Source organism: Callospermophilus lateralis, chromosome 1, assembly GCF_048772815.1.
Source record: "Callospermophilus lateralis isolate mCalLat2 chromosome 1, mCalLat2.hap1, whole genome shotgun sequence".
Classification (NCBI taxonomy): Eukaryota; Metazoa; Chordata; class Mammalia; order Rodentia; family Sciuridae; genus Callospermophilus; species Callospermophilus lateralis.
In genome coordinates this window covers 165,680,135-165,824,313 of record NC_135305.1, presented here as the reverse complement: position 1 = coordinate 165,824,313, position 144,179 = coordinate 165,680,135, and the positions used below count along the sequence as shown (strand labels likewise).

At 37.6% G+C, this 144,179-nt stretch overlaps 2 pseudogenes; both read right to left on the bottom strand.

Moving 5' to 3' along the window:
- Nucleotides 1-26,044: 26,044 nt before the first annotated feature.
- Nucleotides 26,045-28,806, bottom strand: LOC143399446 (prostaglandin E synthase 3-like; annotated as a pseudogene).
- A 15,908-nt stretch (nucleotides 28,807-44,714) lies between these two features.
- Nucleotides 44,715-126,001, bottom strand: LOC143399435 (uncharacterized; annotated as a pseudogene).
- Nucleotides 126,002-144,179: the final 18,178 nt, after the last annotated feature.

Sequence of the window (144,179 nt, the reverse complement as noted above, 5' to 3'; positions counted from 1 at the left end):
CCACATACTTTACAATTGTAGGTCTTCTTTTCAGTGTGAATTCTGCTTTGCTTAATAAAGATTGATTTTTCTTTAAAAACTTTATCACATTCTGCCCATTGGTAGGACATCTCTCCAGCATAGTTTTTTCTGTGGTAAATAAGACTTTTTTTTTTTTTTTTTTTTTTACTAAAAGCTTTGCCACATTGTTTATGTTTGTAGGGCTTCTCTCCAGTATAAATTCTTTGGAGGTGAACAAGGCCTGATTTTTGATATAATTTCTGATGTTTACTCTCACATATAGTTTTCCATATTTTCTTTTGTTATAAATAGTCAAGATAAAAATTTCTATATTTCCCACTTAATACTTTATAAAATATATGTTTTATGCCCTTTTCTGGTGAATATTCTTTGTTGTGATGAGGAGTCATGGCTGAAGTAAACAAAAAATTTAAAAAAAATTACATACTAGACTGGGATAAATATATTTGCATACACAACATGAAGTTAAGGTAAAATAAGTACATTGGGAGTGTAGCAGATTAGTAAATCCAAAGTTATTAATCCAGAAATATATCAGTTCAATAAAAATGTATAGACAAAATTACCTTGGGAATATTACCCAAATTTTTGAAGAGACCACAGTATCCAAGAGTAGTACATCACTAAGTAGAGTAATACAATAGAGAGAAGGAAAGTATGTTACTTTTATCATCCACAGACTTTTGTCCTCCACAAGGTAGCATTCTGTATTTAGTAAATATCTACCAGTTACCTTCACTCTCAGTAGAATAAGGAAAATGTTAAACATATATAAACATCTGTGGCTTTTTAAAAGAGTGTCTGAAAACTGGTTTTTATCTACCATGATATAGAGACATAAAAATAACTGATAGATTTTGGGTGATAATGCCATAAATATTCAACAAGGGTAGAGTGGTTATGGACTCTTAAAAAGAAATATGAACAAAAATTTTTCTAAGAAATATAAACATATATGTCTATAAAAATTTCCCTAAAAACCTATTTAAAAGACTATAAAAACCTTGCATAGCCTATGGCCATAATACTTGGATGAAATCAAAATATGGCAATCAAGAATAATAAATTGATTTTTATAGTTTTAAATTTGTGTGATATGATGATTTCTTTTAATGAAAATATAACCATATGTATTTACTACATATATTATGGTATCTTATACTATTTATACATGGTAAAATGACTAAAGTGATTCAACACATGCATTATTTTATATAATTATCAGTTTTGTACTCACAAGGTATTGTATTCCTTCTATTGGTATTTATGAAGAACATAATACACTACACTCACCATGTGGTAAACAAAACTCTTGACCCTCTTATGCTCACTAAAATAAAAATATGGAGACTTTGACTAACAGTGTCAGCCCTACACAAAACACAGTACCTGGTGAGCAAAGTTTTACTCATTAAATTTTTGACTTCCACATATGAATCAAAAGCTTCTGTAACTGACACTCTGCCTGCCATATTTTACTTAATGCAAATTACTGCATATGTATTTTATAACACTTTAAGAGACAAAATATTTTATATAACTAAATGATAATAGAATATAAGTACAATATTTATACTCATTTAATCATTGATGGGCACATATATTGAGTCCCTGTCTTGAATGTTAAGAACAATGTTTGCACTAAACACAAAAGCAGAGGTATCTCTTCAATTGGCTGATTTAATTGTTCATTTATTGCTGGCATTTCTGGATCTTTAGGTCATCCAACTTTAAATTTTTTTTTTATGTGTGGTGCTTGGGATTAAGCCCCATAATGCTGTGTCACTGAACTACAACATAAGTCTTGGACAAGAGCATTTGTGTTGCATTCTGGCAAACAATTTTTTGACACTTTGCCCATATCTTGAGACTCTCTTTGAGGATAACTTTAATGTTGATGGACTAATTATCCTGGTGGAGGATATTTCAAGGCAGCACAGTATTCTATAGGTGGCCTAGGTGTTTCTGAAAGGTTTTAATAAGGTTTATTTGAGAATCAGAAGCAGAAAGTAGAGCAGAAATTTTTAAGTTTTGCAATATGGCCATAAAATATATGTAAAGTGAAGTTTTATTTCTGAAGAGATTAGTGTTGTTAAAAAAAGGAGGCTAATATCTTGCTCAGAGAACCTAGAAAATGTGCTTTGAGGACATCCCAGCAATCAGTAAGGTCACACGCACTGAAGGACAAAGATTGTAGAAGTGAAAATACCTTTAAGAGACCATGGAATATAATTATACAAGCATGGAATATATCTTATTCTAATTATGACTTCATTCTTGTGGGTCTACATGATAGTGGGATTTACTATATATTTCTATGTGTACACTAAAAAATTTTGCCAGGGGGCTGGGAATGTGACTCAAGTGGTAGTGTGCTCCCTGGCATGCAGACAGCCCAGGTTCAGTCCTCAGCACCACATACAAACAAAGATGTTGTGTCCACTGAATACTAAAACCTAAAGATATTAAAATTCTCTCTCTCAAAAAAAAAATTTTGCCAGATTCATTCCACTTTCTTTTTCCTAACCCTCCTCCCTTCCCTTATTTTCTCTTTTTCTAATCTATTGAATTTCTATCCCCTATTTATTGTGGATTATATTCCACCTATCAGAAAATACATTTGACTTTGGTTTTGTGGGACTGTCTTATTTCTCTTAGCATGATGATTTCCACATCCATACATTTACTGGCAAATATCATAAATTCATCTTAAGAGCCCAGTAATACTCTATTGTGTATATATGCCATATTTAATATATCAATCTATCTGTTGTATATGTGTTTCATAGTTTGTGTATGCTGAAAACATATACTGAATTTTATGTGGGAATACCTTTAAACATGGGAATTGTTCTAAAAATAAATATATTGACTACTTCACAAATGGGAAAAAATAAAAATATAAAAGACCTTTGGAGCACTGTACTGCATAGGGATGCTGAAACAAATCTCAGGATTCATTTCAACATGCTCAGCTGCCCAGGCATTCAAAAGTCCTTTGCAGCTGTGGTCCAAGAACACATAGCTATTGCTGCACAAGCTGGGAAACAGACCTTGGCCTCACCGATAGGCTTCGTTTTCTGAAGGAATGCAGGATGCTGGAGTTAAAGGACCCTAGAGCTTCCATCAAGATTTCCAAAGAAACCTTGAAGGTAAAACAAACAAACAAAAAACAAAAAAAAAAAAAACAAACAAACAAACAAAAAAAAAACATACCAGGGTGAAAATCTTGCAAGTATGACAGATGAAAGTGTGAGAAGGGAGGCAGTGCTGCTGCAGCGGAGTTGTTCCAGCTTTAACGTGGCACATGGAATATGTACCAATGAAAACTATTGGCTGCGGACAAAGCCAGCCTAAGAGAGAGGCATGTAAGCTGCAAGAAACAAAGTCACAGGGGTGGGGTACCTGAGCCCTTTCGAGAGCTCATTTCATTGCCAATATACCCCAGATGCTAGATTTGGTACTACTAGACCTAATGTTTTCCCCCACTGGATTTAGTTCTTATTTTGATCACATCCCTTTTTTCTATGTCTATATCCCTGTCTTTTGGAGTGGGATTTTGTACACTGTGACATTATATATTGGATTTGTATATTTTGCTTTTGATTTTTAAAAGGCCTCATGGCCAAGAATTCACCTCCAGTCTCCAAGTATGCTTTGAACTTAAACTTTTGGGCAATCCTGGAAGTACACTTACTGTGGGTCTCTTGAAAGTGGGCAAAATGTTTTGCCTTGTTATGATGCAAATTAGCATTAGGAGGGTAAAAAAGGAGTATTTTGGTTTAGATATAGTTTGTGCTCCAAAGAATCCTCTGTTAATACAGAAATACTAAGAGGTAAAATTCTTAGATTATAAAAACTATAACCTAATCATTGCATTAATGCAGTTGATGGTTTGATAATTTGACAGTACTACTGTACTGGATGGTAACCGTAGATACATGGAGCCTGATTAAAGTAAGTGTTTCACTAGGGGCATACTCTAGGAATTATATATTTTGTTCCTGGCTTTGCCTGCTCACTCTGTGCTTTTTGGCTGTCCTTAGGTAAGCATATTTTCCCCACAATGCACTTCCACCCAGATATTCTGATCCACTCTAGATCCAGAGAAATAGAGCCAGCCCATTGTAGACTGAAGCTATGAATCCATGAGCCCAAAGAAACTTTCATTTCTCTAAATTGTTAATTAGGCTGTAAGCCACAGCATTAAAAAATGAACAAACACAGCAGTCTTCATACAGTGCACCTTAGTTCTAAAAAAAGTGGCAGTTAGCAGTATGAAGCCATCCATGTATGATCTGCTCTGCCTGAAACTCAGTATTATTCACTCTTCCAAGTTCATCATTTTTAGAGCAAGGCCTAAATTTCTCTCCTAAGGTATTCACAGAGAAACTTTGAAGATAAACTGTTTCACAGCTAGCATAAAGTTTGGCCCATTATTTTTGCCAATCCCCACACCCAGAACCTGCCTACAGCAAACATTTTATGAAATCAAGACACGTTTTTGTGGCACAACTGAAACTGGCTATTATATCAAAGAAAACATTTGTGGTCGATGTTCCCAGAAAAAAGTCAGGTAAAAGGGAATTGCCTAGGTATATTTGCTCAAGATAAGGACACTGTAAGTGATTGGGGAAAAATATTCTGGAAATATTTCTTAGGACATACCCATTGTTGAACAAACCAAATTTTTCTTCTTACCTTGGTAGTATTAGTAGGCTTGCATGCATCATATATATAAATTTCCAGAAGGTGTATTTATTGTACTCATCTACACTGCTTCTCTTCTACTCACCTAAAGGGTTTTCTAATATGATAATTGACATGTTATTTGAAGATTAAAATGTTTACTAGTTAAAGTTTCTTTGAGTATCCATAAAACATATAGAATAACTGGGGTGAATTGATGTCTTACTTTGATGACAAGCAGAAAGAATATGTTTTTTGCTCACTACATTAAAGGAAACTAGTCTGATAGATAAAAGACAGGAAGGGATATTCCTTTTAAAAAAATTGTTTATGAAGGCATGATAATTATACATATTAATTAGATTTATTTTGACAAAAGCATACATGCTAAGAATTTGATTTCAAGTTCCATCTGTTCTTTTTTTTTTCTTTCTCCCCAAATTCTTTCTCCTCAACTCTGTTAAATTTCCCTTTCTTCTACATGGGCATAAGAAATTCCCTTAGTATCTTTATATGTGTATATAACATGATTTTGTTAAATTCATCTTTTCATGTTTCTCTTTCCCTTCCTCCCCATCATTTTCCTACGTCTACTACAATAATATTTCATATATCATGATGATATCCAGTCCTCTTTCCCACCACCATCTTTCAATTATTTTGCTCCAGCTTCTGCATGTGAGAAAAAACATATGTCTGCCTGTTTTCTGAGTTAGCATGATTTTCTCCATTTCCATCCATTTACTGGCAAAGGCCATTATTTTTTTTCTTTATAGCTGAGTACAACTTCATTGTGAATATATACACCACATTTTCTTAATCCATTTGTCTGTTGATGGGATCTGGGTTGATTCTACAATTTGGCTGTTTGAATGTGGTCCTGCAAATAATACAGTGGCTGTAAAGTTATAGTTTGCTCATTTTAGATCTTTTGAATAAACACCTCTCTGGAACAAATTCCTAGTTCTTTCAGGAATCTACATATTGATTTCCAGTTGTTCTAATTTTCAGTCCCACCAACAATGTAAGAATGTATTTTTTTCCACATGTACTTGCTGGCATTTATTATTATTTATGTTCTTTATTAGTTGACTTTCTGAATGGAGTGAGATGAATTTTTTGTGTAACTTTGATTTGCACTTCCCTAATTGCTAGAGATGCTGAACATTTCATATATTTTTTGGCCATTTGTGTTTCTTTTTTTGTGATGTTTATGCTTATTTCTTTTATCCATTTATTGATTGGACTATTTGTTTTCTGTTTGGCATTGAGATTTTTGACTTTATATATTATGCATATTAGTCCTTTGTCAAAGGAGTAGCTGGCAAAGATTTTCTCCCATTCCATAACCTCCCCACTTTAATCATTTCCTTTACTGTGCAAAGGCTTTTGAATTTGGTGACATCCATCGTATTGATTTTTGGTTTTGCATTGTGGGCTTTAGGGGTTTTGTTGAGGAAGTCAGTGCCTGCAACTTTGTGATGCAGTGTTAACCCATTCTCTTCTAGAAGTTTCAAGGTTTCTAAGTATTTGATCCATTTTGATATGAGTTTTGTGCAGGATGAAAGATAGGAATATAATTTGATTCCTCTACATATGTATAGCCATTTTTTCACAATGCCTTTAATATAAAGTCTCTATGTTCTCCAACTCAAGTATCAGATGGCTGTAAGTGTTCAGCTTTGTTACTATATTCTATTCTATTCTATTCTATTCTATTCTATTCTATTCTATTCTATTCTATTCTATTCCTTTGGTCTTTATGTCTACTTTGATGCTAGTACCATGATGTTGTGGTTAATAAGGCTCTGCAGTATAATTTGCACTAAGATACTGTGATGCCTCCTGAATCACTTTTCTTTTTTTTAATTTTTTTTATTGGTTGTACAAAATATTACAAAGCTCTTGACATATCATATTTCATACATTAGATTCAAGTGGATTATGAACTCCCATTTTTACCCCAAATACTGATTGCAGAATCACATCAGTTACATATCCACATTTTTACATCAGAATTGATTTGGCTATTATGGATCATTTATTCTTCCAAACAAAGTGTAGGGCCATTTATTCCTAAGTCTTTGAAGCTTTTCTTTGTATTTTGATGGGGATTGCTTTGAATGTGTATATTGCTTTGGTAGTATGGCTATTTTGACATTATTAATTCTGCCTGTCTAAAAACATGAGAGGTCTTTTAATTTTCTGAGGACTTTTTAAATTTCTTTATTCAGTGTTCAGTGATTTTTGTTGTATAGTTTTTCACTTCCTTGAGTAGATTAAATCCCAGGTATTTTATTTTTTCTTGAGGTTATTGTACAAAAGATGGTTTTCATGATTTTTTCTTAGCTGAATTACTGTTTATTAAAAAAGCTATTGATTTAATGAGCCTTTTTTTCTTGTACCCTGCTATTTCTTAAATTCTTTAATCATCTCTAGAACTCTTTGGTGGAATTTTGGGGGTCTTGTACATATAAGATTCTGTTACCAGCAAACAATGATAGTTCAATGACTACTTTTCTGATTTTTCTCCCTTTAATTTTCTTCTCTAGACTGATAGTCCTGGCTAGAGTTTAAGAAACTATATTGAATAAAAGTGGTGAGGGTCAGTATCCTTCTTTTGTCCCTGATTTTAGAGGAGTAGCTTTCAATTTTTTTATTTAATATGATGTTGGCTATGAGTTTTTTGTATATTTCCTTAATAATGTTGAGGTGACTCCTTTCTAACCCTACTTTCTCCAGTGTTCTTTTATTTTTATATCTTTATTAGTTGTTGATGGTCCTTTATTTTATTTATTTATCTGCAGTGCTGAGAATCAAAACCAGTGCCTCACATATGCTAGGCAAGTGTTCTATCACTGACATACAACCCAGGCCCTTTCCAGTGTATTTAATGTGCTTGAGTGCTGTATTTTATGAAAGGTCATTTCTGCATCTATTGAGATGATTATATGATTTTATTCTTAATTCTGTTATGTGGTGTATTAAATTTATTGATTTGTGTATGTTGAACCAGCCTTGCATCCTAAGATGAATCCCACCTAATCATGGTGTATTATCCTCTTCATATGTTTTTCAATGTGGTTTTCTGATGTTTTATTAAGGATTTTGGCATCTATAAGTTTTTATATGGAGATATTCATAAAAGCTCATCAATCATGTGTAGATTCACTTAAACCTAAAGCCAAAAACATTGATTTTGAGGACCCAAGATACACCAGATATTACTACATTGTTTTCTGCCCAAGTGGCACAATCTTTCTTTTGTGTGTTTCCATTCTGAAGACAGGGCTTCAAATATGTGTTTATTTCATTTCCCTCTTCTGGGGAAAGCCACACGTGAAAAGAAGTTTTTTTTTTTTTCTTTTTGAATCAGGTAAATTCTCCCACCAGGATGTCTCACATATGACATCAGGCTTTCATGGCAACCTTTTGTTGTGATGCCCCCACTGTACATGCTGACAATTTTCCTCATGATTTTCTAGTTTGTGTGGCATGTCTATAAGTGCAATATAATTTTAGTGAGCTCTGCCTTTCTTGCTTGGTCCAATTAATATTCTCTTACTCTGTCCAGAAAAGTCTTACTCCAATCCACCTATATTTTAACATATGTGGGCCTTAGGGAGGTAAAGCTTCTCTGGTGTCTTTTAATATCTGAAGTTCTTTTTCTTTCTAACATGGTATTTCCACTCTCCCCAGGACTTAGATATATCAAAGATCACAAGCACTCAGCTACAGAAAATGTATTCCCTGGTAAATTCTGGCCATCTTCACCATCCTGAGATCCCACCTTAGAAAAACCCATAAGACATTAAGAATGGTTTCTGTGACACATTAAGAAACTTGTTCTGCAAGGCCAGAAACATACTCTTGACTGGGGTTCCCATAGTCTTTCATGAAGATGTAATATTCTCAGATATTTTCCCTCAAAGTTAGGTATTGAGGGAAATATGTGTGAATTCTATTGAGTAATACTGTAATAACTGTATGTTTTAGTCAGCAGTTTAGTGCTGCAATCAAAAGTGCTGATGAGAAAATTTTCAGAGGATGAAGTTTATTTGGTGCTCATCATTTCAGAGGCCTCAGTCCATAGACAGCTCGTTCTATTACTCTTTGCCCAAAGTATGCCAGGAGATCATAATAATTAGATGTGGTACAAGAAATTGCCTCAGGACATAACCACAAGGAAGAGGGGAGGAGAGAGCATTTCTTACCACAGACAAAATATAAATTCCAAAATTATGCACTCACTGACCCTGCTTCTCTAGCCATATCTTTTTTTTTTAAAGAGAGAGTGAGAGAGGAGAGAGAGAGAGAGAATTTCAATATTTATTTATTTATTTTGTTATCGGCGGACACAACATCTTTGTTTTGTATGTGGTGCTGAGGATCGAACCCGGGCCGCACGAATATCAGGTGAGTGCGCTACTGCTTGAGCCACATCCCCAGCCCTAGACACATCTTAAATGCCTACAATTACTACCCAGCTAATACCTATTAGAATATTAATGCGCTGATTATATTAAGAATCTCATATCCCAATTATTTTACATATAAACTTACTTGCATTTTGTCATGCATGAGTTTTTGGGGGACACCTCACATCTAAATCATAACACTGTTTATGTCAAGGCATTCTTTCTCCCTCTTGATACCTAGTGAGTTTCTGTGTGTCACAACATACTTGCTTCTATGTGGATTTTTAATTGTAATTATCTACTCTGACTTTTTTATTCTCCTAAAGAGATTTCTATTATGATAATCAAACAGTTCCTGGCTAATTGAATGTATCTTACCCAGAATTACTCTCATTTTCCAAAAAGTACACAAAATTACCTGGTTGAATTTATGTCCTGCTTGGCAGCTCTTCATGAATAACATTTTTTTTTCCATCAGTATATTCAAGAAACACAGTCTGGCAGATAATCGTCATGCAATAAATCTATTTTAAATTGTGCATTGGCATAGATTTAGAGGATTCATCTTGGGTTAGCATGGGTCTTGAAAAAATCATGAATATTTATATGGAGCTATTCATGAGAGCTTATTAGGTCTGTGTAGTACAACTTAGCCCTGAGGTAAGAACCAAGATGCACAATTTAACAAAAGAGGTGAAAGATCTTTACAAAGAAATTACACAACTAAAGAAAGAAATTGAAGAAGAACTTCAAAGATGGGAAGACTTCCCATGCTTTTGCATAGGCATAATTGGCATTGTCAAAATGGCCATACTACTAAAAACATTATAACATAATTAACGAATTTCCTATTAAAATCTTAATGACATTCTTCATAGAAACAGCAACTATAAAATTCATTTGGAGCCTGGGGATGTGGCTTAATGGTAGAGGGCTTGCCTAGCATATGTGAGACCCTCTGTTCAATCCTCAGTATCACATTAAAAGTAAATGAATAAAATAAAGCTATAAAAAGTTACCTCATTAATTTTTTTATTCGGAAAAATAAGAGACCTAGAATAGTGAAAACAATCTTTAGCATGAAAAGTGAAGCAAGGGCTGGAGATGTGGCTCAAGTGGTGCTCACCTGGCATGTGAGACACTGGGTTCTATCCTCAGCACCACATAAAAAAATAAAATAAAGATATTGTGGCCACTTAAAAAACTAAAAAAAAAATAAATATTTTTTAAAAAAAGAAAAGAAAAGAGAAGCAGAAAGCATCACAAAACCAGACCTTAAAATTATACTACAGGGCCATTGTAACAAACACCAGAATGGCATTGGCAGCAAAAAAGATACATACAAAGAATAGAAGACATAGAGAAAAATCCACCTAAATACAGTTATCTTATACTAGACAAAGGTGTCAGAAACATACATTGGAAAAAAGATAACCTCTTCAACAAATGGTACTTGAAAAACTGAAAATCCATATGTAGCAAAATGAATTTAACCTCTATCTCTCACCCTGCACAAAAATCAACTCAAAGTGGATCATAGACATAGGTACTAGAACACAGTGCCTACTAGGAAAAAAAAAAGTAGTCCCAGATCTACATCATGTCAGCTTAGGAACTAACTTCTTATCAAGACTCCTAAAGCACAAGAAATATTATCAAGAATCAGTAAATGAGATGGAATCAAACTAAAAATATTTTTTTCATAGCAAAGGAGAAAAGAACATGAACAGAACAATGACAGAATGGGAGAAAATATTTCCACCTGAAACTCTGTTAAAGCACTAATATCCAGGATATATAAAGAACTCAAAAAACTTAACACCAAGAAACTAAATAATCCAGTCATTAAGAGGACTAAGGAGCTGAACAGACACTTTACAGAAGAAGAAATACAACTAATCAACAAATATATAAATATATAAATGTACAATATCTTTAGCAATTAAAGAAATGCAAATCAAAAATATACTGAGATTTCATCTCACCCCAGTCAGAGTGGCAATTTTTAGGAATACAAGCAACAATAAATTTTGGCAAAGATGTGCGGTAAAAGGTACACTCATATATTGCTGGTGCATCTGCAAACTTTGGAAAGTTATCTGGAGATTCCTCAGAAAACTTGGAATGGAACCATCATTTTACCCAGTTATTGCCCTTCTTGGTATGTACTCAAAGAACTTAAAATCAGTATTAACAATGACAGAACCACATCAATGTATACAGCAACTCAACTAATTGAGGTGTTCTTCAACAGATGAATAGATAAAAAAATTGTGAGATTCAATACCCACACAAACTCATTAAATTATATTCATGCCCTGGATGATTTGACCATTCCCCAAATTCAGGGTTTCCACCTTTAGCTGAATCATTGTGACATCAAGAATTATTGTTATTAGATGAATTCTAGATAGGGAAGACGGGTGGGAGGGAAAAGGAGGGGGCAGGAGATTAGCAAGGATGGTAAAATGTGATGGACATCATTATCCAAAGTACATGTATGAAGACTTGAATTGGGTGTCAACATACTTTATATAAAAACAGATATATGAAAGTTTGTGGTTTATATGTGTAATAAGAATTATAATGCAAAAAAGTATGTGTATAGAGGCATGAATTGGTGTGAACATACTTTACATACAAAGATATGAAAAATTATGCTCTATCTGTGTAATAAGAATTCTAATGCATTCTGCTTTCATGTATTTAAAAAAATAAAATCAATAAAATTTAAAAAAATATTCTTATACTGGAAAAACTTGATCTGCAAGGCCAGAAACATATGGTGTAAATTTTAATCAGACTGGAAAATGCACAGATGTATTTCTTCCATGTGAAGTTCCTGAAATGGAGTAAGAAAAATAATTACAGAATATTCCAAAGGACATACTTGTGACTGTCAATGTCAAAGTCCTTCTCTTGCCTCAGAACCCTTTATGGTCTTTTTCCTATCAAAATGTATAATTTTCCTGGGGGTTATTCAACATACATAGCTACTTTTGTAATTTATACTCACCAAAAAGTTTCATGTTAGACAATTAAGTTCTTTGGTGAGTGGAATATTCCTTGCTCATAATTTCTGTCAATTTCTTAAAAACACACAGAATTAATCTGATATATCTATTCTCTGCCACACTTCAGCAAGAAGTTTTCTGTCCCTCAGTACATTTAGGGAAGTTAATATAACAAATAACAGACATGTAAGGAACATCTTTAATATTGTGGATTGGCAAGAATGCAGAGAACTCAGTTCAGCATACTATATAACCTGAAATATATATGAATATATAACAGTTTACCCATCTGTTTAGAGCAGATGAGCTGATGTATGTGTATCCTGTTATTGAACAAAATATCCTTAAGTGAAGCATTATTGTGTGGCACATAAATATATATCAGATAAGCTAATAGTCTGTTGTTAAGAAAATTTTTATACATTCAATATTAGGCTTGGGAAAGTAGTTTCTGCTGACTATTATAAAGTCTTGTAGATTTTTGAAATTTCATAAGAATACCATTCAAACTTCTGGTTTGACATTAAACAATATGCATTATCAAATCATATGTTTATTAATTATTATTCTTGCTTATCATTTGGTTTAATCTGTTCTGGAGTAAACCACTTGCAAACTTCCAATTGTTCTCTTGATCTACTCATGTAGGATGAGCTCAATCTCCAACTAACACATTGTGTCAATCTAAGTGAAATATTTTGTGAGAGGGGTGTTTATTAAATACATGTGCAAAGGTTTCCTTCTGAGGAAGGATGACAGCTAATCCTCTATGTTCTGCCATAAGAGTTGAACAAAATATAGATGTTCATAAGAAAAGCCATTCAGAAAATACATAAAACTACTTAGGCACCATGAGTCTCTTATTGCTTTGGTTGTTGAGACTGTTCTAAAATTCTGAGCAAAGGGACAAATTTTTCAATAGGCCTTTCTAAGGACAGGTATTATGAGGAAGCCTAATATTATCCTTCTTCTTTACAGGAAGTAGTACAGCTTTGTTAGAACATATAAAAAGAAGTTAGGGATGACCAAGGAGTACATCTTACTCCCTTTACTTACCAAAAAGAATGGTGTGCTCTGCTGTTGCTTTTCTGAGTAGTTTAGTTCTAGTATTGGGATGCTGGAGTATGACAAACTGCACACAGTATAAGTTTTGATGACCAAATTATAGAATACACACACACACACACACACACACACACACACACACATATATATATATATATAGATATATATCTATATATCTATATATATAGATATAGATATAGTTATAGATATAGATAGATAGATATGAGAGAGAGATAAAGACTTAGAGATTTATATATATATATATATATATATATATATATATATATATATATATATATATATATTATCTTGGAAATTTTGAGTATATATCAAACTTAACACAGCCTCTACTACACATTTGTGTAATGTTTTAAAATTCAGAGACCAAAAAGGAAATGTCTATTAACTTCATTCTGGAGGATTAGACTTTGCTGGATCCTGCCCAGTAAAATCCATGCAGAGATGTGATGCAGGAAGTCTTCAGGAACCTAGGTAAGATTAGCATTTGTGTGTGTGTGTGTGTGTATGTGTGTTTGTGTCTGTCTATGTCTGTGTATGTGTTTGTGCATGCATTTATACATGCATGTGTGTTCACTACGGATTTAACCCAGGGCCTTGGGCATGTGAGGCAAACATTCGACAAACTTATCTGTATACCCAGTCAAGAATAATATTTATTTACAAAATCAAATACTTCAGGAAATATATCCAACTTGATGTCATTGTCTAGTGTATCAAATCCCATATTTTTAATAATTTTTAATAATTCATAATGATTCTCTTGGTTTTTCAGTTTAGGAAATTAGAGGATCTGAACATTAATGATCGGAACAATATCTTGTGAAAAGTCTAAAGTAATTTGTACTCACAAGAGGCAGTTTTCCTTGAGAAAATCTTAGCACACCAGGTAATATTAGAAACGAGCAAACAAACCAAGTAAGCACAATTTGAAATATTTATTCCTAGAAGTTTTTTTTTTAATATATAACCAGAAAGATATACTTCAATGTAATATAGATGTTTAGTGTTTTAAATACAGTAGATTAGCAAACACTACTAAGAAAGTTTATTAATGGATACCACTATTTTGTAACTATTGGGAAGCAGTCAGTCAAACAATTTAGAAATGACATACACACTTCCCCTTATATTGGTAATAATGTAAGTAAAATTCTATTAATACAAAAACATTTAAAAACAACAATAAACTGTCATTTTTTCAGAAATCATGATTGAGGCACTTTTAAAATAAAAATGGTATTGTGTTGGACTGGGGATATAGCTCAGTTGGTAGAGTGCTTGACTCACATTAACAAGGCATTAGGTTCAGTCTCCAGTACACACACACACACACACACACACACACACACACACACACTATATATATAATATATATATATAGTGTTTAAACCTTAAACTTAAAAAGAAAAATACATGTGAATACAATATTTATGGAAACGACTTCTTGCCATCTATTACTCAATAGGCACATTGTAACTTACTCTGGCAAGAAGTCATATGAAAGATAAGAGTGTGGATAGAAGTCACAAGAACTTCTCTCACATGATCATAGACAAGGTAAGGCACAATGGTAATTCATTTAGAAATGAATGCTACATAGGAAAGAGTTCAATTTTTCAAGGACTTTCAAAAACATGATCTCATGATCTCACTGGAGAGAATCTTTATGGATATAATCAATGTGTTAAAGCCTTCATTTATTACAGTTTTATTTATATTCATAAAAATCTTATACTAAAAATAATCCCTATAAAGTAAACAATATGGAAAAGCTTTTAGTTATTCTAGCTCCATTAGAAAACGTGAAAAAAATTCATATTTGAAAGAAGCACTATGAATGGAAACAATGTCGTAAAGCCTTGGCTTATTAAAATTCCACTCAAAACCACGATCAAGTCAGGTGCAATGATGCATGACTATAATCCCAGATGTTTGTGAGTCTAAGAAAGGAGAATCACAATTTCAAAGACAGCTTCAGCAATTTAGTGAGACCCTGTCCCTAAATAAAATAGGGAAAAAAAAGGGTTGGAGATGTGGCTCAGTGGTTCAGCACCCCTGAGTTCAACCTCTGGTCCCCAAAACAAAACAACAACAACAAATCTATAAATTCATCCTAGAGGAAAGCCTTATCAGTGTAAGCAGTGTGTTTAAGAATACACCTTTCAAGGTTATATCTCAATTACCCACCTTTTCTGCTTAGTAGAGAGGGAAGGGACAAAAAAGTGAAATAAAACAAAAGAAATGTCCATATGTACAGACACCTGAGGAGTGGGTAATTTCCACTATTATCCTTTTTGTTACCTATCAGTTAGAGGATTGTAGCCTTTTAGAGTTTTTTCTCACAGCAGAAGAAAGTTCATCTTAATTTAAACAGGAATCTCCAAATTTCGTCAATTTAGACCTTTCCTCCTAAAGTTGTTGTCTCCTTGCACAGCACCATTGGCTGCAGGTCAAATTCCCAGCACCTGAGCCTTTGGAGGACACTTTAGATTCAACCTATAACTCTTTATTTACATAAAAAAAACTCATGCAAGAAGTCTTTATGTAAACAATGTGGAATAGAATTCAAGTTTTCCAATTTTATTCAAACATACTAAATGACTTTTATTAGAGAAAAACCTGATAACTTTAAGAAATCTGATAATGCTTTCAATTTTTCAGTTTTCTTTAAAAAAAAACTTGATATTATTCAAATGTGAGAAAAGTCATGCATATGTGAAGATTTTGGTAATGTTTTACCATATTCATTTTAAAACAACAAAAAAATTAGTCTTGAGAAAAACACTACTAAGGCATGGAAATTGGGGATGCTTTTTTTTTTTTTTTACTGTATCTATTCAGAAGTGAATAATGAATGCTGGAACTGAACATGTGTGTTAAATTGACTTTAAAATGTGAAAACATTTTTTCCTGGCCAAATATCTTACCAAGGAATAAGAGGTTTGTATATTCAATTTTCTAATATTTTGATGCTTTTTGTCTTGATAGTCAAAAATTTTGTATATATTGGTATAATATATCATACATTATTAGCTAGTACACATAGTGTATGTATGTGCACACAACATTGTGTAAAGTATATAGGAGACATAGTAATTTGTATGAAACTACATTGTAAATAACTAGTTTATATGATAATGTATGCAAATGTACTTAAACTGTATGCAATTGATGTTATAGTATTTTGTATTAAATAGTTTCATAATGTAGTTTTTAAAACTTATCAATCTGTAGTATAAAATGATTCATCGTTCTTCCAGTAAGCGCAATTAATTATACCAAACCAATTTTTAGAAACTTGCTTTAATGATACTATATAGTCTTACCCCCTTGCTAGGAGTTTGTTCTCTCAGCCACCCTTAGTGGCTCTGGAGAACTTACAGTGATCGCCTATGCTCGACAGTGAATACATGTGACAAATTGCTGTCCAGCCCATCTGTCATGTGATGGTTGTCATGTGTTTGTCTCAGTAACCTAGGGTATTATTTTCTATAATCAGTGGGGTCAGTGAGAAATTATTAAAACCATTTATAACACAAGCAGAAGTATGAGTCATATTTTCAGAACCAACAGTTGTTGATGGCCTTTGGCTCATGTCATCACAAACTTATGAGTTATACCATGTGTTGTCATCTCTTCCCACACATAAACATTCTCATTACATAAAGAGAGATGGTTTATAAACTGTGCCATGCATGGCACTCACCCGCCATTAAGGTCATAAAAACAGAGTACCTTAATCATTCAGCATTGAGGCCTGATTACTAAGAGTCAGACTGTAGCTTTATGGTAACTGCATTTAGTCTGATCACCGTTATTATTTGTATTGGTCATGTTGCACATAGAACCATTGTACAATCCTGGGAGATGACCAGGCATAGTTTCTTGTAAAGTTGCAGAAAGCAAGTAGACACATACTTGGGGAGAATTAAAGGAATCCCCTAGTTCGATTCAGTTGTCTAATAAGGGCTATTGTGCAGGCAAGATGGTGTATTTGTCTGTCTCCTGTGTGCGGCATCCTCTGCAGCCATTTGTTTACCTTCTGATGAGGTTTCAATCTATGGTGCTGGCACTGATGAGTATAGGGGGGAAGGAGAATTTGGCATCAACCTATCATAATGCATGAGAAAAATCTAACTCAACAGATTCTTCCCATGAAGAAATACTGGATTGTTTGTGGGCTTTCCTTAGTACTGCTGCTTGATCACAAAAGTGGATATGGCATTTACTTTTATAGGTTACTAATTACTGAAATAATAGTAATTGCATTGACATAAGAAATTGGTAAATTAATAAGTCTCAGATTTGAAAATTCAATGCCCTTAAGTCAAGAAAAGGTTTGAACAGATTAAAATGAGGTGTTTCTTCAAATAACAAATATTTACTCAGTAATTTAAAAAGAATAAAGGAAAAGAGTAATATTGTTAGTTGAAAAGTAGCCACCTAAGTCAAACAATGGAAACATAAAACTGTGAAGCATGAAGAGTATAAGTGTGAATATAATAAAAGGCAAATTCATTTTAAAATTATCTCTGGATCTGAAAAAACACTGAACATCCAGACAAACTATTTTGGAATTTTGAATCTATCACTTGCCTCAATGTGAGCCTGGGTACGAGTTTAAACTTCTGTGAAATGTGGATAATGTTGCACCCATCCTACAGGATTTCTTTGAGAATTAAGGTACATGAAGCATTTATAACAACTTATCATGTAAGCACTCTATAGCACCACTAAAAACAATGTGGTGTTATATATGTTTGGCATATTATGATAGCATTATTAAAATGGTCTCTAAAGACAAAGTCTTAACACTGATATGCTATGAAAATACTCAATAAGGAAGTAACTTGAAATGATGACTTTCTTATTTTAAGTCTGTTAAGGTGGTTTGAATGTGATGAGTCCCACAGAAGCCATATGTGAAACAATGAAAGAAGGTTCAAGAGCAAAATGATTGGGTTTTAAGAGTCTTAACCTAGTGATTTATTCTTGTGTTAAGGATTAGTGATTTAATTCTCTGATAGGGATTAACTGAATGGTAACTCAAGTGGTATGATGTGGCTAGAGGAGGTAGGAATTGGGGCATGGCTTTAGGTATATATCTTATCTGGCTAATGGGATCTGCCTACTTCCTGATCACCATGATGTGAGCTGATTCCCTCTGCTATACTCTTCTGCCATAATGTTCAGCCTCACCTCAAGCCCTGTGGAATAAAGCTGGCCTTTTATGGACTAAGACCTCTTAAACTATGAGGTCTCAAATAAATGTTACTCCTCTACAATTGTTCTAGTGGGGCCTTTTAGCACACTAGGGGAAAAGCTGACTAAAACAGAAATTGGCACTGAGAGGTGGGGTCATTGCTATGCTTAACCTGACTATGTGGTTCAGAAGATTTTTGAGCTCATGGAATTGGTGGGAGGAATTTTGAGAAGCTTAGCAATTCATGCTGGAAATGCTTTAGGTTCTTGTAAGTGGAGCTTAAAGGCAAATTCTGGTGGTAGCTCATAAGACCAGAATGCCAATAAGACCACAGTCAGTGAAGACAGGGCTCAAGAGGGTTCAGGAAAGAAGGGCTGTAGTAGAATTTGGAGTAGAGGCCATTGTGAGAAGTTGATTGTTTTTTTTTTGCCCCTGTCCAGAGACTTTCTGAGGCTTATTTTAGAAGCAATGAACTTCTTATTCTGGTGCAAGAAATGTTTAGGCAGCATAGCAATCATGAGGTGGCATGGACATTGCTAGTTATCTTTAGCCAAATTTATTGTGATAATCTGAGCAGAAAGTAGAGAAGAAATATTTGGAAAAATTGAATTAGAAAGCCCTGTGTAAAACTAGGCCTACAAAGTTTTTTCAATATGCTCAGCCACCCAGATCCTCAGAGGCTGCTGCAGCCAGGGACTCTGAAGCCTTTGCTAATGCTCAAGATGGTGGCAAACCTTGGCCTCAACCACATGGTGATTGTTCTGCAGATATGCAGAATGCTGGAGTTAGAGATCATGGATACTTCAACCAAGATTTTAAAAGAAGGCCTAGAAGGCCAGACAAAGTGCAGCAGGGTACAGAGTCACTGTGGCATCCCCTTGAGAGGTCAAAGTTTAAAGACATAAAGAGGAAGCTAAAGTTGCAGTCCAGAACCAGGAGATTAAGAAATGTCAGGAATGTGAGACATTGTTCTAGGAAAGCTACAAGAATTGAGCAGAGACAAGCCAACAAAAAGGCCACTTGGGCTGCAACTAACAAGGCCACAGGGTTGGAGGTGCATATGCCCTTTGAAGAGAACATTAACAAGTCATGAGCCCAAGGTTCTGGATGTGGAGTTATAGGACTTGCTTTCCCTACTGGATTTTGGTCTTGCTTTGGTCTTATGCCTTCTTTCTAGGCCCCTAATTTTGTGAATGAAAATGTTTATACCATTATATATTAGATACTTGTAGATTGCTATTACTTTTGTAGGAGCTCTCAATGCAAGATTTTCTTGAGCCTCAGAGAAGACTTTGGATTTGAACTCTGAGAATCATGGAACTGTTGAGATTGTGGAGATTTGTGGAAAGGGATAAAATATATTTTGCATTATGACATGGTTTTGAGCTCTTGGGGGCCAGGAGTGGAATGTTTTGGTTTGGATGTGATATGTCCCCCAAAAGCTCACATGTGAGACAATACAAGAAGGTTCAGAAATGAAATGAGTTGGTTTTAAGAATCTTAGCCCAGTGATTTAATCCTCTGATAGGAATTAACTGAGTGGTACCTGAAGTGGTATGGTACAACTGGAAGAGGTAGAAATTGGGGAATGGCTTTGGGTATATAGATTTTTCTATCTGATTTTTAATCATCATGATGTAAGCTTCTTTGCTCTACCACACTCTCCCACCATGATGTTTAGCCTCACCTCAAGCCTCATGGAAAGGAGCCAGCCTTCTATGGACTAAGACCTCTGAAACCATGAACCCTGAAATAAACTTGCCTCTTCCATGATTGGACTGGATGGGTCCTTTAGTCATAGTAGTGAAAAATCTAACTAAAACAAGGTCATAGTTTTTAAGTAATCTAGGTATATTGTAAGAATTAAATTAGGTGAATTTAAATGTTTACAAGTTACATAATTAACTTACCCTTGTGTTACAACAAATAATTGAAACTTATATAAGTTATTTCTGAGTTAAAATACTGAGTTTTAATGGTTAAAAATGAGGATAAAATCACCTAATATTCACTTTAAAAAAATTTATAAAAATATATTTTATTTTATTATTACAACACAGAATGAAATGGCACCTTATAAATTTCTGATCTTTGTAGGATTGTAGCTGTGTCACTTAATTGCTAGTGTGAGTATAGGTTAATATGTCACTTCGCTGCTGTTTGAACTATAACTTTTTAAGCATGGCTTTGTTTGAAATATGGCTTCTAGGATTGTAAGCTTGAAGATATCTTCCGAAATTGCTCCAGATATTACTTGCAGATTTTTCTCTGCCTTTTTTTCTGCTGCTGTAAACTGTTTATTGCAAGAACATCCACTCATGGTTTTTGGTCGTGAATTCAAACCCACCAATGTTGTAATGGTTAAGAAAGGATGTCAATTTTTTCTATAAAAGCCCTGTGTAACCTCAGCTTAGGACCCAGAATTTCAGAGCTCATCTGGGTCTTCTGATGTAATAAACCTGAGTTTTCCTACCATCTCAGTTGTGCATGTGCTCTTGCTGAATATGATTTCCCCAGCATACATGTTCTCTTTCACATTAAAAAAAAATGACCTAGGGAAGCATATATTTCTCTAATTTATATAATATGTATTCAATTATTGGTATAAGTCAAATACTTTAAATATTGCCAATTTTATACATTTTCACCATAGAGTTGATAAATCAAAATTTCTTAAGGCATATATATTTTCACATACTTATTATATAAAAACATTTATTAAAGAGATTAACTCATGACTTATGGACAAAAATAATAAACAGTTTAGCTTTTCATAATGTGGATGAAAAAACAAATATTAAACAGCCAGGCATGGTGGTCTCAGCAGTTGGCAAGGCACTAAGCAACTCAGTGAGACCCTGTCTATGAATAAAATACAAAATACAAAAATAAAATAATAAGGCTGGGGATGTGTATTAGTGGTCAAATGAGCCTGAGTTCAATCGCTGGTACCAAAAATAAATAAATAGAAATAATACTAATAAAGAAAAGAGAAACAATGAGTATAAGGGAAATTTAAATGTATCTCTAAGTGTAAGGATGTTTCTGTAAGGAAACTTTACAATTATAAAGTTGACTTTTGTATGAAAATGTAGAGATCAAAGTAGATGGAAGGAAACATGGAATTTAAAAAGACAATAAATTACAGGCCTTCAGATGTCTCAGAAAGTTTTTGTTGCATCCTACCCCATCATATGACCAAAAATGTATCAGGGAAGAATTCTTTTCATGGTAAGTTCCAGAGGGACCTTCCATAAACCCCTTTACTTGGAATCACCTCTGGATGGATTTTTCTGCTCACTGATATGGCTGAAACTAGGGTTGAAGTAGATCCAGATGCATCACGTGCAAGTGTTGGATCATGCTGCTCAGGTAGAGTTGGGTTTGGAGGTGCACAGAATTCAAGAGTTACAAGGCATGGCAGCTTCTGTTTGAATTACAAAGGAAAGCATGGGAGTAAAGAACAAACACTTGTACCAGTGTCTTAACTCCTTCTGGAACCCCACATGGGAAAATTCCTAGAGAATGTAGTGAAGTTACCAGAAAAACATTGCCTGGGTATCAATTTTATGCACCATGTTTGAAAATCACTGATATTAGCATAAGGCCCTCGATTTCAGCCACTGAAACTAGCAAAGTTCCAGGACTTGAGTTCTCCAAGGCCTTGGGAGAGTACATCTCACCAGAATATACACCCAATGGTGGTCATGGGGATTTGGGATTTAATCTCTACCAGTCTGAATTTCTTTCTTACTTGAGACTGGCTCCTTTCTTTCACTTCTTTATTTTTTCATTTTGGAATAGGAATGCTTGTCCTGTATCATCATATTTTAGAAGTATGGAACTTTTTTTTTAATAAAATAGGCCCAAACATGAAAGAGTATATTCTTTAAATCTCAAAAGAGACTTTGAACTTATAATTTTGAGTGATATTGTAACCAGCTTAATTTTGAGACTCGAGAGAATAAGAGAATTCATTTAGAATTGTGAGAAAGACATGATCTCAGGGAACGAGGGGCATAATATACTGGATTGGATATGCTTTAAGTCTATCCCCCAAAATTTATTCATTGAGAGTTTGATCACCAGTTCAACAATATAAATGTTGTTGGGAATTTTCAAGAGACTTTTCTTTTATTTTTATTTTTATTTCAATGACAAAAATTAGAGTGAATTTTTGAATTTGTTCTTTCTTGATATACATGACAAGAGGGTATCTTGACATATTATACATACAGGGAATATAACCTATTCTAATTAGGATCCCATTCTTCTGTTGTACATAATGTGGAGTTTCACTGATGAAGGGTTCACATATGAACATAAGAAACTTATGTCCAATACATTCTACTGTTTTTCCTATTTCTATTTCCCCATCCCCCCACCTGATGTGTGTTAGTATTCTCATATAGAAAGAAACATTCAACCTTTGGCTTTGGGGGGATTTCTTTATTTCACTTAGCATGATGATCTCCAGATCCATCAATTTACTGGCAAATTTATAAATGTGTAGCCAGTAATTCACTGGAGGTAAATTACAGGCCACTGATTAGGATATAATTTGATATTCTAATTATTTCACTTCTAAACATTTTTTGTACAGTCTCACATGAGCTTCTGAGAGAAACCACAGATCCAAAAAAGGACATTCTACTCCTTACAAAGCCCATTTCATTTTTAAGAGTCCTCATCATCTTAACAGTTTCAGCATTGCCCAAAAGTACAAGTACAAAGTCTGCTCTGAGACTAAAGGCAAACTTAACCTGAACCTTGTATAATTCAAAAGAAAGTCACCCAGATCCAATATATAATGGCACAGAATAAAGATTTTCATTCCACAGGGAGAAATAGGGTGTAAGATAAAACCAAGACTCAAATTCAGATTGGCATACAAGACCTGTAGCTCTGCATCTAGGATGTGGTGAATATGCTATGCTGATATTCTCTCCAAAGAGATTCTGTGCTCCATTCATATATCTTTGCTGATTGCAGACCACATAGCATCTCTTTACTTGTTTTTTCTCAAAAGTTTTCAATTTTCCTCAGCAGATGTCTCAAAGTACTGGTATCTCTTAATCTCAGGTATATTCATTTCAGCTTCCTGTTCACATCTTCATGCCTCACCCTCTCAGGGCAGTCCACAAGGATTCTGTCCCTGAAACTCTTTCCTCATCTACAGGCCTTCCTTTGAAATTTCTGCGGAAGCCTCCTTGACCCCCTAAATTCAGCATTATGCATTCTTGAGGAACTGAAGGACATGATTAACACCACGGTCTCCCATGATCTGAAGCAATAGACAAGCTTTCTTGTGCCCTGTTTGTAGCAGCAGCTTAGTTTCTGCTTTACTCAGCATAGTGAAGCCACTTCCTAGACTCCACAATGCAAGAAAGGTATTACTATGGTCTTTTTTCAAAGTAATTTTTATTTTTATACTCCTGAGCCTAAAATGGATGTGGTATGCCCATTTATGAGCTATCTTCAAGCCATATTTTCTATTTTCTAATGTACCTAGGACTTTCTTAGTGAGTATAATGCTTTTTAAAAACTACATATTCAATAGATCCAGATTTACAAGCAATTTTCTGGACAAACACCCAAGTTTTTCTAGTAAAAAAAAAAAAAAAAAAAAAAAAACTTCTTTTTTTTAAAATTAGAAAAATAAAAAAAAAGTTCTTCTCTGTTTTCTGCTTGTAATAGTTAGAGTAAACTAAAAGACTTCAGGAATATTAATATCACTGCCTGGATTTTGTGCTGCCTTGAAATTTTCTCTGCCCGATTAGTCCATCATCTTTAAAGTCAACCTCACAGAAAGTCTCAGGGAATGGGCAAAAGGTAGAAAACTTATTTGACATAACTAATGGGAATGAACTCTAATTATACATTTCTAATAGTCTGCCTATGCAACTCTTGAGCCCATTCTTGTCTTTGCAGACTCCTATCAGCATTCTGAACTTCTGAATCCCCACAAGAATTACACACTAAACTGCACTTACAACATTCTAAAATGTTTATTTTCCAGTTTGGATCTTTAAACTAAGCCAATTCCCAAAAACCAAAGGCCAAAGCTTTGCTCTGATATGCAGATGCTAAATCACAATAAGGGGTGTGAAGGTAAGAGTAAAAATGTTTTGGGATTAGACAAAGAGGAATAAAGGGAAGGAAGGGAAAATGGGAATAGGAAAGATAGTAGAATAAATAAGACATTATTTTCCTATGTGCATATATGACTACAAGATCAATGTAATTTTTTCATCATGTAAGAATGGAAGAATGAGAAGTTATACTCCATGTATATATAATTTAACAAAATACATCTTACCATCATGTGTGACTAAAAAGAACAGATAAAAAAGACAAATTTTCCCACTAACTGAAAAAATTCAAAAAGTGTCACAGCTACTTAAGTTAATTAAGCAAATGACTCCACTTCTCAGCAAAAAAAAAAAAAAAAAAAAAAAAAAAAATCTCTTCTAGTCAGTTTTTTTTATTGCTGTGACCAACACATGTAGCAAGAACAATAGAGAGGAGAAAAGGTTTGCTTCGCTTGGCACTCATGGTTTCAGAGGTCTCAGTTCATAGAAAGTTGTCTATTGCTATGGGCCCAATATAAGGCAGAACACTAGGGTGGAAGAGTTTGGAGGAGGAAAGCAGTTCAGGACATGGCAATCAGAAAGCAGAGACAGAATTCTGCTAACTAGAGACAGACTACATACCTGAAATCATTCTCCCAGTAACCTACCTTCTCTTACCATACCCCATTTGTGCATAGGTAGCGCTGGTATTCTTTTTTTTTTTTTTTAAGTCTTCCAATGGTTTATTAGAAAGAATGTAGACATTTAAAAAAAATCCCCACTGTCATGAACATAAATTGAGGTTTTCAGCCAGATATAAGCTGAATCCCCCACCCCCAAAAAAAAGAAATAAAAAAATCCAATAGTGTATTAAAATTTTTTCACTCAGTTGCAATATTGACAGTGCAAACACCAATCTGGTCTAAATGTACAGACTCTCAAGCAACAATGTACAGCTTTCTTGACCCTCCATGCTAAGACATGTAAAAGCTTAAGGGGCAAATAATTCCAAATGTATAGGCTTCAAAAACCATCTAAGTTAAGTGCATTCACTAGTTTTAGCTAAGATACATCTAGAACACTGACAAATAATCACTTACATACAATAATATGCAGTAAAATTTTTGAAAAATAAACTTTAGTGTAACAATACTGTAGGGTACTCCAGAGGAAAGGCAGGTTATCAATTTAAGGTGTCAGCCAATTTGTTTCAGTCACTCTTGAGTCCATATCCTAAAACCTAAAATTTAGTTATCTTTTCCTAAGCTTCTTATCATTCAGTAATTATGTTGTGAAGTAAAGGAGACAGGTGAAATGTTCTTACTTATCACAACTGCTATTATCAATTGCCTAGGACCTCCACAGCTTCATGGCAGTCTGGGAAATGCTTATGCATACGGATAGTGCCTTAGCTGACTTAAATTTGCCCCATACAATGGTACATTATCAACCCTTAGTGAAGCCTTTAAAAAGGCGGGGGGAACAGGTTGAAAAATGGGTTAAAGAATGCAAATACAGCAGCTGCCTTTAGAGCCATAACTCAGGAATTTTCTCAATCATGAAATCTTGTGGAGAAATAATTTTCTTTCTCAAAATCCAGGTGACGACAATATTCCTTACTCCAGATCTGGCATTTTTTCATCATCACTGTCTTGTGAATCATCATCTGCTCCATCTACTTCTGGTAAATCTACATCTCATCACCACCCATGTTGTTCATCATCTCAGAGAAACAATCCGAATTAGACATGTCTTCATCTGAATCCTCTTCCCAATCTTTCCAATTACTGAAGTTCACACTAAGCCAATGAAGCTTTGCCCTTTCTTTGGTTAACCTAGGCCATAGTTGGCCAGACTCTCCTTTTGGTGAACAACATAAAATTGATCTGTCCATTCTTTTATGCTTGGAATCATTTAGAGCAACACAGTAAAAAAGATCAATTTCATTTAAATGCTTAACATTATCACTTCCTCCAAGACAACCGAAAGTCAGTTTGGATTTTTCAAAATTTACCTTAACATCTTTACTGTCTTCAACACAAAATTCAATGAAGACCTAGTCCACTTTGCAGAAGCTGGATTGTGAGCAGGGCAGGGGGACAGTCGAACCGGTGGGCTGGCCTCTCTGGTGGTGGCTGCTCTGGTTGGCTCCTCTCTGATGGGGACTCCGGGATTTTCTCCCCAATCGCAGCTTCTAGTAGCTCTCCATAGGCCACTTTGGCAGCAGGCTCGGGCTAGATCCCCTGAATTCACCACTTGGAGAGAGCGGCTCCTCTCTCCTCTAACCAGAGAGAAGAGGAGAGAGTGTAAGGAAAGGGGCCATGAGGACCAAGAAAGACCGTGTGCGTGCCTGGGGTGGTGAGGCCGGTTGCCGGCTGGCGCACTGCTATTCTTTATCAGTGAATTAAGCTGTTGATTAGGTAAGACCTCTCATAATCTACTCATTTTACCTTGAAAATTTTTTAGTTGTCTCACACGGGAGCTTTTTGTGAAAATCAGTTTCAAAAGTATTTTTTGACTAAGATCTTCATCTTTGGAAACTCTCACTTTAAAAAATCAAATGATCTCATTTTACAAATGAGCACAATGAGACTCAACTATCCCTTTCCTCCCCCGCAAAAAAGTCTAGGATTTCTGTGTCACAACTAAGTTACCCCTAAAATAACAAATATAATTTATTTTAAAAAATTGCCATTCAATATTTTGTAATTAGATAAAACTAGTCCGTCAGAAACTATAAAACTGTGTTACTCTCTACACTGAGAAATACACTTATAAACAATTTCAAGAGAATAAAGAGAGTCTAGCTTATTTAAAAGTGGACAATATGCAATATAAAAACATTTAACCACTTTCCCACAAAAGAGAGTTAAAATATCTCCTAACCTGTTTGATTCATGTTTTAGAAGTAATGTTATGTCAACTAATTAAAAATGATATATAAAAACTTTATAAAATAGTATTTAAAAAAGAGAAGGATTAGTTTCAAAAATAAAACCCTTATGTAACACTTGTCAACAAGTCACCTCACCTGAGTTACCACTAATTTCATGTTAAGATAACTATTCAAGTTCATTTAGAATTAAGTTCAGGATGTGCTTTTTTGTTGTAAGGATTACTGTAATCTTAAGCAAAAATACTATACATAATTAAGTAAAGGTTTGGAATTATAAAAAATAAGTTCCTTGGTTTACAGCTATCTGAAAAACTAAATGTTTTTTCTCTTGTTAATTTCATTTCATATTTTCCTTTTAAACTTTACAACTATTTCCTGTTAATGTCTTACACAATTATAATTTCTAATATAACAACCTAAGTTAAGGTAATAAGGCCATCAAGGACAAACAAGATATAACACTGACTTTCAGTATTCATACAGACCCAATTTCATAATTTCATTGTTTAGCTTATTACTAAAGACAAAAGTTAAGTCATACAATTGATGGGAGGTTAGCCTTCTTTCACTGCTCTTTTCAGCTTAACAACAACCTTGATTATATCGATAAACACATTCCTAAAGGTGATTTTTGCTCATCTTCCTGGCCAAGGGAAAATACTCACTAAGTAGTTTCTTATTGTTTAAATATATTATACCGTTCTGGGCTGTTTTCTAAATTTTAAAACTAACAATACTCCAGCTTATGGCAGCTCTTCTTTTCAACAACTTTACAAAAACAAAAAAGGGTAAATAGAACCCCACAAAATCATTTAAATCATGCTGTGTTTTAATTTTTATTTATAAATCATGTTGTCAAAGTTCTCACTCCTTCTCAGCAACACATGGCTTCTACTAGAGTAGGCCCATCGGGCTTAGTCTTGTGGAGAAAATTACAAACATGACAATGGAATAAACCAGATTCCATAATAATATGGGGCAAAGGTCATGCTTGTACCTTTCAGGAAACTGAAACTCATCCTTTCTGGGTACATGAATATACTGGTCACCACCACCATGAAAGATTTTGAGCCACAGTACAGGCAACTGACTAACCTGATGCATCAGGCTGAACATATAGTCAAACAACAGAGAAGTGTGAAGTCTCCAACCACCATATTGTGACTATTTTGGCTTTATTGAGCTTTGAGGTAAGTGGAGTTCATGGGAAAACTTACTGGATCTATTTCCAGAACCACTTTTAGTAGATCCAGCTATGTGGGCTGCAGAATTCATTCCAGTATTTACTAATGATATTCATAAGATGGGATGTTTTTCAAACACATTATACCTGTACATTCAATTGGATTTAAGTATACTACATATGGTGGGAATTTACTTACCTATTGGTCCCACCCACAATTAACATGCTTGTGGTTTAAAAGTAGCCTTAGGGGAAAAGACATCATATGTGGGATTCAGGGCATTTAAACACACTGGCCCTGGACTTAAGATCATATGTCTGGGCAGTTAATAAAATGGGACTCCCCTCCAGTGTTTCCCATGGAGCACCCATCAATACCTTACTGCCCTAATTGTTCTGAAATAGTACTTGGTACTTTTCCTGAATGGATGGAATGTGCAAATGTCTTTCCAGTACACCACAAAGTTTCTGGTAATAATGGATATATTTGGATTGTTCTCCCAGAATTGATAAGAAACAGCTCTGTCAAAATTCCATGACTCCTGGAGGATTTGTAGGTAATGTCCTGACTTTCACTGGTGGTAGCAGGCAAAAAGATTTTTGGCATTTAATAGCTGCCTCAGACTTTATCAATTACAAATGGTCCCATCCCTAATTTTATTGATAGGAGCTGTAAAGCAACCCTCTGCTATGGTCTGCAGACCTGAGTCCATCCTATTTATGTTTTAATTTTTGGAAAAGGAAAAAAGAAGAAAGATATCATGCAATGTGTAAAAGATGTAATGTGATGAAATGCATCCCTAGGTATAATATAAGAATGGGAGAACTTGTATTATACCAACACTCTTTTGTTTTACCTGCAGCTAATATTTCAGATCCATGGTATTCTGATGCTGGAGTTCAACTCCTAAAACAGATGCCCAACTCCTAACCCTAACCCTAACCCTAACCCTAGATAATTAGACCCTGGTGTTCAGTAGGTTTTATTGTATCTCAAGTAGTTACTTTGATATCTATTGTGGTTTCTATTTTGACATCTGATACAGCCTTGTCCCAAGACTTTCAAAAGGCTCATTTTCTTTATTTCTCAAAATACTTCCAAAGCCTACATATTGGTCCCACAATAAACATGCCTGTGGTTTAAAAGCAGACCTGTGTTCATCCTATTTATCCTATTTACAGTCAGGTGAACATTGATTAGAAGATTGAGACTAAATTAAATGCTTTGGAAGCTACTGTCATAAGAAATGAGCTTGCTGCTCTCAAATTTAAGCAAACATTTTGATGCCACATCAGCTACAAATTTGTTTGTGTTATACCAGTCAAATATAATGCTTTCCAATGGGATTGGTAAAAGGTTAGAAATCATTTAATTGGCATTTGGCACAGAATAATGATGGTCTATTGCTGTGGAGTTACTTCATAGCATCCAGTATACTCAGGAAAGCAGGAATGATCTCATGGTTCAACCATGTAAAATATGAAAGAGCCTCATGGGAGGGAGAGATATAGATGTAAGAACATATCTGTACTAGATAAGAATTCAGGCTGTAAAAAAATTTTAAAAAGGTGGCCTGGAGCAGGGGGTGGGGGGACCCAGTTGTTTATCACTAGACAATTAGATTCAGTTCCTCTCTCTCAGATCTTATACTTCCCTCACCCTGAAAATAAACAAATTTATTCATCAACATCAGTTTTTGCATATGTGATTGGAAAATATAAACAGTGTTCATTATTGGTGAAGGCAGAGTGGAATGTACTTGCTCCATGGAATACAATTTGGCAATATCTATCAGGTTTAAGTACATACACCCTTAACCCAGAATATCAGTTTCACAGAAACATGCTGGTGGACATGGCCTCTCACCTTACTTGGCATTCCCTAAATATCTGAAGTCCAGCCTAGGCCATCCACGCAGAACTCAAAATGATGTCTGGCACATGAACTTCCAACCTGGGCAGCCTTCAATTCCTCATTTTTCCTTCATAAGTGATCTCTTTCTTGTTGAAAATGACACTTTAACCCTAAATGGACAAATAATCTTGCTTCCTGCTTTCTGAAAATAGATGAGGAGAGGTGAATTCTGCATTATTCTCACTCATTCACAAGCATTTGTGGTATCTCAATAAAATACTGAATTTCAAAATTTATAAGCAGAACACACAAGACTTCTGTTACAATGTGCCATATGTACAGTGCAGAAATTTTTAAAAATAACATTCTTAAATTTTTATGTAAAAGTTATGACACTACAAAAGGTTAACAAGGCAGAGACAATTGCATAAAACTCATTATAAGTTGCCATTATGAGTCTTCAGTAATTCTCATCAGCATCCACCTGTGTAGCTTCTAATCCAGAAACTGGTGAGGGTGACATGGACTTAAGAAAAACAAACATTTAGAGAGAAAAGAAAGATAGGGTGGGAAACTGAACTCTGATTAAGAACAGTGATACAGCACTGTCACTATGTTTATCACATAGGTTTTATCATAAAAAGGTTCTTTTGTGAGAAAGTTTTTGCTAGAAGACATGTTTGAATGTCAAAGTGCTGAAGACACATTATGGTTATCTAACTATGTCCAGAATTCTCTTGACTCTAGGAGTCAATGTTTCCATCTCAAGGTTAAAACTGATGTCTTGGGGACCTTTGCCCAGAGAGACCAAGTTGCCTTAGCAAATGGGAAATGTTAGCCCTGTACTTTTACACAGAGGAAATCTCAGCAAAAGCATAACACAAACATGAGGTAATCAGACACCCTGATTCACATCTCTGCTCCCCACACTCATCATTTTCCTTTTATTTTGTGCTCTACAGTTATCTTTATAGTATTTCAAAGTAAATAAAAGATACTTCATTAAGTGTATAAAAATTGCAGTATCTCTATCTCCCTGATTAATTAAAAAGGACAATGAAAATATCATAAGCCAAAAAAGCACAAATAATATTCAAAAGTGACTATTTATATACCTTCCAGATATCTTTTTATCTATGTGATAGGATGACCTGGGCTCTACAATTTCCTTCAATTTTGCATGAGATGACTTAATACTTTAATATTTAACCTAAAGTTCCAAAATTACCATAGATAAATCTGTTTGATCAGTACAGTGGAAAAGTGTTTTATGTATTCTTGGTTTATGTTTGAATTAAACTGTGTTCTGAGGTATGTGTTTTGTTTATTCACATAGCTCATGGAGAAATAAAAATTGGACTTATTTTATATTTTCCAGTATACATGTGTTTTATTCAATCTAGGAGTCATGGAGCATTTGTGAATCAAAAAAATGTTTCACATAAAAATTTAAGGAAAGAGGGAAAAGAGAAAAATATAAAAAATTGAGGTATTTATGTGTTAGGAGGGGGGAGAAAGTAACAATAAAGCTAAATGACCTTGAATAACCTTTGCAACACCTAATAAGTGAACATAGATTAAATATTTTCACTTTTTTATATATGCTTATAGTTTTACACATTGTTTGGAATCATACTGTAGGAGAAAAAAAGAATCTCAGGAAAACAAAACTTTACAAGTGTGTCTTTCGAAGCCTTTTGCAGGTACTCTTGGCAGAGTGGGGCTTAAACTTTTAATTTCTTACTGTTTAATCCCTTCTAGAATTGTCATTTAGAGATGGACTAGAGACTCCTTCTTATTTAATAAGTCTTTTTAGGAGATCTCATTTGATTATAGTCTGTAATTGACCTGCTAAAATCAGCACGTGGAATTTTATTTTCTGTGAGGCTGAGCTGCTCTGCCTTCCCATGCTGGGATGTACAATTGCCAAAATGGCAATAAGTGCCTGCCCCAAATCCCAGAATAATGAGGTAAAAAACAGAGTCACTACAGCAGTTGGTGCTAATTTGTAAGTGTGCCAAAAGTGCTGAAAGAATTTTACTTCATCATTCCCAAGTCATTTAGTATGGGACACTTGCATCAATGTTCATGTGTGTATCAAAGAGAAACTGTCACAGCAGGTTCTGAACACTATTTTCCTGAATTTTGCAAGACAGGAAGAAGAAATTTTGACATATTTGTGCCTTCATTTCACAATAGAATGAGCTTTGGTTGTACCAGGTGCCCACATATAGGTGAGGCCTTGCTGCCTAAACATCTATAGATGGGGATGGAAGTGTTATTCCTGTATGCATGAGTAGTTTTGATGTTTCCCCAGTTAATGAGACATAGCCCCTTAATGTTTTGCTGGTATTGGAGAATCATATTTTATTATTAGGGGAAAAAATTCTAAGCAGACAATTATGAACTTGGCTGGATGATTTTGTTAACAATCTCAATGACCTACTTTCTTTGCAGAATTAAAATTGAATCTTTATCACTAGACTGAGGGTAGCTCAGTAATAGAGCACTTGCAAAGCATTTGTTATGCCATGAGTATGAACCCCAGAAACAAAGCAAAAACAAAATAGTTTTTACATAAAACAAAGTTTATTTACAGTAAATAAATACACAATGAAAATCTCTTTGAAATAAGTGACCCCATAATTTGGGCATAATATGTAACTTTATTACATTGAGATAAACATTTTCAGGAAGGAAATATCTACATGTAGAGGTTCAGGTAAGTTAGTCCAGGATCACTAAAAATACATACTTTTTTATCGAGTATTTGGTATGGAGGCTTAATTTTGTGATGGGTGAGATTTATAGCATTGTCCTTGTTGACAAAATGAGTGGCTCCATTGGTTCCTCTTTGTCCCCAGGAACTGACACCTAGCCCCTCAGGTTATGCTGGCCATGGGGTTACCTTGTGTTGCTGAATGAACTGGAATCAATCCAGGAAATCATGAACTTAAATATCTGCTTGTTTACAATTCAGCAATTTATAAAAGTAACAACTGGCATACAACATGTGGCTATGGAAATCAGTCTCCACTTTCTTCCTGGTTGGATATGTTGGCATTACAATAAAGTAGATTTTATTTTCTAGTAACTGGTACATTGTCTTCAGATTATGTTATATAGGCCAGTCACAGTTGTGGGTCACTAATAACATCTCAAATTATGGGATAAGGTTCTCAGGGGAAATAATGTTTTCAGATAGTAAAGGGTCAAGATCTTTCTTGCATTCTCAGGCTCCCAAGTTGCTAACAATGCAACAAAATAAAACATGAAAGTTTTATCTCAGCACAAGTACACCAATACCATGACGATCAATGTTATAATGATAATGTTATAAAGATTGTGATGGTGTCTAATACAAAGGAACTTTTATAAACAGTATATAAGTCACAAAAATGCTGGAGAAAGCAGTGACTCACAACCCAGGTGGGAGGAGGTGAGATAGTGTGACATTTCAATTATTATACTCAGAACACTGTGCAATTTGAAACTCATGAATTGTGGTTTCTGGAATTGTCTATAGTTAATTTACAAAAAAAAAAAAAGGTGAAGAGAGAAACAACTTGGAAGTGGAAGTTCTGTATTATATACAAGAGAACATCCAAAATTAGCTGATATCTCTACAGAACCCATGGACATTGGAAGGCAGTGGAAGGACATGATTAAATTTTTAAACACAATCTATCAACCAATAATTTTATACCTGGAAAAATCTGCTTCATATTTCTATCTTGAGAAATTTAGTGTAAGTAAAAAAGAAACTCCTTAAGAAATGCTAATAGAGCCATCAAGCTTAAATAAAACGATTGAACAGAGTATCTTAACCCATATACAGCTAGGCAGGTAAATATACAGTCTAATCTTACAGAGAAGTACAAAACAATTCTTATAATGTTGAATGACACTGTAAACGTCCATTTTCTATTACTATAAGAAAATAACCAAGAGTGCTTACTTTATAATTAAAAAAAAAGTAACTAAGAATTTTGGAGGCTGAAATTCCAAAATCAATGGGTGCCATCAGTCTGATGTGACTACAAACTTTGCTACATATCATATCATAGTGTATGAAATCATGTTGGTAACATGGAAAGGAGAAAAAAAGCATATGGAAAGACATAAAACCAGAGGTCAGAAAGGAGCAAATATATAGCAGGGTACCTATAGCTATTGATAATGCATTATGCATTCAAAGGAAAGAAAGCATTCTCAATTTTCTCCTCATCAAATAAAAAATATTTGAGGTGACAGACATGCTAAAAATACTGCTTTAATTGTATAATACAAGCATGTGTATGTAATTACATACATGTGGACATACTCAATTTGGAAGATCAGATCCAAGAGAAACTTAAAGACACTACCTTAACATGAGATACAATTTAATTTAGTGATAATATGGAATCAAGAAAAAAAAGGTGAAATTGATAGGCATACAAGAGAAAAAAATACACTTACAAATCAGGGAAACATCAACACCTGAACCAACTAGCTGGTAACTGTCAAGGTAGATTTTCAGAGCACTAACTTGGAAATGCCAGCCACATCATCCTCTCTATGGCCGTGACTTTAAAATCTTCCCAGTAAGGATACCTAAATAAAAGTTAGAAGTCAGAAAACTGTATTCTAAAAACCTGTGTAATCTAGTGATCCACTCAAGTACACTTCACAGCATTATTAAGATGTTTCATCAAGGAAGTGCAAAGGTCATGGCAGGCACAAGGACTGCGAAAATCTTTCATGTTTTCTTTTTTACATTTTTATTTTTTCTTGGAAACTATGGTTTTTTAAAAAAATTTTAAAATAAGATGTTCATTAACTAAATAGAATGGGATACTTTTTAAACCAATAATGATAAAGATGTTTTTTGCTTTTTCTTCACTCCTGGGAAAATGCCTCTAATAAATCAAGGCAATATATGTTCCTTCAAACTAAACATCTTATTATGGTTTCTGGAAGTTATACTAACTCTCTCTGAAATTACACACTTATCATATTTAGAATACATCTGTTTTGATTCTTTATTTGTTCTAATTAGTTACACACGGTAGCAGAATCTGTTTCAATTCATTGTACACAAATAGAGCACAAATTTTCATTTCTTTGTTACATGATGGAGAGTCAAACCACATATGCAGTCATACATATACCTAGGGTAATGATGATCATCTCATTCCACCATCGTTCCTGCCTCCATACCCCTCCCCATTTCTCCCTCCCCTTTACCCAAAGTTCTCTCATTCTCACCAGCCCACCCTCAATACAGACCAGCATCCACTTATCACAGAGAACATTTGAGATTTGGTTTAATGGGATTGGCTTCTTTAATGCTTGGCTTCTTCTTAAAGTTTCCTGTGAAGGATGACAAGGGGTAGAGATTAACAAAAAAAGGTAGAACCATATCCTTTGGAGAGAAGCATATCTGTGACAATTATGTAGCTGAAAATAATAATCAAGAACCACAACCATTATTTCTGTTTCAAAGATTCTCAATATTTTTTGCATTACTTTTATTTCTCAATTTAAATTTAATTAATATTCCTGAGGGTTTTATTGACCAAAGGATTAACACATAGAGAAAATATAGGATAAATTTTAGTTATTTTACTTTTCAAACAAGACTCATACATAGTCTAGTGGATTATTTGAATAAGAATTTTGTTTTTGTGTGGTAGCATGTGTTCATGTGCTTGTAAGACCTGAAAGTAACAACAACAATAATAATCCGGACCTATTAAAATTAAATTGTATAGAAACTTTGTGAGCTCATGCCATGCCATGTATCTTATACTCTAAAAACATAATAAGCATTACAAATTATAGGTAGAATAAAAGATATCTAAATATAAAAAAAAAGCCAGTGAAACTAATTTTGTAGGAGTTTCAATTATTCTATGCATATCTATCTCTTGTGTTACAACCATTATTTTACATGTTATTGGTTCGAGTTCCTTCCCGTCTGCCTGTGTAAGCCCAAAAGGTAGTATCATGTTGGGCTCTCTTTCTAAAGTCAATCCAGTCAATCTTCTGAGTTTATTCTTATAGACTTCATGAAGAATTGCATGCTTTATTCAGTATTTTTGGTTACCAGACATTCCAATTGCCAAAATGGGCTAGTGCACTACAGAGTACATGGATACCAGTGAAAGCATCAGTGATCCTCCTTTCCACAGAATATGAATTGGTGACTCCTAGTTTCTGGGGTATTCATAATCCCTCTTATTAGGAGGATGTGTGACTCTCCAGACATGCAGTAGCCTCTATATCCTTCATTTTTCCATAATGACCAGCAGTTGAAATGCATAACAATCTGACTTATACAAATTATATTCCCCAAATAAGTGAGTTTAAGTTTTTGAGAATAATTGGTGGAGATGTTATGTCACTATTTAGTATGTTTTACTGTTATATAGAATCTTTGGTAAAATGGAATGCCAAGACAGTAACATGATTCAATACATGACACAGATTAGCAAGCTAACATTCACTTTTATTTAGTAACAAATTCCACAATAACATGGTTATACTGAAAATTTATAAATACCAGGGTATGATGGCAGATGCCTATTACTGCAGTGATCAAGGAGGCTTCAGGAAAGATAGTCGAGGTTTCAAGAGCAGCCTCAGCAACTTACCAAGGACCTAAGGAAATGTGCCTCAAAAAAAAAAAAATTGAAGACTGGGGACATCACTTAATGGCTAAGCTACCCTGAGTTCTGTCCACATTAAAAAAAGAAAAAAATAACAGTATAAAATCTCAAAAAAATATACAGGTTAAAAATTATTGGGATAGGTCTTCCTCTGATTTAATAGAGCATAAAAAACAGGTTTACTCCAATTTCCAGAAATGAAGACACTTAATCATCTTTAATGTATGATTAATTTATTCTCAATCATAAATGAAATATCCACAGTACAGTATGAAAACTATGAGGATTTAATTATTTATACCACATTTGCTAATGCTATATAAATTTTAAACAAAACTTAAATGCAATTTCCCACTTTCTATACTTAAATGCCTTCTCTTACAAATTCTTAAGTCAATCAAAATATAAGGACTTGATAAGACTTTACTTTTAATATTTTTCAAGGTTTTGTATTTGTGGTAAATATTTTGGTGTTATCTATATATAGGCACATATTTTGGGAAAAAATGTCTTTGAAATTTAATACACAATGAGGTTTTAGATGAAGAAAGTTTCAATTTGAATATAGGCTTATTTTTTTAATGTTTTTTAGAGTTTCTATGCACTATGAATTCCCTTGTGTTTGGTAAAGTTTTGGAAATGGAGAATAATTTGTTTCATTCTTTCCACTTGTACCAACTCTCACCAGTATGAATTCTCAGGGGCTGAGTAAGATGTGAACAACTGCTGGAGATTTTTCTCTTTATTATTTTTATTTATTTTTAATTAGTAAAGGTAAAACTTCTCTGCTGATTCTTCTGATATGGTATACAGTTGAATCATCCAAAATGTATTTAAACAATATTCTCATTTATAGAGCTTATCTCCCCAACAAATTTTCTGATATTTAATAAGCAATCTTTGAACTTTTGCTACATGTGTAGTGCTTCTCTGTAGTTTGAAATTTCAGGAGTTTGATGTTTGAACAGCTTCTAAAAGCTTTGCCATGTTCTTTAAATTTGTAGGGCTTTTCTCCAGTATGAATTCTCAGAGATTAATAAAAACTTATTTTTTTTGCATTGCACTCCTTATGACACATATATAGCACAATTTTTGTATCTCTATACAAAGTATTTTCTCGCCAATTTATGCCAATATACATGTTCTTTTAACTGACATTACAATTCTTAATACACATATATACCAAAATTTTTCATATCTCCATTTGTATAAAAGGTATGTTGACATCCAATTCCAGTCTTCATACATGTACTTTGTATAATGATGACAATTACATTCCACCATCCTTGCTAATCCCTTCCACCCCTCTTCCCTATCTAGAATTAATCTAATTCTCCCATGCTCTCCCTCACTACTGCACTATGAGCCATCCCCCTTATATCAGAGAAAACATTCAGCATTTGCTTTTTCTCGGGGTGGGGGGGACTGGCTGACTTCACTAACATTATCTTCTCCAACGCCATCCATTTACCTGAAAATGCCATGATTTTTTTTAATGCTGAGTAATATTCCATTGTGTATCAATGCCACATCTTTTTATCCATTCATCCACTGAAGGACATCTAGGTTGGCTCCACAGTTTAGCTACTGTGAATTGTGCTGTTATAAATATTGAAGTGGCTGTGTTCCTTTAGTATGCTATTTTTAAGTCCTTTGGGTATAGTCCAAGAAGAGGAATAGCTAGATCAAATGGTGGTTCCATTCCCAAATTTCTAAGGAATATCCTTCGGGCTTTCCAAATTGGCTGCACCAATTTGCAGTCCCACCAGCAGTGTATGAGTGTACCTTTTTCTCTAAATTCTCACCAACACTTGTTGTTTTGTTTTTATGATAGGTGCAATTCTGACTGGAGTGAGATGATATCTTAGAATAGTTTTGATTTGCGTTTCTCTGATTGCTAGGGATGATGAGCATATTTTCATAGTTTTGTTGATTGATTGTATATCCTCTTCTGAAAAGTGTCTGTTCAGGTCCTTGGCCAAATTATTGATGTTTTTTTTTTTTCTTGTTTTTGTTTTGATGCTTAGCTTCTTGAATTCTTTATTATATCCTAGAGATTAGTGCTATATCTTTTTTAAATTGGTTGTTCAAAACATTACAAAGCTCATGATATATCATCTTTCATACATTTGACTCAATTGGGTTATGAACTCCCATTTTTACCCCAAATGTAAATTGCAGAATCACATTGGTTACACACTCAAGTTTTTACATAATGGCATATTAGTGACTGTTGTATTCTGCTACCTTTCCTATCCCCTACTATCCTCCCACCCCTCCCGTCCCATCTTCCCTCACTACCTCATCTGCTGTTGTTCAATTCTCTCCCTTGTTCCCCCCTTTCCCCTCACAACCTCTTATATGTAATTTTGTATAACATTGAGGGTCTCCTACCATTTCCATATGCTTTCCCTTCTCTCTCCCTTTCTCTCCCCCCACTCTGCTGTATACCCATCCAGTCCTGGGCTTTTTTTGGTTGGTAGTGTTTTGATGGCTTCTTCTATTTCTTCCTTTGTTATTGGTCTGTTTATATTGTGTGTGTCTTCCTGACTCAATCTGGGCAGATCGTATGACTTAAGAAATTTATCAATATCTTCACTATCTTCTATTTTATTGGAATATAGGGTTTCAAAATACTTTTTAATTATCTTCTGTATTTCTGTAGTGTCTGTTGTGATATTGCCTTTTTCATCCCGTATATTAGTAATTTGAGTTCTCTCTCTTCTTCTCTTCGTTAGCATGGCTAAGGGCCTGTCGATCTTATTTATTTTTTCAAAGAACCAACTTTTAGTTTTTTCAATTTTCTCAATGATTTTTATTTGTTTCAATTTTGTTGATTTCTGCTCTAATTTTAATTATTTCTTGTCTTCTACTACATTTGCTGTTGTTTTGCTCTTCCTTTTCTAGGTTTTTGAGGTGTAGTGTGAGTTCATTTATTTGTTGGTTTTTTCTTTTTTTGAGGAAAGAACTCCAAGAAATGAATTTCCCTCTTAAAACTGCTTTCATTGTGTCCCATAGATTCCTGTATGTTGTGTCTGTATTGTCATTTATCTCTAAGATTTTTTTTATCTCCTCCTTTATGTCTTCTGTAACCCATTGATCATTCAGTAACATATTGTTCATTTTCCATGTGATGTAGGATTTTTCCTTCCATCTTTTATCATTGATTTCCAGTTTTATTCCATTATGATCAGATATGGTGCATGATATTATCTCCACACCTTTATATTTACTAAGAGTTGCCCTATGGCATAATATATGGTCTATCTTTGAGTAGGATCCATGTGCTGCTGAGAAGAACGTGTATCCACATGATGATGGTTGATATATTCTATATATGTCGATTAAGTCTAGGTTATTGATTGTGCTATTGAGTTCTATAGTTTCTTTATTCAGCTTTTGTCTAGAGGATCTGTCTAATGGCGAGAGCGGTGTGTTGAAGTCACCCATAATTATTGGTTGTAGTCTATTTGACTCTTGAACTTGAGGAGAGTTTGTTTTATGAACATTGCAGCACCATTGTTTGGTGCATACAAATTAATAATTGTTATGTCTTGTTGGTGGATGGTTCCTTTTAACAGTATATAGTGTCCTTCTTTATCCCTTTTGAATAACTTAGGTTTGAAGTTGATTTTATTCGATATGAGTATGGCCACTCCTGCTTGCTTCCGAGGGCCATGTGAGTGGTATGATTTTTCCCAACCTTTTATCTTCAGCCTGTGTATGTCTTTTCCTATCATATGAGTCTCCTGAAGGCAGCATATTGTTGGATTTGTTTTTTTGATCCGGTTTACTAGCCTATGTCTCTTGATTTGTGAGTTTAGGCCATTAACATTTAAGGTTACAATTGAAATATGATTTGTACTTCCAGTCATGTTTATTTATTTATTTATTGTAGTTTGGCTAGTTTTTACTTTTTGGTTATTTTCCTCCCCCTTTACTGAGATACCTCCCACTGTTGGTTTTGGGCAATATTTTTTATTTCCTCTTCTTGTAGTATTTTGCTCAAAATGCTTAGCAGTGCTGGTTTTCTTGCTGCAAATTCTTTTAGCTTTTGTTTATCGTGGAAGATTTTATTTTCATTGTCAAATCTGAAGCTTAATTTTGCTGGATACAGTATTCTTGGTTGGAATCCATTATTTTTCAGCGTTTGAAATACATTTTTCCAGGATCTTCTTGTTTTCAAAGTCTGTGATGAAAAATCAGTCGTTAACCTAATTGGTTTACTCCTGAATATAATCTGTCTCCTTTCTCTTGTAGCTTTTAATATTCTCTTTTTGTTCTGTATGTTGGCTATCTTCATAATTATATGTCTTGGAGTTGGTCTATTATGGTTTTGAATGTTTGGGGTCCTGTAGGCTTCCAGGACTTGGCAATCCATTACATCTTTCATCTCTGTGAAGTTTTCTAGAATTATTTCATTTAATAGGTTGTCCATTCCTTTGGTTTGATTCTCTATGCCTTCTTCTATCCTGATGACTCTCAAATTTGTTTTTTTTATGACATCCCATATCTCTTGAATAGATTGCTCTTGGGATTTAAGCATCTTTTCTGTGTTGACTATATTCTTTTCAAGTTGTCTTCGTTATCTGATGTTCTGACTTCTACTTGACCTAGTCTATTTGTAATATTCTCATTTGAGTTTTTAATTTGGTTTATAGTTACCTGCATTTATAGGATTACTGTTTGATTTTTTTTAAAGATCTCTATCTCCTTGTAAAGCTCGTTCTTTGCCATTTGAATTTGTTTGTTTAATTCATTTTCAAAATATACTTTTATTGCTTGGACTTGCTCTCTCATGTCTTCTCTAATATTCCTTTCCATCTGAGTTAGGTATGCCTTGAGTTCTTTCCCTATCCATGTTTCTGATCCTCCTGTAGATTTAAGTTGTCCTTCATTGTTTGTACTCCTTTGTTCCCTTGTTTTTTCATGATATTCACATTACTTTCCAGCTCTATTTGATTGCTGTGTTTCTGCTCTCTTTTATAGATTTGTTTTGATTTTGTATATCTCTGTTGTCTCTTCTTTGTGTTGGTATACTATGCCTGCTAAAGTGGATTCCGCTGGGAAGGAATTCCGATGGCCGAGCTCCAATGACGTCACCTCTCTGCTATGGCGGGCCCCGGGCTACTTGCCGGGGTGTCCGAATGGGGGGGTGGGACTGGACTGTCCCTGGTTGGTTTCAGCTCCCGGTCACCGGCGAGTGGGCGGACTCCAGCTGCCCAGTCGTGTGGGCAGTGGGCGGGCTGTCGCCAGCGGGTGGGCCATCTCTAGCCGCCAGGTCGCGTGGTCAGTCGCCAGTCACGCAGGCAGCGGGTGGGCTGTCATCGGTGGACGTGTGGTCTCCAGCCACCCGGTTGTGAGGGCCTGGCCTCTAGTCCCTTTGTTTTTCCTGTTAGTCTTGGTTTCTCCTGCTAGACCAGATTTCCCCTGAGTGATGCCTCTCGGCAGTTCAAACTGTACTCTGGGCCTGCCGTTTGTTGGGTGTGGAGGGTGGCTATTGGGAACCCCAGCACTCTATTGTTTTGATTTTTTCCACTTGCCCCTCCCCCAGCGCTGGCAAGACAGGTTTCGTTTTTGCCGCTGATGGGAGGGGGAGTTGAAGGTCAGGTGTCTCTAGTTTTTCCCGAGTCTTTATGCAGGCTCGCTCTAATAATCCCTCCCCTGGAAAGCCTAAGAGATTTTATGCGAATTCCCCGCTGTATGGGAGATGAGCTGAGTAACACGCACCTGTTTTATTGTTGCAATCTATCATAGAGTGTTGGTGGTTACTTCAGCTCTCCTAGATGGTGGCCACTGGTTTCCTTGGTGGAGTTTCCATTGTGGGGGTAGAACTGTACTGTTTCCTTCCCCATCTGAAATCCCGAGCTCAGCCCGGGGCTCAGTGTGGGCTCAGCCAGCAGGATTCCACAGAATCTGCAGCCACGTTTCTCTCTGCTTGCTGGCCGCTTCTCCACAGCGCCCCACTGTCCGTAGCCCCGGGACGGGCACACACCTGTTTTCTTGTTGCAGTCTGTCAGAGAGTCTAGTGCTATATCTGATGTGTGAGGGGTAAAAATTTTTTCCCAGAATGTAGGCTCTCTGTTCACCTCAGATTGTTTCTTTTGCTGAGAAAAACCTTTTTAGTTTGAATCCATTCTATTTATAGATTCTTGGTTTTCATTCTTGTGCCATAGGAGTCTCATTAAAGAAGTTGGGGCCTAATCCCACGTGATGAAGATTAGGATCTACTTTTTATTCTATTAGATGCAGAGTCTCTGGTTTAACTCCTAGGTCCTTGATCCATTTTGAGTTAAGTTCTGTGCATAGTGAGAGACAGGGGTTCAGTTTCATTTTGTTGCATATGGATTTCCAGTTTTCCCAGCACCATTTGTTAAAGATGCTATCTTTTCTACAGTGCATTTTTTTGGCACCTTTGTCTAATATAAGATAATTGTGATTTTGTGAGTTAGTCTCTGTATCCTCTATTCTGTACCATTGCTCTTCCAGCCTGTTTTGGTGCCAGTACTATGCTATTTGTTACTATTGCTCGGTAGTATAATTTAAGGTCTGGTATAGCAATACCACCTGCTTCACTCTTCTTGCTTAGGATTGCTTTAGCTATTCTGGGTCTCTTATTTTTCCAGATAAATTTCAGGATTGCATTTTCTATTTCTATGAGGAATGCCATTGGGATTTTGATTGGAATTGTATTGAACCTGTATAGTGCTTTTGGTAGAATGGTCAATTTGATAATATTAATTCTGCCTATCCATGGGCAAGGTAGATCTATCCATCTAAGGTCTTCTTCTATTTCTCTCTTTAGGTTTCTGTAGTTTTCATTGTATAGATCTTTCACCTCTTTTGTTGATTCCCAAGTATCTTATTTTATTTGAGTCTATTGTCAATGGGGTAGTTTTCCTCATGTCCTTCTCAGAGAATTTGTTTCTGATATACAGGAATGCCTTTGATTTATGAGTGTTGATTTTATATCCTGCTATTTTTCTGAATTCATTTACTAGTTCTAGAAGTTTTCTGGTGAAGTTCTTTGGGTCTTCAAAGTATAAAATCATATCATCAACAAATAGTGCTAGTTTAAGTTCTTCTTGTCCTTTAGTTATTCCTTTAATTTCTTTCGTCTAAATACTCTGGTCAGTGTTTGAAGAACTATGTTGAATAGAAGTGGTGAGAGAGGATATCCCTGTCTTATTGCAGATTTTAGAGGGAATGCCTTCAATTTTTCTTCATTTAGATTGATGTTGGCCTGAGGCTTAGCATAGATAGCCTTTACAAATGTGTTTGAACCTAAAGGGGTGTTGTATTTTGTCAAATGTTTTTTCCTGCAAATATAGAGATGACAATATGTTTCTTATCTTTAAATCTATTGATGTGATGGATTACATTTATTGATTCTCATATGTTGAACTAACCTTGCATCCCAGGAATGAATCCCACTTGATCATAGTGCACAATCTTTTTGCTATGTTTTTTATTCGATTTGACAGAATTTTATTGAGGATTTTTGCATCTATGTTCATTAGAAATATTGAAAGACTGATCTTTTGTTAATAGTTAATCCACATTGTTTTCATTCATAGATCTTCTGTCCAGTATAAACTCTCCTATGGTCAGTAAGCAAGTACCTTTCATTTAAAATGTTGCCATTTCAAACAATTTTTAAACATATTTAGTCTCTCAGTATGAATTCTCTGGTGTTGAACAAGGCCTGATTTTTGATTAAAAGCTTTGTCACATTCTTTACATATGTAGGGCTTCTCTCCAGTATGAATCCTCCGGTGTTTGATAAAGCTTGAATGATGACTAAGTGATTTACCACATTCTTTACATTTGTAGGGATTATGTCCAAAATAAATTCTGTGGTGTTCCACAAGCACTGATCTTTCACTGGAAGATTTGTCGCATTCTTTACATTTGTATGGCTTCTCTCCAGTATGAATTTTCTGGTGTCAAACAAAATTTGATTTCTGGTGAAATGTTTTGCCACATTGTTCACATTTGTAGTGCGTCTCTCCAGTATGCATTCTCTGGTGTTTGATAATGCTTGAGTGATGCCTAAAAGATTGCTCACATTCTCTACATTTTTAGGGTTTCTCTCCAGTATAATTTCTCCAATGTTTGATAATGCTTGAATGATGCCTAAAAGCTTTGCAACATTCTTTACATTTGTAGGGCTTCTCTCCAGTGTGGATTTTCTGGTGATTAGTAAATGCTGAAATATGCTTAAAAGCTTTCCCACATTCTTTACATTTGTAGGGCTTCACTGCAGTATGAATTCTGTGGTGTCTAGTAAGTGCTGATCTTCAGGAAAAAGCCATGCCACATTCTTTACATTCATAGGGCTTCTCTCCAGTGTGGATTCTTTGGTGATTAGTAAATGCTGAATTTTGCTTAAAAGCTTTGCCACATTCTTTACATTTGTAGGGCTTCTCTCCAGTATGAATTTTCTGGTGTTGGAAAATGCATGAATATTGCCTAAAAGCCTTGCCACAGTCTTTACATTTGTAGGGATTTTCTCCAGTATGAATTCTACGGTGATCATTAAGTAGTGATCTTTGACTAAAAACTTTGGCACATTCTTCACATTTGTACCGTTTCTCGCCATTATGAATTCTCTGGTGTTGGACCAGATTTGATTTCTGACTAAAACATTTGCCACATTGTTCACATTTATAGGGCTTCTTTCCACTATGACTTCTCAGGTGTTTGATAATGCTGGAATGACGCCTAAAAGCTTTGCCACATTCTTTACATTTGGAGAGATTCTCTCCAGTATGAATTCTATGGTGTTCAACAAGCACTGATCTATAACTAAAACCTTTGCCACATTCTTTACATTTATATGGTTTCTCTCCAATATGGATTATCTGGTGTTGAACAAGATTATATTTTTGATTAAATGATTTGCCACGTTGTTCACATTTGTAGGGCTTCTCCCCAGTATGAATTCTCAGGTGTTTGAAAATGCTTGAATAGTGCCTGAAAGTTTTGCCACATTCTTTACATGTGTAGGGCTTCTCTCCAGTATGAACTCTCAGGTGATATGCAAGTATTGATCTTTGAATAAAACATTTGCCACATTCTTTACATTTGTAGGGCTTCTCTCCAGTATGAACTTTCTGGTGTTTATTAAGATCTGATTTTCGATTAAAACCTTTGCTGCATTCTTTACATTTGTAGGGCTTCTTTTCAGTATGAATTTTCTGGTGTTTAGTAAGGTCTGATTTTCGATTAAAAGCATTGTTACATTCTCTACATTTGTAGGGCTTCCCTCCCATATGTTTTCTGTGATGTTCAGTTAGCAGTAATCTTTCATTAAAAACTTTGTCAATTTCTTTACATTTGTATGGTTTCTCACCAGTATGAATTTTCTGGTGTTGAATAACAAGAGATCTTCAATTCAAAGCTTTGCCACATACTTCACATTTGTAAGTCTTCTCTCCAGAATGATCCCTTTGGTTTGGAGTAAGGGTTGAATTTTGTTGTAAGGCTTTGGAACTTTCTTTACATTTCTCAGAGCTCTCATTAACATCAATTTTTGGGATAGAACAACTGAGCTTTGATTAAAAGCTTGGCCACATTCTTTATATTTGCAGAATTTGTCACTGTTATGACATCTCAAGGATTGAGAAACGGTTGAGAAATTGTTAAACTTGAGACTTGCTTTACAATTACAGGGAATCTCTTGGGCATGGATTTATTCCTAACGACATACAGAGTTCTTGAAATGTCACAAGCATAAATGGAAGTATTTTTTGAGATATTAATTGTTCTTGATATCTGTTACCAGTAAAATTTTTATTATGAACAGTCACTGATAATTGGTTTTGTTCCTTATAATATGATTTCTGAAATTCACTCTCACTTAAAATTTCCCCTAATTTTCTTGGTGGTAAATAGTCAAGGTCACAATTCTCATATCTTCCCTTTATTACTTTTTGTAATAAATATGTTATGCCCTGCTCTGGTGAAAATTCTTCAGTATGATGAGAAGTCATGGTTGAAATAAATATAAATAAAATTGGTATTACTTAATAGACTGAGGTGAATATATTTTGCAAATGTACCATATGAAATTATAGCACTGTCGGGACATCAGCAGGAGAACAGTTTAATAAATACAATGCCATCATTACTCTAAAAAATATATAAACTAAGTAAAAGTGTACAGACAAAATTACATTGTGAGAACTACCAAAACTATATTAGAGTACATGTTCTTGCTCACATCCCACATGGGTGTTTCGTTTGGAGGGATGGGTGGGCTGAGAAATAAAACCTATGAAAATAAAACCATGATATACACACAAAAGAGAAGAAATGTTTTACAAAGTTGGTGCAATGATGGATTAAGCCAATCATAAGGGGTTGGCACCAAACAAAGATAGAGCCAGCACTTGCTGTATTTATAGCACTATAGATCAAAGGGAATTCATAGGTATTAAGATTTCAGTGTGGGAGGATTCTTGTCTCTGTACTTTCTTCTTCACACAATAATAGGATATGGGTGAGGGTAGGCAGTTTGTTTCGCTCTTAATGGTTATGCCCATCACTGATGCTGTTCTGAACTGTAACGGAGCTATGTAGGAAGCCACATAAGCCACATATTCTCAAAACAGCAGGATTTCTGCTGGGATTTCCAGACACAAGACTTTCCTACCTAATGGCTTCAATGTTGTTTTAGTTCCCACACAGCTCACAGGTGGTTTTCTGTGTATCCCCCTTATTTATTTTTTAAATGCAAATTATGGGCAGTTATTTAAGGATCCTGGATCCTTGTTCTGAGGGCCCAACAACCTATTATCATGATACAAAAAAGAACTAGTAGCAAACATATCATTCCAATAATACATGATGCATAATATGTTGAAACATATTTTAAGGTTTAAAGCATAAGGAGAATGAATACAGGCTCAGAGGCCATAGCAGAAAAGCTATTTGCAATTCTAGCCTACAAAGTCAGGCGGAGGGTCATTTATATAATGTAGAAAATCTCAGGCTGCAATTAAACACCAAAGATCTTTTAAAATACCAACTCCACTGAAAGTTAGAACATTACCAATAAAACTGCCAGGAGTCATGGCATCCTTACAGGGATGTCCTTTGCCAATTCTTGGAGACCAATCCAAAAATATAATCACTATTTCTAGAAACTTTATGTTGTACTGGCATGACATTTGCACATTTCATTCATTTAGGAAAGGTACAAAATTCTATTGCAGAACAATTGGAGCAGTAAGGTATTGGTAAATGTTCCATGGAAATGACTGGCTTGTTATGAGAACGTACTATTTTAATAACTGTCCTGACATATAATCTTAAGTCCCATGGGCCAGCATGATTGGCTGGTCTAGGTCCCCCATATACTCTTTCCCTCAAAAGATAGTTTTAAACAGCCAGCATGTTTATCATGGAACCCGCATATAGGTAACTGCTCATTGTAGCCAATATAATGAATCCAGTTACATGGATGGGTGTAATGTGGATATCTGTAAAACATCCCGTCATATCAGTATCATTAGTAAATATTGGAATGGAATATCCAGTCCACACCACCATGTGTACTACAGGTGGATATGGAAAATAGGTGCAATGAGTTTCCACCTGGACCCCACATCGCTTGACAGTTCAATAGAGTTATCATGACCACAAACATTGTGGTTGGAGATTTAATATCTCCTTTTTGTTGAACCATCTGCTCAGTCTTTTGGATGAGATTCTTCAGTGGCTTACACATTGGCAGTTTGAGTGTTTGCATGGCAGGGCCATCCATGCTCATCCTTTTCCTCCATATTACCTTCCTATTCTTGCTGGGGTGAGAACTGACATCTCTGGTTTAAATTTTAGTCATTTGAATGTTGGCTCTAGGTCCATGTTTGATGGCACGTTTCAGTACCCAAATAGGACAAAATGAACCTTCTGGGAAAACACAAGCATGATCTCCACCCCATATTATCACTGAATCTGGTCCTTTGCACTGTCCTGTTTGTAAATCTTTCCACCAAACTAGGACCAACAGACCTGTTACAGTGGAAGACTTGTCTCAGCAGCTCTATGGCCTTCAGAATCACAATTTTAAAAAATTAGAACCAAAAAAAAATTATGATTAAGGTTATTTAGTGGGGTCTTATCCCCCGTTTTTGTGTAATTGTAGTTTAATAAATAAGTGAGCTCACTCTACAATGGCTTGATCTTGAGGATTATAAGGAATGCCTGTTTTATAATTAACATGAAATTGGTGACAAAACTTAAAAGAAGAACTATTTCAAGCTAAAGCATTATCAGTTTTAATCTGTGAATGACAGTGTAATGCTGCAAAATCCCATAGGCAATGAGAAATAATATGTTGAATAGTCTATTTTTCACAGGCAGAGGCAAAGATAAATTAAGAACAAGTATTCGAAATAATATGAACATAATAATTTTTGCCAAAATGAAGCATGTGAGTTACATACATTTGACATAGCTGATTTGGCAATAAACCATGGGGATTATCCCCTGTTGGTGAAGACGGAATATGTATAACACATTATGAATACTGGCAAACAATTTGATAAGCAACTAGAAGAATTCTGATGATGAAAAATGTGTGAGGCTTCTACAAAATCAAATAAAGATATTTGATGACAAACAGCAATGAGTTTTTCAATATTATCATTAACTGATGTCAAAGAATCTGAAAGCTTCTATAGAATATGCTCTGATATGGCCAATGAAATGAAGATTTTTGATGCATTTGAATTGTCTTTTGTAAAGTATGGAACAAATGAAATGATGCTTTTGATGGTATATCTACAATAGTAGCTGTTTCAAAATGTTTAGGAACTCCCATAATATATACACTATCACTATAAAACACTAACTGGCTCATTAGTGAAATGAAGTAAAGCATATGAGGGTTTGAAGTTCTGCTCACTGTTGAGTAGTTTATGTTGTCTGTATTATCTCAGTATGAGCACAGCTACAGAAATCTGCTTTTCCTGAACTTGAGCAATCAGTAAAAACTGCCATTGCTGTGGCTACAGGATGAGCACATACAATTTCTTAAAAAAAAAAAATGAAGTTACAAGACCAAACTGAAAAACATTATCATGAGAATGATGACTTCCTACTTGACTAGGAAAATAAGCAAAGCTATTTTCAAAATATTGGAAGATTGTCAGAGCCAAGTATGATATTGGATAGAAAAGCAGGTTACAATAATAGAAGGCTCTGATCCAACCAATTGTAAGACTCATGTTATACATTACTGAATAATTGAAAATCACAAAACCATGTAATGCAGTCAAAGACTTTGAGGAGAGTGAGATAGCCAGATCTGGCTAAAATCCAATTTTTTCCCCCTGTCTTAGTAGGTAATTACCTTCATTCCCTTCTTGCACACACACTTATCTGAGTATTAGTTTGTAAATGATAATTTAATTGTTGCTCCAAATCACAAATGATCCTGCCCAGTCAACAATTCTAAAGTGATATATACTCCATGCATTATGTTTATCTCTGCCTGCTCAAAACAAAATTCCATCCAATTAGATTTCCACAACAAATATTCACATCTTGAAAGGAAAGTTTTCACCAGGGCAACCCAATCAGTAGAGGACAGGGCCTCAGTACACACTGATTCTACCAAGCTTTGAACATAAGGTGAGCTTAGGCCATGCATGAAGCAAGTGGATTTTAACCCTTTTAATGTTTTAAAAAGAACAGAAATATGAATTATTATATTTTGGTTTGGATTATGTGGATCTAACTGCCCAAAAATAGGGTATAATTTGAATCCCATTAAATTTCCCCCACTGCTTTGGTGGCTCTAAGGCCCTGTTAAAACAAGAAAAATCTTACACCATACCACACCCCACCCCCAGACTTCACTGCCTAAAGGCTTCAACAATGTTTTAGTTCTAGCACAGTCCATGGATGGCTTCCCAGAAATGGTAAACAAGATGAGTCCATTACAAAAGAGTGTAATATAATTTCCCTCCCTAGGGAGGGATACTATGTTACTTGTCAAACATAGTCTTTCCTCCTTTGTAATATAGCACTGTACAATTAGGAAAAAATCTACCTACTCTCTTCTCTCAGTGAAAAAAGGAAAATGTAAAATAAATGCAAACATATGTTACTTTCTTGGGGACTCTCTAAAAACTGGTTTCTATCTTTCATGACAAGGGTTCTGGAGAAAATAGATATTTAGATGACAATAAAATATATTCAACAGAGGTCTATGAACCTTTTAAACTATATATGGACACAATTTTTAATTGGAAAAATACATGTCTTGAGAAGATTCACAATAAAAACAAGTTTGAGAGACAATTAAAAACATGGCATAGCCTATATCTGTATTACACAGATGACACCCAACACATGATGATCAAGGTAAATGACTTGCTTTGGATTTTTAAAATTTTTGTTATTTACTGACTTATTTTATTGACAAATTAAACTTTATGTATTACTAGTTATATCATGGTAGTTTTGAATATATATCTCCAGTGAATGAAAACCTGTATTATTTCTTATAATAATCATTTTGTGCTTAGAAAACACTTGTTCATTCTATTAGCATTTATCAGGAATACAGCCCAATACATTCACTACACTCATGTGGTCCAACAGAACTCTCAACCTTCTTATGCCCATTAAAATAAAATACTGCAGATGTAGAACAACACTACACCAAACACAGTGCCTGGGAACATCAATTTACTCATCTGAGTTGGTTCCAAACTCAGATGCCCCTGCAACTGAATTTTTTTTGATCTGCTTTATTTCACAATAAATGACAAGATTTTTTTTACAACTAATAAGAACAATTCCATATTTTTCTCAATCAATCATCAATGGGCACATAGGGTTAGTCCATAACTTTACTATTGAAAATGATGCTTGCAATAAACAGTGGAGATATTGCTTGAACATGTTGATTAAATCTCCTGTGGACACATAATTAAGATTTGCATTTCGAGTTCACATAAACATCTACTTTTAACTTTTATTATATATGGTTCTTGAGATTAAGCCCAAGGATACTATACCACTAAGTTATGAAACAAGCCCTTTTAAACTTGTTAGTCACTAAATTGTTGTAACTTGTCCCAAACTTGAAACACTTGTATGGCTTTAAATTAGCTGGGATTGACAGTATGCATCACTCTTGTCTATTTTTTAATAACATTCAAACTATTTACCAAAATGACTCTAAAAACCATCATTGGCTGATTTTCAAATGGACAAACCAATTAAAAATAATACACCACACACACACACACACACACACAAATGAAAACAAGGCTTAACCAATGTAACAAACTAAAGCAGTAGGAATTAAACATTAGAAAACTGAGAGTTATGAATTACCTGAAGTATATAAAATAAAAATTTAAAATAAGTTTAGTGAGCTAAACCAGAATACAGAAAACTGAACAAAAATCAGAGAAAAATTATTGATACAAGCAGAAATTTTATATTTGAAAAATATAAAATTTGATATTTGAAGAATTTTATATTTTAAGATCAAGGGTTAATATGCACAGATATAATCCCAGCAACTTGGGAGACTGAGCCAGGAGCTTCTTAAGTTTGAGGTAAGCCCCAAGTTCATGAAATCATGTCAAAAAAATTTATAAACATGAGGTATAAAGCCAAAATCAAAACCGAAGAAGTCCAATTATCTCCAATTGGGGGGGGGCATGAAAAGACTCAAAGCAGGTTTTCATCAAAGACTAAAAATTCACAAAGAGCTGGGCAGGGTGGTATATACCTATGCAAAACCAATGATTTGGTAGATTGATGCAGGAGAATCACAAGTTCAAAGCCAGCCTCAGCAAGTGATCAAGAACAACTAAGTGAGAACCTGACTAAACAATTTAAAAAAAAAGGTTTGGATATGTTGCTCAGTGGTTAAGTACCCCAGGGTTCAATCTCTAGCACCTCCATAAAATTCAAAAAGAGAAATACATGAGGTCACAAAAAAAAGATGTAAAGCCTAGAAACATATTTCTATATAATTATTATGCAATTCCTTAGGAAGATTTACAATACAGAATGGATTTCTGGATATATGCTCTTGGTTGGCATTTTTTTTCTTTTACCATTTTGACAATATTTGATCTGTAAATAGCAAAGAAAAATTAACACTTTTAACATATATAAATGCCTCCAAAGAGCATCACCGCTAGATCTGTCCTCTAAAACTACTAAAATAATCCATTATAATGAAAAATAAATTGGTACAGGAACACAAATTACATAAAATTTTAAAGTTCTCTTGGGGAAAAAACATCACTTTCAAAGACAAAACACTTAATCTGGCAATACAATTTGAAAACCAAAAGCATAAAAATCAATATAATGTAACAATATAACTTGTTAATGTATATGCAATATTAAAATAACTGTAAAATTATCAAAATTGTGAAAGTATATATGAACAAAAAATATTATAATAAATCAAATTTAATTTATTGCAAAATACAGTTTAAATTTAATGTAATTTTTTAAAAATTATTTTTTAGTGTTAACAGACCTTTATTTTATTCATTTATTTATATGCAGTGCTGAGAATTGAACCCAGTGCCTCACACATGTGAGGCAAGCACTATACCATTGAACCACAACCCCAGCCCCATAATGTAATCTTTATCAAATCTCATGTGAGTTACAAAATAAACAGCCATACAATATGCAAAAGGATATGGGAAAGAAATAAAAGCATGTCAGTCTGAAAATCAATGAACCACAAATTAACTGATTAAGAAAAGTAGAATAATCATTTATAAGAAATGTAGAAAACTCTGTCAGGTGTAATAAGTTCTTCACTTTTAGAAAATTGTTTGATTGTACCTGAAATATTATAAAACATCAATCAAATCACAAAGCTTGACTAATAGAATTTAATCTAAAAAATACTATTGTATGTAGTGTATACAATGCTTTAAGGGTAAAAACACAAATAAAATGCAAAAAAAAGAGAATACTGCATACAACATTAACCAAAAGAAAAGAGGAATAACAAAATTATAATATGCAAAACATAGTTTGAAATAACAGTTACATGGGATAAAACATATTTTTAATAAAGAAAACTGTGACAGGTAAACTAGAAAATTATATGAAGATGAAAGAAGCTAGGTGCTATGGCACACACCTGTAAACCCAGCAGCTAAGGAAGCTGACACAGGATTGAAAGTTCAAACCAGTGTTGCCAACTGAGAAAAGCCCCAAGCAAGTTAGGGAAATTATGTCTCAAAATAAAATATAAAAAGGACCAGAGATGTGGAGCAGTGGTTCAGCACCCTTGGTCTCAATCCCCATTACCAAAATCCATTAATTAACCTTAAAAATGGAAACTTTTCCCCCCCTACATTACTACAACAACAATATGAACACTTGTAACTCACATCATACTTCCCTAATATAGAAAGCAAACATTGAAAAAATTGGACAACAAAATAGGAAATAACATTGTAGTACAAAATAACATTGTAGCTTCTTGTAAAGTCAAACAAAATGGGAATCACCAAATATAAAAAAAAAAGAAAGACTCAGAAAAACTATTTTAAACAAATTACATTTACAAAAGTAGTGTTCTCAATAGCAAATGAAATATTATACTGGATAGAACAATTCCAGTTATAAAAAGTTAAAAAAATATGAAAATATTAACATTTCCTATATATTATGGAATAAAATTAAAATCAAAATTGAAAGTGAGACTGGGATTGTAGCTCAGTGGTAGAGTACCCACCTTGCACCTGTGAGGCACTGGGTTCAATCCTCAGCACCACATAGAAATAAATAAAGATATTATGTCCAACTACAACTAAAAAGTATTTTTTAAAAAAAGTGAAAGTGATGTTAGAAAATGCATAAATATTTTGCAATTAGTTGATTTGGTCTTTTTCATGAATTGAAGGGCAAAATTAAAAGATTTCTACTCCTCAAAGTTATCTGGGAGTTCATGCAATATCTATTAAACTCCAAATGTTATTTTTCCCCAAAAGATAAAAAAGATATTCTACAAATTGTTATGAATAACTCAAAAATATTCAAAACACAATCAAATCCGAACAATGCTCTTTTCTGACTTACAAAGCTACAATATTCAATAGTTAATACTGGCAACAAGTTAGACCACTAGGCATATAGAATTCTAAGTGAGTATGGTAGTAAACCCAAAAGTTTATGGCAAATTAAGACACTTGCAATTGTTAAAATATTATTCAAAAGAGACATAATGTCAAAGCAAACCAAATACTCCTCGAAATGAGTAAATAAGAAAATTTAGAATATATAAACTACAGAATATTTTTCAAGTCCAAAAAGGTAGAAAATTTTGTAAAATCTATAATAAGAAAAAACAAAAAGCAGATTTTGTTAAAAGAAATAAGTCACTAGAAGCTACTCAAGTGGATCTGGGGTTGTGGCTCAGTAAAAGAGTGTTCACCAAGCATGCGTGAGGCACAGGGTCCAATCTTCAGCACCATATAAAAATAAAATAAAGATATTGTGTTCACTTAAAACTAAAAATAAATAAATAATTTTTTAAAAGAAAAATACTGAACTGTTCTACTAATATAAATAAGATAGCTAAACTTAAAAAAAAAAAATCTTAACCAAATGGAGAATGGTGTGTGAGATGAAGGAATATAAATAAACCTTGTTTTTATAAGATTTCATTTTTTTGAGATGTAAAATTTCTAAAGACATATTATATAACAATTTGAACTAAGTATATTTGAGATGTTGGAAACAGCAAGTTTTATTTGTGGTTTTGATCACAATTAAAATTTCAAATACTATACAAGAAATAAAACATTTTCTTTTCTGTACAAAAAAATGTCATTTTTTCCTAAAAAGTAAGAATTGAAACCTAAGTTATTAAGGATAGCCTTTAATTTGCAATCCTCCTGCATCAGAATTCCTAGTAGATGAAATTACATGAATGTTTATTATCTATATATTGATGAATTTGTTCTAATGTGTAGTGTAGCATAAATCATTTTAAAGGTAGCTTTCAAAATTTTGCTGTTTTGTTCCAATTTTGTTTGCACATTGGTGCAACCACTCTAGAAAGTAGTATAGAGATTCTGAAAAAAAAAAAAACTTGGAATGGAATTTAACCTGGTTATATCACTATGTGGTATATATACAAAGGAGTTAAAAATCAGCTATCACACACACCAATATTTATAGCAACACAATTCAAAATAGCTAAGCTACAGAGTCAACATAGATGTGCAATGAAAGATGAATAGATGAAGAAACTGGAATATATATACATATATATATATATATATATATATATATATATATATATATATATACAATGAAATATAACTTCACCATAAAAAGAATAACTTTGTGACATTTGCTTGTAAGTGGATGCATCTGGAGACCATCATCTAAATTAAAGAGCCAATTAAAAAAATAAAGATTGAATGTTCTCTGATATGTGAATGCTAACCCATAACAAGGGAAGGTGGGGAGGGGAAAAATATAAGTTTATTGGATTAGACAAAAATGAAGAAAAGAAGACAGAGGGCTGGGGATACAGCTCAGTTGGTAGAGTGCTTTTCTTGCATACACAAGGCCCTGGTTTAATCCCCAACACGTATGCATGCACGAGCACGTGCACACACACACACACACACACAAACACACACACAAAAGTAGGATAGAAATAAAGAAGAATAAATCTGATTACATTCCTATGTACATATATGGATATAATATGGTAAATTTCAACATTGTGTACATCCACAAGATTGGTTTCCCAATTAGAATAAATGTAATCCATGCTTGTATAAATGATCAAATAGTTTTTACTTTTATGCATAACTAAAAATAACAAATAAAAAGAATTATTGTGGGCAAGGTTTCCAAGATGGCAGAATAGAGAGGTTGCCTTCCTGGCTGCTCTGTGGTGGGAAAAAAAAAAAGCAGACACACAGCTTTTCCAAGATGGATTTAAAACAAAAAAAGTGACGAGTGACTTGGAGAGTCAGGGGGTTGGATATTTTAAAAACTTAAAAAAAAATTTGGGCAACATAGCTGCTGCCACAGCCTGGCTAGAAACACCAGCCAGAGTTGTTCCCCCATAAGCACAATGGAGGGATAAGGGAATTAAAGAAGCCTGTATGGATTCTTGGGAGACCCAGAGCATATCTGGAAGCAGCATTTAGATATCAACGACATTATCCAACAAAACTGAAAGATGTAGTATCCAATATCCTGCCGAGGAAGAGTAGCTACCATCTCTCCAAGAAGCATGCAGAGGACATCATAAGGAAACATTCTGCAGCCACAGCAAACAGGCTAGCAGCAGAGAGAACCAATACCTAGTAAATCCAAGTTTGGCCTGAAATACAGGCCCAATAAATAAACACACACTGAATGACATATAGTGTTCTTACATGATCAGGAGAAAATCAAACATGGAGAGAGGTAGTCTCTTAACCGACTACTGGTCATGTTCAGCCTCCAGACACCTCCCTCTCCAATCTGGCTCCTTACAATACTAGTGAGAGAGATGGTTCTAGAAAGGAATTTTGAAGAACAAGGGGAAAGAAAGTGGAGACTGAATCCAAGACCAGGAACTATAGGGTCTGCATATGAGGTACAGGACTAATAGTTGGCTCCCCACCACAAAAAGAGAATCCAAGTGAAATCCTTGGGGTATAGTCTTTCAGCCTGGACCAATAAGTCTTGGACCCTGGATGTGTGCTGATTTAAAATCTCCAAATCAATAGGGTTCAGTGAAGAGTCTGGAGCCTACTTCAACCTAAACATTGCCTCCAGGAATTCTGCCAATTATATTACCTCTTTCACTTCAGCAATCTAGAGGTTGGAGCATTATGCTCAAGACAACCCTCCAGATTACATCAAAAGGCAGAGATTCTGAAAGAAAAATAATAATAAATAAAAAAACAGTAGAAATCCTCAAAGTGAAGATATCAATAAATCAAATAAAAACTCAATAGAAGAATCAGCAAAAGACTAGACCACTTGAAAGACAAAAACTCAGGCAATGACACAAAATACATAATCTTGAAAATGAAGCTAACTATGCAGAGATGTTAAGAAACCATGACCAGAACATCCAAAACATATGGGATGACATGAAAAGCAGAAGTTTGGAGATTTATTGAAATAAATGAAAGAGCAGAGATATAAACAAAAGAATGCACAATTTTTTCAATAAAATAATATCAGAAAATTTCCCAACCCTGAAGAATGAAATGGAAAATCATATATAAGAGGTTTACAGGACACTAAATGCATATAATTAGAATAGGCCCACACCAAGACATTATAATGAAAATGACTTAAAGAATAAGGATAGAATTTTAAGGGCTGGGAGAAAAAATATCAGATTACATATGGAGTGGAGGGAAATTGGAATCTCAGCTGACTTCAAGGCAGACATTCAAAGATAAGAGGTCCTAGGATATTAATACCACATTCTTAGGGGAAAAATGGATTTCAATGAAGAATACTATATCCAGAAAAATTAAGCTTCAGATCAGATGATAAAATTAAAAACTTCCATGAAAAACAAAAGTTAAAAAAATTCACAACTCAAAAGCCTGCACTACACAACATTCTCAACAAAATATTCCATGAAGATAAAATGAAAAACAAAGCAAAAATCAGCAATGGGAGGAATTATGCTACAGGAGTAATCAATCAAAGAAGAAATTATTTCAACTTAAAAAACAGAAATAAACCCAAGTGGCTGAGAATACATATCATATATAAATCATAACCTTGAATGTAAGTGGACTAAAGTCATCAATTAAAAGAAATACACTGGCAGAATGGATTAAAAATGAAGACCAAATAATATGGTATCTCCAAGAGATTCCCCTCATAAGCAAAGACATCCACAGAATAAAGACAAAGGGATGAAAAAGAATATATCACTCATGTGGATTTCCTACACAGGCAGGAGTTTCTGTCTTCATTACAGACAAAGTTAACTTCAAGCCAAAATTAATCAGGAGAGACTAAGAAATACATCTCATACTGTATAAACAAATAATACATCAACAAGACATAACACTTGTTAATATTAATGGAGCATCTACACACACCAGACAAACCCTTTTCAATTTCAAGAATCAAATAGACCATAGCATAATAATACTGGGTAATTTTAGCATACCTCTCTCACCAGAGGATATATCCTCCAAAGAATATTACAAAAAACTAAAAATTACAATCAACAATTTAGATTTAAAAAAAATATATTGAGTATTTCATTCATTAACAAGTGATTACATTTGCTTCTTAGCAGTACATGGTTGCATCCCTAAAATAGACTGTGTAGATTTTTTTTTAATTTTTAGATTATTCATTTTATTTATAAGTGGTGCTTAACATTTTAAGCCAGTGTCTCACACATGCTAAGCAAGCAATCTACCACTGAACAACAACTACAACACCAAATAGAACATATATTAGGCCACAAAAAAATTCTATGAAAATTTTTTAAAAATAGAGAACATACCTTGCATTCTAACAGATCACAATGGAAAAACAATTAGAAATTAATGATAAAGTAAAACAAACAAACAAACAACAACAATAACAACAACAACAACAACAACAAAAACAGAAGTTAATCTAACATTGAACAACTAATGCATAGCAGAAGAAATTAAGGACAAAAAACAAGTTGATGATGACTTGGGAAAAAAGGCACACTCATGCATTGCTGGTGGGACTGCAAATTGGTGCAGCCAATATGGAATGCAGTATGGGGACTCCTTGGAGAACTGGGAATACAACCAACATTTGACCAAGGTTTCCCACTACTTGGTCTATATCCAAAGGACTTAAAAAGAGCATACTACAGGGACACATCCATATCAATGTTTATAGCAGCAAGATTCACCATAGCTAAATTGTGAAAATAACCTATATGCCTCTCGGTTGATGAATGGATAAAGAAAATGTAGTATATGTACCCAATAAAATATTACTCAGCAATAAGAGAGAATAAAATCACAGCATTTGCAGGTAAATGAATGGAGTTGGAGAATATAATGCTAAGGGAAGTTAGCCAATCCTAAAAAAAATGCCAAATGTTTGCTCTAATTTAAGGATGCTGTGGTGGAGGAGAGGATTAGATGAAGTCTAGACAGGGCAAAAAGGAAGGAAGGAAAGGGAGGAGTGTAGGGGTAGGAAAAACAGTGAAATGAGATAGACATCATTACCCTGAGTACATGTATGAAGACAGGAATGATGTGACTCTCCTTTGTGTACAAACAGAGATATAAAATTTTGAGCTCTATATGTGTTATAGAATTGTAATGAATTCTGCTGTCATATAATAAATTAAAACAAAAAAAATGAAATTGACAGAAAGTTGTTTTGAAAAAATAAATAAAATAGATAAACACAGCCACACTAATTAAGAGAAAGAGAACAAATCAAATTACTAAAATTTGTGATGAAAAAGGAAATATCATGATGGACACTACTGAAACACAGATGATAATCAGAAACTACTTCAAAAATTTATACTACAATAAAATACAAAATCTTGAAGAGGTTCGAAAATTTTTGGAGACATATGATGGAACCAAATTCAATCAGGAGGACACATATAATTTAAACACATCAATTTCAACTAAAAAGAAAGAAGGAGCTATCCAAAAAAAAAAAAAAAGCCAAGGACCAAATGGATTATCAGCCAACTTCTGGAAACCAAGTGGATTCTAAACCAAATTCTAGCAGAAATTCAAAGAATTAACACCAACAGTCCTCAAATCATTTCATGAAAGCAAAACAAGAGAACCATCCAAACTCATCTCATGAAGCTCATCCTGATAACAAACAGCAGACAAAGATACATAAACAAAAGAAAACTGCAGACCACTATTCTTGATGAACATAGATGAAAAACTTCTCAATAAAATCATGGAAAATCACAAACAAAAACATATTTAAAATAAGTGGAGTTCATTTCAGGGATGCAAGGCTGGTTCAACATAAGAAATCAATAAGCATAATTTATCACAACAATAGAATTAAAGATGAGAATAGTAATTATCTCAATTGATGCATAAAAAGCATTTCACAAAATACAGCATCAACATATGTTCAAAAAAAAGCTATGATTAGTAGTTATATACTTCAACATAAATGCTACATATGCTATACCCAAGGACAACATCATTCTAAATGGTGAAAAAAAAAATGAAGGAATTCTCTTAAGAACTGGAACAAGACAAGGATGCTCTCTTTCACCACTTTTATTTAACATCATCCTTGAAAACCCTTCCAGAGAACAAAGACAAAAGAAATAAATTAAATGGAAACTAACAGAAAAATAACTCAAACTATCACTATTTCCTAACAATACACTTCTATTTTCAGAAGACCCAAAAATTATCACTGGAAAATTTAGAACTAATAAATGAATTCAGCAAAGCAGCAGGATATAGAATCAATACCTACAAATCAAACATGTTCTTGTACATGGCTGATGAATCACCTGAAAGAGAAACTAGAAAAACTACCACATTCAAAAGAACCTTCAAATTAAAAAAAAAGTGTGTGTGTTTGTGTGTGTATATATACATATATTTGGGAATCAATCTAACAAAAGAGGTGAAAGACCCCTACAATTAAAACTACACAATACTAAAGAAAGAAATTGAAGAAGACCATGAAAGATGGAAAGATCTCCCATTCTCCCATGCTCTTGGAAAGGCAGAATTCACACTGTCAAAATGGCCATACCATTGAAAGCATTATAAAGATTTAACAAAATTCCTATTAAAATGCCAATGACAGTTTTCATAGAAACAGAAAAAGCAATCATAAAATTTATTTGGAAAATGAAGAGGCTCAGAATAGCCAAAGCAGCCTTTAGAAAGATAAGTGAAGCAGGAGGCATCACAATACCATAACTTAAATGATATTACAGAGATATAGTAAAAAAAAAAAAAAACAGAATGCTATTGTACCAAAACAAATGTGTAGAAAAAATGGTATAGAATAAAAGACACATAAACTCACAGAATTACAATTATCTCATATTAGAAAGAAAGCACTGAAAGCATTCATTGGAGAAGAGATAGCCTCTTCAACAACTGTGCTGGAAAAACTGAAAATCCATATGTAGCAAAATGAGATTAAACCCCTATCTCTTATCCTACACAAAAATCAACTCAAAGTGGATCAAAGATTTAGGATATAGAATTGAGATCCATCACCTAATAGAAGAAAAAATAGTACCAAATCTTCACCATGCCAGCTTAGGAACTAATTTCCTTAACAAGACTCCTAAACTGCAAGAAGTAAAATCAAGAATCAATAAATAGGATGGCACCAAACTAAAAAGCTTCTTTATAGAAAAAAAAAAAATGAGAACATGAATAGACAGACTACAAATTGGGAGCAATCTTTGCCACATGTACTTCAGAATGAGCATTATCTTCAGGAAATATAAAGAATCAAACACTTAACACCAAAAGAACAAATAACCCAATCAATAAATGGAACTAAGAAATTTCACAGAAGAATTGCAATTGATCAACAAATATTTGAAAAAATGTTCAACATCTCCAGCAATTAGAGAAATGCAAATCAAAACTACACTTAGACTTCCTCTCACTTGTCAGAATAAAAACTATTAAGAGTACAAGCAACATGAATGTGGCAAAAATGTGGGGAGTAGGACTGCAAATCAGTGCAACCCTTCTGGAATGCTGTGTGGAGATTCCTTAAAATAAAACTTGCAATGAAAACACAATTTGACCCAGTTATCCCACTCCTCAGTTTATACCCAAAGAACTTAAAATCGGCATTTTATACAACAGCTCAATTATGAAACCAACCTAGGTGCACTTCATCAGATGAATGGATTAAAAAAATAGTACATTTACACAGTGAAATATTTCTCAGCCAAAAACAAGAGTGATATATGGCTTTGCTGGTAAAAGGATACAACTGGGAAACATTATGCTAAGTGAAATAAGCCAATCCCAAAGAACCAAAGGCCAAATATCTTCTCTAGAATGCAAATGCTAATTAATTCACATTAAGGGGGTAGCTAGGGAAAAACAGAGGTACTTTAGATTAGATGGAGGAGATTGAAGAAAGAGGAGAGGGTAAAGGTGTAGAAAGGATAGTAGAATGAATCAGTTTTATCCTAGGTGACTATATGATTACATGACTGCTGTAATTCTGCATCAGGTACAAACAGAAGAATGAGAAGTTATACTCCATGTATGATGTGCCAAAATGTGTTTTACTCTCATATAAAAGTAATTAGAAAAAAAATTAAGTTTAAAAAAGAACAAATAAATACAACTAGGTTTTAGATGTAAAAAAAAAATTCTTCAAGTAAAGAAAATTAAATATTAATACTTATTTAGAAATCCCGAAGAAAGTTATCCTCACTCAGGAAGACCAGGTTTCTATAGTTCTCTAACATCACATCGCTGTATAAATTCTTCTGAGCAGGTTCCAGGCATTCCCATTCCTCTTCAGAGAAATCAATGGTCACATTCCTGAATGTCACTAGTTCCTGAAATAAGATAAATAATAAATAAGGAGACTAATTAATAAATAAGGAAAGTAAAGAACACACTGACCATATGATTATTCATAGTTTTTGTTAATTGACCTATTCAGTTTTATTTCTATTTTATCAACTAGTGCATTACCTTTGGCCATATGAAAATCTCCACAAATCTACAATTCTAAACAATAAGCCCAATGAAAACATTCAAGGCCAATTTATACACAAAGGGCTTTCTTTAGATTTTTTTTTTGTAAAGTCCAATAAACTAGCCAATGAAGGTTCAGAAAGGATTACAATAGACTATATCTATAAAAAATATGATTTTTTAAAAAAATCAGTAAGCAAAAACAAAATGCCATTAGGTTTTAGTTATTTATATGTATATGTGGCTTAAATTTAGCTTCTACCAATTGGAAACTATCGTGTCTACACACCCTGGGCTGTGCCTAAATTTTTCATATTATTTGCCTTGATCACAAATAGTACCTTCCCTTGTAAGAATTTATTGGCTTTTTAATAAATTGCAATGGCTGAAGCCAAAATTAAAAGTATATTAGCCATCAGTAAATTCAATGCCTCTCTCTTTTTTTACATTTTTTACAAAGTGTTAGCCTTTCAGAAAAACATAAGAACATAGGGTAAAATTATTTCTTAGGGTACTTTTCATCCAATTAAGCTGAAAATAGTCACTTCAAATTTTAATGCAGTAATAATCATACTGAAAAAAATGCCTAGGCCTTTAATTAATAAATACCATTTTCAGTGCAAAAGATTTGCAGATGTCTTTGTATTTCTTTCAAATTTTTAAAAAATCTCATTTCAGAACCATCACATAAGGTACAAAATAATTTTTATAGAACCTCATTTCCACGATCAACTTCATTCTTGTTTTCTGAAACACTTAAAATATTATCTGAGTATTCTTTTAGTTTAGAATTATAGTTTTTGTTTAGCTTTCACACTGAAAATATGAGAAGTGTCTAAAAATATCAACAATTGGTGCACAAAAAAGAGACAGTATATTAAGTCATTTTTTACACTATAAATAGAACTAAGGTTAGTAAACACCAAATTTTATGTAGATAAGTAACCTTCTTTCTGAAAGATGACAGATATCAAACTAGTTTTACAATAGTTTAATGAGGAGCATAGCACATGTATTATAAGCTTGATTTTTTCTACAAAGACGTTTTGGGGGCTGGGGATGTGGCTCAAGCAGTAGTGGGCTCACCTGGCATGAGTGTGGCCCAGGTTTGATCCTCAGCATCACATACAAACAAAGATGTTGTGTCCGCGGAAAACTAAAAAGAAAAAATAAATAAATATTAAAAAATTCTCTCTCTTTCTCTCTCTCTCTCTCAAAAAAAAAAAAAAAAAAACACGTTCTGGCAGCATTTTGGGGAAAATATAAATTTACTGAGAATATAACAACATATTTCTAATGGGGGCAAGAATACTGATTATTTTCCTTAGAAGTGAAATACTTGTCATAAAATGTATGACAGTCACTTTGTAGGATTGCATACATTTTAAAAATACTGATTAATCTGCAGGGAATTCCACATAGGCACATTTAACAAAATTTTCTCCATCTGGTAAGGTTTTCGTATAGGTGACTCCTACCATTTCAATCATTTATTTTTTTTCCTTTTTGCTTCTTTATTTTCCACTTCCTCTTCTATTCATCCTTCTCTCTTCCCATACTTGCATTTGCTGCTCCCTTTTCTCTCAAAGAAGAATCAGTTATCTGATAGTCCTCAAGGAGTTTTTCCCCTTATTTGTTTTACAGTTTTCTTTACCACTGTTTTGATACCAATGTTGTCAGTATTATAGGCAGTTATACCAAAAATGATGACAGAATCCATTGCATGGTGTGTAACCTCTCCTGCATTGTGCTCATATTTGTATCTGACAGTTTGTTTCAATAACAATAATATAAGAAACTTTTAGGTAGACCTAAGGGGAACATTCATTGAAGAGTGTGAGTTTAAAATATATTATGGGATTTATAAATGTTATTAAAATAACAAGCAGCAATGACAATCCTTTTTTACCATTTAAAATTTACACATATTACTCTTAAGAGTTTTTTACAAATTGATTCATAACAACCAAAATAATCTGATAGTAAAAATAGTATTTATCTTTTATGACATTTTCTGAAATACACACTAAATGGTATAACCTGATACTTACCAAAGTTTATTTGTTCTGTAATTCTGGGGGGTGGGGAGGATAAACATTAAGTTCAAAATAAATTAAAACAATTTTCAGAGCAAGAGTCATTATAAATAAGAAGAGTCATAGACACATGTTAAGAAGACATAATCAAGTCAAGGAAATGATATTTAATTTATGGGCACATACATAAAATTTTAACTTTGTATACATAAAAATGGATAAATTTTCATGTAAAATAATAAATTTGGTTTTAAAAAAAGTTATCAATCTATGGGGATTGAGCCTTTTTAAAAAGACACTATAGAGATAATCACATTTAAACATAAAAATAAACAAGAATTACATTTGTGAGTCTTGAACATTCTTCAATATCCCTTGTTATTTACAATTTGTTTTGAGATCTATTTCATAATTTTCAGACATTTCAATCATATGATTGTTGTTTCCTTAACTGCAAATGCATGGAACTTCTGTGGTTTGTGTCTTGGAACTGGAAGCAAAATAAAAAGAAAGCCTACAGGTTGTGGTCAGCTTCATGATATACAGTAATAAAGCAAAAACCTCTGGTAAACAACAGGCAGAACATTCATTGTCCAATGAGAAGCACAAAAAAAGTTATAAAGAATACATTCTGTATCAAATATAATGGTTTCCAAAGGTTATTTAGAAAACTTTGACAATGTTCTTAATGAAAACCTGAAAATGTTTATCTTTAAAGAGAAAATCTGAGAGGATTTGGGCCAAGCAAATAAGGCTAAATCTGTGCAAGAGCAGATTGGTATGAAGTCTCAATTGACATAGAAGGACATATCACTGCTGTGACACAAGTGGACAAGTCAAAATATAATAAAATGTAAAGCCTGATGTCAGTCTACTCATAAAAATACATTAGTTTTATGCATTTTTTTTAGCTTTACAGGTCTCTTATGCTCTAATAGAATATGTCAGTAGGCTTTCTTTACATTCTACAGAATGAATCTGTCCTAATTACTGCATCCTTTCAGGGCTAGATAAGTTTTTAGGGACAATGGATGTGCATTTGTCAAGTACTTAAAGACAATGGAACATCTAAACATAAAGTAAACAAAGCATGTTTCATTTCTTCAGCAATGTTCAGTGAGCCCAAAACATCCCCAACAGAAGTCTAGAATACCAAGATTTTTTATGCTCCTTTTTCAAAAAGAAAACTTTTTCAATCTTGCAGGTCATGCAGTCATGGCATGAATTTAGAAAAGTGTAAGAATGGAAGGAAGGCTCTCAATATAGGGGATATATATGGGTATATATAATGTAGAGTTAAATTTGACTATTGTGAGAAGCAAAGGAAGTAAAGTAGACAAATATGTTAAACACAGATGTGAAAGATAGAAAAGGAAGACTGCAAGTTCTAAACATGAAGTACTTTAGGAGGTAAATTTAATGCAGCCCCTGACCTGGGCCACACAACTGGAGACCAAGCATGTCTTCTTCCCTTGTCCTTCCCTAGGATTCTTTCTCTGGAGTGACTGCCCACAATTCAAACCCACATCTTGAAAATAGGCCTCTAAATCGACAAAACATGTGGGTCTTCAAAGACCTTATTTGTAGGTTCAAGATTAACTTAACTAGAAGTCATTTAGCTCAGACCTCCCTGATTCCAAATTTTATTTATATAGTTTTAATGAGAAAAGTCCCCTTTAAATTATTTAAATACATAAAAATATTCACATTTAGTGAGTTTTGTTTTGTTTTCTATTAGGGGTGGAAACTAGTGTCAATTTTCAGATTTACCACCAAAAAATATCCACCAAAATATTATTTATTTTTCATTTATTTGTTTGTTTAAAACAGGGACTCCATAACTTGTCAGGGCTGATTTTATATTTCAAAACATAAACAAACAAAAGCACCCATTTTCCCAGAAAATATATAATTTTGGTGCTATCTCCACAATAACAAATCATTAATATAAATCATATGTGAATAATTCTAGGATTTGCCAAACCATATCTCGCATAATTTAATGTTAGCTTAAAATGTCCAGATAATAATATATATGCTTGACTCTTACAAGGGTTCAAAGAAAAGGAACATATTATTTAATATATCTGAAATTCACCAATTTAATTACAACAAAATTTCAAAGAATCGAGTTTGCTTTTCTTCAGCCAAAATGGAAGAGAGATTTTTTTTCTACTTACAGATAAACCATGGAATTTTATCTAAAATAAGCTACCAAATAGAGCACACATGAGAAACCACTAAAAACACTTTGGGTAGAAGAAGGCCAAATAATATTCTTATACAATGTAAGGGCAAGTTATTTTCTAAAACTCAAGTTATATCGAGTTTTTTGGTTATATCTTTTACATTTGAAGCTACAGAAACAAAATATACTTTACAGTTAGAGAAAAGTAAAACATGAAACAAGTTTTTTTGTTGTTGTTTTTTTTTTTGGTCCTTTGTTTGTTTTTGTCTGTCTTTGTCTTCCTTTGTATTTCATTTTGTCCTAAGGTGACAAGCCAAGGGAAATAGTGCTGAATATAACACACATGCAGGATCCAAGGGTATAGTCACAAAAATCCTGGCATCTGAGACATTCTCCCATCCCTTTTTTTACTCACTGAAATACATTGTGAAACTTTTATATGCACAACTGTGTGTGGGTTTTGTTGGAACATTGGGATAATCTTCTTGCATTCACAACTCAGAGAAAATTAAGACAGGAGAATACATTCTATCTGCAGTGAATTGAGGCTAAGGAAAAAATACATATGGAGCAGTTACATAAGTAGATTAATTGAGTAATGGGAGATGCTTCTAAGCCACAGGACAACTAATTTTTCCTGTGTCTCCACTGCAACCCTCAGGATGTCTTCTAGGAAGATTTTATAAGGAGTCTGATAGTCTATTGACAATCCAAGTGAATGGCCCCTGTGGGTACCAAGGCTATTCAGCAAGCAGTTCTCAAATCCATGACCAGGTACAAAAATAGGACAGTGGATCAGGGCATTCCACTTAGTAAAGTTTCTCTTTCAGTAAGCTTTTCAGTTCCTATGACCTAAACAACTAAAACTAATAACTTAGAGGTGAAAACATTTACTTTATGTCATAGTTTTAGAGAATGCAGTTCATGGTAGGCTCATTCCTACTATGGCATAAACATCATGGAAGAAGGACATGGAGAAAAGGTGTTCAGCTTTAGGTAACCAGGCAGCAAAGAAAGACCAAATTACTGAGAGAAGGTAATAAGATTCAGGGCTACACTTGTGACCTACTTCTTCCAATTAGTTCTGTCTTTCCACAAGTCCAGTTAGGCTAATATATTGAAGATATAGAGCAATGTAAAGTCTTTTAACCTTCCTGCAACTGGGGACCATGATTACAACATGTGTGATTTGGAAGACATCCTAGATAAATGCATAACAGTTGTCAAAGATATTCTGATAAAGTGACTGTGCCCAAGAAAGTCAAAAGTGGGAAAGGCAGTATCCAGTGAATGTTCTCTCCTTTCTTACCATGAGAAACATTATCCTCTTTAAAACAATTATTTTTGAAAGGATCATCCATTATTCATGGGGAAATAACAATTAAAACACTATGCCAGTTTCAAATACTGCAGGGAAAGGAAAAAAAGATATTTGAGGACTTGTGGAAAGAGTTCAAAATTGAAGGCTTCAATGTCAGCTCAGTGAGCAGTCAGAATAAGGGAATGGGGGTCTTCAATTTGAAATTCTGCTTCTCATATTGTGAAAGAATCAGAGAAAATGACTGAACCCTGAGGATAAAGGAAGAACTAATGTCCTCAGTCAACAAAGCTACTCTTTGACTTTTTGTGTACTCAACACAAACTGTGGAGACATAGACATATCCAGTAATAGCTCCTGGCAGACACTGTCCAGAAGTTTTAGCTGCTGACTCATCTGCCACAGCATGTCCCAGAAGGGTCATAGGGTCATGAGGTCAAAGAGTGGTCCTTGATCAGATGAATGTAAAAATAAATTTAGGATGGACACAGTCTCTCCACAGCTTATTCACCCTTTCTTCAATGAGCTACCGTCATCATTTCAGTATTCCCAGCTAAAAATATTCTTAACTATCTGGCATTCTAGGTATTTCAGCATGCTTTCTAGAGTTCTGCATGACTGCACTTCAGAAGAGGCCTCTACAGAGTTACATGGACCTCACAAGCAGAGAAGACTCCAGAGTTCCAGAGGCATGATAGACAAAGTGCTGTGAGGCTGTAGAAGGATGATCCCTCATTTATGACTCCTGACCCAGTTGAACAGTTCACACCAAGAATTCATTACTAGACAGAGTTCTAGGACCCACACAGACATAGAATAAGAGAAGATGCAATTAAAACCCTGCCTGAATGATGTCAGAATAATACATCCTTAGCTGAAGCTCTTTTAAACCTCTTTCTTCTTTTCAAGGGACCTTTGCATTTTATCAGAGCTTTACCTTGGCTTTCAAGAACTGGGAGTTTTCTTACCATTCCTTTAGTGGGCTACTCCTTTATTTTCCTTTTGGAATCACCATTGTCTCCATGTCATATTACAGAGATAATATTCAAACAAGAAAAATCTGAACTCTGGACAGAACTGCACATGAAAGAACTGGCTACCATACAAAGGACGGAGGTAGTAGAGGCTGGTGGCTGTACAATCAAGGCTTCTTTTTTTTTAAATTTAATTTTATTTTTTTCATCTTTCATACATTTGATTCAAGTGAGTTATGCACTTCCATTTTTACCCCAAATACAAATTGCAGAATCACATCAGTTACACATTCACAATGTTTACATAATGCCATATTAGTGACTGTTGTATTCTGCTGCCTTTCCTATCCCCTACTATCCCCCCTCCCCTCCCCTCCCATCTTTCCTCTCTACCTCATCTGTTGTTGTTTAGTTCTCTCCCTTCCCCCCAATTCCCCTCACAACCTCATATATGTGATTTCATATAACGATGAGGGTTTCCTTCCATTTCCATGCAATTTCCCTTCTCTCTCCCTTTCCCTCCCATCATTCATCTCAGTTTAATGTTAATCTTTTCCCCTGCTCAGTTCTTAGTTGCTCTCCTTAAATCAAAGAAGACATTTGGCATTTGTTTTTCAAGGATTGGCTAGCTTCACTTAGCATAATCTGCTCTAATGCCATCCATTTCCCTGCAAATTCCATGATTTTGTCATTTTTTAGTGCTGCATAATACTCCATTGTGTATAGATGCCACTTTTTTTTATCCATTCATCTATTGAAGGGCATCTAGGTTGGTTCCACAGTCTAGCTATTGTGAATTGTGCTGCTATGATCATTGATGTGGCAGTATCCCTATAGTATGCTCTTTTAAGGTCCTCAGGGAATAGTCCGAGGAGGGCGATAGCTGGGTCAAATGGTGGTTCCATTCCCAGCTTTCCCAGGAATCTCCATACTGCTTTCCAGATTGGCCGCACCAATTTACAGTCCCACCAGCAATGTACAAGTGTACACTTTTCCCCACATCCTCGCCAGCACTTATTGTTTGACTTCCTAATGGCTGCCAATCTTACTGGAGTGAGGTGATATCTTAGGGTGGTTTTGATTTGCATTTCTCTGACTGCTAGAGATGGTGAGCATTTTTTCATGTACTTATTGATTGATTGTATGACCTCTTCTGAGAAGTGTCTGTTCAGGTCCTTGGCCCATTTGTTGATTGGGTTATTTGTTATCTTATTGTTTAATTTTTTTGAGTTCTTTGTATATTCTGGAAATTAGGGCTCTATCTGAAGTGTGAGGAGTAAAGATTTGTTCCCAGGATGTAGGCTCCCTATTTATTTCTCTTATTGTTTCTCTTGCTGAGAAAAAACTTTTTAGTTTAAGTGAGTCCCATTTGTTTATTCTTGTTATTAACTCTTGGGCTATGGGCATCCTATTAAGGAATTTGGAGCCTGACCCCACAATATGTAGATCGGAGCCAACTTTTTCTTCTATCAGGTGCAGGGTCTCTGATTTGATATCAAGCTCCTTGATCCATTTTGAGTTAACTTTTGTGCATGGCGAGAGAAAGGGATTCAGTTTCATTTTGTTGCATATGGATTTCCAGTTTTCCCAGCACCATTTGTTGAAGATGCTATCCTTCTTCCATTGCATGTTTTTAGCCCCTTTATCAAATATAAGAAAGTTGTAATTTTGTGGATTGGTTTCTGTGTCCTCTATTCTGTACCATTGATCCACCTGCCTGTTTTGGTACCAGTACCACACTGTTTTTGTTATTATTGCTTTGTAGTACAGTTTGAACTCTGGTATCGCTATACCTTCAGATTCACACTTCCTGCTTAGAATTGCTTTTGCTATTCTGGGTCTTTTGTTATTCCATATGAATTTCATGATTGCTTTATCTATTTCTACAAGAAATGCTGTTGGAATTTTGATTGGCATCGCATTAAACCTGTAGAGAACTTTGGGTAATATTGCCATTTTGATGATGTTAGTTCTGCCTATCCATGAACAGGGTACATTTTTCTATCTTCTAAGATCTTCTTCTATCTCTCTCTTTAGGGTTCTGTAGTTTTCATTGTGTAAATCTTTCACCTCTTTTGTTAGGTTGATTCCCAAGTATTTTATTTTATTTTTTTGAGGAGATTGTGAATGGAGTGGTTTTTCTCATTTCCATTTCAGAAGTTTTGTTGCTGATATACAGGAATGCCTTTGATTTTTGCATGTTGATTTTATATCCTGCCACTTTGCTGAATTCATTTATTAACTCTAGCAGTTTCTTTGTAGGCCCTTTTAGGTCTGTTAAGTATATTATCATGTCATCCGCAAATAGCGATAATTTAAATTCTTCTTTTCCTATTTTTATGCCTTTAATTTCTTTTGTCTGTCTAATTGCTCAGGCTAGTATTTCAAGAACTAAATTGAATAGAAGTGGTGAGAGAGGGCATCCCTGTCTTGTTCCAGATTTTAGAGGGAATGCCTTCAGTTTTTCTCCATTTAGAATGATGCTAGCCTGAGGCTTAGCATATATAGCATTTACAATGTTGAGGTAAGTTCCTGTTATCCCTAGTTTTTCTAGTGTTTTGAACATAAAGGGATGCTGTACTTTGTCAAATGCTTTTTCTGCATCTATCGAGATGATCATATGGTTCTTATCTTTAAGTCTATTGATGTGGTGAATAACATTTATTGATTTCCGTATACTGAACCAGCCTTGCATCCCAGGGATGAATCCTACTTGATCATGGTCCACAATTTTTTTGATGTGTTTTGTATTCGATTCGCCAGGATTTTATTGAGAATTTTTGCATCTAAGTTCATTAGAGATATTGGTCTGTAGTTTTCTTTCTTTGAAGTGTCTTTGTCTGGTTTTGGGATCAGGGTTATGTTGGCCTCATAGAATGAATTTGGAAGAGCTCCTTCTTTTTCTATTTCTTGAAATACCTTGAAAAGTATTGGTATTAATTCTTCTTTGAAGGTTTTGTAAAACTCTGCTGTATACCCATCCGGTCCAGGGCTTTTCTTAGTTCATAGTTTTTGATGGCCTCTTCAATTTCTTCTTTTGTTATTGGTCTGTTTAAATTGTGTGTGTCTTCCTGACTCAATCTGGGTAGATCATATGATTTAAGAAATTTATCGATATCTTCACTTTCTTCTATTTTATTGGAATATAGGGTTTCAAAATACTTTTTAATTATCTTCTGTATTTCTGTAGTGTCTGTTGTGATATTGCCTTTTTCATCCCGTATGTTAGTAATTTGAGTTCTCTCTCTTCTTCTCTTCATTAGCATGGCTAAGGGTCTGTCGATCTTATTTATTTTTTCAAAGAACCAACTTTTAGTTTTTTCAATTTTTTCAATGGTTTTTTTTTTGTTTCAATTTCGTTGATTTCTGCTCTGATTTTGATTATTTCTTGTCTTCTGCTACATTTGCTGTTGTTTTTCTCTTCCTTTTCTAAGGTTTTAAGATGTAGTGTGAGTTCATTTATTTGTTGGTTTTTTCTTTTTTTGAGGAATGAACTCCAGGAAATGAATTTCCCTCTTAAAACTGCTTTCATTGTGTCCCATAGATTCCGGTATGTTGTGTCTCTATTGTCATTTATCTCTAGGAATTTTTTTATTTCCTCCTTTATATCTTCTGTAACCCACTGATCATTCAGTAACATATTGTTCATTTTCCAGGTGATGCAGGATTTTTCCTTCCTTCTTTTATCATTGATTTCCAGTTTCATTCCATTATGGTCAGATATGGTGCATGATATTATCTCCACACCTTTATATTTACTGAGAGTCGCCCTATGGCATAATATATGGTATATCTTTGAGAAGGATCCATGTGCTGCTGAGAAGAATGTGTATCCACTTGATGATGGTTGATATATTCTTTATATGTCGGTTAAGTCTAGGTTATTGATTGCATTATTGAGTTTTATAGTTTCTTTTTTCAGCTTTTGTCTAGAGGATGTGACCAATGGCGAGAGCGGTGTGTTGAAGTCCCCCATAATTATTGTGTTGTGGTCTATTTGACTGTTGAACTTGAGGAGAGTTTGTTTTATGAACATTGCAGCACCATTTTTTGGTGCATACAAATTGATAATTGTTATGTCTTGATGGTGGATGGTTCCTTTTAACAGTATATAGTGTCCTTCTTTATCCCTTTTGATTACCTTAGGTTTGAAGTTGACTTTATTTGATATGAGTATGGCCACTCCTGCTTGCTTCCAAGAGCCATGTGAGTGGTATGATTTTTCCAACCTTTCACCTTCAGTCTGAGTATGTCTTTTCCTATCATATGAGTCTCCTGAAGGCAGCATATTGTTGGATTTGTTTTTTTAATTAACAATTGTTCTCTCAGTCTATTTTCATCAAAGAAAACCAAAGATTTCACAAAAGGAAAACAATTATTAATCACATAAAACTGGGAGTTGGACAGAAGCACTATTTTTAAATTTAAAAAAATAACTTATTAGCTCACTTAGATAAGGAGTCTGTTTGAAACACATTTCAAAAAGAAAACCTACTCACAGAAGAATATATATTTACACATTCCAGATTTTAATTGATGAAGAGTAGCTCCAGAAAAAGCCATTCTCTGGAGATGAGGCATGGGAATAATATGCTTTAATTCTCAGAGCTTATTATCTCCTCTTGTCCCTTAAGATTTTTTTTTTTTTGAGAAAATTAAGCAAGCCCAAAAAAGAAACTGATAAATTAAACTCCACTAAAATTTAAAAGTCCATGAAAATGTAAGAGGAGGTGAAAAGAGATAATGCTACCTGAGAGAAAATATGTATATGAAAAGAGTATCAATAGAAATGAATTATCAGTGAAATATGTAAAAAAGTATAAAAGTAATAAACATACAAAATGATTAAGCAGAATAAGATCACATAGGAAAGTGCTCAATGTTGTAGATTTACTCAATGCTGTAGGTTATCAATAAAAAGTAATATATATTCACATGAAAAATAAGGGTAAATGTTCCTAAGGAATAAACACATATGCATGCATGGCACCATGGCTGATATGTTTCACTAATATTTACCAGTCAATTTGTGTCAATCTATTTTATACAATACACTGTTTCATGTAAAGTGTAAAATATTTATGAAACACTATTTGGAGACAAATAAAAATAACACTGTCCATATAATCCAAAGAAAAAACATCAAACAATTCAAACTCCATAAGCAGTGCAATGGGTGAATAAGCTCTACAGAAGTTTACTGCAAAGAGTAACCCCCTATTATCACATATATGGTGCTCCCAATTTTATCTGTAACAACCAAGGAACTGATTTTGCATATTCCCTATTATTCTTTCATAAATAGTTTACTGGACAGCGTTTTACCCCGTGGCAAGAACAGGATAATTAAAAAAAAACTTGGCTTTAATTTCCCTCCCTCCTTCTATCCCATTAAAATTGACCTGCTTCAGCCTAAGCCTAAATGAACTCTTTTTATGCCCTATCTTAAGTATAGCTTTTCTTGAACTTGTGACTTTCTTGCCCTACTTCAAGTACTCAGCATTAATGGCATGTGCCACTATGCCTAGCTCGATCTAAATTCTCCAATTTTCATCAATGCCTCCAATTCTGAACTTCCTTGTGTTTTATTTGCTCCTTCCTATGGGGCGGGGGGAAATAAGTATGCTTCATGCTTTGATCATAACCCTTGCTGTTCTATCACTGTGGCTTATTTTAAAACTAACTTTTTTTTCCTTTTTCTCTATTTCCACTATGTCTTTATAGCCATAAAGAAAATGAGATTGACCTTCCTGTCATTAAACAAGCTCTCCATCCTTCAGAGACTGTACCACAGAAATGAAGAAATCCATGTACTCCAAATTGGTATAAATGTCAAAAATTACTGTCATGTTGTAACCAAAATAACAAATAAAACTAAAAAAAAAGACCTAAGAAATGACACCCACTCTCTCAGGACTACAAGTAAATTATGTATTCTGAAAGGGCCACCTGGAGTGTACCAATTGAAATCGCCTGGTCCCCTTTTCCCCTAAAAATTAAAAACACAGATTTTAAAACAGAAATCGCCTGAACTTCTCCTTTGGTAGCAAAGCAATAAAACCTTGATTTTCCTTTTTCTCTAAACTTTGTACTCATTACTGATGTATCAGAACAAGGACCAAAACATCTGTATCAAATTTGGTGTCTAGCAGGGGACCTGAGAGTGCACCTGCTTTAATCTTCATAAGCAGGCCTGGAACTCTGTGTAATTTTGCTTCCATTATAGAGGATACAAAGTTGTTGGTTGATAAGCCTGTTGAAGCCTAATCACTGGAAAATTAGAAGATGGGGTAAGATTGCCTCAAGTTGAACTGGAGGTGCTTTTCTTCTAAGTAAAGGGGAAAAAGAAAGATACCTTCCCAGAAACTACCAAGGCTCCTTTTGCTTCAGGGAATTTCTGTCTTCTCTACCTTTATGGTATGAATTGCTCCACCATTGGTTTACTTTGGGGAAAAGGAAAATGAATGCAGTAAAGTCATGACAACTAACCACTTGATAATCTCCTTCACTTTACGTAAGACCCTTGATTGCACACATCTGCTTTCCTTCAGATGTGCATCTTGTTCCTATTTGTGTAAACACCTTTGGCACCATTGGTGGAGAAGTCATGGTTAAGTTTAAGTATGAAACATAATTCCTGCCCCTCCTTGAGGGGAGTGTTATGGTTTTTGAATTCTTTGTATATCCTAGAAATTAACAAAATGTCTAGGTGGCAATATTTCTCTCATTCTGTAGATTATGTCTTCATGCTCTCTCTCTTTTTTTTTTTTTTTTGAACTCAGAGTAAAACCCAGGACTTGAAAAATGCAAGACAGATGCTTTTCCACTGAGCTAATCTTAGTGTTATTTTTTCTTTTGCTGTGAAGAAGATATTTAGTTTGATGACACCTCATTTATTCATTTTTTATTTTTTTGTTAGTTATACATGGACACAATATCTTTATTTTATTTATTTTTGTTTATTTTTATGTGGTGCTGAGGATCAAACCCAGCCTCACATGTGTCAGGCAGGTGCTCTGAGTCACAACCCCAGCCCCTATTTATTCATTTTTTTATTATAGAATCTTGTTCAGGAAGTCAGTTTCTGTGCCAAGGTGTTGAAGCATTAGACCTACCTTTTCTTCTAGTAGTTGCAAGTCTTCTAGTATAATTTCTAAGTCTTTGATCTACTAAGAGTTGATTTTTGTGCTGGGTGAGAAACAGGAATTAACTTGAATTCTATTACATATAGATTCCCACTTTTCCCAAGACCATTTGCTGAGAGGCTATCTTTTCTCCAGTGTGCATTTTCAATACCTTTGTCTAATATGAGGTAACTTGTATGTATGTATGTATGCATGTATTTGTTTGTTTGTTTTTAGTTGTAGTTGGACACAATACCTTTTATTCATTTATTTGTATGTGGTGCTGAGAATCAAACCCAGGGCCTTGCATATGAGAGGCAAGTGTTCTACTGCTAAGCCACAACCGCAGTCTCGAGGTAACTTTTTATGTGAGTTTTTCTGTTTTCTATTCTGTTCCATTGGCATTTTTGCCTATTTTGGTACCAATATCATGTTGTTTTTGTTACTAGAGCTCAGTAGTATAATTTAGGGCCTAGTATTGTAATACATCCTGCTTCATACTTCTCCCTAAGAATTGTTAGCTATTCTAAGCCTCTTACTTTTCCAAATGAATTTTGCTGGCTGCTTTTTTTATTTATAAATGCCTTGTTTAACAGAAGTGGTAAAATGGGATATACTTGTCAAGCCCCTCTTTTTAATGGGAATTATTTCAGTTTCTTCATTTAGAATGATGCTGGCCTTTGTCATATATACCTTTTACAATGTTGAGGAAATTTCCATCTATCCCTAGTTTTTCCAGTATTCTATACAGGAGTGGAGGCTCTATTTTGGCAAATACATTGTCTGCAACTTGAGATAATTATGTGTTTTTTGTCTTTAAAACTATTTATGTGATGTGTCACATTTATTGATTTCCATATGTTGAACCAACCTTGCATCTCTGGGATAAAACCCACTTCGCCATTGTGAACTATTTTTGTAATTTGTATTCGTATGCAATTTGCCAGTATTTTATTAAGAACGTTTTACATTTATGTTCATTGAGAATATTGGTGTGATGTTTTCATTCCTTCATGTGTCTTTGTCTGGTTTTTATATCCTTTTCTATTTTATGAAATAGTTCAAAGAGGGTTGACTTTAGCCTTTAAAATGGAGAATCCATAGAGTCCTATACTTTTCATTTTTGGTAGGTTTTTTATGACTTATTAAATTTTATTATTAGAAATTTATGCTTAAATTTTCTATATACCTGTGGTTCAATTTGATCAGATCATATGTCACTAGGAATGTGTCAATATCACCAAGATTGTTTGGTTCTCTGAAGCATAAATTTTTGAAGTACTCATTTATATTTCTGTAGTGTTTCTGGTGATATTTTCATTGTCTTTATGGGTTGCACAATTTGCATTTTTATTTAGCTGGACTAAAAATTTATGAATTTCATATTCTATCAAAGAACCAACTTTTTGATTCATTGATTTTTTAAAAATTTTTATTTATTTTTGTTGTTGTTGTTGTCAATGTCAATTTGAATGTATTGGGCTCTGATTTTATTTCCCATCTAGTATTGGCACTCATACTAATTTGTTCTTCTTTATCTAGAGTCTTGAAATGTAATGTTAGATTATTTGTTTGGTGTCCTTCTGTTCATTAAATGAGCTCAATACTATGAACTTACCTCCTAGAGCCACCTTCATAGTGTCCCAGAGGTTCTGATATGTTGTAATGCTGTTCTCATTTACTGCTAAGTGTTTTTTATTTCACTCCTTATTTCTTCTCCTTTCATTTCATCAGTATGAAATGGCCTTCTTTGTCTTTTCTGATTAACTTTGGTTTGAAGTCCATGTTATCTTATATGAGGATAGGAATCCCCTGCTTGCTTATGAGGACCATGTGAATGATTTTCCCCAAAATTTTTACCTTGATACTGCAGATCTCTTTCTTTTTGAGTAAGTCATTTGGAGACAACTAATTGTTGGGTTTTAATTTTTTATTCAATCTGTCTTTTTTTAAATTATTATTTTATCAGAGTTTAGACCATTTACATTCAGTGGTTTTGTTGTATTTTTTTAAGTCATGCAGACTGTTTGTGCATTACTTATTGTATTAGAAATCATTCCCCTACTCTCATAGGTCAATTACTTCAAAATTAAATGGAACACTTATAAATATCTGAGAGGTCAAGAAAGAAAGTACAAGATAAGTAAATAAAAAGGGCTTTGAACTTAGTACTAAAAAAAGCTTAAAATATCAAAATATATCGAATGTAACAGCACTGAGAAGAATAATTATGACTTAAATTATTAGTATCACAAAGAAGCTAAAATAACAAATTATTTTTTAAATATGTAGTAGGAGAAAAAATAAGAGTAGGTGCCAAAATATATAAAATTAAGAAAAAGAATACAGCTAAAATTTGACTAAAATAAACAAGTCTAATCAGGAAGAAAGAACAGAAAAACAGAACTTTAAAGATGCAAAAAATATGTTACAGTAATATTACAATTGTATGCCAACATATGTAACAGCTTACATAATGACTCTATATTAGAAAGATTCATGTGCTGCTAAGAAAGTATATTCAGTCACTGATGGATGAAATATTATATGTATACATACATACATATATGTCTTAAGTCTAAATTATCAATTGTATGTTTTACTTCTGTAACTTTTTTATTTAGTTATTGTTTGAAGATCTATCCAGTGATGACATAGGCATGTTAAAAGTTCCAAGTATTATTGAATTGTGGTTTATTTCTTTTCATTTCTTCTTCTTTAAGTTACCATAAACTTATTTTATTTTTTAATTTGTTGTAATTAGTTATACATGACAGTAGGATGAATTTATACACTTTGATATATCTTACACAGATGGAATATTATTTCTCATTTTTCTGAGTGTACATGTTGCAGAATCCTATTGATCATGTAGTCACATATATACATGTAGTAATAATGTCTGTTTCATCCTACTATCTTTCCTATCCCCACATCTCCTCCCCTCCTTCCCCATCACTTCCTCTACCTAATCTAAGGTAACACTATTCTGTCCTAGTGCCCACCCCCACAATCATACACCTTATTGTGAATTATCATCCACATATTAGAGAAAACATTTGGTCTTGGGTTTTGTGAAACTGGCTTGTTTCACTTAGCATGACATTCTCCAACTCCCATTATTTACTGGCAAATGCCATAACTTATCTCTTCTTTAAAGCTGCGTAATATTCCTTTGAGTATACATGCTACATTTTCTTTATCCATTCATCTATTGAGGGACACCTAGGTTGGTTCCATTGAGAAGGATTTGTTGGCTGTACATAGATAATCCATTGTTTGGAATATAAATATTTATGATTGTTTTGTTGATGTTTGATTCCCTTAGTACATATGAAATGGCTTTCCTTATCCCTTCTCATTAATTTTGCCCCTTTTCATATCACATAAAGTGATATGAAAAGGGGCAATGAGGATAGAGACCTTTGTCCCTTCTCATTAATTTTGTCCCTTCTCAGATAAAGTGGACTTTATCTGACATGAGCATAGAAACCCCTGCTTACTTACATGATCCATGTGAATGAAATGATTTTTTCCATTTTTCACCTTCAGTCTTTAGATGTCTTTGCCTATGAGGTGAGTCAATGAGGTGACTCACCCAGTCAATGTCTTTTGATTGATGACTTTAGTCTACTTACATCCAAGGTTATTATTGAGATGTGCTTTGTATTCACAGACATTTGGGGTTATTTCTAGTTTTTAATTTAAATTAGTTTATTCTTTTTTTCTAATTTGTTTTGTATGACAGCAGAATTCATTACAATTTATAGTACATATAGACAGTACATTCTTTCCTATCTCTGGTTATACAAAAAGTAGAGTCACACAATTCGCATCTTCCTACATGTACTTAGGATAATAATGTCCATCTCATTCCACTGTCTTTCTTACCCCCATGCACCTCCCTTTCTCTCCCTCCCCTTTGCCCTATCTAGAGGTAATCTATTCCTCCCATGATCCCTTAGTTTCTCCTTTGATTTTCTATATTCTTTTTTGTAGTTCCTACCTTTGCTGGGTTTGATTTTTTTTTTCCATTTCATCTTCACAGAATATTTTGTTGACAATGTTCTGTAGTGCAGGATTTTTAGTTGCAAATTTTTTAACTTTTGTTTTTATTTTATCTTCAAATCTGAAGCTCAATTTTACTGGGTATAGGATTCTTGGTTGACACCCATTTACTTTTAGAGCATAATGCATGTTATTCCAGGATCTCCTAGCTTTGAGGGTCTGGGTTGAGAAATCAGTGGAGATTGGAATTTCTATACCCCTATATGTAATCTGATATTGTTTTTTTTCTCACAGCATTTAAAATTCTGTCCTTATTCTGTATGTTAGGCATTATAATCTGCCTAGGGTCTGTTACGATTTTGTACATTTGGGGTCATGTGAGCCTCTTGTATTTGATTTTCCATTTTAATCATTCAGTCTAAAGTTTTTTCTGATATTATTTTTTAGGAAAGAATGGGCACTTTATTGGTTTGTATCTCTGCACCTTCATTTATCCTGATAAATCAGGAATTTGGCTTTTTTATGTTATCCCATAGTTCTTGAAAGGTCTGTTCATGGTTTCTGAACATGCTCTCCATGGTCAACTCTATTTTAAAGATTATGTATTTTGTCTTCATTGCTTGATATTCTGTCTTTTAAGGGGCCTGGTCTGTTGATAATTGATTCTATTTAATTTTTAATTCCATTTATTATTGTCTTTATTTTTAGAATCCATGCTTGTATTGTTGTTGTTGTCATTGCTGCTGTTATTGTTGTTTTCAAAATCTTTGCCTCTTTATTGAAGTGATCTTTAACTTCATGTATTTTCTCTTGAATTTCATTTCTTATACCATCATTTACTTTGCAGATGAAATTTAACTATGTACATTTTAATCTCCTTGCCTAACATTTCTTCCACATGGTATTGATGGATTCTGTTATTGAAGTATCTTGGTTTGTTTGGGGCACTGTTTTCCCCCTGATTTTTCATGTTTGTGTTTCTACCCATCTAATAGTATGGATCAAGTAGGAGAGTTTCAACCTTGTGGACTTTACTGTTGTAGGAGGTTTCCAGTATACCACTGTTTAGGGGAATACAAATAATAAGAACAACAATATGCAGCATTAAACCAAATAGTTGCCACTATGATGTCAAAAAAGTTAATTATCACAGTAAAGAGAAATGATATGATCAGATATTGCCTACTATAAAAATACCAAGTTTCCAAAAGGTTTTATAACATCAAATGGTGGACAAGGAAAGGAGAGAAGTCATATACAATGTGATGACTATAAGGGAGGGGGAGAGAAGAATAAGTCAAATTTTAAAAATAGCAAAAGAGAAAAAAATAGAGATTTGCGTTTTCAGAAGAAAAGAGTATCAGGAGAAACAGGTAGGAGAAAAAAATATATATATATATATATGAAGTTTAAAAAAATTAAAAATATAAAACAAAATTAAAATATACTAATCAAACATCCTACTTTACAAAAAACTAACCCATGAAAAGTAGCTGCCTTCCAAAATGGTAGAAACTAAAATATGAATATGGATAAATGTTCATGTACCATTAAGGTCACAATTAAACAAAGAGAAAGAATTAAAAAAAATCTTGATAAAATGTTAAAGTATTCTTTCCATTGCAGCTCAAACAGCATTTCAGCAGTTTTAGATGGACTCATCTGAAGAGTGCTCACACTGAGTGTTATTATTGAAAGATGCTTTTTATTTCCCTTCATTTTAAGTTATTTCTAGTTTTTAAGTTGAATTATATTCTCCTTTGTTTATTTTCTATTGTTGTTTTTCCCTTTGCTGGCTTTGGTTTTTATTCTCCATGTATTTTGTGAAATATTTTATTAAGTAAGTTTTATAGTGCCAGATTTATAGATTTTATAGGTGTGAATTTTTTTAACTTTTATTTACCATGAAAGGCTTTTATTTCCTCTTCAAATCTCAACCTTTCTAGGTCCATACCCCTTTCCTTTAGAGTTTGGTATATATTATTCTAAGACCTCCTAGCTTTTAGGGTCTGGGTTAAAAAAAAAAATCAGCTGAGGTTTGGATAGGTTTGCCTCTAAATGTGACTAGTGTTTTCCTCTTGCTGCTTTTAAAATTTTATATTTTTTCTGTATGTCAGGGATTTTCAAAATGATGTCTTAAAGTAGGTGTGTTGTAATTTTTAAAAAAAAATATCTGGAGTCCTGTATGCGTTCTGTATTTAATTTTCCATGTTCTTTTTAAGGTATGGAAAATGTTCTGATATTGTTTGACTGAAAATATTGTGCATTACATTAGTCTATATTTCAAATCCTTCATCTATCCTGAAGAATCTTAAGCTTGGCTTTTTAATGGAATCCCATATATTTTAAAAGTTTTCTGCATTGTCCATTAACATTTTTTTCCATAGTCATATTCTCCCCCCCCACCACCCTCAAGATTATATATTTTGTCTTGAGGGCCTGGAAATGTATGTTTCTTTCCCATAGTTTAGTCTGTTTGTGATATTTTCCATCAAATTTTTAATTTGTTTCATTGATGCCTTCATTTTAAGGATTTACAACTGATTCTTCTTCATGATCTCCATCTCATTATTGAGGTAATATTTTATTTCCTGTATTATCTTTCTAATGTTGTTTTTATGTGCTCTCTTACCTCATACATAAGCTTTAACAAGAACTTTCTGAATTCCATCTCTGACATTTCCTCCACTGTGGTGTCTATATACTAATATAGGGTCTGTTGTTGAGGTATTCTTTATTGTTGGGGATTTTACTTTTATGTAACCTGTTGCCATTTTCTTTCTTGAAACTGTGCCCCTCTGCCTTTTAATAAAGCATCACTGATCCATCAAGGTCTGTCACCATTTTACTTACTTTTGCTTTCAGTAATAATATTCACAATTTAGGACATTTTATGAAGCATCCAGGAAATGGTAGAGCTCAAGTTTTACATGAGTTTATTTGAGCTGTAATTCAGAATAAAAGGTACACTTAAAAGGAATTGTGAATGTTGAAACAATTAGTGAGAAGAGTAAGGGAGACATTTTTAAGAACAAAACAATATCAAATCGATCAAATGCATTACAACAAAATGTCAAATTTTTTCAAACTCATAAATCAATTTGGGTCAGATGTTTTTCAAAAAAAGACACTAGTGAGCCAGGTACAGTGGCACATTCTCATAATCTTATCAGCTTAGAAGTCTTAGGCAGGAAGACTGAACAGTCATTGCCAAGCTCAGCTATATAGAGAGATGCTGTGCAACTTAATGAGACCCTGTTTCAAAATAAAAAAAAAAAAAAAAAAAAAAAAAAACAGAAAGTGCTGGGGATGTGAATTTGTGCTACTACCCACCTGGGTACAATCCCTGAGGATGAAATGTGCATCCTTCTTTTATATTACCTTGATACTGAAAAGGAGATGTCTTTTGCACCTTTTCTGGTGCTATGTACAAACCCATTGCAGTCAGTGAATATTCTAATGAGCAAAAATTTTTTAAAGTACATGTGGACTATCATGAGCTAAAATGATGTCATCCATAAAGTGAATAATAGATGCATCAGGGAATTTTTCTCTTACAGTTATGATAGCTTATGCCAAAAATTTTAACAAAGACTATTACACATACCCTGAGGTAACAACTTCCAGTAATATCTCTTAACTGGTTTCTTAAAATTTATTGCCAAAACACTAAAAGCAATTTTTGTTGTTGTTTCTTTGTTTATTTACAATCATCTGAATGCAAGAGCATAGTGAAAAAGTAATCTTTTAGATCTATCATCATTAGATGATATTCAAAAGAAATGGCTATAAGAGAAGGAAGTTCTGTTTGCAAGGCACCCATGGGGCTGATAATGTGATTAATTGTCCCAAGATCTTAAAACAACCTCCACTTACTTCATTTATTCTTAATCACAGCAGTTGGTATATTCCAGAGACTATATATCACTAGCCTGAAGTTGTTTCTGGACCAAAATATTGGCTACTCTTAGTTTTTCCACCATTAAGGGTCACTAACAGACCAAATTGGCTCTTCTATAAGCCACTTAATATTTTCTACTGTGATTTGGGCCAGAAAGAAAGTCAGTGCCCCTGCCAAGAATTTTTACTTGGTGAATTAACTTGTCTTTCCTGAGAAGACTGGGCTTTAGGTAAATACCCTTCTTGTTGATTCCTTTCAAATTCACTAGGAGAAATAAATTTTTGATTAAGTTCCTTAGGTGACACAATAGAGTTTGGAGTTATTAATAACAACACAAGATACTTAGAATATCTTAAGCCTGTGAATTCATTGTCAAAGTATCTAAGATATATGGGTTAAAAATTACAGAATTAACATCTTTATTCTCTCATTGAATGTGTTGGGCAATCTGGGCAGGTTCTACAATTTGATCAATCCTTTCTAAGCTAGCAGGTGCAATGTGTAAAGGCGACTTCTTGTTCATTACCTTCTATAAATAACTAATTTGTCTGCTCTTGTATCAAGCACACCTCTGAAATTTTTAAGGTTGATTGTGAGATCCAATAGATTGCGCTCCTGTCTAACCAACAGAGCCCAATACACCCCAGCTGGGGAACCAGAAGTCCGGATTTCACCCAGACCATTCATAGAGTAACAAGCCTGTTGGGAGTCTCCCTGAGAACTCTCCAGGCCTTTCAGACATGGCGGCGGACAAATTTTCAGTGGGCAGCTAAGAACTCCCTCGGGCCTTTCAGATAAGGAGCCCCTAATGCAATATGGCAGTGGGCAAATTGCCAGTGGGAGGATAACAAGTTGTTTTGAAAATCTTCTAGTTAGCCCTCCAGTCTTCTGTACTCGTGAACAGTTCATGATCCCCATGAATCTTATGCAAGGCGGACATGTGTGCACTGTAGGTGATGACTTGACCTTTACTATGATTGGCCCCGGGAGTTTCCTGGTTTAAGATAAGTGACTCTCACTTTCTTTATAAGCTAGCACCAGCTTGCAATAAGGTGCTTCATCTTTGTCACTGCTATCTGTGTGTGCGTTTTAATCTCCGACAACAAGCCTTGGCCTTTCATTGGTGCCAAGACCTGGGAGGGGAAATTCCTCATTCTGAGGACCCCCTCTCCCATGGTCCTCATTCACCTTTTTGAGTGCTGCTACATTCCACCCAACATTGGCTCTCCAACAGGTAATTCCTTCTGATCAGCAATCGGTAAGTCCCTCTCCCCGTCTTTGGGAATCCATCTCCAAAAGGCTATATGCAAAGGCTTTGGCTGTGAACATCCAGCAAGGCCTTTGATGCCTAGTTTGGAGGAGAGAATGCACACCACAACAACTTTCACAGTTAGGAGGACTCTCTGGATGCCCATCTCATGGTTGGTTGATGAGCTATAAGGGACAGAAGAATAGGCACTCTCTGACTCTCTTTCCTTCTCCTCTCCTGGAAAAACCCTGATGTCAGGTGGCCTGTGACTCCCGGCCTTAAGGTCTCGCTGGTTGGGCTCATTTGCCCTCCCGGCCCCGACTCTCCCGAGTGTCTTTGGTTGACTTCTCCTTTCAAGGATGCCTGTAGGAAACACAACCAAATTCTGTTCCAGTCCAGGCCATTCACCTCTCTTTTTCCTGCCAAGAGTCATTATGGGAGCCTCTTCTTCCCTCCCCGCTGATTCCCCTCTTAAATGCCTCCTGGCTAATCTTAACCAGTTGTCCCTCACTCCTGACATCAAACCCAAAACTCCTCATCAAATTCAGTTCACAAAATTGGCCGTATTACCAATTAGACAACCAAAACCGATCACCCCAGAGAGGTCTCTAGATCCTCAAATTCTTCGTGACCTTTTTAACTTCTGCAAGTGCTCAAAAGGGTGGAAGGAGATCTCTCTATGTGGAGGCCTCTTCCTTCCTTCGCTCCCATCCTGAACTATGTATGCTTCTCCAATAGATCTTGACCCTCAGCCTTCTGCCCCAGACTCTCTGCTGTCACTCCCACCTCAGCAACCTGATTTCTCCCCTACAATTACTAGGTCAAAAACCCAAACCTCCTCCAGTTCTCAGACATGGCCCCCTTGCTGAGGTAGCAGGTACTGAGGTAGCCCTCCACCCACTCACTCCTCTCTTCTCCTGTCAGTGCCCACACCGGGTCCCACCAGGTCCTCTTACCAGCTAACCCAAAGCTCAAACCAGCTGAGGAGATCCCTCAGACCCCTATTCAAGATCTGGTGAAAATGGCCTTTAAATTTGCTTTGTCATAACTGAAAAACAGGTTGCTAAGAATTTAAAGTCCCTTACAGGCTTTTGGGGATACTCACTCCTGTCTTCCCCTCTGCTCTACCTGTTTTAGTCCTCAAGTTTTCGTTGCTAGGAAAATCCCCAACCCCTGTCCCATTATTTTTTTTTTTTACATCTCTCCTTCCTCATTCTCAGATCCACCAGAGATGCTCTCAGGCCCGCCTTCCCGTCTTCCCCCTCCCTACCAGGCCCACAGAAAATTCTTAACTGACCTTCCCCAGAAATATTCACCATGGCTGATTTTAGGACTTTCAGCAAAAGAATCCCTATAAAAGAGTTCAGTGTAGATAAACTTCCTCTTTTCATGTTGCCCTGTTCTACTTGGTCACTGGCTGGAAAAATCAGCACTCCAAAAGCTAGACACTCCCTTACTAGTTTTTCACAAAATATGTAAATAAGGCCTCTGGCCTTGAGCGGGGCTTCATAGAGATGGCTACCTTTCTAAGATAAGGAAGTTACCAACTGGGCTCCATGGTAACAGCTGGCAGGGGGAGGAAAGAAAAGGAAGAAAAGGCTCTCCCCCTCCCAAGTATCCTTGAAAAGTTAACTTGCCCAGAACTGGAAAAAAAAAAACAACTACTTTTTGTGAACTTCTGCAGACTGTGAACATCTGAGCCCCTTTTCTTACATGTTGGGTACAAAATTCTGAAACTACCTAAACTCGGGGTTCAGGGGATTGATTGATTACAGCAGAAGATGTGCCCTCTGAATCCGGCTGCAAACAAATAAGACTGTTTCCCTATCTTTGGTGCTACCTTAGGTGCCTTGCTTTGTCTGTCCCTACAACAGTATAATTCCATATACCTAAACGTTGTTTGTTTCCATGAGATAGTCAACAGATGTGATTAATTGTGTATTGCAAAATACAAAAGTATTTTGCTACTTTTCTACAAAAGGTTAAAAGCTTTTAGCCTTTCTTTAATTCATGTTTTGGATGTGATATTATATTGTGGTTAGCTAATATTCATGTGAACTTGAGCAACAATTTATGTAAGCTTTATAAATTGATGTTTAAAAAGCAAAGATCAGCTTCAGAACTACAGCACTTAAGATTTATGAAGAGCCCCACCTTACCTGAGATAAGGCTATGCCTCCCATCTTACTACAAGTCAGAATGACTCCAAAGTAGGCCAGACTTCAGGTAAAGCCCAGTACTCTTAATTTAAAGTGAAACTGACTTTGCTGGATGTTTATGATCAAGATTTAAAGTTAAATTAAGATGGCCAAGAAAACCAATATTTGGCTCTGGCCCTCTGAGTCAATCTGATTCCAGAGAACAGAGAACTTCTCTAAAGAGCTTTGCAACTCTCATAACCTCCTGATCAGGGAGATTAATGAGATTATTGGCGAATGAAAAGTCAATCCGTGCCTTTGCTGTGAATAAGAGGGTCACTGGAGAAGTGAGACATCCCTGATGCTTCCAAGGGAAGCCATATGGTCAAGCAAGACCTCAACCCATCCTAGTGCAAATGGCACTAGCAGAACTACGAAGCTGCTCTCAAGTTCCCCCACGAGTGACCCCTAAGGGAACTTGGCTGACTCTTAACAATAGATAGAAACAAAGTCAATTTTGACCAGCTTGATCTTAAACACCCAACAAAATCAGTTAAGCCAAAAAGTCATTCCTAGGAGTAATAAAAGACAAGAACAGCGAGAAAAGAGGAGATAGCAACTAGCCAAAAGTCTCCATGGGAAATGTTCAGTCAAGTATGGCCTTGGCTCCTCCCCCTCACAGGACCCCTGTTAGTCCTCTTTATGTTTCTCCTAATAGGACCATGTCTATTAAATTGCCTACAGAAGTTCCTGCAAGATCAGATACACAAATTCACCAACCAGTCAGTCAATCAACTACTTCTTTTAGACTACCAGCCCTAATGCCCAAGATGGAGACCTACAACCTATAACCCACTCCTCTGACTCCAGAGACTCTGTACCCATCTAAAACCCTCTCTAACCCCTTTTTTCCAGTTTTCACAACCCATCTTTCACTTTCTAGGAATGAGAACTACTCTCCAGCAGGTCAATTCTGCTTATTCTGTCTGCTCTACAGTATCCCCACAAGGAAGCATCAAACCTAAACTCCCCATACCTCAGATGAGGAGCCACTAGCCAGGCAAAGATTGGTAGATCAACTTCACTCATATGCAGTGACCTACTTACTTTGGTTGATACTTTTTCAGGTTGGATAGAAGCCTTCCCTACATCCAGGGAAACTGCTGACACTGTTGCCTCCATCCTCATTAAGCAGATCATTCCCAGGTTCAAACTTCCCGCCTCCATCCAGTCAGACAACAGTCTGGCCTTCACTTCTCAGGTTGTTCAACAAGTCTCCAAAGGCCTCAACATCACTTGGAGACTCCACATCTCTTACCAACTCCAATCCTTGGGTAAGGTTGAGAGGCCTAACGGCATTCTCAAGGATCATCTCACTAAACTTGCCATTGAACTTAGGTTCTTCTCGCCCAATCTCCTGCTGTTGGCCCTCACCTGAATTCAGGTAGCCCCAAGGACCCCCTCAGGCCTTAGCCCCTTTGAGCAACACCATGGGTGCCCTTTCTTAACTACCCAAAGATTTTCAATCATTCCTCCTCCCCTTGTGTCCTACCTGCCCTATCTCACACTTCTACACAAACTCCTAAGGGAACATGCAGACTGGTGCCTTCCTGTGCCCTTCATTGCCTCAATTCCAGCACAATCACAAACTGAATTAGACCCTCTTCAACTGGGTGACTCAGTCTTACTTCAAGAACTGCTATTATAAAAGCCAGCCTTATTTCTAATGTGCTACAGCTTCCACGCTGCCTTTGCAGCTAGGAAGAGTCCACTGTAAAGCCCATCAGACCGACTCTTCTCCTACCACAGTGGGCAACTCTAAAGCTGATCAGGCAGCCCGCCCAGTCAGCCACCCTACAGGCCCTATCCTCTTCCTCATTACTCCATCTTTCCTCTGAAGAGCGACCTCCTGACCCTAACCCTTCCTCTGGGGAACGACTACCTGACCCTCACCAGCTCATTAGATTTCTCCATTCACTGTTCCATTCTAGCCTCCAGAGCTTATCAACTTTACTTCAATCTTTTTTTTCCCTCTTTCCTCTGATGATCAGACCTTTCTGAATAGGTTACATCCACAAGCCAGATCTGCCAGAGGACCAATACCAATACCCCCTTAAAATCTAGAACCTATCCTTCTCATCAATCCTGTGGTCACACCCTGGGAGCTGATTGGCAAACTGTTTTCACAAACATGCCCAGGGTAAAAAACATCAAATATCTCTTAGTACTGGTGGCCACATTCTCAGGGTGTATAGAGGCATTTCCCACATCCAATAAGTGGGCATCCACGGTTGTGAATCGGTTGATATCTGACATAATCCCTCATTTCTGGATGCCCACTTCCATCCAATCAGATAATGGCCCAGAATTTACCTCGCAGATAACTCAGGGGCTAGCAAGCGCATTATCACTCCCTTAGTATTTCCATTGCCCTTACCATCCCCAAGCTTCCGGGAAAGTTAAAAGAACTAATCAGTCTTTCAAAGAAACCCTCACCAAATTCACCATGGAATTAAGCTTAGACTGGACTAAGATCCTACCCTTGGCCCTGTTGTGTCTCAGGGCTTTACCAAAGAAACCATCCAACCTTTCCCCATTTGAGGTTATGTACGGCCAATCATTCTTAACCCCCGGAATACAGACTGAACAATTACTTATACCTGATTCCTACGCTCTACCTCTCCTTTTCCATCTACGATCTATAACTTTGGAAATACCAGGACTGGCTTTTACCTGACCCAACCATTACTCAAAACCCCTCACCCTAACACCTGGCCAACAGCTATATTTCTGCCCTCCAGGTGAAGACCCCAACTGCACCCCAAATGGGAGGGCCCCACCTTGGTTATCATGTGCACTTCCTCGGCAGCAAAACTCAGACTCACAAATAATCAATTAACTCCATGGATTCACATTTCCAGGCTTCAATCATGCATCCCGGAATCTGATTCTGGCAACATCAGACCAGAGGACTCGCAAGAATCCACACCTACATACTCTTGCTCTCCCCACCCTACTGACCCTTTAAAAATTTGTCTCTCTCATGTTTCTGCCCTTACACCCATAACTGAGAACATATCCAAAAATGTACCTTAACTTTCTGATCCTCACCCTCATCCTCACCCCAAGGGTAATGCCTTAACCATCGTGTCTGGAGATTCAAGGTGAGAGAAACATACAGACAAAAAAAACACCTGGACCACCCACTTCTGACTGTCCCCTAACAGGGTGCTCCTCAGTCATCTATATTGTACTCTCTTCCTCTTCCTCTGAGCTCATTAAGCAAGCCAGCTGCCCTTACTTACGTTTTTTATATGACCAAAATAAGGATTACTGCAAAGAGTGGAAGGAAACCTACGGGGGCTGCCCCTATTGGTCCTGCAGAATTTATGATGCATATTCAGGGCAATTAAATGTAGGAAGATTTAAACTTGAGTTTGCCTCCCACCAATACAAGCTGTCCATCCCAGAACCTGGGAACCCACACTGGGCAGCAGGAGTAAAAGCTTCCTTTTATTTTGGTGGGTATGCTTCCACTCCCTGTGATTCTTTATCCATTACCTGGGAATATGTTTCCAGAGAGACCTCAGTCTCTCTTGTCTCAACCAACATAAAACACTCAGAACAATGGCTGCTCGCATCCCTAGAAAGCCAACGCACTTCTGAATCTCAGGCTTCACCGATCTATACCTGGTTACAGATCATAATTGACACACTGTCCTACCTAAAAGAAACTTTCCCCGCTGCAATTCCAGCAAATTGCTTTCTGTGCGCTTCCCTAGCATGGCCCTTACTTGCCACAGTTCCAATAAAATTTCCAGCTTTCCCAACTCATCCTACAAAATGGATCCTATTAAACCCCGGCAGAATGTTCCTTTATGGGAACCCAAGGAAAATAACCACACCATGATTCCTCAGGTTTGCCTTCTGGGTTCCATGACTCCCAATTCCCTCTGGCAGATTTTTGCCACCATAACCTAACCATCAACCACTCCACTTATTCCCCCACTGGGTCTTTTCTTCTTGTGCAATGGCACTCTCACCGCCATTATACTCTCCAACATGTCTAGCCCATGTTTGTTGGTCACCATAGTTCCACAACTCACTCTCTATAGCAACTTTGAAATAAAATCCATCCTTAACCCTCTAAAACGTGGAAAATGGGCTGCATTCCTTTTGTTAGTGATAGGCATTTCATTAATGGCCTCAGTGGCAAGGGCAGGGTTATTGGGAAGAGCCTCAGGTCATTCCCTATGGGCTGTCAAGGACATTAATTCAAAACTTGAAGGAGCACTTACTTCCACAGCAGAATCTCTAATATCCTTACAAAAATAGGTCACCTCATTGGTACAAATCACCCTTCAGAATTGAAGGGCAAAACCTGTCTTTTCCTTAGGGAAAAATGCTGTTATTATATCAATGAATTGGGTCTTGTATAAAACAATGTTGTTAAGCTCACTTACCTGGCAACCACCTTAAGGACCCCAACAAGTCAAAACCTTTTCTATTCCTTAATGTCCACTGTCTTTCTGGTGTGGGTATGGCCTATCCTTGGACCACTGTGTGTAATCTTATAATGTATCTATTTTTACCATGTATTATAAAGTTCATTCAAACTCAAATAGGTAAAATCTCTAACCAAACTTTTAACCAGCTTCTACTTAGTAATTATCAGCGTCTGGCCACAGATGAATCAACTGCCTTCTCTAGAGAACATCCCTCACAATGCTGAAAAACCCTTCAAATATTCCTGGGATACCTTCTTGAGAGCAATTCCTGATGATGCCTGGCTTGTATCCGCTGTAGAGAATTATACTGACTGGACTGAAGTGATAATGTACCTTTGGCTACAGGGAACATTTTGTGATGTCACATCTGACCTTATACCAATCTTTGCAGCTTTCTTGTGGGGACTCCTAACTTCCCTCCTTCAAACCCCATCCCAGCAACGCCCTCCACTCAGCAGGAAATAGCCAGAACGACTCATAACAAAAAAGGGGGAATGTTGGGGGTCTCCCAGAGAACTCCCCGGGCCTTTCAGATAAGGAGCCCCTAATGCAATATGGCAGTGGGTAAATTGCCAGTGGGCAGATAACAAGTTGTTTTGAAAACCTTCTAATTGGCCCTCCAGTCTTTCATACTCGTGAAGAGTTTGTAATACCTATGAATCTTATGCAGGGCGAAAGTGCATACACCATAGTTGATGACCTGACCTTTACTATGATTGGCCCTGGGAGCTTCCTGGTTTAAGATAACTCTCACTTTCTATATAAGCTAACACCAGTTTGCAATAAGGTGCTTCATCTTTGTCACTGCTATCTGTGTGTGCGTTTTAATCTCTGACGACGAGCCTTGGCCCTTTTAAAGGCGAGAATATTATTTGTGCTATAGCATCCCTTGAAGAAAGCTGAATAACACATTTTGTTTGAACTATAATCATAATCTCTCCTTCAAACTAGCATCAATAACATCTGGCAATGTGGGGACATGTGCATAGAGTACTGCATACATGACATATATTAAAGGCATCTCAGTGGCAGGCCACTAATCTCATGCTAGGTGAGCAGCAGATCACTTGCCCTATAGGCACAGCCGTGGGTGTGAGGCCATGTGTTACAGTCCCTACGCTTGCTCCATGGCCCACTCCTCAACTGGTTGCTGCAAGGACAGTTAGTATTGGTGGCTGACTGTAATCTGTTTACTTACTGCCTGAATACATATACATGGTAACTGTGTGGAAAAAAAATAGACCTACTTCCTGCTTGGTCTCCGGAGGTCTTGATTTGAGACTCTGCTGCCACACTCTCCTCTACTCTGCTCTGTAGACCTCCTTGCTGGACAAGAGAGGCCCTGCATATGACACCCAAGCAAGGACCTGAGGTAAGCCTATAAGACAGGGTGTACCCCCCCACACACAGAGCAATGAGGAAGAAGAAATGGGGAACTTAAAGAGTTCCACCAAGGACTCCCAGATGCAAGTGCTGCACACTCTCCTAGATACTAGAGGTTTAACTCTGAATAAAAGAGAAGCTCAGAAGTTCTGGGGTATAAAAACCAACCCATGGATCAATGTTGCTGATGTTTTTGATCCTAGGATATGGGACAAGATAATGGGAAATGTGTGGCAAGCTGAAGTGAGACAGGGGTATACTTTACCAACTATTTTTTTTCCTATTGTGACAGTCATTCAGCAAGGTTTAGGGGGCCCTGCAACAGACCCTTGTCATGTAATGATGGCCTTGACGGAAGATGAGGCTGTGATAAGAAGAGAGGGTGAGGGGGGAGGAGCGTGGATGACAATATACCTCAAAGCAAGCAACCACAACAGCTGCAGGAGGGACAGAGGCAGGAAATGGTACCTCTAGCCTCCATGGTGCAGGAAGAGGTGACCACAAATGGTGCAGGTGTGCCTTCTACTGACAGGCAAAGATTACATCCTTCCCTAAGTCAAGGCCTTATGAGGCAATGCCAAAGCCAGCAAGGGACTATGACAGTTTAGAAATGACCAGGCCATCAGACAGGCCCAAGCCATGGATGGTCTCCCAGAAACCCATTGCAGGAGGCCAGAGATCCTATTGAAGATCTATGTAGCATAAAAGAAGGTAAGTGGGGTAAGGGAATACAAGCTTTACTAGTCAGCATGGTTCCCACACTATAGCACCCTGCCACTTAGTATTTACACCCATTGGGTTCTCTAAAAAGCTAAAGAAGGCAGTGAAAGAGGACAGGCCCTGAGGGTCATTTGCAAAGCAGATGCTCAGATTGCTCAGTCTTAAACTTAATTGTCCTCGAGACTGGAAAGACCTAGGCAGAGCATCTTGAGCCCACAACATTTTGGAAGTGGAAATCATTTTTTTTCTATGATGAATGTGAACAGGCCCACCAAATTATTTCAATCAGGTACAACTCTGTGCTTTAAGGGCCTGGAGGAACCAGCTGGGAGAGGTACAGTTTTCATACAGCGCTTAAGGCAGAAAGCCACTGAGGACTTGCCACAGTTTATTGAAAGAGTAAAGAAGGTGTTAGAAGAAAAGGTGTCTCATGAAGGAGCTTGGGAGGCCTTAGCCAAAGAACTGATCTGAGAATAAATAAGGAACATAGAGCAGTAGTGGTGCCAGTACAACACTGCACACTGGATGACTGGACTTTGGCCACCCAGGACACAGGGACACAAGAAGCTCAAGCCTCTCTGCTTGCCTCAGCCATGGCAGTTGAACAAAGGCAGAAGTAAAGAGGCTTGCAGACAGCTAGTCAGAGACTTCAAAAAGTGTGCACCCTTTTTTTTCCCATTGGCCCTTTACAATCTGCTGGAGTGAATCCCCAAGAGTTAAAATCTAATGCTTTATGGCAAATGGATGTCACTCAATATGTTCTTTTTGGAGATTTAAAATGTATTCAGGTGGGACTGGAGTTGTAGCTCAGTGGTAGAGCACTTGCCTAGCATGTGTGAGGCACTAGGTTAGATTCTCAGCACCACATACAAATATATGAATAAAAGGAAAGTCCATCAATGTCTAAAAAATTTTAAAATAAATTATATATATATATATATATATTCATGTAATCATCAATATCTATTCAGGCTGTTTAATGACCATAGAGTCCACAGAAGAAAGCACAAAAAAGATCATCTCCCATCTACTTAAATGTTTTGGAATTATGGATGTTCCCATGTCTATTAAAACTGACAATGGGCAAGTCTATACTACCAAGACATTTCAGGTGGTTTGCAATCATTGGCATATACAGCACTTAAATGGGATCCCCTATAACCCTCAGACTCAAGGCATACTACAAAAAACACCTAAGGAATTAAAGACTGTGCTACAAAACAGAGAGGGAAACTATACCAAGACCCCATTCAATGCCTTAAACAAAACCTTATTTGCTTTAATTTTTCTTTCAATGTCACCATCTTCTATAGAAACACAGCCAATAAACATCAGGGCCCTCCCATCTACCTTTGGTCTCATGAAAGGATCCCACAAAAAATGCATGGGATGCTCTGGGGCCCCTTGAAAAAATTGGTTGAGAGTTTGCTTATATTAAGAGGAGCCTCACCCCACCTGGGTGCCTGCCAGAAAGTCAAGCCCTGGACCTGAAGAATCACCACCCCAAAAGATCAAGATCTTAATTCTGGAGAAGAAACCCCACACACAAAGGACTCAACAATACAAATGGACCTCACATAAAGTAACCTGGGGTGATATTCAAGGTCTTGTTGTACAAGCCACCAGATTGGCCCCTTTGACAGATGGAAATACCACCCCTGGGCCTGTGGTGATTGTGCTACTGTGTTCAACACTCACTGCTCACAGTGAAATCTCCCATCAGTTTGGACATTAGGCCACCATCTTTAACAGTTGCTAATTGGGAAGGGACATTACCCAAGCTCTTCTCAAATAATTCCAAACTTATTGATCTTGGGTTATCAATATCCATTCAGGAGGTAATCATACCCTGGAATACTATCATTTCCATAACAACTCTGCCTGTGTTTCTACTTAGTGGATAAGAATACCTATAATCTAGACAGTCCCCTCTGTTTTGCTCTTGCCAGTAAAACTATTGTAGATAACTATAATAAGTCATACATTGGGCTGTCTCTCACTGACCTTAGAGTTATACTTAATGCTACCTATAGCCATACACTCCCCCATGGCAAATGCAAGAAACCCTTGCTGCCAACATGCCCACAAACACTTTTTGGAAAGCGCCCCTCAGATTATGAGAGCATCCAATGGAATCAATGGGACCCTGCCATACCTTATGTCCTTGATAAGCAGAATTTCTTTGGGAAAGAACGATTATCTATGATCCTGGGTGGTCGCAGCTCCTTGGAATGTAACTGATGAGCCCAAAATTCATATGGGCTACTATTGTACCTGCTACATGGGAATATCCTTTACCAACTGTTATGCAGCAAATCAATATGCCATGATGGATATCACTCCAATATTACTAGCTGCTAGATCCATCAAATGGGCATGAGTCAGCTGGATGAAGGGATTGATATTGAGTCCAGTCCCTGACCATGGATTTGGCTTTGTGCCAAATTGTACCCATACCTACTATACACAAGCTTGTGTTATGTTACCCTTTGTCATGCTAATAATCAATGATACTGATGGCATAAATATCATTCCTACAGAGATCCCTTGTGCAATCAATATATCCTACTGGCTTATAAATTGTCTAACCCCTGCTATGAAAGCTAAATGTATATTTATCCTCAGAGTGTCCCCAGCAATCTGGCATCCAGTGAACCTGTCTAGAGAGTTGAGGAGTCCATGGAACCCGAAGATGAAGAATCTTCTGAATGAGATCCTTCGCCACACAAGGTGTGCAATTGGCCTCATCATTGCTAGAATTATTGGCCTGATAGTGGCCATCGCCACCACAGCCACTATGGCTGTTTCGCTGACTCAGAGTATCAGACAACTCAGACTATAAACAATTTGTCTACTGCCAGGGCAGAAGCCTTTGCTGTTCAAAATGACACTGCTATTTTAGTCATTCACCAAGAATAGACCTCCACCAGGAATAACTAGATATTCTGTTTATGTTGCAAAGGCTCACTTGTGACCCTATGTTGCAACTTGTGAATTTCATAGTATTTGTGTCACCCAATTTGCTATTATCTGAAGATGTAACCTTGCACTTCTCCAATTTTTGTCAGTATATTAAGGGTGCTTGGGATGATAACTATGTTATTACTACACATAACCTTCCTAAGGCAATTGTCAAAATCAATGAGACTAAGGTATCAATCTTGACTACCTTTTCCTTCTTCCAGGGATTGACTGAACATTGGAAAAACCTGATATCCAAGTTAACTAATCTTTAAACTGCTATTATTCTGGCCCTACTATTTAAAATAGTGATGATTTTTTTTCCTTCTGTTGTGAGACACTTATGTAACCATGTAAATGCCACTGAATGAAAAACAGCGATGCTGGCTGAAGTCTTTGCAGCACAGTCAGAGAACAGAGATGTGGGGACAAGTGCATGGAGTACTGCTGAACCAGCTGGGCTAAGCTTAATGATGTCTGTCAGTGAGCCCTTGGCTCCTCTTCCTGTATAAACTGTAATGCCCCTACTGTTTGGCAAGGGTAGGCAAGTCCCACCCCCAGTTTCATGGAGGCCATGAAGACATATGTGGAGTGGCAAATTGTTGTTAGTTATTTCCACCATGCCTGCTGGGGCCTCCCCACACCAGGTGTTCACCTCTCCAATGGTGTAGGTGCAAACCTGATGGATCTCCCCAGCTTCATGGCAATCCATAGTCCCTAGCCATGTGCCCAACTTACCACAGTTAAAACATTGCTCTGAGAATAGCATCTGCTAGACTGAGACTATACAGTTTTAAAGCTGCAGCCATGGTCAAACCTTGCAAATGCATCAAACCCACAGCAGGAAAAAGGTGAATAAATGTAAAACAGTTCCTCTTTACCGATAATTTTTCAGATAATTTCTTGACAGACTTTGTTAGCATTTTCAAAGGTTAATTGTTTGACCAGAACCTCAGAAGTATTTGAATCACCAATCATCCTATTTCCTGCCTGAAAAGGGCATGCTACAAATTTCTCCTCTGGTTCTTGCCGGATCTGACTAAAATCTAATTTTTTTTTCACCTTTGGTAAATCTCTCCAGGCTTTTCTGGCATATGTACTAACTTGATCATAAATTGATAAGTCATAATTTAACTGTTGCTCTAAATCAGCAAATGGCCCTATTCTGGTTAACATCTCTACTGGAACATCAATGCCATGTGTGAAATTTCTTTTAGCTTATTCAGTACAAAAACCCATCCAATTTGATCGCCACAATAAAAAAAAAATCACCTCCAGACAGACACATTTTTGCTAGCGTGACCCAGTCATAGGTAGTAATTCCTCACTACAAATTGGTTCAATTAGGCTCTGAACAGAAGGTGAATTTGAGACATGACTGAAGCAAGAATATTTAAGCTCTATCTTAGTTTTAAAAGGAACCACAGAATGAGCTCAAACACACTTGTTTAGTTTGTCTATCATCTCAAAAATTGGAAAAAGCTAGAAACCTGTAATGTCTTTTCCTTCCCCCAATTCAGTCCTAAGACCATGTTGAAGTGAGGAGAGTTTGGCTACAGCCATGTAGAGAGAGCTGAACCTCCTTCTCCTGGAGGGAAGCGGCCATATCCGAATGGCAGAAACAGGACAACCCCATGGCAGATTACTAAAACCCATTTCCAGCTCACATTCTCCACTTGACTGGGAAACTTCCGAATCCCATAGCTCAGCCTCTAGAATTCCCCCATGCGGTTTGTTCTTTCGGATTTCCCTTCCTGAATCTCCACTTGGGTTACTACCATCCTCTCCAGCACACACCACATCAATGAGTTTCAGTAATGCACTAGTGGCTCACTCTCTCCCTAGATCTTCTGTAAATGGAATAGCCTTAGGTCTTCTCTGAGGCTCTGTCTGAGGTTTTGATCTACAGACCCAGACCAGCATGACTGACTCCATCCTTAGTGCAGCCACATGCAGAGAAATTCTCCTTGGAGCAGAGCAAGGCTGCTTGTTGTGTTCAAGGCTCTGGAATTTCATTCTGCAGCCCTTCCAGTAAGTCCTCAGATGACCAATGGCCATCCTTTCAATCTGAGGAATGACAGTCCAAACTAAAGCAGTCCAAACTTTCTCAATATTATCTATTGCACTATAGGTAATTTAGCTGAAAGGCAATCTTTAAATAGTTTTCTACCAAGGTTCTCCCAAATATGTAAATTAGGCAATTCTTCCTCACCAAACCATGGAAAGACATCACTATTTTTAGAAATTGTGTGAGCTTGGTTCTTTTGATCTGTTTTCCCCTATGACTTATTAATGTCTACAAGATCATGAAATAAATCTGTTTCTCTGAAGACAATGAATTCCCCATGTTACTGATTAGCATCCCTTACTCTTCATTTACAATCTGTTCTCTTTCACAAACCAATTCATGTAACTCTGAATTTCTAAGTGTGCTTAACCAAGGCCAAACCCACCGAATTCACAATGAGTACCCCACGTTGGGCTCCAATCTGTAGCCCCCATCCAGAGTGGGCTACTAAACCAAAGTCACTCAGGTGAATTTGGGGTGACACGAAAAGACCCACAGACACAGAATACCTTTCTCTGGTCTTCAGGAAAGCTTTACCAGCTCCTAGCCTCAAGCTCCCACAAAGCAGGGTGTGGGGGGTGGGGGCAGAGAAATAAATAAGAGGCTCACAAGGTGTGGGGCATGTTCAGTTGATTCACAAGCTGGAGGTTTGAACTTGAGTAAAAATCTAGACAGGGGCAGTGTCCTCCCCAGCCCAGGTGCCACTAGGCACAGCACAAAAGACTAAAAACTCAACTGGGGGAAGGCTGGACACTCAGGGTTTGGGAGTACAAGCACCCCACTTCTGCATCAGGGATTGGGGAGTGGGATAAACAAAACCTACTTGGAAAATAACTGGGAGAGAAAACTGGCAATTGCCTTCTGCAGGGCTGGGGACAGGGAAGGAGGTAGGGTCAGGGACAGGAGCATTTCACATCACTAACCTAACTTGGGAAATTGTAAGGGACTACCTTTAACTGGTCTTAAGAGAAAAACCAGATGGCTGATGGGAGAATCCACAGGAGGGAGAAGAGAAAAGGAAACGTGGCTGGGAGGGGGTAACAAGCCCCTTCCTTTCTGGGCACAGGAAGGTAGCCAAGGCATCAGGCTCAGGCAGTGACCTCACAAGGACAGCACAGTTTTTGCAGGTTAGAGATCACCCACCTGTCCCCACCCAGCTACTCATTCTGCTCAATGCTGGCTGATGCAGGGCCACTTTCTGACCCCAAGGGAGTGGATGGCTCTGTAGCCTGGGGCCATCCTCTTCTGTGTCTCCTGCCTTGGAGGCAGCACTGGCCTCTGCCCCTTTGGCCTGGGGCTCCTGGCTCTCGGGGGTGGCAGCAGCCTTCCCTTCCTGCTAACCCTAACTCTTTACCTCACTCTAAACCTAACCATAGCTCTAACCATAACCTTAGCTGAATCATAATCCTAATCCTAACCCTAGACTTAACACTAGTGCTAACGCTAACCCTAAACCTATCCCTAAGCATAGCCACAGACCTAACACTAAACCTAACCCTAGTACTTACCCTAACCCTAAACCTAAACCTAGTCCTAACCCCAGTCCTAAAGTTAGCCCTAGCCCTAACCATATCTCTAAACCTAACTCTAATCCTAACCCTAACCCTAGGCCTAAACCTAACCCTGAACCTAACACTAATGCTATACCTAACGCTGACCCTAACCCTAAACCTAATTCTACCTTTTATCCTAATCTTAAACCTAACACTTACCCTAACCTAGCCCTAGCCCTAACACTAGCCATAGCTCTAATCCTAGACCTAACTCTAGCCCTAGTCCTAATCCTAGCCCTAACACTATCCCTAGCCCTAGCTCTAAACCTAGCCCTAGATCTAACACTACCTCTAACACTAACCCTAATCCTAAGACTAAACCTAACCCTAACTCTAAAATCAGCCTAAGCCTAGACCTAACACTAATTCCAGCCCTAACCCTAGCCCTAACACTAGCCCTAGCCCTAACTCTAGGCCTCACCCTAGCCAAAGCCCTAACCCTAATCCTAGCACTGATCTTACCAAAACCTGAACACCCGAACACTAACCCTCAATCAAAAACTAAACCTATACCTAACGCTAGCCCTAGCTGTAGCCACAACCATAAAGTTAACCCTAAACCTAACCCTAGCTCTAATTCTAGCCCTAGACCTAAACCTAACAAAACCCCTAACCCTAACCCTACACACAAAACTAGTTCTAGGCCTAAACCTATTGTTAACAGTAGCCCTAACCCTAACACTAATACTTGCCATAAATCTAAATTTAAGCCAAACCCTAACCCAAGTCCTAGGCCTAAACCCAGCTCAAACCCTAACCCTAAACCTAACCTAAGCATCACCCAAGGGATGATCCTAAACCTAAACCTAACACTAAATTTACCCTAAACCTAATGCTAACCATTACCCTCACCCTAGCCCTAGCCCTAACTCTAGCCCTAAACTAGTCCTAGCCCAAATCCTAGTCCTAGTCCTAATCCTAACCCTAAAGCTAGACATAGCCCTAGCCCTAATCCTAATCCTATCCCTATCCCTATCCCTAACCATAACCCTAGCCCTAATAGTAAACTAGCTGTTATACTAACCCTAAACTTAACCTTAACACTCACCATAGCCCTAACCCTAGCCCTAAAACTAGCTCTAGATCTAAACCTAGCCCAAGGTCAAGCCCTAACCAAAACCCTAACCCTAACCCTACCCATAATCCTAGCCCTAACCCTAGCCCTATCTCTAACCTAGGTCTAACCCTAACTCTAACATTAACCCCAAACCTAAGCCTAATCCTAACTCTAACACTAAACATAGTGTTAAACTTAGCCCTAACACTAACCCTAATCCTGAACCTAACTCTAACTCTAAGTGAAAACCTAAACCTAATCCTAACCATAGCCCTAATCGTAACTCTAACCCTAAACCTAGCACTAGCCCAAGCCCTACTCTGACTCTGATTATAACCCTGACTCTGACACTTACCTAAACCTAACCCTAACCCCAACCATAATCCAACACTATCCCTAAACCTATACCTAGCCCTAACACTGACCCTGACCCTAAACTCTAATCCTAACCCTGACCCTAAACTTAACTCCTAACTCTAAACCTGAATTTGAGCCTTAACTCTAACCCTAACCCTAACACCTATCACTAACCCTAACCCTAACACAAAACCCTAACCTGAAATCTAAACATAATATTGACATAAACCTTATCCTGACTCTGACTTTAACCCTAACTTTGACCCTAACCCTGACCCTGACCCTAACCCTGACCCTAACCCTAACCCTAACCCTAAACCTGACCATGACACTAACTCTAACCCAAACCCTTACCCTAAATTTACCCTAACCCTAAACATAACCCTTAACTTAACCTTATCCCTAGACCTAGTCCTAGCACTAAACTGAGCAGTAGGCCTGATCCTAGCCCTAACACTAGCCCTAGCCCTAGAACAAACCCTAACCCTAAACCTAACACTAACCCTAATATTAGCCCTAGCCCTAACCCAAGCCCAAACCCTAACACTGACCGTAGCACTAACCATAGCCCTAGCCCTAACTCTAACCCTAGCCCTAGTCCTAACATGAACCCTAGTCTTAGTTCTAATCCTAGACCTAACTCTAGCCCTAGACTTAGTGATTACCCTAACCCTAACCCTAGCCCAAACCCTAGCTCTAACACTAACCTTAACCCTAAATCTAACACTCACCCTAAACCTCACCATAGCTCTAATGCTAGCCATAGCCCTAGCTCTAACCCTATCCCTAGCCCTAGCCCTAAAATTAACCCTATCCCTATCCTTAATGATAACCCTGCTCTAACCCTAATCCTAGCCCTAAACCTAGCTCTAAACTAGCCGAAACCATAACCCTAAGCCTCACACTAAACCTAACCCCAGCCCTAAACCTAGCCTGAAATTTAGCCCTATCCTTAGCCCTAGCACTAACCCTAGCCTTAACCTTAACCCTAGGCCTAACCCTATTCCTAGCACTAGCCCTAGCCCTAAACCTAACCCTAAACCTAGCCCTAGTCCTAGACCTGAACTTTACCCTGACCCTGACCTAGACCCTAACTATGACCGGAAAGTGAGCCTAGCCCTAACTCTAACCATAACCCAGATGCTAATCTGATCCTAAACTTGAACCTCACCCTTTCCCTTATTCTGACCCGGACCCTAACATTAACCCTACTGCTAAACTTGACCCTAACCCTAAACCTAACCCGAACACTAACCCAAGCCCTAACCCTAAATTAAAACCTAGCCTTAACCCTAACCTAGCCCTAACATTAGCCACAGAACTAACCCTAGCCCTAGAACTAACACTAAACCTAGCCCTAGCCCTAATCCTTACTCTCGCCCTAACCCTAGCACTAGCCTGAACACTAAATCTAGACATAACACCAGCCCCAAATCTAACACTCACCATTACCCTAAACCTAACCACAGCCCGAATGCTAGCCCTAGCCCTAGCCACACCTTAACCCTAACCCTAACCCTAATTCTAGGCCTAGACCTAACCCTAACAAAAACCATAGCCCTAACTTCAACCTTAACCATAGATCTAGGCTTAAACCTAGCTCTAACAGTATCCCTCACCCTAACCCTAACCCTGGCCAAACCCTAACACTAACCAAAGCCCTAAATCTAGTCCTAGCCCTAACATAAGCTTTAAACCTAACCCTGAAATTAATGCTAACCCTCACCAAAAGGCTAGCCCAAATCCTAACCCCAAAACTAAATTTTACCCTAACCCTAATCCTAACACTTACCCTAATCCTAGCCTTAACCCTAGCCCTAATCCTAAACCTAGTCCTAACCCTCAATCTAATATTAACTCTAACTCTAACTCTAAGACTAAAGGAAACCCTAAATCTAAGCCTAGCCCTAACCCTAGCTCAAACCCAAGCTCTAACACTAAACCTAACACTAACCCTAACACTAACCCTAACCATAAACGTAGCCCTAAACCTAACTCTAGGCCTAACCCTAACCCTAACCCTAGCCTTAATCCTAAACCCAAACCATCAAAAGATAACTAAACCTAGCCAAAATGCTAGGCTTAGCCCTAGCAACAATGCTAAAATTAACCCCAACCCAATCGTAGCCTTAATTCTAGCCCTAGACAAAACCCTAACCCAAACCCTAGCCCTAACTGTAATTCTAACCCTAGTTCCAGGCCTAAACCTAGTTCTAAGAGTACACCTAACCCTAACTCTAACCCTGACGCTAACCCTAAACTTAACCCAAGTCCTAACCGTAGTCCTAGCCCTAACCCTAGCTCTAACCCTAACTCTAAACCTAACCTGAACCCTCACCCAAAGACTGACCCTAACCCTAACTCTAACACTAAATTTTACCCTAACCCTAACCCTAAACTTTACCCTAAACCTAACCCTAGCCCTAATCCTTACCCTAATCTTAGCCTTAGCTCTAACCCTAGCAGTAAACCTAGCCCTAACTATAGCCCTAGCCCTAACCCTAGGTCTAAACCTAACTCAAACTAACACTAATACTAAGACTAAATGTAAACCTAATCCTAACCTTAGCCCTAACCCTAGCTGTAACCCTAACCCTAACCCTAATGTTGAAACTAACCCTAACCCTAACCCTAAATTTTAGCCTAAGTCTAAACCTAACCCTTACCCTAATCCTAGCCCTAACTCTAGCACTGGACTTGGTCCTAACACTTACCCTAACCCTAAACCTAACAGTTTCCCTATACCTAGCCCTAGGCCTAAACTTAACCCTAGCCCCAGACTTAACCCTAACCCTTGTCCTAACCCTAAACCTAGCCCTAACACTAGCCCCATTGTTAACACTGAACCTCACACTAAACCTTACCATAGACCTAGCCCTAGCCCTATCAGTAGCCCTAGCAATAATTCTAGCACTAACCCTTACCCTAACCTAACCCTAGCCTCAGCCCTTTCCCTAGCACTTAACTTCACATTGACCCTGGCCCTGACCCTAACCCTGAACCTGAAACTGACCCTAACCCTAACTCTAATCCTAACCCTGATGCTAATTCTGACCCTAACACTGAACCTCACTCTTACCCTGACCCTGACTCTGATCCTAACACTAACCCAAGCCCAAAACCTGACCCTAAAACTAAACCTAATTCTAAAACTAGTTTTAGCCCTAACCCTAAACCTAACACTAACACTCCCCCTAGCCTAACCCTAATCCTAAAACTAGCCCTAACCCTAACCTAAGCCCTAATTCTATCCCTACAACTAATGCTAACCCTAACCCTAACCCTGACCCTAACTCTGATCCTAACAATAAACTTAACTCTACACCTGACCCTAACTCTAAACCTAATCCTAATACTAGACCTAGACCTAACGCTTACTCTAAAACTAGCCCTAATCATGACCCTAGGTTTAACATTAACCCTAGCCCTAAAGGTAGCCCTAACCCTAACACTAACACTAGCCTTAATCCTAGGCCTAAACCTATCCCTGCCCCAAACCTAACTCTAGCCCTAACTCTAATCCTAGCCTTAACCTTAAACCTTAAACTAACCCTAGCCCTAACCCTAACACTTACTCTAACCCTTAACCTAACCCTGACCATAACCCCAACCTGCACAGTAATTTTGACCCTAACCCTAACCCTAACAATGACCCTGACCCTATCTGTAACCCTAAACCTAACACTAACCCTAATGGTCACTCTAACCCTAAACCTAACACTAACTTTTACCCTAACCCTAACCCTAACACATTACCCTAACACTATCCCTAGCACTAAATCTATCCTTAGCCCTAGTCCTAGCATTAACCCTAGCCCTAGTCCTACTCCTAGATCTAACCCTAGCCCTAGCCCTAGTACTAAACAATGCTAACCCTAACCTTAATTATAACTCTAACCCTAAAATTATACCTAGACCTAAACCTAATCTTAGCCCTAATCCTACCCCTAAACCTAAACCTAACCCTGAGCCTAACCCTAAGCTTACCTCTAATGCCGACCCTAAACCTAAACCTTTTACCCTAACCCTAAGCCTAAGCCTTACCCTAACCCTAGCCCTAGCCCTAAATCTATTCCATGCCCTAGTCCTAACCCTAACCCTAAACCTGGGCCCAATCCTAGTCCTAACCCCAGCCCTAGCCCTAGCCCTAGACGTAATCCTAACCCTAACTCTAATTCTAACACTAACCCTGACCTTCATCTTGAACCTGAACTTACACTTTACACTGAAAAGGACCCTAACAATAACCCTAAATCTAATTCTAACCCTAGATCTAAACCTAACCCTACGTCTAACACTAGCCCTAACCCTAGCCCAAGCCCAAATGCTAACCCAAGCCCTATCCCAAATGCTAACCCAAGCCCTAGTCCTAAACCCAACCCAAGCCCTAGCCCTAACCCTAACCCAGGCCCTAGCCCTAACCCTAACCCTAAAACTACCATTAACCCTACTCTAAACCTAACCCTAAACCCAGCCATAGGCCTAACCCAATAACCTTGGCCTAAACCTATCCCTAGCCTTAACCCAAATCCTAACCCTAACCCTAACACTAACCCTAGCATCAACAATAACCAGAGGTGTAACCCTAACCATAAACATAGCATTAGCCTTAACTCTAACTATAGCCCTAGACCTAAACTATCCCTTATCCTACACCTAACCCTAAACTTAACAGTAATTCTAACCCTAACCCTAAACCTAGACCTAACCCTACCCCTACTTTTAACCCTACACCTGGCCCCAAACCTAAACTTAACCGTAAACCTCGACCTAAGCCTAGGCTTAGACCTAACAATAGTTCTAGAGCTAGTCCTAGCCCTAACCTGAGTTCTATTACTAATTTTAACTCTAACCATAGCCAAAGTCCTAGTCCTAAACCTAATCCTAACCCTAGCACTAGACATAACTCTAACCCTAGCCCTAACCCTAGCTTTAACCCTAAACCTAAACCTAACCCTGAACATCATCCAATGGCTGACCCTAACCCTAAACCTAAAACTAAATTTAACCCTAACAAGAACCCTAACCCTTACCCAAAACATAGCTCCAGCCCTAACCATTACCCTAAACCTAGCCCTAGACCTAACCATAGCCCTAACCCTAGACCTAATCTTAGCCCTAGTCCTAACCCTAGATCTAACTCAAACTCTAACACCAAAATTAAATGTAACCCTAACCCTAACCAAAGACCAAACCCTAGCCATAATCCTAACCCTAGTGCTAACTCTAACCCTAACCTTAAATTTTACCCTAAACCTAAACCTTACCCTTACCCTAATTCTATCCTTAAATCAAGCCCTGAATGGAGTCCTAACCCTAACCCTAACACTAACACTAACCCTAGCCAAAACCCTTACCCTTAACTAAACCCTAGGCCCAGACCTAGCCACAGCCCTGTACTTCACCTTGACCCTGATCCTGACCCTAACCCTGAGTCTGAAACTGGCCCTAACCCTAACTCTAACAGTAACCCTGATGCTAATTCTAACCCTAACACTGAACCTCACCATTACCCTGACGTAGACACTGAACCTAACACTAACCCTAGCCCTAAACTTGACCCTAACCCTAATCATAAATCTAACACTAGCCCTACACCTAACCCTAAACCTAATACTAGCCCTAACCTTAGCTCTAGCCCTACTCTAACTCTTAACCTAACCCAAACCCTAACGTTAACCCTAGCCCTAACCCTAGCCCTAATTTTAGCCCTAAACTTAACCCCAAAGCTAACCCTACACCTGATCCTGACACTTACTCTAACACTAACCCTAACCTTAATGCTGACCCTAACTCTAAACCTAACCCTAAAATTTACCCTAATCCTAAAACTAACCCTTACACTGATTCTATCCCTAGTATTAACTCTAGACTTAGCCATAGTCCTAACATTAACCAGAGACCTAGTCCTAATCCTAATCTCTAACACTAGCCCTAGCCCTAACCCTAACCCTACTCCTCACCCTAAATTTAACTATAGCTCTAAACCTAACCCTAGCCCTAACCATAATCCTAACCCTAAACCAAGCTCTAACCATAACCCAAACAAGAGCCCTAACACTAGCCCTAAACCTAGCCCTAACCCAAGCTCTAGCCATGAACCTAGCTCTAACAAAAATCTAACCCTGACACTACTCCCAATCCTACCCCTAACCCTAGCCCTTACCCTAACTGTAGCCCTAACAGTTACCCTAACCCTATCCCTAACAATAGCCATAGACATAACACTAAACCTAAACCTAGCTCTAGCCCTAGCCTTAATCCTAACTCTAAACATAGCCCTAGCCCTAAACCTAACCCTAGCCCTAAACCTAGCCCTAAGGATAGCCATATCCCTAACCCTAGGTCGAAACCTAACTCTAACCCTAACTCTATCCCTAAGTCTAAATCTAACCCTAACCCAAACTGTAGAAGTATCTCTAACACTAGCCCTAGCCATAACCCTAACCCTACTCCTCACCCTAAATTTAACCATAGCTCTAAACCTAACCCTAGCCCTAACCATAATCCTAACCCTAAACCAAGCTCTAACCATAACCCAAACAAGAGCCCTAACACTAGCCCTAAACCTAGCCCTAACCCAAGCTCTAGCCATGAACCTAGCTCTAACAAAAATCTAACCCTGACACTACCCCCAATCCTACCCCTAACCCTAGCCCTTACCCTAACTGTAGCCCTAACAGTTACCCTAACCCTATCCCTAACAATAGCCATAGACATAACACTAAACCTAAACCTAGCTCTAGCCCTAGCCTTAATACTAACTCTAAACATAGCCCTAGCCCTAAACCTAACCCTAGCCCTAAACCTAGCCCTAAGGATAGCCATAGCCCTAACCGTAGGTCGAAACCTAACTCTAACCCTAACTCTATCCCTAAGTCTAAACCTAACCCTAACCCAAACTGTAGACGTATCCCTAGCCTTAACCCTAACTCTAACCCTGAACATAACCCTAATGCTATCTCTAACACTGACCCTAACCCTAAACTTAACCCTATCTTTTATGCTACCCCTATACCTAACCCTTGCCCTAACCTAGCCCTAGCCCTAAAACTAGCCATAGCCCTAATCCTAGCCCTAACCCTAGCCATACTCATGATCTTAGCCCTAAGACTAGCCCTAGCCCTAGCTCCAAAACTAGTCCTAACATTAACCCTAGCTCTAACCCTAACTCTAGCACTAACCCTAACCCTAAGCCTAAACCTAAGCTTAACTCTAAACATAAGCCTAACCCTAGTCCTAACCCTAACCTCAGCCCTAAATCAAGCCCTAGCCCTAACTCCAGCCATACCCTAGCCCTAGCCCTAAAACTAGACCTAGCCCTAACTCTAATCCAATTCCAACTCTAGCCCTAGCCCTAAACCTAACTCTAGGCCTAATTCTAGTGAAAGACCTAACCATAGGCCTAGCCCTAATCCTAGCCCCAAACCTAACCCTAACCCTCAACCAAAAACTAAACTTAACCCTAATGCTAGCCCTAGCCATTGCCACAACTCTAATCCTAACCCTAACCCTAAACTTAATTCTAACACTAGACTTAACACTAACAAAAACCCTAGCCCTAACTTTAACCCTAACCCTAGCTCTAGAACTAACCTTAGCTCTAACAGTATCCCTTACCCTAACTCTAATGCTGGCCCTAACCCTAACCATAACCAAAGCCCTAAAACTAGTCATAGCCATAACACTAACACCAACCCTAACCCTAACACTAGCCCTAACCCTAGCCATAGCCCTAACCCTAACACTAGCTCTAGACCTAATCCTAAATCTTAACCTACTCCAATCCCTAACCTTAGCCATAACCCTAGAGCTAAACCTAGCCCATGCCCAAAACTAACCCTAAACTAGATCTAACCCTAGCCCTAACTTTAACCCTACACCTAGACACAATCCTAATCCTAAACTTAATCCTAGGACTAACCCTAGCCCTAACCTAATTCTAGACCTGGACTTAGTTCTAGCCCTAACATGAGCCCTACACCTAATCCTAAAGTTTACCCAAGACCAAGCACTAGCCCTATCCCTAGCCCTAAACCTAATCCTTGCCATAGCCCTAACCCTAGCTCTAACAATAGCCATAGACATAACACTAAACCTAAGCCTAGCTCTAGCCCTAGCCCTAACCCTAACTCTAAACCTAGCCCTAACCCTAAACCTAACCATAGACATAACACTAAACCTAAACCTAACTAAACCTTAACCTAACCATTACCCTAACCCGAACCCTAACCCTAAACCTAGCTCTAACCATATCCCTAGTCCTAACTCTAAATATAACTCTAACTCTAACCCTAAGTCTAAACATAAATCTAACAATAAACGTAGCCTTAAACCTAGCTGTACCCTCACCCTAACCTTATAACTGACCCTAAACCTAACCCTGATTCTAACCCTAAATTTTGTCCTACACTTAAACCTAATCCTTACTCCAACCCTAATCCTAGCCCTAACTCTCGCCCTGATATTAGTTCTAGCTCTAACCCTAACCTTAATCCAAGCCCTAAACCTAAACTATCCTTATCCTTATCCCTATCCTAAACTTAACCCTACCCCTAGCCTTAACCCTAACCCTCACCCTATCCTTTAATCTAGCCCTAATCCTAGCCCAAACACTAGCCTCAACCCTAACTCTAAGCCTCACACTAAAACTAACCCTAGCCCTAATCCTAGCCCTATCACTAAATTTAGCCCTATCATAATCCCTAGTGCTAACCCTAGCCCTAGCCACTAACCCTAGCCCAAAAGTACACCCTAAGTGTAACATACTCTTAGCACTAGGTCTAGCCCTAATCCTAACCCTAACCCTAACCCTAAACCTAGCCCGAGCCCTAGCCCTAGCCCTGAACTTCATTTGACCCAGACCCTGACCCTAACCCTAAGCCTAAAACTAGCCCTAATCCTAACTGTAACTCTAATATGATGCTAACTCTGATTCTAACACTGAACCTCACTTTACCCTGACCCTGACTCTGACCCTAACACTAACCCTAGTCCTAAACCTGATCCTAACCCTAAATGTAACCCTAATACTAGCCCTAGCCCTAACCCTAACCCTAAACCAAACCCTTACACTAGCCCTAGACCTAACACTAATCCAAAAACTATCCCTAACCCTAGTCCTACCCCTAAGCCTAACCCTAGCCCTAGCTCTAACCCTAACCCTAAACCTAACCCTGGCCCTAGCTTTAACACTACTCCTAAACCTAACCCAACCCTTCCATTAAACCTAGCCCTAGCTTTCACAATAGCCCTAGACCAAGCTGAAATTAAAAATCTAGCCCTAACCCTTACTATTATTCTAGCCCCAAACCTAATTCTGACTCTACTGTAACCCTATCCCTAGCCCGGACCCTGTCCCTGAATCTGACCCTGACCCTAAATCTAACCTTAACTCTAGACTTCACCCTAGCCCTAGCCTGAACCCTAACACTCAACCTAAGCTATAAACTAGCCCTAAGTCTAGCCCTAAGCCTAGCCCCAGCCCTAAATCTAAGCCTCACAGTAAACCTTAACCTAGCCCTAAACCTAACCCTAACCCTAATACTAACCCTAAAACTAACCTTAGCTCTAAATGTAGTTCTAGCCCTACCAAAATCCTAACCCTAGCCCTGACCCTAAGACTGAACTTAACCCCGACTCTATCCCTAAACACAACACTAGTCCTAAACATAGGCCCAGTCCTAAAAATAGCCCTAGCCATAGTCCTTGTACTAACCCTAGCCCTAGCCCTAAACCTCTCCCTAAACCTAGCTCAAAACCTAACTCTAACTCTAACACTAGCTGTAACCCTAAACTTAACCTAATCCCAATCCTAGCCCTAACCATAGCCCTATCCCTAACAGGAAACCTAATCATTACCCTATCATAGGAGAACCCTAATCATAAACCTGACCCTGATACTGACCTTGACCCTGACCCTAACCTAAACTTAACCCTAAACCAAACCTTGCCCTAACACTAACCTAACCCTGACACTAATCCTAAACTTAACCCTAATGCTGACCCTAACCCTAAACCTAAACTTAACATTTTCTGTAACCCTAACTTAACCCTTATTCTAACGCTAGCCCTAGACTTAACTCTAGCTCAAGTACTAGCTGTAACCGTACACCTAGTCGTAAACCTAGCCCTAATGCTAGCCCTAACCCTAAAATTAATCATAACCTTAGCCCTAACCCTAGATCTAGCCCTAAACCTAATATTAGCCAAAATCCTAAATCTAACCCTAACCCTAACCCTGTCCCTAAACCTAAACCTAAACCTAACACTTATTCTAACCCTATCCCTGATTCTCATCTTAAACCTGAACCTAAAACTTACACCGACAAGGGCCATAACTCTAACTCTAACCCTAATCCTAATTCTAGCCCCAAACCTAACCCTAGGTCAAACACTAGCCCTAAACTTAGCCCTAGCCCATACCCTAACCATACCCCTAGGCCTAACACTAACCCTTAACCTACCACAAATCCTAACCCTAAACCTACCCCTAATCTTAGCCCTACTTCTAACCCTAAACTTTGCCTAGCCCTAAGCCAGTACCACAGCCCTAAACCTATCCCTACCCTTAACCCTAATCCCAACCCTAACCCTAACCCTTTCCCTAGCCCTAACCCTAAACTGAGGTTTAACACTAACCCTAACCCTAGCCTTAGCCCTAACCCTAACCCTAGCCCTAGACATAACGCTAACTCTTCAACTACCCTGAACACTAAACTTAGCACTAACCCTAGACCTAAACCTAGCCCTAGGCCCAAACCTAACCCTGAACTAGACCTAATGCTAACCCTAACTTTAACCCTATACCTAGCCAAAACCCTAAACTTTACCCTAACCCTAGCCCTAACCCTAGCCCTAAACCTAACTCTAGCCCTAGACCTAGTCCTAGCCCAAACCTGAGCCCTAGTCCTGATTCTAAACTTAAACCTAGACCAAGCCCTAGAACTAACCCTAAGCCTAGCCCTAACCCTAACCTTAGCCCTAGCACTAACCTTAGCTCTAAAACTATCCCTTATCCTAACCTTAACCCTAGCCCTAACCCTAGGTCCAACCTGAGCCCTGACCATATCCCTAGATCTAACCCTAAATATAACTCAAACCCTAACCCAAGCCTAAACCTAAACCTAACACTAAGTCTAAACCTTAAACCTAGTTGTAATCTTAACCCTAACACTATCACTGATCGAAACCCTAACTCTAACCTTAAATTTTGCCCTAAACCTAAACCTAACTCTTTCTCTAATGCTAATGCTAGTCCTAACTCTAACCCTGGACATAGTCCTAGCCGTAATGCTAACCCTAACCCAAACCCTAAATCTAAACCTAGCCCTAGCCCTAGCCCTAGCCTAAACTTAACCCAAGCCCTAGCCTTAACCCTAACCCTCGCCCTAAACCATATCTAGCCCTAACACTAATCCTAGCACTAGACCCAACCCTAAGTCTAAGCCTAACATTAAAATAACCCAAGCCCTCACACTAGCCCTAGCACTAACTTTAGCTCTACTCCTAGCCCTAGTGCTAACCCTAGCCCTAGAACTAATCCTAGGCCAAAAGGACACTCTAAGCATAACCGTAATCTTAGAACTAGGACTAGCCCTAATGCTAACCCTAAACCTAAACCTAGCTCTAGCCCTAAAACTAATCCTAATACTATTCCTAATACTATCCCTAACCCTAGGCCTAGCCCTATACCTAACCCCAGTACTAGCCCAAACTTTAACCATTAACCTAACCCAAACCCTAATACTAATGATAGCCCTAACCTTAGACTAAATTCGAGCTGTAACCCTAACCCTAATCCTAACCTTAACCATGACCCTGACTCTGATGCTAAAACTAACCCTAGCTCTAAACCTGATCCTAACCCTAAACCTAACACTAACACTAGACCTAGCCCTAACCCTAACCCTATCTTTAAAACTAGACCTAACCGTAACCCCAGCCCTAACATTAGCCCTAGCCCCAAACCTAGCCCTAAACCTAACATTAACTGTAGTCCTAATACTAACCCTAACACTAGCCCTAGCCCCAAAGCTAACTCTATCCCTAACCCTAGCCCTAAATCTAATTCTAACCCTAGACTAACTCGAACCCTTAAACTAACCCTAACCATAACCTTACCACTGAACCTAACCCTTACCATGACCATGACGCTAACACCAACCCTGAACCTAACCCTGATCCCTACCATAACCCTGACCCTAAACCTAACCCTAACACTAACACTAAATCTGATCTTGATTGTAAACCTAAACCTAAACCTAACCCTAATGGTGACCCTAACCCTAACCCTAACCCTAAATTTTACCCTAATCTTAAACCCAAACCTTTACCCTAACCCTATAGCAATAATTCTAGCCCTAGCCCTAGTTTTAGCACTAACCCTAGCCCTAGTTCTAATCCCAGCTCTAACCCTAGCCATAGCCCTAATTCTAACCCTAACCTAGCCCTAACCCTTGCCCTAACCCTAGCCCTAGCCCTAATGCTAGCCCTAACCCTAAACCTAACCCTAGCTGTACCTCTAACACTAATCCTAAACCTAACCTAACCCTTACCCTAAACCTAATACTAGCTTAACATTAGCCCTAGACCAAGCCCAAACTAAAAATCTACCCCTAACCCTAACTATTACTGTGGCCCCAAACCCAATTCTAACCCTAAACCCCTACCTTAGCCCTAGCCTGAACCCTGTTCCTGAACCTGACCCTGACCCTAACCCTAAACCTAACACTAGATTTTACTCTAGGCCTATTCCTAAATATAACCCTAGCCCTAGCCAAATCCTAACACTTGAACTAAGCTTTAACCTAGCCATAAGCCTAGCCCAAAGCCTAGTCCCAACCCTAAACCTAAGCCTCACAGTAAACCTAAACCTAGCCCTAACCCTAACACTAACACTAACCCTAACATTAACACTAAATCAAATCTTAGCTCTAAAGGTAGTTTTAGCCATAGCTACAAACCTACCTATAGCCCTAACCCTAATCCTGAACCTAGCCCACACTCTAGCCCTAAATATACCCTACCCCTAAACCTATCCATACAATAGCCCTAGCTGTAGTCTTTGCATTAACCCTAGCCCTAGCCCTAAATGTCACCCTAAACCTAGATCTAAACCTAGCCCTAACTTTAACACTAGCCATAACCCTAACCTTAACCTAACCCTAATCCTAGCCCTAACCCTAGCCCTAAACTTAACACTGAACGTAACAATTGGTTGAGAACTCGAACTAACCATAACCCTAAACCTGACCCTGACCCTGACCTTGACTCTAAACCTAAATTTAACCCTAGACCAAACCTTGTCCTAACTCTAACCCTAAACTTGACCCTAATCCTAAACTTAACCCTAATGCTGACCCTAACCCTAAACCTAACCCTAATTTACCCTAATCCTAACCCTAAACCTAACCCTAATGCTAACCTTTACTCTAATATTTACCCAAACCCTAAACCTAAATATTTACCTTAACCCTATTCCTAACAATAACTGTAGTCCTAGCTCTAGTCCTAGCACTAACCCTAGCCCTAATCCTAGCTCCAATCCAAGCCATAGCCCTAGTACTAAACTTAACCCTAACCATAACTGTAATCCTAAATCTAACCCTAAAATTATACCTATCCCTAAACCTAATATTAGCTCTAATTCTACCCCTAACCCTAACCATAATCCTAAGATTAACCCTAATGCAGACTCTAACCTTAAACCTAACCCTAACTTTAAACTAACCTTAACCCTAACCCTTATTCTAACCCAGGACTAGACCTAACTCTAGCACAAGCCTAGCCGTAATCCTACACCTAGTCCAAATCCTAGCCCTAAATCTAGCCCTAGACCTATCCCTAACCCTAACCCTAATCCTAAACCTAACCATAACCCTAGATCTAGCCCTAAAACTAATCCTAGCCAAAACCCAGATATAACCCTAACACTAACCCTGTACATAATCCTAACCCCAACTCTAAAATTATACCTTGCCCTAAATTTAATCTTAGCCCTAGTCCAAGCTCTATCCCTAACTCTAACCTTGGCACTAACCCTAAACTTAAGCCATGCTGACCCTAACCTGAAAGCTAAACTTAACATTTACCCTAACCTAATCCTTACCTAACCCTAACCCGAAACCTAAACCTAACCCTAGCCCTAACAATACCCTTATTCCTAACACTAACACTAGCCCTAGACCTAACCATAAACCTCAACCTACCCCAAACCCTAACACTAGCCCAAACCCTATACCTAACACTAACCCTAACCCTAACCCTAACATTAACCCTAAACCTAACCCTAGCTTTAAAGGTAGTTCTAGCGGTAACTAACACTAGATCTAACCCTAAACCTATCCCTGTCCTAAAACCTAAACCTAAACCTAGACCTAATCCTAGCCCTAGCCCAAATTCTAACCCTAGCACTAGCCCTAGCCCTAGCCCTAGCCTTAACCCTTAATCTACCACAAAACCTAACCCTAAACCTAGACCTAACTTTAACTCTACCTCTAAACCTAAAACCAGCCCTAGTCCTAACATGATTCTCTTGATCAAAATCTATCCTTAGCCTTAAACCTAATCCTAACCCTAATTATAACCCTAGCCCTAACCCTAACAAGATGTGTAATCCTACCCCTAACTATAGCCTTAGCCCTAAGGTTAATACTAGCCATAGACCTAACCCTAATCCTTAATCTACCCAAAATCCTAACCTTAACCCTAGCCCTAATCCTTGCCCTAACCCTAGCCCTAGCTCTAACCCTAGGCCAAACCCTAAACCTAACCATAGCCATAGCTCTAACACTAATCCTAAAACTAACCCTAACCCTAACCCTTATCCTAGCCCTAACCCTAGCCCTAACTCTAGCCCTAGGTTCAAACCAAACCCTAAATCTCAATCAAGACTTAGGCCTAACTCTAACCCTACACCTAGCCCCAATCATAAACCTAATCATAACCTAGCCCTAACCTGAGCCCTAGACATAACTCTAGGCCTAGACAAAGTCCTAGTCCTAACCTGAGCCCTAGTCCTATTTCTAACCCTAACCCTAGCACAAGCCCTAACCCTAACCCTAACCCTAACCCTAATCCTAGCCCTAACTCTAACTGTAACCCTAGCCCTAGTCCTAACCCTAGCTCTTACCCTAACCCTAAACATAGTCCTAACACTAGCCCTAACTCAGGACTAACCCTACCAGTAGTCCAATCCCTAGATATATTGCTAACTCCAACACTAACCCTAACTCTAAGCCTAAACCTAACCATAATTCTAACCATAAGCCTAACCCTAGACCTAAACCAAACCTCAGCCCTAAACCTAGCTCTAGCCCAAACTCCAGCTCTAACACTGGCCCTAGTCCTAACACTAGTGATAGCCCTAACTCTAACCCTAGCCCTAACCCTAGCCCTAGCACTAAACCTAACTCAAGGCCTAACTCTAGCCAAAGCCCTAACCCTAACCCTAGCCATAATCCTAGCCCAAAACCTAACCCTAACCCTCAACCAAAAACTAAACCTAGCCAAAACACTAGCCCTAGTCCTAGCCACAACCCTAACCCTAGCAGTAATTCCAGCCCTAGATCTAACCCTAAACCAAACCCTAGTCTTAACTTTAACCATAACCCTAGTTCTAGGCCTAAACCTGGCTCCAACAGTAACCCTAACATTAACCCTAACCCTGGCATTAATGCTAAACCTGAACCAAAACCTAACCCTAGTCCTAGCCCTAACCTTAGATCTAACCCTAACACTAAATTTAACCCTAACCCTCACATAAAGGCTGACCCTAACACTAAATTTTATCGTAACCCTACTCCTTACACTAAAGCTAGCCCAAACCCTAAACCTTAACCTTAACCTAGCCCTGGCCCTAACCATAGATCTAACCCTAACTCTAATTCTAACACCAATTCTAAAAGTAACATTAAACCTTACCATAGCCCTAACTGTGGCCAGAACCTTAACCCTAATCTTAACACTAAATCTACCCTAAACCTAACCCTAAATTTTACCCTAACCCTAACTCTAACCCTAAACCTAACCCTGGACTTAGTCCTAATTTTTACCCTAACCCTAACCCTAAACATAAACCCAAACCTAGCCCTATTTCTAGACCTAGCCCTAAAATTAACACTAGCACTAAATGTAACCCTAACCATAGCCCTAACCCTAAACCTAGTCCTAACCCAAGCTCATTCCTAACCCTAGGCCTCACACTAAACATAACACTAGCCCTAACCCTAGCCCTAGCACTAACTTTAGCCTTATTCCTAGCCCTAGCAATAATATTAGCCCTAACCCTAACCCTAAACCTAACCCTACAACTAGCCCTAACCCTAGTCCTGGCCCTAAACCTAAACCTAACCCTAGCCCTAGCCCTAACCCTAACCCTAACCCTTAATGTAATGAAAATCCTAACCCTAAACCTAGCCCTAAACTTAGCCCAAATTCTAGTCTTAAACATAACCCTAACACTAACCCTGACCTGACTCTGACCCTAACATTAACCAGAGCTCTACCTTAACTTTCACCATGCGACCAGTGCACTGGTTTTATTAATGAGGTTTTTGGCATAAAAGTTAACTAGTGAGATCGAAATAAGCACACAGACTCAGTTTGCTGAGAGCCATTAGCCAAGTAGGTATGACAATTTCCTTGCCAGGGTACCCCATGTTGCTTAGTGGAAGGACTCGTGGAAATAGGACTTGCCTTAGACATTTTGCAGTGACATTGCATGTAAGGTGACCTTGCTCAAGGACCAGGGTGGATCGGGGTTTAGAGCGGATCAGGGTTTAAGGCTCTCCTTGGATTTAGGGCGTTCCCAGTTTAGGACAATCCGGGTTTAGGGTGGTTCCAGGTTTAAGATTATTCCTGCTAGGAATAGGGCGTATCCTGCTGCCTGAGTTCCCCTTGATTTCTCCTGGGATTCAGAGAGTATTTGGGAGGCAGAGGAGGTGGATTTGGGCAGAGAACGTGGATTTCCCCAGAACGTGATTGTAGAGTGTCGGTGTGAATTCGGGAATAAAGAATTGCTCTTTGAATCTACAAAGCTGTGAGTGGCTAGTGATTTTGTGCCCAGCCAGACTGAGGCATTTGGTGGCCCATACGGGGAACATCTGAAGCTTAGAGGTAACTGAAATTACTTGCCCCTGAAGGAGAGCAAAAGAATGGGTGAGCATTTCAAAAAACAATGTGTTCTTGTTCTGATTTATTTTGTTTTTATTTCAAGTTGCCTGTTCCTAGCATTTTCTCAGGCAAACTGGGGAAAATGGCTGACTCAAGGTTTGAAGTTGTTCACCCCTGAGAAAGAGAAATTGTTAGAAAAAGGAGGCACCCCAGTAAGACCAAGAACAGTTAGGACATATGTTGATACAATACAAAAATATAACCCATGGCTTGATAAAGACGAGTTATTAAGTATATCAATGGAACCATCATGGTATCCTCTAGAAGGATTTTTCTTCAACAAGAAAGAGATGGCTAGTTCTTTTTACTACATTTGTCTAATATCTTGGTTTCTACAAAGATCTGATTAATTTACAAAGCTAAAGTGTTAAAATATCAACAACTAAATATAAAATCAAGTACTCTTTACTTAATAAGTTCCATAAGGTAATATATTTAAACATTATGTGTGTTTTTATAAATTGGTAAATGGAAAAAAAGGTTTAATATTGCTTTGATCTGTGTCTTTGCTGAAACAAGGTACTTTGGACTAAGTGTTAAGATTCTATCAGGTGTAATTTATAGTACCTTAAAAAAACATAAAATTATTTCATCTTATTAAAGTGGAGTAATTTGTCTAAATCAGAAATTTTATGAGTTGTTTCAGAATGTAAATTTGTAAAAAAAGTTAATGGCTAGAAAAGAGATATTAAAAGATTGAAGATGTGAAAATATATTTTAATATGGAAGGTTAAAAGAAAAAGAAATGTTTCTAGATGAGATAATCTCTGTGTGGTAAAGTAAAACAGTTGTAAAATGCCATTTAAAAAGATTTTGAGGAAACTAGACTTACTTTAAAAGCTTGAGAAAGGAAGAAAGAAGAAAAAGGTATTTCTACATGGCAGATTGAGACAAAGCTTCTTAATGGAGTAAAAAAGGCCTTTGGTTGAAGGGCATCCATGTAAACTAACATTAAGCGATTTAAACAGAATATAAGCCTCATTTAAAAGAGTGAAACTATAGGTGGTAAAAAAAGTACATTTAAAAGTACAGTATAGATGATAATTAAAAGGCTTTAAAAGGTTAAATTGAAGGTGCTTAAGATGCCTTCATGACAAAAAAAAACTATGAAAATGGGAAAATAGGATAAAAGATATTTAGATAAAGAAGATTAAAAATTTGAAGTGAAAATCTGTAAAGACAGAAGTACAGAAAGGTAGAAAGAAAAAAAGATAGAAAAGATGTAGGAAGATAAAAAAGATGTAGGAAGACAAGAATTTTAAACCCACAAAATAGGAAACAAAAAAAATTGGAGGAAAAAAAGCAACTAAGGGTGTATGTACAAACCTTAAAAGAAAACTAGAAGATAGAAAGAAGATAGAAAATGGTTGAATATGTCAAGTAAAGATATTTCAGTTAGAAAATGCAAAAGCTAAGAGAACTATTAAATACAGACATTCTAGATAGAAAAAGGTAGAAGAGAAAAGTTTAAAGTCAAATATTGGATAAAATAGAAGAATAAAATGTACTTATTAAAACAAAAAGAGGGAATTGGAAAAGGGTATATATCCCCCAAAGATAAACTTAAAATAATGCTTTTTACTCTAAACATTTTAAATTTGCATTCATCAGGACTTAGTGCTGTGGAAAGGCATATGTATCCAAAAAATGTACATAAGCCTAAGGTACTTTGGAAAGATATTCTAACAGGACAATGGAAAGGTCCTGACCCAGTGATTGTCTGGAGTCGGGGTTCTGTTTATGTTTTTCCACAGGGAGAACAGCAGCCGATTTGGATTCCAGAGAGATTAACTAAAACAATTTCTACAGATCAAAAAGAAGATGATTTGACTCAAATCCATAACAGCTGATATCCAGAGCTCCAGTTTGGCTATTCTTACATCTGTGACAGTGATTAACCAGGGTGCTTTTTTCAATATATATTTTATTATTGCATTTTTCCACATCATAAGGTTCTATTTTTATTTTTGAGCTCATACAAACCTAGGTTAATGTTTTTCTGATCAGTTTTATTTTTTGAATGTGGAGTTTTTAAACATTGCAATGGAGATTTCACCTAGGTAAAGCTACAAGGCCTTTATTATTGTATTATGTGTTGTACGTTTGTGTGCACATTTGTGTTTTGTATTGTATGTCTGTGTGTGCATATGTCCATATATCATATATGAGGAGCGCTCATGAAAAAATGGATCCGAATTTTTTTTTATTCACGTGATTTAAATGGCTTAATTTAAATTAGGTAAACAGCTGTTAAGGATTGTTTTTAAAGGTGGTTAACAGATCTGTTTGTTTAATAATTTAAATTAGGTAAACAGCTGTTAAGTATTGTTTTTAAAGGAGGTTAACAGATCTGTTTGTTTACTTTCACCTTTCCTTTTCATTATATTTAATAATTCTTTTCAGGATAATGTCTCTTTAGCATCATTGCCAGAATTCCTATTTTCATCCCAGTGCCAGTGAAGACAAAGATAAAACCAAACTACAGCTTCAATGATAGCTATCACAGTAAACTGTATAAATTGATGCATCATTGAATATAACTCAACAAGTAATGCTCAATCAAGGAGTCAACTTACTTTGGGAGGAAACAGACTTTGGGAGGAAACGGACATATTGATAGATTCCTCCACTTTGAACTGCTTGCAGAACTTGCCTGGACTATGTAACTATCGTTTGGTACAGCGAATTGTGGTATTGCTGGCATATCTTTGCTGATGGTGTCACCAGTGATGCAATTTTTCCAAAGGAGTCGTCAATTGGCTTGGTGTCGTGGCATTTCTGTATCCTCCTCCCTTCTGCTAGTGTTGGTCTAAAATTTGGGGGCCAATGGCTATATGCTGGACCGGTAGTCAGTGACGGGTATGATCCAATTGCAGTGGTATCAACCTAAGACAGGAGGCTGACGCCTAAAGGTCAGTTTTCCGATGACGGGTAAAAACCATATGTTGAATTGGACAACCTATCAGGCACGGTCCTTAAGCCACATTGCTTGTTGTTTAATTAATCAGAAGGGGGGAGATGCTGAGAGCCATTAGCCAAGTAGGTATGACAATTTTCTTGCCAGTGTAGCCCATGTTGCTTAGTGGAAGGACTCGTGGAAATAGGACTTGCCTTAGACATTTTGCAGTGACATTGCATGTAAGGTGACCTTGCTCAAGGACCAGGGCGGATCGGGGTTTAGGGCAGATTAGGGTTTAAGGCTCTCCTTGGATTTAGGGCGTTCCCAGTTTAGGACAATCTGGGTTTAGGGCATTTCCAGGTTTAAGATTATCCTGCTGGGAATAGGGTGTATCCTGCTGCCTGAGTTCCCCTTGATTTCTCCCGGGATTCAGAGAGTATTTGGGAGGCAGAGGAGGTGGATTTGGGCAGAGAACGTGGATTTCCCCAGAACGTGATTGTAGAGTGTCAGTGTGAGTTTAGGAATAAAGAATTGCTGTTTGAATCTACAAAGCTGTGAGTGGCTCATGATTTTGTGCCCAGCCAGACTGCATCATCAGTTACCTTTTTTATGACCAGGTTTAGGATGGCTCCCCCTCTAGTTTCCACCTCGAACCACCTGGTAGGGCAGCAAGGATTACTCAGAGCTAGCAGGAAAGAGAGAAAGAGAGAGCACGCCAGGGAGTAGCCTTTTATTGGGGAACAAGAAATTTAGGGGAGAATTTCATTCAATGAAGGTTGAGGGGGGCCGTACTCCAAGGTCAGGGTCAGTGATTGGCCCCAGGGGCAGTGGTCAAGTCCCCACACAGACAGGCTCTCGCACCAGGAGGGGGTCGGGAAAGCTCTGACACAGTTTAGCCAGAGTGCCTCAGACCCAAACCAGGAGTTGCCCAGTCACGTGTGAGAATGTCTCCCCACATATTCTCCCTTTCTTTTCTTAAAAATGAGGCGGCGGTTCACTCTTTGGAGTTTCTGTATCCTTGTTCTGAAGACTCGCTATCCTATAATTACAACACAAAAGAGAATTAACAGCAAAGAGAATAATCTAATAATGTACCAGGCCGAGTGTTTAAGAATATTTTCAGGGTTGAATCCATTTAACTCCTTTAATCTTTGGTTAGCCAAAGAAGAAGGATCCGAAAAATCAGCTCTACTATTTTGAATGTCTTGGATATGGTGATGAAGTTTCAGAATATCCAAGCTATTATTACTATTTTGCCAAATACCTAACAAATGGTTTTTAACCTTCTCCCAATCCTAGAGAGAAGCATTGTACTTGGCAGCTGTAACACACACATATTTATAATTTGCATGGCATTTAAGCCTTTCTTTAAATTTTAAAGCTGAAAGTTCATTACCTATGTCTATAACAGTCGCCTCTAAGGCATTTAATTTAGTTTCAATCCTTTTATCAATATTTACTTGATTACGCAGAGCCTTGGAAGTATTTTGAGCTAAATTATTAAGAAATTTTGCATGCTGAATATTTTGAGACAATGTCAGAGATGCAGAGACAGTGAAGGCAATAAAAGAGACTAGCACCAAAACACCAACAATTCTAACTCCAATAGCATGTTAGGTCTTGCTAGCTGGGCATGAATTTGCTGCGAGACTTGTAAACCAGTATCAGCATACCATGGCTCTGAAATATTAGCTGGTAATAAAACAAAAGAGGGCTGATGAAGCATCAGCACTCCTTTTCCTCCATTATACCTGGTAATACAATTGGTTAGGTTATATTTATTACAAGTAACAACATATCTGTCATCTATCCATTTAACTTTTACATTTCCAATAATTAAAACATAAGGAGATTGAACACAGGCTCGTAAGCCATAGCAAGATCCCTCCTTACAGTTCTTGCCAACAAATTTTCGTAAAGGCTTGTCTGTAAAATGTAAGAATTTTGAGGCAGCAATTAAACGCCAAACATCCTTTTGAATACCACCTTCATTATAAGTCAAAATATTACTAACAAATTCTGCAGGTGTCATAGCAGAATTTCTTCGTGATTGTCTCTTATCAATTTTTGAGGACTAGTCTAAAATATACCAATTATCTTTGGACACCTTATGTTGTACAGGAAAAGTATTTACACAATCCATCCATCTAGGAAAGGTGCCAATCTCAATTGTAGAACTATTTGGACAGTGAGGTATCCATGGAGGTTTTGCAGAAATGACTAGTTTGTTATGGGAAAGTCCCATCTTAATTACTGATGTAGTATAAGGTTTTAAGTCTCCATAAATTGAATTATTGGTCAGTCTAGGTCTACTGATCGTTGTCTTTTCCTCGAATGATACTTTCAGACAGCCGGCATGTTTATCGTGGGACTAACACAAAGGTAATTGGGCACTGTAGCCAGAATAATTAAATATAGTCACATGATTGGGAGTAATATGAGTATCTGTAAATCCTCCCATCATGAATGAGTCATTAGTATATACTGGATTAGATTCTCCAGTCCACACAGCTGGGTGTACCAGGGGTGGATCTGGGAAATATGTCCAGTAAGTGTCTATTTGATTCCTCTTTACCTGACAGCCCAGCAGGGCAATTACTGTTGCTACCATTATCACTGGGGTCCTGTTCTTTCCTAGGAGTCAAAGTATTCGGGAAGCCTGTGTTGTTAGCTTCTTCACGTATTCCCATGAAATCAACTTTTCGGCTGGGTCAATCTGCTCTTTCTTCATCTTTTTCTGATATCTCTTCCTTTTGTGTAGGGGCTCCTCCGGGTCGATCTTCAGTCGCTTGAATCTGGGTTCTATCTCTTCCATGTCTGATAGCACGTTCAGGCACCCAAATAGGAAGAAAAGCACCTTCTGGGAAAATACAAGCATGACCTCTGCCCCACATAATCACTGGATCTGGGCCTTTCCATTGACCGGTCTGTAAATCTTTCCACAAAACTCTGCCTAAAGGGCCTGTTACTGAGGGAGACATTTGCCTCTCAGCAGCAGTGTGACCTTCTGCGTCACAGTTTAAAAAATTTAAAATGAACAAAGCATGATTGAGGCTATTTTGGGGAGTCATAAACCTATTCCCCCTTTTTAATTTTTGTAATTGAAGTTTAATAGATAAATGAGCTCATTCCACATTGGCTTGACCTTGGGGGTTATAAGGAATTTTTGTTTTATGATTAATTTGAAACTCTTGGCAAAATTGTTGAAAAGAAGAGCTTATGTAAGCTGGAGTATTATTTGTTTTAATTTGTATAGGGCACCCTAACACAGAAAAAGCTGCTAGGCAATGAGAAATTACATGTTGAGTATTTTTTTTTTTTTTTTAGTACGTGCTGTGGCAAAAATAAATCTGGAATAAGTGTCCACTATGACATGTACATAACATTGTTTACCAAATTGAGGAATATGAGTTACATCTATTTGTCATATTTGATTTGGTTTTAATCTACAGGGATTTATCCCTGATGGCAGAGATGGAGTGTGAATAACACACTTAGGGCATTGGCTTACAATTTGACGAGCTTGTTTTTTGGTAATATTAAATTTTTTACATAAGTTAGAAGCATTTTGATGATGTAAGGATTGAGAAGCTTGTGTACAGTCATATGAAGACAACTGTTGACAAAAATTTACTAATTTATTAATTTTGTCATTACCTGAAACTAAAGGTCCTGGAAGATTAGTATGAGCTCCTATGTGTCCTATGAAACATGGGTCCTTTTGTATTAGCACTGTCTTTTGTAAATTATGAAATAATTTAAATAACTTTTGTGATGAAGTATACCCAATAACTGAAGTTTTAATATTTTTAGTAACTTTGACTGTATATAAGCTGTCAGAATAAATATTAATAGGCTTATTTGAAAAGTAATTTAAGGCACAAATCAGAGCTTGAAGCTCTGTTTTTTGGGCAGAAGTATAAAAATTTGTATTACCTCTGTGTGAACACGACTATAAAAACCTGTTTTACCTGAGCTTGAGCCATCAGTGAACAAACACCGATAAAGCTTCATCTATAGGATGTGCATGTACAATCTTTGGAAAAATAAGTGACATTAATGATGTAAATTGGATAATCTTATTACAAAGATAATGGCTATCTGTCTAGGAAAATCAGCAAAAGCTATATGTCATGGGTTAGAAGTTTGAAAAGCCAATTAGTCTGTTGAACAGAAAATGGAATAATTATGATATCAGGCTCAGATCCAATTAATTGTAAAATCCTAGTTCTGTCCTTAATTACTAATTGAGCTATGGAATCATGAAAAGGAATTAATGTTTTTTGAGGGGAGTGGGATAAATAAATCCACTTAATAACTCCTAATCTTTGTCATATGGCTCCTGTTGGGGTATGTTTAGTTGGAAATATTAATAAATACACTACTTTTTTAGGATCAACTCTAGTAAGCTGTGCATTTTTAATTGCATTTTTAATTTTTCTTAAAGCTTTTTTAGCTTTTAAGGTTAGCTGACGTGGAGAGGTTGGAGAAGGATTTTCTTATAATATCTGAAATAAAGGACTTAACTCAGAAGTAGTTAGTTTTAAGGATGGCCTCAGCCAATTAATATCTCGTAATAGCTTTTGAAAATCATTAGGGGTTTGTACAGAAATTGTTTGTTCCACTCCAGTAAAATTAAAGATGGTAGCCCCCATGGTTGGCGCGATGACGTCACATTGCGCAACCATCACCTACTTCTTCATTTTTGGCCCGGGGACCGAAATGACAAGAAGGCGGGCTCATCCATGCCATCTCGATCCTCCACGTGGGGTTGAGTCCTGCAATATCTATTATCACCAGTAGATGGAGCACTGAACTTAAAATTGCGCATGCGACATTCGCACGCAAAATGTTTTTTTTTTTCTGCAAACGTAGCATCTTCCGCGGTTCTTTCGTTCTAATTTTTTGTGCCTTAATGTTTCCTTTAGTGCCGCAGCTAGGGCTATAGTCTGTAAATGAGTAGAGTCTATCTCAGAACATAAGCGGATAAATTCAGAAACTGTCCGTTTTTTACAGTGCGGCCTAAGAACGTCCTGACAGTATTTATTCGCATTTTCAAATGTCAATTGTTTAACAATAAACTCACATGCCTCGGGTCCCCGATCGACCTGTTTGCAGTCTGGTATAATCGGGCTACAAAATCTGAGTGTGGTTTACTCGCACCCTGCCTGATTTTGGTAAGAACTAATTTGGATTGGTCTTTAGAGATTATCTGCTTCCAGTCACGTATCACACAATCAATTATTTGATTGTATATTACAAATTTATAATTTAACTGTCTTTCTAAATTAGCACATTTACCTGTTCCTAAAAACATTTCTACCGGCGTCTCTAAATTTTGTCTTCTATTTCTTTCTGCCTGTTCAGTACAAAAATCAGTCCAATAAGTATGCCAAAGTAAGAAATCTCCTCCACTCAAGCAAGATCTAGCTAAAGAAATCCAATCACTAGGAGGAAGGGGCTGTGAGCAAATATTTTCTATCAGGCTCTGTACAAAAGGCAAATTCAGACCATACGTCTCACATGCACTTTTTAGTTCCTTAATGGTTTTAAATGGGCTTACAGCATGAACTCTAACTCTCTGATCTTGCTCATTAACTTGCTCAAAAACTGGAAAAAGTTGAAAACTGCTAGTATCTTCCCCAGCCTCCTGTGCTTTCTTAATACCTCGCTGGAACGGGGTAAGAAAAGTCATTGTTAATTCAGAGTACCTGTTAAAATTTGTCCTTTTAGCAGGTAATGGCCGAATTTGAATAGCCTGGGCAAGCGGTGTTAAACGCAGCCTGTTAAAATTTCTCTGTAAGTCCTGGATTTCAACGTCTGATTCTTCTCCCTCAGACTGTGACTCGTCGATAGAATCTGCACTGTTGCCATTTTGAAATTGGGCTTCTAAGCCACGTGGTGGAGAAGAACTCTGTGCCCCTCTAAGAATCTCTTCTGGATTTTCTTCCCCAGGAAGATCCTCTGTCTCTTCCGGAGGACTTTCTAGGACTGCCGAGGTTTCTCCTCTATGACCTTCCTCTCTATAATCTCCCTGTGGGCTAACCTGATCCTGCAAGTTTAAAGTTACATTCATAACCTTAGGTTTAGCCCCTAGAGCCTTTGTTTTTAAAAGCCTCAAGGGAAAGGGAATTAACTTAGCCTCAGGCGAATTTTCCATTTGAATAGACCTAATAGCTCTCTGAACACCTTTTATTAGATCTTCAGGGGGCCACGAACTCTGGCCCATATATTCAAAAAGCAAACTTCCAGAGCCGTCCAAGTTTTTTGAATATCATCTATGCCTCCAGGTAATTCATTAGAAAGACAAACTTTTTGTAACTTCCTTCTTAGTTTCTCACAAGTAAGTAAATTTGGAGACTCTTGTTCACAAAACCAAGGACAATATTCACCTACAATCTTTAAGAATTATAATAACTGAGTTTTTTAAATCTGTTTTCCTTTCTGATTAATTATAGTGTCTAAAATAGTCAGATACATTTCCTTATCCATAGAAGTTGAATTTCCCATTTTAATTAATTTAACATCTCTTTCCTTCAATATCTCCAGGTACTTTTGTGACTCTAAATTGTCACCACTTCCTTTATCTTTATCTTTATAGTGCGCTCCCACTCAATCTAGCTAATCGAGAATGCCCCCCTCGTGGGCGCCAAATTCCACCATGCAACCAGCACACTGGTTTCATTAATGAGGTTCTTGGCATAAAAGTTAACTAGTGAGATCGAAATAAACACACAGACTTAGTTACCTTTTTCTATGACCAGGTCCAAGATGGCTCCCCCTCTAGTTCCCACTTCGAACCACCCGGTAGGGCAGCAAGGATAACTCAGGGCTAGCAGGAGAGAGAGAGAGGGAGCATGCCAGGGAGTAGCCTTTTATTGGGAAACAAGAAATTCAGGGGAGAATTCCATCCAATGAAGTTTGAGGGGGGCAGCACTCCAAGGTCAGGGTCAGTGATTGGCCCCAGGGTCAGTGGTCAAGTCACACCCCCATACGGACAGGCTCTCGCACCAGGAGGGTTTGGAAAAGCTCTGACACAGTTTAGCCAGAGCGCCTCAGACCCAAACCAGGAGTTGCCCAGTCACATGTGAGAATGGCTCCCCACACCTAACCCTAAACCTAACCCTAATACTAGACCGAGCCCTAAAACTAATCCTAAAAATAGCCCTCACCATAACCATAGTACAAATATTAGACCTAGCCCTAAACCTAACACAAACCATAGCTCTACCCCAAACCTATTTCTAGCCCTAACCATGGCCCTAGCCCTAACTCCAACCCTAGACCTAAGCCTAAACCTTAAACCAACCTTAACCCTATACCCAACCCTGACACTAACTCCTACTCTGAACTTAACCCTGACTCAAACACTAACTCTAACCCTAACCCTGACACTGACCCTAACCATAACCCTAACCATAACCCTAACCCTAACCCTAATGCTAACTCTGATCTAATCCTGACCCAAACACTAATGCTCACCCTAACCCTAACCTAAACCCTAAATTTTGCCCTAACACTAAACCTAAACCTTTACCCTAACCCTATCCATAGCACTATCTCTAGCCCTAGCCCTAGTCCTAGCACTAACCCTAGCCCTCGTCCTAAACCTAACCATACCCTAGCCCTAGCCATAGCTCTAACCCTAGCCCTAAACCTAGCCCTACCTTTGCCCTAACTATAGCCCTACCCCTAACCCTTAAGTAAACCAAAACTTAATGCTAACCCTAGCCCTAACCCTAGCCTTAATTCTAGTCCTAAAATAAACCCTAACCATAGCCTTGATCCTGACTCTGACCCTAACACTAAATCTAACTCTAAACCTGACCATAACCCTGACCCTGAACATAACCATAACACTAATCATAATCTTAACCTTAAATCTAACACTAGACCTAGTCCTAAACGGGATCCTACCCCTAGCCCTAACCCTAACTCTTAATGTAAACCAAAACCTAAAATAGCCATAAATCTAGCCTTAATTCTAGCTCTAACCCTAACACTAACCCTACCCCTCACCCTAAACCTAACCTTAGCTCTAACCCTAACCCTAGCCCTAACCATAACCCTAACCCTAATGCTAAACAAAACCCTAATTTTTACCCTAACCCTAAACCTAACCCTTTACCCTAACCCTATTCCTAACACTAACTATAGCCTGAGCCCTAGTCCTAGCAATAACCAGCCCTAGTCCTAATCTTAGCTATAACACAAGCCTTATACCTAATACTAAACCTATTCCTAACCCTAACTGTAATCTTAAATGTAACCCTAAAATTATACCTAGCCCTAAACCTAAACTTAGCCCTAAACCTAGTTCTAAACCTAAAGCTAAACCTGATCTTAATCCTAAGCTTAACCCTAATGCTGACCCTAACCATAAAACTAACCCTAACTTTTACCCTAACCCTGACCCTAACTCTTACCCTAACTGTAGACCTAGACCTAACTCTAGCCAAAGTCCTAGTCCTAGCTCTACACCTAGTCTTAATCCTAGCCCTATATCTAGTCGTAGCTCTAGCCTTAAATCTAAGCGTAAGCATAAATAGAGGTGTAACCCTAACCCAAACCCTAGCCTCAGCCCTAAAACTAACTCTAGCACTAGACCTAACCCTAACACTTAACCTACCCCAAACCCTAACACTAGCTCTAACCCTAGCCCTAACCCTAGCCCTAACACTAACACTAACACTAACCTTAGCCCTAACTCTAGCCCTAGCCCAAACCCTAACCCTAGCCCTAGACTTAACCCTAACACTTAACCTATTACAAACCCTAACCCTAAATGTATCCCTAACCCTAACTCTATGACTAATTAAAAAAACCATCCCTAGCTCTAATCTGATATGCTTGCCTTAAATCTCTCCCCAGCCTTAAACCTAATCCTAACCCTAACTGTAACCTTATCCCTAACCGAAACAGAGTTGTAACTCTAGCAGTAACCCTAGCCTTAGCCCTAACCCTAAAGCTAGCCCAAGACCTAACACTGAACCATAACCTTGCTCAAACCCTAACACAAGCCCTAACGCTAGACCTAACCCTAAACCTAGCCTTAGACCTAGCCCTAACTTTAATCCTACACCTAGCCCCAACCATAAACCTAACCCTAAACCTAACCCTAACCCTAACCCTAGATCAAGTCTACCCTTAACCTGAGACCTAGTCCTAATTCTAAGCATAACTCTAGCACAAGTCCTAGCCCTAAACCTAACCCTAACTCTAATTCTAGCCCTAACCCTAGATCTAACCCTAACTCTAACACTAAATCTAACCCTAAGCCTAACACTAAATCTAAACTAAATCTAACCCTAAACCTAAACCTAAATCTAACCATAAGCCTAACCCTAGACACAAACCTATCCATAGCCCTAAACCTAGTCCTAGCCCAAAACCCAGGCTTAAACCTTGCCCTAGCCCTAATATTAGTGCTAACCCTGGCCCTAACCCTAGCCCTAGTTCTAAACCTAACGCTAGGCCTAACCCTAACTAAAACCAACCCTAACCCTAGCCATAATCCTAGCCCCAAACCTAACCCTAACCCTCAACCAAAAATGAAATATAGTGCAAAAGCTAGCCCTACTAGTCCTAGCCACTACCCTAACCCTAACACTAATCCTAATCCTAGCAGAAATTCGAGGCCTAGATGTAACCCTAACCCAAACCCTATCCCTAACATTAAATATAACTGTAGTTCAAGGCCTAAACCTATATCTAATAGTATCCTTACCCCTAACCCTAACCCTAGTCTTAACCCTAACCCTAAATCAAGCCCTAACCTAGTCCTAGTCTTAATCCTACCTCCAACCCTAACCCTAACCCTAACAATAAACCTCTCTCAAAGGCTGACCCTAACCCTAACACTAACATGAAATTTTACCCTAACCCTAACCCTAAACCTTACCCTAAACCTAGGCCTAGCCTGAATCCTAGACCTAACACTAGTCCTAATCCTAGCCCTAGCCCTAACCCTAGATCTAATCCTGACTCTAACCCTAACCCTAAGACTAAATGTAACATTAACCCTAACCATAGCCCTAAAACAAGCAGTAACACTAACCTTAACCCTAAGGTGGATCCTAACCCTCAACCTAACCCTAAATTTTACCTTAATCCTAACCCTAACCCTAACCCTGACCCTGGACTTAGTCCTAACCCTTACAATAACCCTAACGCTCAACCTAAACCAATCCTAGCCCTATCCCTAGGCCTAGACCTAAACTTAACACTAACCCTAGGCTTAACCCTAAACATTGTCTTAACCCTAAATCTAGCCCTAATCCTAAGCCTAACATTAGCCCCATCCCTAAACCTAAGCCTAATACTAAACCTAACCCTAGCCCAAACCCTATCCCTATCACTAACTTTAGCCCAGTTCTAGCCATAGCTCTAACCCTAACCCTAAACCTAAATCTAAACCAAACTCTAACACTAGCCTTAGACCTAACCCTAATCCTACAACTAGTTCTAACCCTAGCCCTAGCTCTAAACCTAACCCTAGCCTTAGCCCTAAACCTAACCATAGCCCTAAGCCTAACCCTACACTAATGCTAACCCTGACCCTACCCATGACCCTTACCCTAATGCTAACCCTAACCCTAAACTTAACCCTAAATTTTGCCCTAACACTAAACCTAAGAGTTTACCCAAGCTCTATCTAGCACAATCTTAGCCCTAGCCCTAGTCCTAGCACTAACCCAAGCCCTAGTCCTAATCTTAACACTACCCTAGCAGTAGGCCTAGCTCTAACCCTTAAACTACCAAAAACCCTAACCCTAAACCTAGCCCTAACCTAGCCCTACCTCTAAGCCTAATCTTAGCCCTAGCCCTAATCAGATAACCATGTCCTAAACCTATCCCTAGCCTTAATGCTAACCCCAAATTGAACCCTAACCCTAACACTAGCCCTAACCCTAAAAGAGGTGTAACCCCTAGCCCTAACCATAGCCTCAGCCCTAACACTAAAGCTAGCCCTAGATCTAACCCTAAACCTTAACCTACCCTGAACCCTAATTCTAGTCCCAACCCTAGATTTAAACCTAGTCCTAGGCCTAAACCGAACCCTAAACTTAGACCTAACCCTAGCCCTAACATTAACCCAAAACCTAGCCGCACCCTAAACCTAACTGTAACCCTAGCCCTAACCCTAGCCCTAGACCTAAGTCAAGCCCTAGATCTTGTCCTAGCCCTAACCTGAGTCCTAGTCCTGATTCTAAAACTAACCCTGGACCAAGTCCTATTTTTAACACTAACCCTAGCACTAGCCATAACACTAGCCATAACTTCTAAAATTATCCCTTATCCATCCATAACCATAGCCCTAATCCTAACCCTTACACTATCTCTAGATCTAACTTAATCTAAAAACTATTCCTAACCCTAGCCCTAAAACTAACCCTAGCCCTAACCCTAACATTTAACCTAACCCAAACCCTAATATTAATGCCCTAAGCCTAGCCCGAAGCCTAACCCTAACTCTAAACCTAAGCCTCACAATAAACCTAAACCTAGCCCTAGCTCTAAAGTTATTTCTAGCCGTAGCCACAACCTTAATCCTAAACCTAACCCTAATCCTGAACCTAGCCCCAGCCCTATCCCTAAACATAATCCTAGCCTTAAACCTAGGCCTACCCATGAATATAACCCTAGCCATAGTTCTTACGCTAACACTAGCCCTAGCCCTAAACCTCACCCTAAACCTAGCTGTAAACCTAGCCCTAACTCTAACACTAGCCATAACCCTAAACTTAACCTAACCCTAATCCTAGCCCTAACACTAGCCCTAGCCCTAACAGAAAACCTAACCCTTACCCTAGCCCTAGGACTAACCCTAACCCTAAACCTGACCCTGATCCTCACCCTGATCCTGACCCTGACCCTAACCCAACCCTAAACTTAACCCTAGACCAAATATTGACCTAACCCTAACCCTAACTCTGACCCAATTCCTAAGCTTAACCCTAATGCCAACTCTAACCCTAAACCTAACCCTAACATTTACATTAACCCTAATCCTAACCCTTACCCTAACCCTAGCCCTGGACCAAACTCTAGCCCAAGCCCTAGTCCTTGCTGTAACCCTACACCTAGTATTAATCCTAGACCTAACCCTAGCCCTAGCCCTAGCCCTAACTCTAAACCTAATCATAAACTTAGTCCTAACATTAGACCTAGCCTTAAACCTAACCCTAGCCAAAACCCTAACCCTTTTTCTAACCCTGACCCTCATCTTGAACCAGAACCTAAATCTTACACTGACAAGAACCCTACCCCTAACCCTAACTCTAACTTTAACACTAGCCCTAAACCTAGACCTCGCTGTAGCCCTAACCTTAGCACTAGCTGTAACCCGATACCCTTGCCCTAAACCTATCCCTAGCCTTAACCCTAACCCTAACCCTAACCAGAGGTGCAACCCGAACATTAACCCTAACCCTCATGCTAGATCTAGATTTAAACCTAACCCTTAACCTAACTCAAATCCTAACCCTAGCCCTAACCCTAGACCTAAACCTAGCTCATGCCCAAACCTAACCCTAAACCAAGACCTAACTCTAGCCCTATCTTTAACCCTAAACCTAGCCACAATCCTAAACCTAACTGTAACCCTAGCCCTAATCCTAGCCCTAGACTTAACTCTAATCCTAGACATATTCCTAGCCCTAACATGAGCCCTAATCCTGATTCTAAACCTTACTCTAGACCAAGCCCTAGCCCTAACACTAGCCCTAACGCTAACCCTAACCCTAAACTTAAACCTAAAACTAACACTAACTGTAGCCTTAAACCTAAGTGTAACCCTAAGCCTAACGATATTGCTGAACCTAACCCTAAACTGAAACCTAATTTTGCCCTAAACCTAAACCTAACTCTTACTCTAACCCTAATACTAGCCCTAACTCTAGCTCTAACATTACTTCTAGCCCTAACCCTAACACTAACCCAAACCCTAAACCTAAACAAATCCCTATCCCTATCACTAGCCTAAACTTAACCTTAGCTCTAGCCTTAATTCTAACCCACACACTAACCCTCAACCTAGCCCTAACACTATTCCTAACACTAGCCCAAACCCTAATTTTAAGCCTCACACTAAACCTAACCCTAGCCCTAAGCCTAGCCCTAGCACTAAGTTTATCCCTATACCTAGACTTATTGTTAACCATAGCCCTAGCAGTAACCCTAGCCCAAAAGTATACTCTAAGTTTAACCCAAATTTTAGCAATAGGCCTAGCCTAACCCTAATCCTAAACCTAAACCTGATCCTGACCCTGACCCTGACCGTAATCCTAAACTTAATCCTAGACCAAACCTGACCCTGACCTAAACCCTAACCCAAACCGTAACCCTAAATCCAAACCTAGCCCTAGCCCTAAAATTCACCTTGACTCAGAACCTGACTCTAATCCTGAGCATAAAACTGGCCCTAATCCTAAATCTAACCCTAACCCTGATGCTAACTCTGACCCTAACACTGATCCTCACCCTTATCCTAAACCTGACTCTGACCTTACCACTAACCCTAGCCCTAAACCTAACACTAACCCTAAACCTAACCCAAACACTAATCCAAGCCCTAACCCTAACCCTAACCCTAAACTAAAACCTAACAAGCCCTAGACCTAACACTAATCCTAAAACTATCCCTAACCCTAGTCCTAGCCCTAAACCTAACTCTAGACTAAGCCCTAAAACTAACCCTAGCCCTAACCCTAACTCTAACCCTTAACGTTAACCAAACCTACCCCTAACCCTAGCCCTAACCATAGTATTATTTCTAGCCCTAACCCTAACCTTAACACTAACCCTCACCCTGACTTTGACACTAAGACTAACCCTAGATCTAAACCTGACCCTAACCCCCAACCTAACTCAAACATAGCCCTAACCCTAGCACTAGACATAACTCTAGCCCTAGACCTAGTCTTAGCCCTAACCTGAGACCTAGTCTTAATTCTAAACCTAAGCCTAGACAAAGTGATAGCCCTAACAGCAAATCTAGCCCTAACTCTAACCCTAGCCCTAGCCCTAATGCTATCTCAAAACCTATTGCTTACCCTAACCGTAACCCTAGCCCTAACCCTAGACCTAATCCTATCCCTAGTTCTAACCTAGATCTAAAACTAGACCTAACCATAACCCTAGCCCTAATATTAGCTCTAGCCCTAACTCTAGCACTAATCCTAACAGTAACCTGAGTCATAGTCCTAATTCTAAACCTAAATATAGACCAAGACCTAAACTTAATTCTAGCCCTAGACCTAACCCTAAACCTTAAACTAACGCTAGCCCTAACCCTAACACTGAATCTTACCCTTATTCTGACCTGGACCCTAACACGAACACTAACCCTTATCCTGACCCTGACCTTAACACTGATCATAAACCTAACCCAAAACTAACCCTAACCCTAACCCTAACACTACACCTAGCCCCAATCATAAACCTAACCCTAACACCAGCCCTAACCCTAGCCCTAGATCTAATTCTAATCTAGACCAAGTCCTAGCCCTAACCTGAGCCCTAGTCCTAATACTAACCCTAACCAAAGCACAAGCCCTAGCCCTAACCCTAACCCTAAACCTAACCCTAACTCTAACCCTTAAACTAAATCAAAACTTAACCATAACCCTAGCCCTAATCCTAGTCTTAATTCTAGCCCTAACACTAACACTAACCTTAAATCTAACCCTAATCCTAGCCATAAAAGTAATCGTAGCTCTAGCCCTAACCCTAGCTCTAAACATATCCCTTAACTAACCCTAAACCTAGCTAAACGTAAACGTAACACTAGCCCTAGCCCTAACCCTAACCCTAAAACTTAGCCTTACACTATCCTAAACCTAACACTAATCCAAAAACTATCCCTAAACCTAGCCCTGGCCCTAAACTTAATGCTAGCCCTAGCCTTAACTCTAACCCTTAACCTAACTCAAAACCAAATACTAATGATAGCCCTAACCTTAGACCTAATTCTAGCCATAACACTAACCCTAACCCTAACCAAACCCTGACCCTGACTCTGATACTAAAACTAACCCTAGCTGTAAACCTGATCCTAACCTTAAACCTAATGCTAACACTAGACCTAGCCCTAACCCTAACCCTAAAACTAGCCCTCACTGTAACCCTAGCCCTAACATTAGCCCTAGCCTTTACCCTAACCCTAACTCTACGAGGAACCCTAGCCCTAATCCTAGCCCTAAACCTAGCCCTAGCACAAAACCTAACTATAGCCCTAACTCTAGCCTTAGCCCTAACTCTAACCCTAGCTCTAAACTTAACTTTAAACTAATCCCAACTTTAACCCTAACATAGACTCTAACCTTTACCCAACCCTGACCCTAATACCAACCCTGACCCGAACCCAACCCTGACCAAAAGCATAACACTAACCCTAACCTTAACACTCAACTTGACCATAAACCTATCCCTAACCCTAAACCTAAACCTAATCCTAATGCCAAACCTAACCCTAAACCTAAACCTAACCATAACCGTAACCATAATGCTAAACATAACCCTAACAGTAACCCTAAATTTACCCTAACCCTAAACCAACACTTTACCCTAACCCCATCCCTAACACTAACTCTAGCTGAAGCCCTAGTCCTAGCACTAACTCTAGCCCTAGTCTTAATCCCAGCTCTAACCCAAGCCCTAGCTCTAGAACCAAACCTAACCCTAACCCTAACTGTAATCCTAAATCTAACCCTAAAATTATACATAGCCCTAAACCTAAATTTAGCCCTAATTCTAGCCCTAACCCTAACCCTAACCTGACGTGAATCCTAAGCTTAACCTTAATGCTGACCCTAACCCTAACCCGAGCTTTTACTCTAACCCTAATCCTAACCCATAACCTAAACCTAGCCCTAGACCTAACTTTAGCCGAAGCTCTAACCCTACATTTGTTAGCCCTAGACCTAACTTTAGCCCTAGTTTTAGCCCTAACCCTACATCTAGTCCTAATCCTAGCCCTAGACCTAGTCCTAACCCTAACTCTAATGCTAACCCTAGCCCTAACCCTAGACCTAGACCTAAAACTAACCTAGCCAAAATTTGAGATCTAATCATAAACCTAACCCTGTCCCTAACCCTAACCTTAAACCTAACCCTTATTCTAAACCTATTCACGACCATCATCTTGAACCTGAACCTAAACCTTTCACTGACAAAAACCCTAACCCTAACCCTAACCCTAACACTAACACTAACACTAACACTAACCCAAGATCTAACACTAGACCTAACCCTAACACTAGCCGAAAACCAAACCCTAGCACTAGCCCTAATCCTAAACTTTAACCCACGACAAACCCTAAACCTAAACCTAGGCCTAATCCTAACTCTACGAGTACTCCTAAACCCAGCCCTAGCCTATCCCGATAATCTTTCCCTGAATCTATCCCTAGTCTTAAACCTAATCCTAGCCTTAACCATAACCCTATCCCTAACCCTAATCAGAGTTGTAACCCTAGACCTAACCGTAGCCTTAGCCCTAATCCTAACACTAACCCTAAAACCAACGCTAACCCTTAACCTACCCAAACCTAACACTAGCCCTAAATCTAGACCTAACCCTAGCCATAGTCCCAAACCTAGCCCTAACTTTAATCCTACACCTAGACCTAACCATAAACCTAACCCTAACCCTAGCCAAAATCCTAGCCCTAGACCTAACTCTAGCCCTAGACCTAGTCAAAGCCCTAACCTGAGCCCTAGTCCTAATTCTAACTTCAACCTTAGCCCAAGACCTAGCCCTAATTCTAACTTCAACCTTAGCCCAAGACCTAGCCCTAATTCTAACCCTAACCCTAACCCTAACCATATCCCTAGCCCAGACCCTACGTCTAAACCTATCCCTTACCCTAACCCTAAACGTAGCCCTAAGACTAGATCTAACCCTAACTCTAATACTAAGCCTAATGTTAAGCTTAAACCTAACCCTAACTCTAAACATAAGCCTAAACCTAGACCTAATCATAACCCCAGCTCTAAACCTGGCCCTAGCCCAAACCCCAGCCCTAACCCTAGCCCTAAAACTAATGCTAACCCTTAACCTACCCAAACCTTAACACTAGCCCTAACCCTAATTCTGAACCTACCACTAACCCTAGCCCTAAACCTGACCATAACCTTAAACCTAACCCTAAAACTAGCCCTAGCCCTGACTCTAACCCTAAACCAAAACCTAGTTTTCTAGCCCTTGCCGTAGCCACAACACTAACCCTAACCCTAACCCTAGCAGTAATTCTAGCCCTAGACCTAATTCTAACACAAAACCTAGCTCTAACTTTAACCATAACCCTAGTTCTAGGCCTAAACCTAGCTCTAACAGTAGCCTTAACCCTAACACTAACCCTGGTACTAGCCCTAACCCTACACAAGCCCTAACCATAGTCCTAGCCCTAATCCTAGCTCTAACTCCAACGCTAAACCTAACACTAACCTTCACCCAAAGGCTGACCCTAATTCTAACCCTAACACTAAATTTTACTTTAATCCTAAACCTCTTATACTAAAATTAGTCCTAACCCTAAACCATACCCTAAACGTATCCCTAGCCCTAACCCTAGCCCTAGCCCTAACCCTAGATCTAACCCAAACTCTAAATCTAAACCTAACCCTAAGACTAAACATAACATTAACCCTAACCATAGACCTGACCCAAGCCATAACACTAACCCTAATCCTAACACTGGCCCTAACCTTAACCATAACACTAAATTTTACCCTAACCCTGGACTTAGTCCTAACCCTTACCCTAACCCTAAACCTAAACCTAACCCTAGCTCTATCCCTATTCCTTGCCTTAAACTTAACGCAAGCCCTAGACTTAACCCTAACCATCACCCTACTCCTAAACCTAGCCCTAAACCTAGCCTTAAACTAGGCCCACCCCAACCCTAAGCCTCAAACTAAACCTAACCCAAGCCCAAATCCTAGCCCAAGCACTAAATTTATTCCCATACCTATTCCTACCACTATCCCTAACCCTAACACTAACACTAACCCTAGCACTAACCCAAACACTAAACTTAGATGTAATTCTATCCCTAACCCTAACCCTAACCCTAGCCCTGACCCTGACTCTGACCCTAACATTATCCCTAGCTCTAAACCTGACCCTAATCCTAAAGCTAACCCTAACACTAGACTGAACACTAAACCTAACCCCAAAGCAAGCTCTAACCATAACTGTACCCCTAACATTAGCCTAACCCTAGACCTAAACCTAGCCTTAAATTTAATCCTACACCTAGCCACAAACCTCAACCTAACCCTAACCCTAGACCTAAATCTAGCCCTAGGCCTAACTTTAGCCCTAGTCCTGATTTTAAACCTATCCCTAGAACAAGCCCTATCCCTAACCCTAACCCTAGTTCTAGCCCTAACACTAACTCTAAACCTATCCCTTACAAAAATTGTAAGCCTAGCCCTAATCTTATGCCTAACCCTAGCCCTAACCTTATCCCTAGTCCTAACCCTAGATCTAGCCTAAAACTAAACCTAACACTAACTGAAGCCTTAAACCTAGCACTAACCCTAACCCTAACCCTAACCCTAAACTTAACCCTAAATTTTGCCCTAAACCTAAAACTAACCCTTACTCTAACCCTAATCCTAGCCCTAACTCTAGCCCTGGATTTAGTCCTAACCCTAACCCTAACAATAACCCAAACCACAAACCTAACCCTAGCTCTATCACTAGCCCAAACTTAACACTAGCCCTGACTTTAACCCTAACCCTCATCCTAACCCTTAACCCAGCCCTAACCCTAGTCCTGAAACTAGATCCAACATTAACTCTATGCCTCACACTAAACCTAACCCTAGACCTAACTCTAGCCCTAGGACTAACTTTACCTTATCCTTAGCCTTATTGCTAAACCTAGCCCTAGCACTAACTCTAACCCTAACCCAACAGTACACCCTAAGTGTAACCCAAATCTTAGCACTAGGCCTGACCCTAACACTAACCCTAAATCTAACTCTCTCCCTAGGGCTAGCCCTATCCCTGAACATCACTTGACCAAGAACCTAACCCTAAACCTGAGTCTAAAACTGGCCTTAACCCTAAATCTAACCCTAACCTTGATGATCACTCTGACCCTAACAATGAACTTCACTCTTCTCCTGACCCTGATTCTGACCCTACCACTAACCCTAGCCCTAAACTTGACCATAACCTTAAACCTAACCCTAACACTAGCCCTAGCCCTAACTCTTACACTAAACTGAACCCTAACACTAGCCTTAGACCTAACACTGATCCTAAAACTATTCCTAAGCCAAGTGCTAGTCCTAAACCTAACCCTACACCTAGCCCTAACTCTAGCACTTAATGTAAACCAAACTCTAATCCTAAACCTAGTCCAAATCCTAGCCTTAATTCTAGCCCTAACCCTAATGCTAACACTAACCTTGACCCTGACTCTGACCCTAAACCTAAGCCTAGTTCTAAACCTGATATTAATTCTAACCCTAACCCTAACCCTAGACTAAATGGTAGCCCTAGACCTAGTCCTAGCCCTAAACTGAGCCCAAGTCCTGTTTCTAAACCTAAACTTAGACCAAGCCCTAGCCCTAAACCTAACCCTAGCCCTAACCTTAACCCTAACCCTAGCCCTAGTCCTAACCCTAGATCTAAAACTAGTCCTAACTGTAACCATAGCCCTAACATTAGCCCAAACCCTCACCCTAGCCCTAACACTAATAGTAACCGTAGCCCTAATCAGCAATAACTCTAGCCCGAACCCAAAACCTAACTGAAGCCCTAACCCTAACCGTATCCCTAATTCTAACACTGACTCTAACCTTTATATTTTTTTAAAGAGAGACAGAGAGAGAGAGAGAGAGAGAGAGAGAGAGAGAGAGAGAGAGAGAGAGAGAAGTTTTTAATATTTATTTTTCAGTTTTCGGTGGACACAACATCTTTATTTTATTTTTATGTGATGCTGAGGATCAAACCCAGAGCCCCGCATATGCCAGGTGAGCGTGTTACCATTTGAGCCACATTCCCAGCCCTCTAACCCTTATCTTGACCTGGACCCTAACACCAACCCTGACCATAACCCCGATGCTGATCTTAACCCTAACCTTAAACATAACCCTAAACCTCAACCTGACCCTAACCCTAACCATAAACATACCCAATGCTAACTATAACCCTAACTTTTACCCTAACCCTAAAACTAACCCTTTATGCTAATCCTATCTCTAACACTAACTCTAGCCCTAGCCCTAGTCCTAGCACTAATCCTAGCCCTAGTCCAAATCCTAGCTATAACACAAGTCCTAGGACAAGTAATAAACCTAAAACTAACCCTAACCATAATCCTAAATCTAACCCTAAAATTATACTATTCGTAAACCTCATCTTAGACCTAATTTTAGCCTAACCCTAAACATAAACTTGACCTTAATTCTAAGCTTAACCCTAATACTGATTCTACCCTAAACCTAACCCTAACTTTTACCCTAACCCTAACCTAATGCTTACCTTAACACTAGCCCTAGACTAACTCTAGCCCAAGCTCTAGTCCTAGCCCTTACCCTAGCCATAGCCATAGCCCTAATACTAATCCTAACCCTAACCCTAGCCCTAAACCTAATCAGAGGTGTAACCCTACCCCTAACCCTAGCCTTAGCCTTCACCCTAATGCTAACCCTAGAACTAACCCTAAACCTAAAACTACCCCAAACCCCAATACTAGCCCTAACCTTAGACTTAACCCTAGCCCAAACCCTAACCCTAAACCTAACACAAACCCTAATTCTAAACCTAG